The sequence below is a fragment of the Marmota monax genome, unplaced genomic scaffold (genome assembly GCF_021218885.2).
Source record: "Marmota monax isolate L192 unplaced genomic scaffold, Marmota_monax_Labrador192_F-V1.1 WCK01_AAM20220418_F8-fsc00015, whole genome shotgun sequence".
NCBI lineage: Eukaryota > Metazoa > Chordata > Mammalia > Rodentia > Sciuridae > Marmota > Marmota monax.
In genome coordinates this window covers 7,711,412-7,855,590 of record NW_026692194.1, presented here as the reverse complement: position 1 = coordinate 7,855,590, position 144,179 = coordinate 7,711,412, and the positions used below count along the sequence as shown (strand labels likewise).

Below are 144,179 nucleotides of genomic sequence, written 5' to 3'. Positions count from 1 at the left end.
CTCTGAACATGCATTTAATGAGCACCTACTATATGCCCCAAACTAAAGAGACATCTTAAATGAAACGTACTTGCACTCTGGAAGAAATCGACTTAGTCGGGGGTGAAAGAAGGCCTCTCAGAGACCCACACTTAAGCTGAAACCTGAGTTAACCAACCAGGTGAAGGGGCTTTTGAGGCAGGAATGAGGACAGGCTGAGAGTCTGCAGCTCAGCAGGGGGCACAGGGCATGAGAGGCAGCTGGGGAGGAGCAGTTACACAGGCCTGGCTGGCCCCACTTGGGCTGCAGCTTTGTTCTAATATACAATGAGTGGAATGACATGATGTATTCACTGTCTTTAAAAAGCTCACATCAGCTGGAGAGGCCACCCACCCACAACCTTACAGCTCTTCTTATTCCTGGGGTCCAAGAAAAATGATTTGAAAACTCATCCTGGGGAGTTGCTGTCCTCATGGTCTTCATTTTCATCAAGGCTTGGTTTCTGTGTTCACCAGACATGTCTGGATGCTTCACTGAGAATTTTGCCAGGGCAGATGGGAGAGTGTGGGGAGAACTAGACGTGATCCTGGGACAGCAGGTGTGATCCCCAGTGGGAGCGGACTTCTGGGTGGGACCCGCTCTTCCTGCGGGGCCCAGAAGGCCTCCAGAGGTCACTGCCCGCTCACCACTTCCCTCCAAGTTCTACCTTCTGCAGGCCATCCAGACTCCTCAAAGGTGAAAAGATGAATAATGCTGTCCCATTGCTTCTTAATCAAATGACAAAGCATGACAACTGTCAAGACACTTTTTAAGAGGTCTGTGAACACATTCTTCCTGAGGCAAAGAAGAATAAACAAAGCCAAGCCATTGTGCAAAGCTTTGGCCACACTGGTCTCAAAATGTCTCCGGGATCCTTCCCCTGCCTAAAGGAACCTTCCAGAAGGACATTGTTCTCCAGTGGCTGTTGTGCTGTGGTATGTTTCACAGGAAAAGGAAGTGGGGTCTTGGTAGAAATCAGCTACATGCCCCCCAGGTTCCCCTCAAGTTAACATAATGCATGCATTCTGCTGCCGGTTTCTTAACAAATACTGAGGTGAGCAGTCTTCCGTGATTGATTAATCCTGCTTCCACCCTTCATCCAATGCATGAATAAATGAAAGAGAAGGTGTACTCAGCTGAAAAGAAAAGAAAAAAGAAGGGAATCAGAGACACCCCCCTGGCCAAAACATGAAAAAATAGGCAATTTTCCCAAAAAGCCATCGCATAGGTTAAAATCGCCCCAGGGAATGTTTAACTTGCTCCTTGGTCATTTATTTGAGCTTTAGGCCACTCTTGGGCTGTGGTGCTTAATGGAAAGAGTGTTTACCTTAGCAACCGCAGCAAACCAGGATCCGGCAGGCGTGCTGGGAGGACACAAAATACCTTCACAAAGGAGGCCATCAGCTAAGAAAATGTCAGACTTCACATTTGGGGATGCCATCAAGGGATCTTTTAAAAATATTTTTCTGTTAATGATGGCTGAGGGTGGAGAAAGAGAAAAAAGAAAGAAAAAAAGCACACTCAAGTTTCCCTTTATTTTTCACTCCGCCCCTGCTTTCCCTCCTCTCCCTCCTCTATTGAACAGTACAAAGCAGGTAAGGCCGTCAGGCAACGAAAAGACCACCTGCGAGAAGGGGTTCAGAAAGCAACCACCTTTTTTTCCATTGTCTTGTTGCCCACTGTCAACAACATGCGCATATGAAGCTCCATATAAAATCCCAGAGGTTGTTTTCCTGCAAGCAAAAAAGATATCCACACATGTGCTCCTGCAACTCCGGGCCTCTTTTCCCCACACAAAAATGCATGGCATCTCATGTGCCTGTCTACTATCAGGTTTCCAATGTGCACATGTGTGCACCCACACTCACAACAGGCAGTCCTGGTTTTTGAGTAGTATGTGAAGGAGTCCGCTGTGGTGGGGGGTGGGGGGTAATGGAAATTGAACCAGGGTTTTTTACCATTGAACTATCCCTAGCCCCCTTTTTTTATTATTATTTTGAGACAGGGTCTTGCTAAGTTGCTGAGGCTGGCCTCCCACGTGCAATCCTAGCCTCCCGAATTGCTAGGATTGCAGGCGTGTGCCACCATGCCTGGCAGGAATCTGCTGTTTAGATGCAATCAGTTGGACCAGAAACACAGCTGTCTGGAGTGTTAAGGTCCAGACCATCAAAAGGGAAGTGATGGACATTTGTACTTTCCAAGAAGCTCCAGAAAGCTGTTAACCTGGTGACTTAGCAGAAAACCAAAGTCAGAGTTCCCTCAGTTTCTCTTGAGGAGGCTTCTGAATTATTGGGGGACAAGAGGATGAAGCAAATAGCAGGGTAGAAGGGGCTGGTGGGTAGAGAGGGACAAGTACAAAAGTACAAGGGCAACTGCCCGCTGGGAATCTTACTTTGCGTCATGGAGGGGAGGACCAAGCCAGCACCTCGCCCCCTGACGCACACATAGCTGAGACATCACCATTTCACATGGGAGTGCGCAGCCTCATTGTGCAGTCTTCAGTGGGCAACAGAGCAGACATCTATCCCCCTAGGACTGGATCAGCACACGGTCTCTGCATCTGTTAGCATAGGCTAAAGGCACGGTAACAAATAGACCAAAAGGCCACAGCTTGTCACAAAGGAAGTCTGTAGATCTTGGTAGAAGAGAGAAAGGATACAGAAGGGTCTTGGCCTGGAAGAGTCCCACACCCCTGCCACACGCTTTCCACAGGTGAGGAATTGTCCTGTCTCTGTTTAAATGCAAGTCAGGGACTGAAAAATAGAGTCCCTGACTGCTCAGCTTCTTCTAGGTGACAGCTCCATAACATACGGCTGCTATCTCTGCAGTAGCTCTGAATTGACACACTCCTGTGCTCCCAGGAAAAAATTGGTTTACACCTGATCAAAAGGGCAGAAACTGTGCCCATTCACTTTACTTCTAGTTCTTATTGAATGTTGGGGGAGATGATCATGGGCAGAAGTCACTTTCCTCCCCTGGATTGGATTCCAATGTCAGAAAAAGGTGAAGTTGCTGGGTGCCGTGGTGCACACCTGTTATGCCAGCAACTCAGGAGGCTGAGGCAGGAGAATTTCAAGTTTGAGGCCAACCTCAGCAACTTAGCAAAACCCTGTCTCAAAATAAAAAGTTAAAAGAGCTGGAGATGTAACTCAGTGGTAGAGCACCTCTGAGTTTAGTCCCCAGCACCAAGAGAAAAGACAAGAAAAAGGATGAAGTCCAAATGCCTCATTGCCTGGGGGTCCTGTTCACCCTGGTCCTCCTGGTCCTCGCCTGCTTTCTTAGTCCCTTCTGCAGCCTCCTCCTAGTCCCATCTTCACTGAGGCACATCCCAGCTCCTTCTCCCAGAGCCCACCATGCTCTCAAATGCCTCGACACGCTTGCATGCTGCTCCCTCTGCATATGCAGAAGGGCCCTTCCCCTCTGCTGTGCCTGGCAAACTTCTGTGCACCATTCAAGATGCAACCCAGACACCCCCTTGCTCCCTCCTCTCAGTCCCAGAGTCCTTGGGGAATGCATTCAGTGAACCACTGAACACACTGCTTTGTGTCGGGTCTGTCTGTCTCCAACCAGGCCAGCAATTCTCAAAGGCCCAGGAGACACTTGGCAAAATCTGCAGATATTTTTGATTGTCCTGACTGAGGGGGATTCCACTGGCATCTGAAGGGTAAAGGTCAGGAAGGCTGCTAAATATCCTACCATACATAGGACAGACCCCCCAAACAAGGCATTACCCCACTCCAAAGTCAATAGCACAGAGGCTGAGAAACCCTGAACTAGCTGGTGAGTTCCTTAGGACAAGGACAGCCCTTAATTTTGGAATCACCTTAGCAATGTCACAGTGCTACACCATGTGCCCAGTAGTCTCTCTATAGATGGAAGGAGGGATGGACAAACTGCAGGAACTGCCAAAGAAACACCACAAGGACCCTTCCTGGAGCTTACTGAATGGGGCATTTCACTAAATTCATTAGACACTATTTCAATACATGGTTCAATCAGTTAATTTTATCTTTCTTTTTTTTTTACAACTCCTATTCTGCTAATTTATTTGTATAAATTATGTTTATTGACGTAAATAATTTACCATCTGAACTTGTTTGTTTTACATCTTATATCTTCACACCCTTTAGTCCCTGGGAAATTTGAGGGACAAAGTGTTACATAAACTGGTTACAAAGTGTATTTTCAGGAATAACATGTTTTTGAGATGCCCGGCTTATTTAACTGTGGTTTGCCTACTTCTACTCAGGCAAGAAATAAGTAGGTAATTATTTGACCCAACCCAACATCTCCCCCAGGGTTTCCCCTGCCCCCACCTGGCCCTGCAGAACTTCCAGGTGGAAAAATAGTGATTGTAGTACACATCCACAGCACAGGGGTGATCCCCGAAAACCCCCAACTTGTTCCCATGACCCCAGTTGTCCCTTCTGTAGCCAAATGGGCAGACATCACAGGGGCACACAGGTGTCAGGAAGGCCCTGTCCACTGGTCTCTATGCCAACATGGCCTCAGACTCTACAGAGAACAAGCTCAAAGATAGGCAAAACCCTCTCCTGGGTGCCTCCTAACTCCATCACACACAGAGGAGTCTGAGCTTTTGACAAGCAGATGCGGAGGAATTCCATTCAAGCCAATTGTAAGAGCTTTTTTGAACAAAAGCTCTGTGCTAGGCACTATGCTAGAAGCTGGAGATGTAAAGAGAAATTTTAAAAAGCAGAGCTACTGGAGGGAGACAGACACAATCGTTAAAGGCTGTGTATCTGTACAGTGATAGCAGTAAGAGGGGCTATGGCAGCAGAGAGCCACAGGAGGGACACAGGCCCTCGCCCTGACAGCGCCCCAGCAGAGAAGAAAATGGCGGCTAGCTGGAAGGGACAGGGAGAGTGGGCAGATTCTGACCTACAGCCTCAGCTGAGTCTCCAGGGTCAGGTTCCCTGCAACTCTGAAGACAGTCCTGGACCAGGTCCTTCCCCCTAGGACTTCAGGGGGAAGTATGAGCTTCCCTCATACATTTCTCAGGAGGGGGTGGGGTCGATGGCTAAGTCAGGCCTATCAGGAGCGAGCCCGCTGGGACCTGGGGGTCTCTTGCAGACTAAACATTGAAAACCCTGAACTCCCACAGATGTCAGACTGGCTGGACGGCACAGTCGGACACCTCCAAAAGGCCGTCCACTCCCTGTCTGAGAATAAACAGGACCATGAACTGTTGGATTTTTTTTTTAGTGTGTGTGTGTGTGTGTGTTTTCTTTAAGGAAAGAAAGAAAATGATGGCATTCCCTTCACTCAGAGGTCAGAGCCTCGACCTGCCCACCCAGCCCCCACACAGCAGTCCCTTAGCCTCAGACTTTCCCATGACTCTGTCCACCTCACCCACACCCCTCCAGGTGCAGACAACACTTGTGACTCTTCTCTCTTGCTTGAAGACTGAGACTCCCACCTCTGGTAGCCAGGGGCCTCTGCACTCCAAGAATTATTTCCTCGAGCTTCAGATTTGTTCAAAATCACCATCCTAGGTATAAGCAAGCTGCAATGAGCCATTGCTCTTTGTGCCAGGGTCCAGCCTGTCTCCCACATGCCGCTCATTGGGAGGGATAGCCCCAGCAACTGCTGTGAAGCTGATGTTCCACTAAAGCCATCACTGGCTTTTACCCAACCACTTAGACCCAAGTAATTTTCACAGTTACACTGCATTAGCAAGTCATTTATTACCCAAATTTCTCTCAGGTTAAGAGAGAGAGAGAACTGGTAAATACAGACCTGGAAAACCCAGGATCTAGTAGCTTCAAACTGGAATAAGTCACAAGGGTCTGTCTGTCCAGCTCACAGGCTCCCTGCTCCTTCTCACAGTGGGGCGGCCTCTGCCACCTCAGCCCCACACTGGACTCTGTCTCTGTCTCTCCTCCCAGACCCGGGATGCCAAACTGACAGCTTTAGAAGTGTGCAGGGGAATTTCCGTGAAGTCCCCTTCCATATAGCACAGCTGGAACATCCTCAGTGGAGGGTCTTCATTATGATGAAGGGTGAGTCGAATTTCAAACTTCCTGGAATTCAGAGGGGTCCAGTGTGCACATCTTTAATTTAATTGGTATTTATTATTTATCATCCCTTCATAAGCCGAAGAGTTTTAAGTCTATAAAGAATTAGACATATGAACTACTCAGATCTACAAACCAGAGTATAACGATTAATCACTGGTCTTCTTCCTTTTTTTAATTTTTTTAAAAAATGGCTTTACCATTCCTGCTTCTCCCTAAAACATATTTCTCCTGAGTTAACCTAAAAAAAAGAAAAAGAAAAAAAATCCCTCTCCCCAGGAGCAAGAGGAGGGCAGGTATATTTTGAGTCAACTCAAAGCTGGCCTTTAGCCTTCAGAGATTTCCTCAGTTGATGGACCGTATATTAAGCAAAAAGGCCAAGCTGAGGGCAACCACAGTGCCCTCGGCCCCACATCCTTATGGTAGATTGGATGTCTCTTCCCCCACTGGCTTCAGTTCAGAAGCTGGCCAGTACACACACACAGATACCCAGGTCCAGGGATGTTCCAGAATCCAGAACTCTCCCGCTGCCTTCCAAGGGCACAGCCATCACCAAGACCCCAGTCAGCAAAGACCAGCAAACACAGGTCCGATCTGAAGGAGACTTAACTCTGCTGAGCAACCCATCTCCTCCAGAATGTTCTTGTCATAGTTCAGTGTGATACCTAAATCCTTTCCACAAGTCAGAAAGCCTTTGACTCCACCAAGAAGTAACCAGCTGGCTTTAGTTCACACTTTGAAGACCTAGATGACATCCTAAATGGTCTTTGAGGTGGTTTCAGAGCCCCAGAGGGCATGACAGCAGCAACCCTGGTGGGAAGAACCTGGTATTTTAATTATATGTGGATTAAAAATCCTGGCTTCACCCCATATTAGCTGTGTGATCTTGGCTGAGTTACTTAACCTCTCCAATGGTCAGTTTCTCCATGTGTAAAACATCTAACTCACTGAGTCATCATAATAAGTCAAAAGTAATAACGTAAGTAAAGTGCCTGGCACAGAGACAGTCAATTTTCTTCTTATTCTTGCAGGGAGGAAACGTAAAAGTGGGGTGAGGAAAGAAAATGATACTTATTTCTCCATTGAACCCAGAATCAGCTCTATCTTCCCTGAGATATAAATAAGAATTTGCGAATAAACTAAGCTATAAAAAAAAAACATCGTTAGGAAGCTTGCCTATAACAGCATACTGTGATCAATGTTCTATGTTCTATGCCCTGAATCAGCAAACTTTTGCTGTGAAGGAACAGATAGTAAATATTTTGGACTTTGAGGTCCTGTCTCCATCATAACTACTCAACTCTGCCATTGAAAGCAGCCACAGACTCCGACAGCATCACTATGTAAAAAAGCAACTACAGCTTGCAAAAACAGGCAACTGTCCTTGTTTGGCCCTTGGGCTACAGTTTGCTGACCCTTGTTCTATGCCAATTAGCCCCATGTTTTGTGACTTTCCTTGAGCATCATGGGCCACTTTAGAAGATCTTGCCATATTCCATACTGGAGTTTCAAAAAGTACTGAGGTAATGGTCATGTCTACAGTCTCCCAAGTCCTCTGGTGATGCTTCTCATAACCTGGGACAATGCCCAGAGTCCCAACCCCAGGCTCTCTGGCCACATGAAGCTGGGTTTAGCTTTCAGAAAGACTCAAAGGTAAGGAGAGCATTTTTTCCCCACATGTCCTTTATCTACACACACACACATCAAGCACAGCCATGAGATGGAGCAGATGCCATTACCCCACATAACAAACTTTAAAATCAAGGGGTGAGGATGGGGAGGCTTGCCAACCCAAGATCATATGGTTACTTAGTGACAGAACCAGAAATGAAATCCAGTCCTTGCTCCTTCTTCCATATCACAATATCTCCCCTGCCCAGTTTCGCCTGCTCAATCTCAGGGCTTTCAAAATTGGCAGTGAGTGGACATCTCCCTCACTGTCTTTTTTCAAGTAGAAGCAACATGAATGAAGAAACTTGTATAGATGGGAATAAAAGGCTTGCCACAATGGGATTCATGGACATCTCGGGCATACTGCAAAGATTATTGCTTGCTTCCAAGAGTGACATATGCAGCCTCGAATCAGGGCTGGGGCTGGCGGGCTAGGGCAAGGCTGCCAGTCTGAGTCACCAGCCCCAGGCCAGTGCTTTTCTGCACAGGGCCACTGTCCAGTCTCCCAACCCATTCCTGGCCTCTTGTGTCTCTATCCAAGCAAGTCATTAAGCAGGTATAATTGACCTTGACCTATTTAAGGACATCTTTCGAAACAGCAGCTGGTCTAAATGGGGCACTGAGCATTCACATCCATCCTGCAGGTACTGCTTGGTTTCTAGAAGGATTCTTCCCACCACAATGCACCAAGGAGTTCAGAATTTTTGCAGTTCCCTAAAATTGAAGAAGTCTTGATTTGGTCAGAAGTGTTAGCTGATGGGAGAATTCAAGCCTTGTTTGTGAGCACATCTTTCTTCTCTCTGCCAAATGGACATCTTAAAATTCTGCCAGTGCCCCACGGACTTATGTACAAACTGCCTCTAACTCTCTGAAATTAGGACTAGATACAAATCTGACCAAATGAATAATGAATAATGTATCTTGAGAGTCAACTCCATGCCAGGCACTTCACATGTCATAATCATTTAATGTTTATAACAACTTCATTGCTGAGTTATTATTAACACCATTTTGGAGACAAAGAAGGAAAGATCTCAGAGAAGGTGCAGCTTCCTGTGATACTCTGCATTTGAACCACAATCTGTAGGTCTCTAGTGTCCTCCCACCCTCAATGACCTGTGCTCGTTCATGGAAGTGTGTGACTCTCATAAATCTCAAGCAGCCTCTAGGTCTCAAAAGCAAAGTCTGGGAAATAGTTCTTCTCTGAAGCTCAGATCTCTGTGCCTGGTCTACCAATACTCAGTGTTCCAAAGGTAAAGAAGGTAAGACACTACAGGATGCACCAATCTGTGTTATTAAACCAACGTGGCCAAGGTCTCTTCCAGAGCAGTAGTGTTTATTTGGGACAGAAACAACAGGGATAGATATCTATCAGGGTCTAAGTAAAGACTGTTGCTTTTAACTTTTTTTTTTTTTTTTAGCTGTAGATGGGCACAATGCCTTTATTTTATTTATTTATTTTTATGTGGTGTTGAGGATCAAACCTAGTGCCTCACACGTGCCAGGCAAGCGCTCTATCACTGAGCTACAAATTCAGCTCCCTAAAGTAAAGATTTTTAAGCCCTGGTGACCAAAGCCAGGGGGGAAGTCTGATCCACAGAGGTTAAAGGGCAGCCATCAGCCCATGCACGTGGCTTCTGCCCTTCAGGGCAACAGACTGCCTGGAACCCAAAACTCCTAACTGCTGCTCTCAGAGCCACTTCGAAGGCATCTGGCCACTGGGTTTGATTCATCTCCTCTGAGATTTCAGGAGATGACCCAACTCTGGGCTGTAGGTCCTCAGCTCACCTTCAAGATTACAGACCCGGAATACAATACTGTCAATCTCAAGGCCTCAGAGAGCCACTGAACCCTAGGACAGGGATGCAGACAGGCCTGACTACAGAGAGAAGGGAAAATGTGACCCTCCAGGACTTCTCATGCCATCGCATTAAAAAAAAAAATACATGGAGGAGTCAAATTTCATTCATTTCTTCTGGTTTATAAAAAGCAAGTCTGAGAGTTTGGGTGAGAAGGCAATGCAGAGGAAGGTCCCTGAGGTACAGAAACCCAGACAGCCCATGTGTGTGTGGGGAGGGGGGGGGGCGACACACTGTTTGACAAAGGTGTCATGTGATATTAAACATGGTCTCAGACCTGCGAACACTGACCTTCGCCCCTTCCAGCACCACCCCCTTCTCCCCCCTGCTCCCCCCATTTCAAATCTGAAATGTAGATTTGGCTTGAATACAAAATACCTTCCTCCAACTAGAACTGAACGTTTGCACACCCCGACTGCATTGAAGTGATACAATGCCGGGGTCAGAGCAACACAAAATACTAGGACCCCTAGACATAACACAGACTCGATTTCTAAACACTATTAGAGCGGCTGGCAGTCCCCAGCCCCCTCCCGACCCAAGTCACAAATGGAAAGGGGTTTTTACTCTATCTCCCTCACGCCTGTTTCCCTTTCAATTTCTTTATTCATTCCATGTCCTGGTGCTTTAATTTTGCTTTCATTAAAATATATATATATATATATATATATATATATATCAGACCTTATCTAGAACCAGCCCTTCTAAAACAGGACCAGTGTGGGAGAAGGCACCTTAAGGAAGGGTGTGGAAATCTGTTTGCAACTTTCTAGAGTGTAATTCTAAACCACAAGGAAGATTATCCTTCCGCCCTGTGCAGCTGAAAAATTTAACAGATCACAACAGCCTTTCTCATTCAGAGGCAAAAAGTGGATTCTGCAGAGAAGGACTTGTAGGAAAATTCATCAGAAAGATGATCTGTCTCCTCCAAAATGCTTACCTTTAAGTTTTGGGGAAGTGGGCATGTGTATTCTTGAGTGGGCAACGTGTATGCATAAGTGCATAGTCGTACAAGTAAGTATATGTATGGGAGAGTGAATGTGTGTGTGAGTACAAGCATGTATACATGAATTTGTGAGTGTGTATGCATGTATGGAAGTTTATAAGTGTATGAATTTATGAGAGTGCCTATTTGTGCAAGTAAGTGTGCATGTGTATGTCAGTGAGGGTGTGTAGATGTCAGTGTGAATTAGTATGAGTGTGTGTGTGTGTGTGTGTGTAGGGGCATTAAATGGAGAAAGATGGCATCTGATGAACCAGCTGGATTAGAGGGTCTCCTAGCTACCCCTGGAACCTGCCATCCAACCCATGCTCTGTAAATCAAGGCAAGGTTGAGGTTGAAGTGACCTGGAGGTTTTCGATGACTCAAGGGACAGAGAAACACAAAGTCGACAGCACTCCTGGGAGTCTGCTCTGTTGGTGAAGAGGCTCTGAGCATGTGGGGATTTTGCTGTAAGTCCCAGGAAAAGTCACAAGAGGGAAGGTCGAGCAGGTTGGGAAAGCCCCCAGAACAGACACAAGGGAAAGGGCGGGACTCAGTGTCCACTTGGCCTTCTGTCTAATCTGTGTGCCTGCCCCAAGTATGAGCTCTCCTGCAGGAGGCCTGCCCAGGCCTGGGGACTGCTGCACTGCCAGTTCGACACTCCTAAAGCCTTCCTCAGTCCACTTCTACCCAAGTATTCCCTCCATCCCTCCTAGTCCCCAACACTCAAGCTGCCAAATGACAAAAGACTCCAGAATTAGAATTTCCCTTTTCCCCCGTAAATGTATGCTCTTCACTACCCCCTTATATTTCTAATCTCTTAAACTCATTTAATTATGTCCAGAGTAATTAAACTTGCTATCAGGGATCATCTGGAAGGCAAGTTAATACATTTTAATTTTACTTATACAATGAATCTTTGATGGCGCGTGCGCGGCGGGGACGGTGCCTGTACACACATCCCTGCATCATTTGCTCATGGGGACCATCGGCTGCAGAGGCTGGCAGGGTGGGAGCTGGCCGGACTCCCCCAGACACGCCAGGAGACCAGAACACCACTATGGCCCAGGCCTAGGGGTGGAAAGGGATTTGTGGGGAATATTAAAACAGGTCAGGGTAGGGCTCGAGAATTTCCAACACCCTTTTGACAAACCGAAATGCCCAGGATTTAAACCAAAAAGAAAAAAAAAAGATCTTCCTCATTAAAACCTGGAATTGGTATTTCCTTTTAAAAGCAGAAGGGGTGGGGTTTAAAAAAATAATATTAAGTTGTGGCTTCTTGTGAGCCTCCTTCCCCTTAAGCAGCCGGAGAGGCAAAGGTAGGCAGAAGCGAAGGTCCCCCTGGGTTCCCCTTCCATTTATAAAGAGGTACTCGCCAGCCATAGGTACAGAGGAGTCTCTGTCCCGTCACTTTTAAACAAAGAGAAATAAGTTCGCATAGCTCCATGCTCAACACTTATCAGGCTGTTGATGTTGGGCAAGTCCCGTCCCTACCAGCTCCCCATGTCAAGCCAGACTCAGTTTTGTCATCCGTGAAGAGTTGAGCAAGAGGCTTGCCAAAGTCCCCCAAGCCAGGATGCTCCATGATTCCACACTTGTCACTTTTACCCCTCCCCCCTCCCACCAGGGAAATGTGCTTCCTTGGTGGGAAAGTGTTGCTGGCAGTAGAGTTCCCCAGCAAGGGACATTAATCCACATGGGGACAGTTAGCATAACTGAAGTTTAATCAAATAAATGGCTAAAATGCAATCGTTAAGTGCGAGCCTGCCTATGCCATCTGACAGATGGCACACCCCCTGATCCCTCAGCTTGCCGCATTGCTGGACACCATCCGAGGGGCAGGGTGGGACCCAAGCAGTTCTTGCTCACCTCCAATTGGGCCCCAGGCCACTCAGGCTGGTGCACGGGAGAGGCCACTTGTCACCAGAAGGCCCCATTATGCTAACAAGCAACCAAGATAAAATGGATAACTCTTTGAGGGGGCAAAAGCTCCCGGGTGGGAAAGGCACATGGTAAGGGAACACACCTCCCTGGAAACAGATGTCCTGGTCCTATAACACAAATTGCAGTATCACATCCCCAAAATGCAAGCCCTCCCATAAATCATTCAGGGGAGCCTGTTTCGTTTTCCTGTTCTGATGAAAGTGACCCATGTGTGGGGCACAAGGCCAAAAGCCCTGCCACACTCCAGCGGCTCCACACTTCCCCACAGCTTACTGTAAAGGTGCTGACCAAAACCACCGCAGCGGGGACCGCCCCTCCTGCTGCAGAGTCCGCACTCCCAGGCTGCTGGCCGCAGCTCCTGCCCTCCCCACCCTCCTGGGCCACCCCTGCCAGCCCCCGGTGCCCATCCACACAAGCCTCACTTCTCTCTCCTCTCCTGCATCATCCCAGGTGGCATCAGGGGATCCAGGTCACATTTTTTTTTAATTTCTTCCTCTCTTGTTCAGACATTCTCTCTGACTCTACCTGGCATTGTTTGTTTTTTTGCAAAAGTGTTTTCTCTCTCCCCCGTGAAGTTCCTTTAATCAACTTCATTGAGGTGTGATTTTTATAAACAAAACTCACCTAGGCTAAGTGTACAATTTAGTGAGTATCAAGTGTACACGGTCGTAGAACCACCACCCCTCTCACGCAGAGAACATTTACATTCTCTCTTATCCTTTTTCAGTCAGTCCTCTGACTCTTGACAATCACTGACCTGTTTTCTATCACTATTGTTTTGTCTTTTCTAGAATTTCACTTAAATAGAGTCATTCAGTGTGTCCCCTTCCATGGCTGTTTTCTTTCACTTAGAACAATGTCTCTGAGACTCATTCATATTATTGCATGCATAAAGTATTTTCTTACTATTAAAATTAATTTAGTATTCTTTTTATTACAGAGTATAATATTCCACTGCATGGCTATATCCCAGTTTGTTGACCCACACATCAACTGATGGATATTCCAGTGGATATTTGTCAATCTACAGTCTCACGGGTTTTCTGTTTTCTTTTATAGTTTTAATTTGTACAGTTAGGTCTATGATCCATTTTGAGTTGATTTTTTGTTGGTGGCACGAAATATGGATTGAAGTTTCTTTTGGCATATAAGTTCTAATTATTCAGTTTGATGAAAAACTTATTCCCTATTGAACTGCCTTTTCATCTTTGTCAAAATTCAGTTGGCATCTATCTGTGGGTTTGCTTTTAGATTCTATTCTGTTCCATCAAATTCCACATCTTTCCCATATGCCAACACTGTATGTCTTTGTTGTAATTTTTAATCCTTTTTTTGGGGGAAACAGAATTGAACCTTTATTCCTGCACTACATCCCTAGCCCTTTTTATTTGTATTTTGAGACAGGGTCTCCCTAAGTCACTGAGGCTGGGCTTGAACTTGGAATCTTCCTGCCTCAGCCTCCTTAATTGCTGGGATTACAGGCATGCCCCACCACACCTGGTAACTGTGAGTCTTAAAGTCAGGTAATATGGCTGGGTGCGGTGGCACACACCTGTAATCCCAGCTGCTCCCGGAGGCTGAGGCAGGAGGATGGCAAGTTCAAAAACAGCCTCAGCAAAGGCGAGGTGCTGAGCAACTCAGTGAGACCCTGTCTCTAAATAAAAAATACAAAATAGGGCTGGGGATGTGGCTCAGTGGTTGAGTGCCCCTGAGTTCAATCCCCAGTAATCCTCCCCCCCCAAAAAAAATGTCAGGTAATATGAAGTCTTCCAACTTTGTTTTTTTCATTTTCAAAATTGTTTTGACTATTCTAGATATTTGCATCTCCAAATAAATTTTAGGATAGGTTTATCAATGCCAACAAAAAAAGCCTGCTGGAATTTTGATTGAATTTGCATTGACTCTATTGATCGATTTTTTTTCCCCATTATGTTTTAAGTGCCTGGAGGAGAAGAAACCTGTCTTACATCTCCCCCTGGTTTTTGAGTAATGGTGAGACATGTGCTTTTCTTTGGAAATATGACTCTGACTGGGAGCAGAGAAGGTTGAGGTGGACAGACTGAAGGTAGACCTGGAGCAAAACAAGGATGGTGTGGAGTCCGGTGCAGACATGAGGACAACAAGTGGGAACTCTTGGGTGGTGCCCTGTGCCCTGGGAGTGGGCCAGGAAGGTGGTGATAGGAAAGAGCCAGTGTTTTCCCACAGCCAAGGTCAATGTGCTTCTCAAAGAAAATTCCAAGATGCCCTAAACTTGCAGATTCTAGGAGGAACTAGTGATTCCTAGAGCCTGGGATCTGGTGATCAATCATCAAGGAAAGGAATAGAAGTTGATTTCATGTCTGTGTGAGTTCGGCTTCTCCTAGAAAGGGCTAGAAAAGCCTTAGATGTCATCTAACCCATGTTTAACAAATGAATAAAACAAGAACTGGAGAGAGAGAGAGAGAGAGAGAGAGAGAGAGAGAGAGAGAGAGAGATCAGCATTAAATAGTAAATTAGCAGCACAACTGGAGCTAGAACACAATTCAGGTCTCCTCTGAGCTTTTCTCTATATCCCAGGCCTTTTTTTTTGGGGGGGGGGGTAATATATGTTCTCTCCTGTCTGTCAACAGAGACATTGGCTTCCAGAACTGAGCTCTAAGAACTTGGCCAGATGGTTCTCCCAGAAAGTCAGAGACTGACTACAGACACACAGCTCTCCTCAGGTCTCCCACTTTCTGACCACTCCTCAGCATGCACCATTTTCAAAAGCGCTTGGAGACCTCTCCTCCAACTCCCACTATAATCACTATCCCTGCCACTTGCTTCGGGCCAGCTTTGGCTTCCCAGGTATTTTAGTGAAATAGAAAGGACTGTGAGCCAGAAGCCAGTCCTGATCTCTGGACCCCTCACTCCTTAGGCAAATCACTGAATGTCACCAAGCCATGGTTTAATCTCTCTGTCGAATAGGGATGGTAACAACTGCCTATCCCGCCTGCTCTGAAGGCCTGTAAGGACATAGTGAGAACAAGCCAACCTGCCTTCAAACGTCTACAAGGTGGCCTACGGTGGAAGACACAGGGGTGAAAGTACACTCCAAACCACACTTTTCCTGAAATGTCATTGCCAGAAACAGGAGTTACACAGGGGGAGTCTTACCTGCATCCTCTCTCCCTGCAATTGGACCCCTCCTTCTCCTGCTGGTGGGAAAGCCCAGTTCCGTCCTTTCACCTCCAGTGTGTGTGTTTTCACCTGTGTAGCGCGTAAGCGAGTGGACACCCCAACTCTCCATCAAACTCTCCATCTCCATCTCTCTTTCTAGAAAGGGGACCTTCCCAGAGAGATTTAAGCTCATTTTTGCTGGGCTCCACTCCCAGCCCACTGGGTTGCTGGAGTCCCAACCTTGCAATGCCCTTCTCCCCTGCGCAGGTCAGCCTTGTCAGTGTTGGTCCATCTTCTCAGAAGCATCTAGTGGTACCTCCTCCGTGGCTGCCTTAAGACACCCCAGGGGCCAAATGCCCCCCAAATCCTTCTATATGTAAACCAAGGTTGTCTGATTGCTTAGTGAAGTTTTGAGCCCGCCTAAGAAGTGGGAAGATCTAGAAGAGCCAAGGATGACGGTTCCTTGATATCAAACACTGACCTTTCTAAAAATTCACATACAGCTCAGACTCCACCTGGTTCCCCAGAGACAGGCTCCTTTGGCTTGCCTTTCTGCACCAGAAAGGAGATCCTCCATCTCCGTAAGCTGACCACTGCTCCCGTAGAGACAGCCTGTTCTTTTTGGTGTTGCTGAATTCCTCTCTCATTCCCGCAGGGCCCCAAACTCAGCATGCCAAGAATTGACCCCAGGCTCTGCTTTATCTCTCCTGCTTTGAACAATTTAATTACTAAATTAAGGTAATACCATTGTTTTTCTAACCACAAATGGCATTAAAATGATCCATGTCGCTAATGGGTAGCTGGATCTCCCTCAAGCCACCTCCCCCACCCACATCCTAAGCCCCTGCCACCCCCTCCCCCCAAGGAGAACAGGACTGTCTGGTCTCCAGCGAGAGTGCCACATTTCCATGCAAATCGAGTGTCCAGAGTGAATGGGGTGAAGGCGGTGCCCGCACTTTCTCCATGGCTGAGTTGCAGGAGTATTTGCATAATAAAATGCGTTAACAGCTTGGAATTAATCATCGCTGTTATCCTGAATGGCCTAAGAACTATTTTCTGGGGCCTCTCTGTGAAAACTATAGATGGTATTTGTAGGTAATGGAGCCTCTGTATATTTTTCTAATTATCACTACATTTTTCTGCCTGTCTCCAAAATGTGCCCCCATTCCAGAATATCATATATTGTTGTAGGTATCTTAGAATTTTTTATCACATAAAATATCTTCGAAGTCCCCATCCCGTAACCACGCATGCCTTTACGCATGAGAATGATATTGGAATGAGATGGTAGGGTTTGCAGGGGGCAGAGTAATGACCTAGTTTGAGGCTTCATCTACAGATGATTTAAGGAAAGTCACACATCCTCGCTAACCCTTGGTTTCCTCTGCTGTAAAAAAAAAAAAAAAAAGGGATGTGGTAGGTGGCCTTCTAAAATGGCCCCACTCTGGTATCCACACCCTTGTGTAATCCCCTCCCCTTGACTGTGGGCTGGACCTGGTGGTTTGCTTCTAACAAAAAGAATACAAGAAAAGAGATTGGATGTGAATTTCAAAATCAGGTTGGAAAAGTCGTTCTCTTTCTTTCTCCCCTTCCAACCCTCTCAGTGTGCTCCCTCCGATGAAGTTGGCTACCAAGTTGGAATTGCTCTGCAGAGGCTCAGGTAGGAAGGAGCTTAAGTCAACCTCCAACCAACAGCCACTGAGGAACTGAAGCCCTCGGTTCAGCAACGAACCAGGAACCGAATCCTGCAAACAGCCTCAGAGTGAGCTTGGAAGTCGCCCCTGCCCACTTGAACTTGGAGAAGATGGCAGCTCTGTAGTCCTGCCCGGCACATTGACCACAACCTCCTGAGAGACTCTCAGCCCAGCTAAGATGCACCTGCATTCCTACCCCATGCAAAGTGGGAGATAATAAACATGTGTTGACATAAGTGCTAAGTTTGGGGGTAATTTGCTGTACAGCAATAACTGATACTATTTATTATTTAGGAGAGAAAACTATGCAAACTACTTCACAGGGAGGTTTTCTGCCATAAGGTAATAGGAATGTGACTAGTGAAGCACCACAGAGACTTGGATTCTCATTTGTTTTTAGCCCAGCGAACTGTTCCTAAATGCTAAACTTGCTCCCTCTGAATGGCTGCAGCAAGCTCTGCTCTCCACCCAGACACTCCCTGGAGGTTTTATCCCCGTCAAATTCTTGCTTCACACCTTGGGTTTGTTGTCGCTAGGCTGTGGGCAGAAGCCAGTGGGTGGACAACAAGGGAAAGTCAACCAGCAGCATCAGGAAGGTGGTCCCCACAAGGATATGCCTACCTGACTTCTGGACTGACAAACTCCTACCACTAATAATGGTGATAAGAATCGTCATAATTGCAGCTCCTACCATTTATTGAGCAACCTCTATGTGCCAGGCGCTTTGCAAACATTTTTTTCAGATCCTCATCACAACCTGGAGAAAAATTCAGTGTGAATCACTTGTTCCAGGATAAGCAGTTAGAACCTGTCCGAGCTGGGGTTAGAACCAAATTCTACTTGCTTGTAATTACTCGTTATCTTTTATGTGTGCAACTATAAATAAACTATTTTGATAAAGATAGAATGCATTTGTTTTGTGTATTTTCTTCCCACATAACACTGAGTCATAAGCCTTTTCTCATGTCACTAAATATTTTTTGAAAAAAATCTATTTTTAAAGGCTACATAATATTCCATTATCAGGCAGACTTACCCTACATTTATTATTCAGCATTTAGGTTATTTCCAGGTGGTTTACCATCATAAATTGCCCTATGAAAAGCATTCTTGTACATACAACTGTGATCACATGTCTGATTTTTTTTCTCAGGATACAGCACTAGAAGTGGGACTGCCCAGTCACGTAAGTAGATGTTTTTTAAGGCCTCTGACGCATGTTGCCAAATTGCTTACCCAAAAGGTTGTGCCAATTCATATTCCCCAGAAGATAAACACTTAACTTTGAAAGCAAAGGGAGTCGGAAAGTGTGAAATAAGCTGACACCTTGTTTAAAAGAACAACTCCTAAGTTTCCCACCAGGGCCCTCTAAGGACCCCTGTGAACCAGTGGCTCAGGAAACATATCTCAGCCTTTCTGACTGGCTGGTAAAATTCCCAACGTCCCCAATGTCATTTTATCACAGTTGTAGGAGGGGATTGGGTGGGGTAAGAGGGGAAATGGAAGCATTTGCATGATAATAAACCCGAAACTTAATAATCATGCTCTTAGAAAATGTATATATGGTCCTTTCTTGAGGAGGCTTTCACAGAATTGGATGACCTTCTCCAAGGGGATAAGGATATTTTTCACTGCCAGATCTTAAGTTAGGGCATTGAAATTATTTCTATACACATACACAAAGAGAAAGAGGGAGCTGAGGTACAAATATTTAGTTACCCAGAGAGAGGAGAAAAGATACCACTATGCCAGTAATTCTCCAGATGGTACTTAGGGCCAAAGGAAGATTCAGAACAATTTTTTTTTAATTGTTAAAAATTTCCACCCCAAATTGTTATGCATTGATATAGCCAAAGAATAATTGGCCTATTTTAACCTTTTGAACAATTCCATTTTATTTCTATAAATTGGAGAAGGAGAGAGGAAATGAATATTTTGGAAAACAATGAAAGACTGGTTAGGAGAGGGAGACCAATAAAGCCAGAAGAAGTTACTTGGGTTTTTCAAACCACAGAAATCAAAGTCAGCTTCACACACCGGCCAGGTAGGACAGGGTCTAGGTTTAAGAGGCCAAAAATTTTTCTGTATTCTATCATTATTTGAAATGCCCTGCACCAGTCAGTATAGGCCAACTGCTATAACAACCCAATCTCTGCCCTAATAGCATAAAACTTTATTTCCAGTTTATGTCATAGTCTGATGCAGGTTAGCCAGGGCATGGGAGGTAAAAGAGGGCCTAGTTCACAGAGTCATTCAGGGACCCAGGCAAATGTGCATTAAACCACGAACATGCCTTTCTGACCTATCACATTAACAGAATTTAAAATTTTACAACAAAGATATATGTGTATATAAACGGGGTGATTCCAATCAATTTTTAAAATTACACACGGGTTCTATGCTCTTCGAGAACATAGAGAACACCCTGACCAGCAGAACCGAGGACAGGAGGAAAATTAGATGAAAGGGAAGAGACTTGGGAGAACCACTTGCAGATCTCTCCCCAATCCAAGGAGATTTAGAAGAGAGCAGGAAATGAGTCCAAGCCCCAGAAAGAAGTGGTCATATCCCTATAAAGAGCAGCTGAACCAAAATGGGCTCTTTTAAATTCTACGGTCACCCCTAGAACTCTGCCCTCCAAGAATAAGTCATGGTAAATCAGGGCTTCTTAGAATCCTGGACACTAAATAGCCCTACTCACCCCTGCCAGCTTCTGACCTATTGTGGACACAAGTTTCTTACTTAGTAGCCCGGTAGGAATATGTGTTCTGGAAGAGAATTTTCTCATTACCTGGCCTAGGGTGAGGGCTGAAAGAGTGTGTGAGAACTGGGCAGTCCTAGCCAAGGACGGCCACCTGGGACACTTCTGCATCTTCATTTCTGGTCCTAGGACTGACAGGTGAATGATGGAGCAGAGACGGGGTGAGTGAGACAGTGGTTCCAGAGATGTCTGGTGCGAGATGAGTGAGACCAGATCCACACCAGCCTCTGGGACAGGAAGCATCTTAGTAATCTAGGCCTGGGAATTAAGGGGAGAAATCGTTTTCATCCATTAAATTTCAATATTTGTCTAACGGAGACCTCAACTGACATCCAGGGAAATTAAATAACTGCCAAGAGAAATTGGAGTTTTCTAGAATCCTTTTTACATCTTAGCGATACTTCGATCATCCTGGTTGAGCAGCACCTTAGCGCTGAATTGGTGAGCACTGGCCTTCTAGGGCGACTGTCTCATCCCAGTTTGCCCAGAACTTTGCCAGTTTTAAAACCGAGGCAAGACCCTCCGTCCCCGACAAACCAGGACAGCTGCTCTCCCTAGACCATCCACATAATTTTGCAAACAGCATCCATCAAGTTGGAGCTGTTTGACACAAACCGACAAGGGATTTGGTCTAAACCACTGACTTCAAACCCACAGGGGTCAAGAGAGGACAGGTTCGGGCTGCCATCTATGACTCCAGCACAGAGCAGCACTGGGTCAGAATTTACAACTCTGGCCTCAACTCAAAGACTGGGAAGGGAGCTTGGAGATTATCTAGCACAACCATCCCTAGAGCAAATAAGGAAATGGAGATGGAGGAAACCTGAAGGAACGCACTTCAGACCACACAGCAAAACTGTCCAGAGCCTCAGCTTCTTTCACAATCTAGTGCTCTTGCCACCAGACCACATGCATCCATCACTAGAGGGCCTGAGCGACCAGATGAATGGGCCTCAAGAGATGAACCTGGATGTCCATCCCAGATCCTATGAGAAACACTCCCAATAGTTTCCACCACTGGTGAAGAAGAGGATGGCGGCCATGGCAGCCCCCTGGGGAGAGCCAATGTGGTAGCTATAAGGCCACACCACACCATTGTCAGCTGCCATGTTCTCCTGGGACTCTATCCCACAACTTCCAACTTCTCCTGCATAGCCCCAAACTATCCCATAGTCTCTTCCCCTTCCCACTTCCTAGGGCTTACACAGGGCTAAGAAAATAAGGCCCAAAGAGCTGAGCGGGGTGGCACACATCTGTAATCTCAGCGCCCTGGGAGGCTGAGGCAGGAGGATTGCAATCCAGCCCCAGCAATTTAGTGAGACCCTAAGCAACTTAGTGAGACCCTATCTCAAAATAAAACATAAAAAGGGCTGGGGATGTGGCTGACTGGTTAAGTGCCCCTGGGTTCAATCCCTGGTGAAGAAGGAGATGGAGAAGGGGAAGGGAAAGGAGAAGGAGAAGGAGAGAAGGAGAAGGAGAAGGCCAAAGGAGAGAAAAGAGTGCAAAAAATTAGAGTCACCATGACAGCCTCCTCCAAGAATCACTTTAAGTAAAGGTTATTGGCAACTTTTGAGAAGCTGAGTTAAATACCTGTTCACAGAAATGTCATTTCTGTTCTCTGAAAACCAAGTTAGCAGCCAAGCAACTATTTCTTCAACCAATAAGACACCTACTTACAAGTGTATTATTTTTAAAGATCTGTATTGCACACAGACTAAGTACTTTGCCATACTGACATATGGCCCTTGGGAGCACAAGGCTTTTAAATTCTCTACTTTGAGATTTCTCTCATTATTTTTTTAAGTTTATTAAATCTCACTTGTATAGACATACTTGTAGGAAAGTCATTTGGATTGGACATAGTTTTTGGAAACACAAGGAAATATGGCCATCAATGAGGTGGGGTTTTTTTGTTTTGTGTGTGTGTGTTTTTGTGGGGGGTTTTTGTTGTTTTTGTTTTTTTTTTTTTGGTACCAGGGATTGAACTCAGGGGCACTCAACCACTGAGCCACATCCCCAGCCCATTTTGTATTTTATTTAGAGACAGGGTCTCACTGAGTTGCTTAGTGCCTCGCCGGAGGCTGGCTTTGAACTCGCAATCCTCCTGTCTCAGTCTCCCTAGCCACTGGGATTACAGGCGGGCACCACAGCGTCCAGCTAATGAGTAATTATTTTATCTTTTCCCCCTCCCAGCTTTCTTTCTGGACCTGGAGATAGTTACTATTAAGGCAGATGAAAATGGGAATAAGACAGCGAAAGCTCTCCCCTTGGGTTAGAACATACCCATAATCCCAGCTACTTGAGAGTCTGAGGCAGGAGGATCACAAATTCAAGGCCAACCTCCACAAATTAGTGAAACCCTGTCTCAAATTTTAAAAATAAAATAAAATAATAAGCTAAGGATGTAGTTCAGTGGTAGAGAGCCCCAGGGCTCAATCCCCAGTATTGCCAGAAAAAGAAGAAAAGGAAAAAAAAAAAGACAATGAAAGTTATTCCCATCTTTTCAAACTTTGAGAATTGAAAGACCACTCTTAGGGAGATTGACTTCAACCGAAAGCAGGCAACACTGCACAAGCAGCTACTCTGGTTTCCCTCCCCACCTCACTGCCCAGCCCCCAGCCCCCAGACACACCAACCTGCCACTCTCCGCCCTCTTTCCCCTGCAGACCTTTGCTGGGCTTAGACCAGCCTAAGGTCCTCCCGACACATGCAGCCAAGCCTCTTTGGCACCCATCTTCTGCCTGAATCCATGCAGCTCTTGAAGTAGCCCTTCCTTACAAAACATGTTCTATTGTGCTGTGCTTCAGGATTGCTTGATTTGTGTCCCTCAGAGTACATGCTGTCCCACATGGGGGCAGCAGCTTTGATGAGAAATTCTCACAAAATATTTGTGGGATGAATGAACAAAAGTACAGACTTTCAAGTCAGGCAGATCTGACTTCACGTCTTACTAGCTAAGTGACCTTGGTCAAATCACTAAACTAGTTTAAGCTTCAGTTTCTTTATCTGAAAAATGGCAATAATACCACATGGCTCAAAGGAATAAATGAAATACACTTAAACAGAAATTCAAGAATAGAGCCTGTCCTTCACCTTCACTGAGTGCCCAATAAGTAAATAGATTTTCATTGTGGTTGTCTAAACTGGTTTGAATTCTGGATTTTTTTGTTCTTCTTCTTCTTGCTCATTCTGGGACGTGTCTACCATATTTTGATTAGGACAAAGTTTGACCTATCAATTGCAAACAAAAAAGTTTCCAAGAACCAAGATCAAGTCCTGCTAATAAAACAAGATCCATGGAGGTCATCTGCAGATGTGTGTTGATACACCTTCTTACCTGAAAAGAAAAATTCCCAAATGTATTGCAATTCAGAAAATGTTGTTTGAGTCACCTGCTATAGCCCTGGTATCGTTCATTGCTGTTTTCCTCAAAACACCTGAGTCTTGCAGGTCGCAAGACACAGCAAGCACTCCATTTGTGTTTGTAAACTGAATTATGACCATGATTCAAAAGTATTGGAAATTTAACTGGTTGGGGTGAGAGGGAAATGTTTTCAAAGGAATTCAGTTCTTTGTGTTCTAAACTATATTTCAACAAATGGAACTCCAAAACAGACTTCCAAAGGATGGCTCAGAGCTACGGTCAAAGCATCCCTGAGCCAAGAATTGTTGAATGGTGTCCTTTACACCCTGACTCATAAATACTCCCAGCCTAATGAACCCATGCCCCTAAACAGCCCCTGAACTGGTCTACTAACCCCAATACATGTTAAATTTATGATTTCTACAGAAGATAAAAGGCCTAATTATATTTATTTCCTTAAAAAAAAAAGAAGAAGGCATTCCACTCCTGACCAAGTTGAGACCCTGAGCGGGTTTGTTGGCTCCTGTGCAAAACCTTCTTATACACGTCCCTGGCATTTTTGGTGGTCACCTTCTTTCACTGGCTGGCCGAGCCTGCTTCTCATCATGGTCATTGAACTAACTCTCAATGATTCATAGACTCTTCCTAGGGCAGAGCCCAGTAGCTTCCTACCTGGGGGCTAAAGACAGACCCTTCCGTGGAGGGTTAGGACAAGGTCCACACTGAGCACCTTAGCACCTTCCAGAGACACCATCAACTGTCAGACTTAGCCCAATACATCCAGCGCTCTCTCACCTAGCACCCAAGAGCATTCGAGGTCCATTGGAGGTTCTTCCTTCCAGGGAAAATTATAAAGAATCTTAATGAGAATTGAACTTGAGAATTCATCTGCTCCTTGCAGATGAGAAAACTGAGGCACAGAAAAGAACAAATGAACTCCAAGAGCAGAAACTAGACCTAAAGAGTCTTAATGCTGAAGTCTTGGTGGGACAGACAGGCCCACCAGGCTTCTGGCCTGAAGCTGTCCTCAACAGCCCCTCCCTGGTACACATTCCCACGAGGTCACTTGTGAGGTTACTTATGAAGTCCGAGGAGTTTGCCTCCAGCTGGACCCCCGGATATCTCTCTAGGTAAGGTCTCTGGGGCCGCAATCCTCCTTTCCCCCATCCCTGCCAGCTCCAGTCTTGTCTTTGCTGAATTCTCTGCATCTCGTCACCCAAGGTCAGACTCTTTGCTTGTCTGGAACTGCCAAGGTGAAATTCTGACAAACTAATCCATCTGAGGAGAGAAGACTAAAGACTTCTCCCTGATATTTGAGAATAATAATAAAACAAGGACCTTCTGAAGGATATGACTTTGGCATCCCAACCAAAATAGTAACTTTAAAAGAAGGCATTTGAGCCTGGAGGGTAACAAGAGAGCTGCACTCTTAGGGATAAGACGTAAGAGCTGGCCAAGCTCAGATGTGACCTAGAGGAGGCCAGTTGTCCGATGCACCTGCTTTTGCAGGCGGCATGGAATCCCTGAGGATCAAGCTTCCATACCATGAACTCAACACCCGCTCCTCCCTTCCAGGAAAGGGGCTGAAGACAGACCCTTCCGTGGAGGGTTAGGACCAGGCCCACTCTGAGCACATTAGCATCTCCCAGAGACACCATCAACTCTCAGACTTAGCCCAATACATCCAGCGCTCTCTCACCTGGCAGCAAGAGCAGGCATGTCCAGAAAGAACAAGTTTGACAACCCCAAGGAAAGTCTGCAGGCTGAGTCACAACACCCAGGTCCTTGCCCTTGCCTCCTCCAAACCAGTTCTGTGGCCTCCCATAAACCACCAGAAAGCTCTGAGCCTTAGTTTACTTGTCTGAGAAAAAAAGGTATTGGCAACTCCTGGGTGGCATGAAGACAAAATGATAAAATAACTCTTCCACAACGTTAAAAACCTTTATCAAAGCTGTGACTGTCTCATTATGTTATTTGTAACATAGGATCACTTCCTTTTCCTCCTCCCACTTACTCAGAATCCTTCAGAGAACTCCCCACATTTACCAAGCAGCTCGCAAAAATCAGCTTCTCCTCCTGCTTCAATTCCCTTGCAGTTAATCTCAGCCTGGACCAATTGATTTTTTTTTAAATAAGATTATAAAGGAAGATTTGCCCAGGTCATTTCTCAGAATTCAGAAAACTAAATCATTAGGTGAAAAAGAAATTCTAATTATCTGCCTCCATTACCAGCAAATACCATGTTCAGCTGTGCCTCAGAGCAAGTCACAGGGCCCAGTGCTTGGTTCCTTTGTGCTGGTCTCGGATGCGACTTTAATTTTCTGAAGGTCCTTTGCTTTTGAGACCAGTTCTTGCCCTTCTGGTTCTAAAGCCCAATGGCAACCAGAAAAAAGTCCCGCCTGGACTGTTTCATCTACGATCACACCTTGCATTCCTGCCTCTGTCTAACTACAGACCTTGACCTTCAGGTTGGACAAACAGAGGTGTACAGGCAAGGACTGTGATCGCACCACCTTCTCCCTGCAGGTGGGAAAGAGAAGAGATGATTCTAAACAAACAGAGACTGACCATGCACATTTGCAGTTACAGTGTAGTTTCTGTCTTCTCGGATTCAGCCCAAGGACAAGTTCAGAAGCCGAATGTCCCACTTTTCCTAAGGGGCAGTGTAGACAGCATGAAACTTTTAGAATGATAAAAGTGAAACTCTAACAGCAAAGAGCCTGGCTGTGGGATGGGGGATGTTGCACCTGTCTCGGGAATGCTACCGTAACTTTAAGGGGCCCCACTTCTTGCACTTTCTAAGTGCATGAAAATTACGCAAAGGTGAGAGTATAATTAGAGGGAACAGAAAACCAAGGGATCTGATGACTTTTCCCAGTCTCCTCCCCCACAGAAACCTCCTACCAAAGTAAATGGCTCAGAGGGCGCAGTTCATCGGGAAAGCACTCATATCAAACCACCGGCCTTAAAGTGGACATAAATATCAGGTCAGTTTCACAGTCATTTATCCTACTCTGGGGATAAAACACATAAATAAAATGGAAATGGACACTTCTCCCACCCCAGGGATATGATCCTGCCTTGGGGCTCCAGGCACGCTGCCATGTTATAAAAGAAGTCCAGCCTTGTCTGGCTGACACTGGGACAGCTTCCCTGCAGGACCCTGATCCCCAGCACCAAGGCCTGCAGGCCCCTTGGCAGAGCACTTTCTGGACCCTGCCCAGGGTCACGGCTCCCTTTCTCTCTTTCCTTTCCAAGCTGGAAATCACTCTCTTACACAATGGCCCCTGTTCGTCCCCTTTTTTCCTTGGCCTTCTCTTGTTTTTGCTTGTGGTTTCACTGTCATTGTTTGTTGTTGTTGTTGTTTCTTATTTGCTTTTTTTTTTTTTTTTTTGGTACTGGGGATTGAATCCAGAGGCACTTACCACTGAGCCACATCTCAGCCCTCTTTTTAATTTTTTTTTAGAGATGGGTTCTTGCCAAATCGCTTAGGGCCTTTCTAAGTTTCTGAGGCTGGCTTTAAACTCACCATCCTCCTGCTTCAGCCTCCCAAGACGCTGGGATTTCAGGTGCACACCACCATGCATAGATCTTATTTGTTTTTTTTAAACAGTTTTATTTTTTATTGTGGTAAAATATACATGAACCACCTCCAGAGCTTTTTTAATCATCCCCAACATAAATTCTTCACCCATTAAACCCTAACTCCCCAGGCCACCATCCCCTTAGCCTCTGGCAATCTCCACTCTTCTTTCCTTCTCTATGAATTTGCCTGTTCTGGGACTCTCAAGTGAGTGGAATCATACAATACTGATCCTTCTGTATCTGGCTTATTTCACTTAGCATAATGTTCTCCAGGTCCGTCCAGGTGGTGGCATATGTCCAGATTCCATTCCTTTCTATGGCTGAATGTTATTCCATTGTGTGTACCCCCAGGCTCCTGTCATGGCTTGTTCCCACTTTTAGATATTGAGAATAATGCTGCCATGAATGTGGGTGTTATAGACCACTGTTCAAGTCCCTGCTTTCAATCTTTTGGATCCATATCTAGGAGTGGAATTTCTGGGTCCTACCATATGTTCTATACTTAACTTTTTGAGGAATTGCCAAACTGTTATCCACAGTGGCTCCACCATTTTATATTCCTGCTAGCCCAAGGATTCCATCCCTCCACCTCCTCGTCAACACGTGTTGTGTCTTTGTTTTAATAGCCAGCCTTGTAGGTTTGCTTGCTTTGGGGCTGGGGTCGGGGATATGGGGTAAAATTTGTCCTGAGCCATAAATGGACCCTAAGGCCTCTGAGCTCTGTGAGTTGCGTGAAGAAAGCCAAGGAAAGCGGCTGCTCAGCACTGATGAGAAGCTGCCAGAGTTTGCCCCAGGAGAGGGCACCCACCCACTGGACTTGGGAAGAAGAGCAAGGAAGAGGACTTGAACTTGTCAGAGAACACCAGTGGTCCACAGACACAGTTCTTAAACATCTACCTGGGGCTGGGGGGCCGATGACCTGACTCCTAACCCGACGTGGGATCTCAGGAGCGCACCAAACCCCTCTGGCTCAGTCTCCCAGTTAGTGAAAGAAGGCCTAGCCCTGCCCTTCCTGTGTCAAACCACAGTGCAGCAGTGCTCGGGAGCTCAGTAGAAGTTGGTCACCCAAAGGTACAGAGCAGCAGTGATAAGACAGTGACTGAAAATTAAAGCGAAAGAAATCTCTCCATGAACTTCTCTTCATGCCTCCTCCAAAAACCAAGGGCTGCTGCCCCAGCAATGGAGCGCCTCAGCTGGGGCGTTTCTCTCAGAGGCTCACAGATTGTTCCTTCTGATCCCACCTGAGAGAGTGAAACCCAAATGGAGCAAGAGCCTGCCCAAAGGGAGGCACTCAGGGCTCTCCATTCCCAAGGAAGCTCCTGCAGAGATGACTTCTCAAAGACCAACCAAATGGGAATCTGAAGTCAGGAACTGAATCCCAACATCGGAAAAACATGAATATTTTAATCCCCTTGAGAGGGTTGAGTAGCAATCTCATCCTAACCATAGCCAGTCCCTTGCCCATCTGAGAGCCTTTAGATCAATCCGAAGGTACATTTCGAACTTTAAAAGCCTCCAGAAAAATGCCCACTTCACATGTTAGTTTCTCCAGGGACCAGAATGCCTGTGGCTGTCCCAGCGACAACACAATGAGGCAACATCCATCCGGAGGGATGAAATAACCCACTGGAGCTCTGTCAGCCCTTCCAAAGGCCACTTCCATCTGGACATCTGTGAAGGGTTGTTTGGTTTTTTTTTTAATAAGACACTTTTTTTTAGTTATAGATAGACACCCTTATTTTATTTATTTATTTATTATTTATTTATTTAGTTAGTTAGTTTTATGTGGTGCAGAGGATCAAACCCAGTGCCTCACACATGCCAGGCAAGCACTCTACCACTGAGCTATAGCCCCATCCCTCTGTGAAGGGTTTATTCATCACTCAGGAATTATATGCAGGACACTGGATTTGTTGTCAGGGACGCCACAAAGTGTGGGGCAGGCTAGGTGGAGTTAGGACATTGAAGTCCTAGGAACACGCTACTGTGTTTGAACCAACCCAGGCTTAAAGACAAAAACAAAATCTTTTACTGAATAATGAGTCAAAACTTGTTTGGTCCTCTTGTCCTCCTGCCTGGTACGAAGTAAACTGGGCCTAACTCAAAGACAACAGTAGAGACTTCAAAATTCATACTCTCCATCCAGTCCTCTTGCTGTTGGTCCAAGTCCATTTCCCACCTCTGGGAAGGAGGACTCTGTTGAGTTCACCCTGCAAGACCAGGATGGGTCCGTATCTACACAGGCCTCGAGACGTGGTGAGTGGTTGACTGGTAGTTCTTTAACCTGAGTGTTACCTCAACCTGCCTTTGCCATATAAGCATTTTCTCTACTAATTGTATTACAAAAGAATTTTCATTTTATTAGAGGCCATTTCAGGTGATGAAAGGTTGACTACCCAGAAGTAGTCCAAAGAGCCCCTGAAATCACTGCAGGCTCACGCAGCCTGCCCTGAGGTTCTCCATGCTTTATCATCTAGGGTGGCCTAGGGGCCTCTGTCCTCTCACTCCCCCCATCTCACTACCCTCTGAGGTCCACTCTCAGGGCAGTAACTGGCCTGTTTCCAGAAAGGGCTGGCAGGGACACACCAACCTTACATCACTAGGTTCTTAGACTTGAATAAACAATAGAACAAATATAAATCCCCAGAAGACTTATGAATCCCCAAAGGCTGGACACCCTGTCCCTCCCCAACTACCCTCAAGTTGACCCCCCATATTATCTAAGTTGGTGTTTGGAGACACTATCTTGATAGTTTCCAAAGCATTCATTGTTTCCTATGATACTTTTTCTTCCAATCACAAGTTTTGAAGAAAACTTCAAGTATCTAGAGGACCCTCTCAGTTATGCAAAAACTATTAACCCTAAATGATAAATGCAGGATGAGAGTCCGTGCAATAGGTCAGAGAGTGAGAATAGCCATACTTCTCAAAATTTAATGAATCTCCTTAAAAAGCAGAGCGTGACTCAGAAGCTCTGGGGAGAGGCTGCAGGTTGTGCATTTCTACCAAGCTCTCGGGGGCCGCTCTGAGGCTCTGTTCTCCGCGGGTCACACTTTGAGTCTCTGGTGAAGATCCCAGAGCCCCTTGGATGAGGAAGGCTTCTGAAAGGAGGTGAGAATTGAGGGACAGTTTCCTTGTCTGTTGAGCCCCACAGGGATGACCACCTGGAGAGACATGGGGGACATCCTCTGAGATACACCCTGAGAGGGAAGCATAACTCACCTGCTCAGGGTGGACGTGGTGGCAGGAAGTCCGAGTACCCTCTGCAGGCTGTTTGTACCACCCAGGAAAGAGGAACTGACCTCTTTCTCAGGAGGAAGTGATCTTCTGTTCTAGAAACCACAGGCTCACAAACCCACGAACTGAGTGAAGTTCCTGCAATGGCCACGGGGCGTGGGCCTGCCTCTTGCAGCCCCGCCCAGAGGTCTGCCATCCCTGTGGGGGTCACAGGACGCCAGCCACCCCACCGAGAACTCAGCTCTGCTTGCCTCCATCTCACCAATGCCATGCCTCCAAGCCGAAGCCAGGAAAGCAAGCTGTGTACACTGACACTTAAATTAGCTTCTTGCAATTATCTCTCAATCCTGGCTTGCCCTGTGCTTCTTTATCACTTTTTTTTATAGCTAAAGTTACTCGCCCTCGTTTTAAGTACATTGTGCATAAGGCATAGGCCAACTTCTGATATATTCCCACAAGCAAAATTAAATACCAGTAACATGTGTTTTAGTGAATTGGGTCCCTCAATTTGCATCTCATAATAAGGATGTTATCATACTGGTTTATGGCTCAGCTCTTTAGTTTTTATCTCTCTGGGGCTAGATTCCCCCTCATGAGTTCAATATAAGTCTATGAACTAATGCAATTTTTAAAACACTTTTCTTCTGTGTTAACATTAACACCCTTATGAGTGAAAGGGTTTTACTCCCCAAAGTGTGCAGAAGGTTTGCATTCACAGAGGATGTGGGGGATATTAGCCCTCCGCGGTCTCCATGGCGGCTCAGAAGTGAAAGGAGTCGAGGCAGTCATCTGGTCTGCCACTGCCAAACAGGCTTTTTCACCTCTTTGCACGGAGACATAATCTCTCGTGTGTTCGTTCCCTTACATTTAGATTAATTATAAAACATTGTCACCAGAATATTAAAGTAATGTTTAATACACAGAAGGGAATAAGGTATTCTGGAAAATGCATAATTTTCCTATGATGATTTTGCCAGTTGCATGCAATATGATCTTTTGATTGCCAGCTATAGAAATATTGTGACTAAGCTTTCACTAGCTTTTTATTTTTGCAACCATCCTGTCATAGCACTTTGAAAACTGTAAGCTTGGCCCATCAAAAAAAAAAAAAAACTAAGGGTGCCCATGCTAAAGAGTTCTTTCAGCTTGGTTCCAAAGGAAGGTGATGAGAAGAGGGAGTACTTTCCACTTCATCAGGGTGAAGCAACTGAGTGGTAATAAAGGGATGGACCCCCACCCTCATCCAGGCCCAACACACACATAGGCACGTGCACACATGTGCATGCACACATGTCCTTGGACCAGAAGACACTCCTAAGTGGAAATCACAAGTCATCTCTCTTGCTTCAGATTTTCCAAACTCTACCACAGCCAAGTACCCAGGAGGGATCATTGAAATCAACACAGAGTAGCAACGAGTGGAATGTTCCTTGCTGGCAGTGGCTGAAATGGGACTGCCATTCCTCAGGGGACTGCTCCTGGGGATTGGTTTCCTCAGCCACCTCCCTCTAGGTACTGGCCTCCATCCTTGGCTATGTTGGTTAACAACCAACTGTCGTTACCCATGGAGGGAGGGCTCCTGTCCTTCGAGGTCTGACTCTAGGGCTCTGCAGGTGAAATGTTTCCATGTCGAAAATCATTTTTAAAACAATCACAATTGGGGCTGGGGAGAGGGCTCAGTGGTAGGGTACCTGCCGGGTATGCATGAGGCCCTGGGTTCAAACCCCAGGACCTCAAAAATAAAATAAAATAAAGTAATCATAATTATAGCATAAGGAGTACTTCAACCCACATCTTTTCCCATCAGCACTCACTGGGCACCTTGGTGAACCAACTCTTCTGTCACGCCATCAGGAATGCTGGTTGAATTCTTAGAGCTTTTTAAAACTCAGATTAATTTTTAAATATGTTTTCTGTTGATCCATGTCACCTAACAACAATATACCCAACACCTGTCATCTTGTTTCTTCTCCCGTTCAAGGTTTCCCATGTCTCTCTGACCTCTACCCCTGCTCTTCAAAAAATATACTGGATGTGAAAACCTAAGCGCTCTCCCCCCAAAAGGCTCAGAGTCTGGCAGCTTAATTACCTCTCCATTTGTGACACGGAGGCCCCTTGGGTCAGAATTAAATGTGATTTCCAGTAGGAGAGGGGATAGGTTTACCCTGCTCCTGCCCATCCCACATCTGTTCTGTAGACACAGTGACTCCTGAGGCTGGGAGAGGATATGCTAACCTCCTCCAGCCAGGCTTTCTAGCTTTGCCCTTTAACTCCCGGAGAAGGTTAGGAGCCAGCGCGAGTACAGTATCTGAGGGTAAGACTCTAGAAGCAAGTAGTGATGGCTATTGAAGATCCAAGGCCCAATAATGCTTTTGAGATCATCAGTCATTACAGGTGAGACATGTTTTCCTGTCCAGATGCGCCTGTGGGCGGCACCACAGGACACAAATATACATGTGCTATAAATAAAAGTATACATAGGAATTATAAGTGTGACTGTTCATATATACACACTTCCTGTACGTATATCATAATTGTGACTGATTGGGAAAATGGAAAGGGTGAGTGTATGCAAATAGGTCCTTGGAAGGCGCAAACCCAAGTGCAAATGACTCTGAGTGATTACAATGTTCCTGAGGCCTAGATTGAGCCCAGTGTGCACACGGAAAAGGGGGTGCTTAGCTACTGAAGGGGGTTTGTCTTCTGCTCACAGAGCCCTCACTTCCTTCTCTATCTCTCATTAAAGTCTATAGGGGGATATTTAGCTTACATTTTGCTGTATTTACTATATTTACTTAAATCTACTGTATTTCAGTGGAAGGAAAAATTTGGGCCATCCTAGTAATAACAAAGTGTTTCTACAGCTCAGGGGAGTATTTCCACTTATGTTGAACTTCTCAAGTGACTCAGCCATTCACTTAGGACTGATTCTTAGCATGTATTTACATCCTGTTCCTAGGACACCATCCCCAGAGGTGGGGCTGGCTGTTGATGGAACTTATGGCCATGCACAGGCTGCAAGAATTGATGATGGGACTCTGGGAGAAATTCTAGGGTAAAATGGAAAGTTTGTAACTCAGCACCAAGAGCTAATTTTTCCTTCCTTCCTTCCTTCCTTCCTTCCTTTCTTCCTTCTTTCCTTTATTTCTCCTGGAGGTACTGGAGATTGTTCACCCACTTAATAGGAATGTTCACCCACTTAGCTGCAACCCCAGCCCTTTTTATCTTTTATTTTGAGACAAGGTCTTGCTAAGTTGCCGAGGCTGGCCTCAAACTTGTGATCCTCCTGCCTCAGCCCCAAATTGTCAGGATTATGGGTGTGAGCCACTGCATCCAGACAAAACCAAATTCTTTATGTGCCTTAAATATCCTTTCTACAACACTAGACTTTAGTAGACCAGTTCTGTCTCTAAGAAAACAGAGTGGTAGGCAGGAAGGTAAGGAAGGATACCAGATTATGTAACTCAGGAATGCAATGCAAAAATACAAGTTCTCTATTTTTGAAACATAAGCTTCCAGAGAGTGAAGCCCAGCTTGCTCTGCCTTACTTTGTGCTGAGAATTCTTCCCTGATTCCATGTGAGCATGCTTGTTCTTGCTTCAGTCCATGCCTTCATTGTGAAATTCATCCCATGTTATGACCAAATGACAATCAACTAATATTATTATAGGACATTCTGGCAAACAAATCGCAAATAAAAAGCAACATAACACGATTTTTACAAATAGGAAAATCAAAAAATTCTTGAATCTTCTACCCAAAAGCCCATGGATCTGGCTGACCTACAAAAAACATACAGCTTTCTGTTCTTTTTCTAGCTGGGTTTATCATTCTGCTTTGAGACATGATGCTAAAGTGTTAAATGTTTGATGAGACACGATGTCTTCCTTTGTAATATAAAAATAGTCCACCTCTAGGATCTAACTGACCTGTTTGGGCCTCAGGGTCTGTATCTTCAGGATTCTGTTGGGGAGGTTTCTAACAACCATTAACCAATAAGAAAGACTTTCAGTTGGCTTCTAAGGACAGTCTGAGATGAATCTATACCTGTGCAAATGGGGAATTTAGGTACAACTTCGAACACTGGAACTACTCTCTGTTTGAATGTGGCAAGGATAACTAAATAATTTGACTTAGACACCATACTCACAGCAAAGGTCTTCCTCTATGAATGGCCAACACCCTCCACGATTAGCCTCCTACTGGTCTCTTGGCTTCCTTTAAGTTCCTCTTTAATTCATTCCATGCCCTGCTACCTTTGCCCTAAAACTTTTCTATGGACACGATTTTGAAAACTCATTTATTGAGTATAAGTGTTTTTTTTTAAATTTATTAACTATAGGATAAGATAAAAACCACTTAGCCTATCATTCAAGAATCTCCAGCTGGGCGAGGTGGTGCACACCTGTAATCCTAGTGGCTCAGGATGCTGAGGCAGGAGGATCATGAGTTCAAAGCCAGCCTCAGCAACAGCAAGGCACTAAGCAACTCAGTAAGACCCTGTCTCTAAATAAAAATACAAAATAGGGCTGTGGATGTGGTTGAGTGCCCCAGAGTTCAATCCCCTGAACCTGCCCCCCCCAAAAAAAAGTCTTCAGAATATGAACCAAGTCAGTTTCCAACATTATCTTTAATCAGTTTCCAATATTCTTATAGACAAATCTCTTTCTGTCACATTGCCCTCCAGTGCACAGTACTTCCTTGAACTAGTTTGCCCTCAGCCTTTCTCCCTATCATCTAAATCCTAGTCTACTTTTGAGGTGACGGGATTCTGGGAGAAATTACAAGCCCAGCATCTCTTTGGGCCCCAGAGAATGATCTCCCCCTCTACATCCTTCCAGTTTGTATCTCTTGTTTAGGAATGAATCATCTTGCACCCCTAACCCTGGCTGTTGCATGTTTATATGCTTAAAATCTTATCCATCCAAGGAAGACTGACTATAATCTCTCTGAGGACAAGGATGGGTCCTGGACCTCCTACTAGTTCCCCAAGTGCCTAGGATGCCACCTTGTACATTGTTTGGTGGGAGAAATAACTATGTAAACACTGATGTTCTGAGACAGATTCTTTTTCTGCACATGGGAGAAGTACAGATTTCTGTGTTGGGTTCCATTAGAAGGAACTAGCAGCAAGTAATCAGTTACAGGTCAACCCAGGAGGTTACAATACATGGAATTCTCCCCTGTATAGGTCACTTATCTTCAATCACAGGATGAAGACCATGTTTCTATTACCACACTCTTTATAAATCATCTAATGTTATTATTTACAAGTAGCAATGGGCCAAATACATGAGGAAACATCAATGTATACTCACCCTCACTATTTAAAAAACATCCTACTGATAAAATATAAAGAATAACATTCTCATTTATTCCAGAGTGCTGAAACCCCTTGTCTGGGACTGCTGTCTACATTGGCAAAGTGAATTATATATTAGCATTTTAAAAGGCCCACTGTTCTCACTGCATCAGCTTAACTGAGACCAGTTATTTAGTAGGATTCTAATTAATTTAATTCTCCACTGGTGGCAAGTTCTGATGGGCAATGACTGTGTCTTTTACCTCTTCACATCCCTTCCCCAGCACTTAACTCAGTAGGTTGCATATAGCAGGGACCTAATAAATATTTGTTGATTGAACAAATGGATGAGGTTTGCTGCAGATGGAGAAGATTCCCAAGTGAATTCTTCAGATATGCTTCACAGAATTGAAGTAAGTGGTCCTCCCAGCACAAGAATGGACAGAATCACAAGAGCCACTGGAAATCAGGACACCTGCCTTGCTCAATAGTCAATGGGACCAAACCTTCAAAGCAAAGCCACTTTGAATAGATTTCCTAATCAGTTTAGTTGGCATTGTTGTTAATATTTTTTAACATGGCACATTCAGCTTTTGGCATTACTAAGGGGGACAAAATTCTAGAAATCAATCTATACTCAATTTGTAGAGATTAGGAGTGAGGGTTCTGGAGCCAGATCACAGACAGTACCAGTACTAGGTTTATAAAGTTGGTTTATAAAATTACCAGTACTAGGTTTATAGTAGTTTATAAAGTGTCATTTAATCTCTCTTAAGTTTTTAGTGGAAGGAGAATAACAATAGTGACTATCCCATAGGATGGTTTATGAAAAAGAACCCAGAAGACACTTGTTTCTGTGCCTAGAATGTGGTGCTTTCTCACTCAACATTGGTGCATGTCATTATTTCTTTTAGCCACGTTTTTCCTCTTTACCAAGTTCTGGGCAGTCTGCCAGCCAAGGATGAGAAGGTTTATGTTCTCAGTCAGAGATGGCATTTCGGACACATCCTGGCCCTCCATCCCCCGGCAGCAGCAGATGTGTGGTGCCCTGCCCGCCTCAGGGAGATGCCCAAGGCCCTGTGGGAGAGCTCTGTTTTCCAGTACTGCACTTGTGCCACCCTCGCAGCCATTTTAAAAATGCCAGCATGAGGACAGCATTCGCTTCCAAATGAAAATCACTGCTGCTTTTTTTTCTGGGACATAAGCTTATAAAGAGTAAAAGTTGACTAGCCAAAAGCAAACGGAAGTCCACTAGGTTGGAATGGACCGCAACTTCACTTCCCCACCACCATCAAGACCCGATGGCAGTCCTCCCAACCCCACCCAGCATCCAAAACATTGAATGTCCATGCCATTGTAACTATCATGTGCTTCTGAGAAGCAGTAGGTAGCAAGGAGGAGCAGGCCTAGAAATAGATCAAGTACAGAAAGAGGGGACAAAAGTTATGCCTGCCTGGCAATGATACACCAGGATTGCAACCCTGAGCTTCAAGCTCAGAGACCAGCACCACCCATCCATCTGGACCATTAGAGTGCAGGAGGCCACCCCTGGCACATCAGCCTGTGTCCAAGGGAAAAGAAAACGCACTCACAGAGAAGGTGAAAAAAAAAAAGAGCCGCAAATAAGATATAATAACTATAGGTAAAGAGGACCACCATAAAGGAAAATCTCTTGTGTTCCTGAGTTCTGAGCTTTGGGTGAGTTTCTGAAGAGGAATATTTGCATTTTGGTTTTCCCCCCTTTGTGTAGTGAAGTGAGCAACAGGCAAAATCAGTCACTGAGAAATAGGGGCGTGAGCCACTCTCTGAAAATCCTAGAGCCCAGAAGAAGGAAGGTGGTCTTGAGTTCTGGGTTTGCTGTCTCCCTATCTGAAAGGAGAGAACAAACCAGCAGGGGACATGGGGTAAAAGGGACTGGAAACGCAGCAGGAGTTGCCTGTTTGTATTACCATCTAAGGAAATGCAGGGAACCATCACCAGGAGGGAAAATCAAGCAGCTTACTTCCTCTCAGACCATCCTCAGCAGGGACATTTGATTTGCTGTTGCCCAGCAAGGCTGCCCGCTGCTTTGCGCTATTCCAGGGTCAACTTTGCCTGTGCAGGCTCTAAACACCTGCCACGCACACCTGCAGCACCATCGGGGGCCCCTAGACATTCAAAGTCCAACTGTGTCCTCTTCAAGAAGTAAATGTGAATCAAAGGGTGATAGGCAAGAAGAGAAATGACAGCGGAAGAGCTGAGCACAGCAGATCGAAGAAAGGGCAAAGCAGAATATGTACATCTCCAAACAGAACCAGGAGCCCTGATGGCAGGGGCAGGGGAAAGGAAAAAGGCTTCATCTTGCACAGAGAAAGCACGTGAGGCATAAATAAGTATGACAATCCTCACAACCCAGAGTTATAGGCCATTTCCATCAGCCCTCCCTTTAGTTCATTGCTATTTCATCACCTTTGAACTCAAAATGAAATATCCCCAGTAACAAGATTCAGGTCATGCTATTGGGGCTTTGGATTCCCTAACAGGATGTGATGTGGCCTCGAAATTTAAATTAGGTGGGTGTTTCTCTTAAATCCTGTCTAGAGAATGGAACAGATTGTGAGATCTATTTAAGTCATTTGAGATGAATCTGGTTTGATGAGTAGCTCTTTTTTATGCCCTTTTAACTTGAAAAGTCATCTCTCAGCAATTTTTGGTCCATAAGTTTATTTCTACCAGTGAAGGGGTGAATTAAAGAATCCTTCCAAGTAGTGGCCTAAATGTTCTCTATCACAAGGATACTACTTAGAAATCCTTGAAGTACAAATCAGACTGAGTGTTGCTCGCTAGGCTGGGCACCAACAAACAAGCTTTTGATTTATTCTTAAATCCTTCTGAGATGCACACTTTTCTGTCATTCTGGTTTCGAGTTTAGTAGGTCGCCAGGGAGAGATTTGCCACTTGAATTCCTTCCACTGGGGGTTTGGGTCCCAACTCTGGCTCAGCCACTAAGGAACTGTGTGGTCACAAGCTTGGTTGTTTTCCCACACCATGTGACCTTTCCCTTTATCTTTGGGCCTCTGTTGTCCCATCTGTGAAATGAAAGATTGTTCTGGTTCCTTTCAGCCTTAGCCTATTCTTTTCCTACCTCATTTTTATGGAGTCACAAGGAAAATGGATTCTATCTCCTATACCAAAGTGTTCTATAATCCTTACATATTCCCTTGGAGCATTTTTTAAAAATATATAAAGCAAGAAGAAAGGTAATGTAATTAGCGATAAAGTATTTTGATTTACAGGAAGGAAAATATCCTCTGCTTCTAGATTTTGCTGGAACAAGAAGTCCTTTGGCTTGTCACCCCCAGTGGAGTGCAAATGAAGAGTGTTGACCCTACTATGGAGTCAGAGGAGAGAAAGGCAAAGCCAGTTTTTTTCCTCAGACAGGATGAATTCTTGAAGAAGGAAGGTGTGCTTGCAAACATCTGTTGCTTCTAAACCTTCCACCAGACTCAAAATTCCTCAAATCTGTTTCCTTCAACCTGTATCCAATAAAGAGCCAAAGCTATGTCATGCACTCTGAGAACCAAGAACCTACAAAAATATTGTAATTCTAATCTTTTCTACGGCCACTTTTAGGACACTGGTTTGGAAAATAAGATTTTTAAAATAGGAACAAACATTAATACTGAGGTTTAAAAATTCTGTATTAATATTAATAATCTTCAACATTAACATCACTATCTGGTCTTCCAAATAAAATAAAATTAAAAAGTCAATGCACACAAATGCATGACTGCTTGAAACGCTTGGCTCTAATCCAAAAGCTCTTGAAAACTTGAAGCAAAAGAGCCCAGGAAATATTCTGCCAAGGTTTGAGAAACTCAGTTAGGCCTCAGTAGAATCTAAATTTGCTCTCCTTGTCTAAGATTTTTCTTTAAATGATCACTAGGTTTTGAGTCAATTAATTCTCAGTCACAGCCAATATTCCACAGGCTGGGTGCTAAGTGCTGTAGGGGCTCCAAGTTGCTCTCTGCCATCGTGGACCCCAAAGTCTTACAGACCTTTTTTTTTTTAATGTGTGACAATCTGGGCAGATCACAAAATTGATGGGCATAGACCAAGATTAGGAGAGTAAGAAAAATGGCCCTACTTGGTCCCCCCCCCATCTGAGTAACTGGCACTGTGTCCTCTAATCTGTGCTCAGTGCATGCTGGGCAACCAATTAATCTCTCTGCAATGTGAAGTTCCACTCTCCAGAGAGGGCACAGTGAGGACCCCAGTCAGATTTGTCAGTCCCTTCCCCTGATTCCACCATTCTCAAATAACCATGACCTTGACATATTGCACAGAGATGACTTCCCAACTCATCAATTGTATGAGTTTCAAACCAACCCTAGCATAACACCATTTCATAATGAGTCCCATAAATGAATTTTTATTTTCTTTCAACTAAAAAAGGTATGAAGGAAGACACGGAGTGTTTTGTTTTTGTTTTTAGTGAAAGATGTTTCTTCTCTAAAGAGAAAAGAAGATATCCTTTATTAACTTTGGTTCCCTCCCCTCCAAAAAAACTCTACTTCTAGAAATACCCATTGATTTAGAAACTAACTCTTAAAAGAAATAAGAGATGCGGGTGGAAACACAGATCATATTTGAAAGTATAGAGAACAAACATCAAGTTCAGTTTCCAAGGCCAAAGTTATCTCAACCCCATGATTGTTCTGTTCCAGTTTGGGTCCACCTTTCAAAGTGGTACCATGTTTCCCAGGTATTAGCAAGGAGCTCAGCACATTTAGGGAGGATGCTTTCCTGGAATTGCTCTAGGTCCTAATTCTCAATGATACAGAGACAGAACATGAGGCAGGGAGAGAGTTTCTTTGTGAAATAATTTCTTGTCTGGAAGTCCCATCCTCACCTAGGAACTTTCAAAAATACATCAAGGAGAACTGTGCAGTCAGGGTTATTTACTTGTCATGGAAAAGCCACTGAGAAAAAGAGATGGCAAGGATGGGCCCTTGTTCCAAGTTCTCTTCTTCAGTGCACACAGCTGTGAGTAGCAAGAAACAACTTTTGGTGCCTTTACCAATGGGCATCTTGGTCTCTGTAAACCACACATGCTTGCCTATGAACGTGTGTGGCCTGTGTGTAACAGAGAGAGGCACCCTAGAGAGAGACATTGCCTTTGATCAGTTAGAGTTCAGTGATCAGCTCTGGACTAGAAATCAGAAATATGGCTTCTCTGTTTTCCCTCTTATAATACGGTCTCCAGGAAGTCCTTCACCTTGATGAGCCTTGGTCTCCTCATCCATACAGTGGAAGCAGTGAGATCTGTCCCAGTGAGGATCAGATGAAGTAATGCCCCTGAGAGCACTGTGTAAAATCATAAGGTAGAATACTATTATTTATGATGAGTAAGCAGGAAGGAATCCAGATGCCAATTATTTTGCTATCTTTTCACTAGGCTAGGTAATCGAGCCAGAGGGTGGTTGGGTAATATTTTCCCCACTTAGGTTCACAGCCAATGTGTAATCTATTATACGCAGGTATCTGAGTTCTATTATTTATAATATGTTCTATTATTTTTAATGTGCTCTATTATCTCTAATTCCCTTCTGAATCTCTAGGTAGTAAAACTAACAAACAGACAACCCCACCATATTGAGTAAAGGTTTTGACAAATTAACTGGGCCAGAAGGAATTTTTATCACCTGTTTGTAGATCTCACTGATTAGTGTCACTAATTTCTAAGGAAAGGGGCATTACTATGATTCCAATAGTCTATTCTGATGTGAACCTCTTTCCTTTTTGCATTTTTTTCACCTTATAAAATCTGCCCCAAATGTCCTGATGTAAGTACTAAAGAAGTTTTATGTTTGTTTGTTTGTCTGCATTAAGATATATTTGCTGAAGGTTTGGGATCCTAAAATTAGAATATTTAATAAGCAACTCCTGACATTTATCACCTCTTTAGGATTTATCACTCACCCAGTGACATTATCTTTCTTGAGCTAAATTAAAAGACAAATTCAAATCCTGCACGGTAGCCACCAAAAGCATATATTTGAAAAACAGGATTCAGCGTGCCATATTATGCATTATTTAATGGTATGCAAATTATAAGTCAGACAGTTAGGAAAACCACACTTCAGCATTAATAAACAGCAACACTACTACTACATTAATTATGATATTGCTACGATTTATTCCCAAGCTTTGCATTCTGATTCTCCTTGAAAATGTATGCCATCTGATAAGCAGAAAGCCATTCCCCTCCTATACCTCCTGCCCATTCCTCAACTCTGTTCCTCCTACCCACCCGATGGGCAGCTGCAGGAAACAGGTACAGAAATACAAAGTCATAAGCAGCTGCAGTCTTCTGAGCATTAAAAATTAAAGAACAAGCAAACACCACCTAAAGCTCCAACATTTATTGTGTCAATGTTAAGCACACTTTTTAAAAGACAACAGAGAATGTATAGAAACAAGGGGTGGGGGGGGGCTCATGCTCATTTCCACAATACGGGTAATTAGGTTGGCTGGTTTCAAAAGGGCTTGACATCGCTTGGGACAGCGATGGTCCGAGGGCCCTCTGTATGGGACTGATTCACTGTTCCAATGGGGGTCTGTTTTTTTGTTTTTACTTTTTATTAAAAAATATAAATAAAATGGCACTGCAGGCCCAGGCTGGAAGGACTCCGCAGGATTCTGTCTTCGCACAACGGCTTCTTGGAGGCTACTGTCAGAAAACATCACAAACTAGCAGGATGACAGACCACGCTGAACGTCGGCTGGGCGGTACGGGTCCACCCCGGCCCTGGGGACTTCAAATTTTCTCAGAACTTAAGGGCTCTCGAGCTTCCATCCGAAAACTGCCACACATCTTGAGCTCTCTGGGTACTACGCCGAATGGGGGTGTGTGAAGAACCTAGAAAGAGGTTGGAGACAGAGGAGGGGGGAAAAAAAAGTACAGGTGTGACTTGGCCCAGCGATTTTCTGTTCTCTCACTAGCTGTTCAAAATTATGACTTAAATCAACCACAGGTCGAGCCACTGGCATCTTAAGCATGGTCTCCAACGCCATCTCCCCTCCCCAGTTATCTGACCTCTGAGTGGCTTTCCCACGCCTCCCACCACCTCTTCCCCCAAAGGACCCAGACCCCCCCTACCCAGTGGTATGATAGCCCTACTAAACTCGGGACACACCTGGAAGGAAACACTTGCCCTTATGACTGAGAAAACTTAGTAGGAAAACAGTCCTTTGGTTGAGGACAGCAGGGGAGGGAGGGGGACAAGGGGGACATCTTCTTTAAAATAATAATAAAATTATAAAGAAACAAAAAAATCAAAATTGATGTAAAAGCAGCACAACGAAAACATGAAATGTCATCAAGTTCAACGTCAAAGCAGCCAACGATTTACAAGAGGCGAACAAATCTCTGAAGAGAAAACCAGAACCCAAAATAGTTGCTCTCAAATTGCACCCAAAACTGCCTGTAGTTTCTTTCAAACATGCAGTTTTTTCTTTTCCTTTTTTTTCCTTTTATTTTTAATTTTTTTAAATTGTTTTCCTTGTTTCTCAGGGGGGAAGGCAATGGTGAAGAAGGGAGTGGATATTTCCTCCGGGTTCCTCCCTTGCTGTGGACATTGACTTGAAGCAGCAGAACTGGGAGTCCAGATGTGCCGAGGAGGAGGGCTACCTCTGTGGCATTCCAGGCCTCGTTGCCATGGCGACCCGAAGCAGGGGCCTGGGGCCTCCTCTCCCCTGACTCAGCGCCGCAGGAGGCCTGGGGTCTGGGGCTCAGCTGCTCTCAGGCTTCCCCCCCTGAGCAGTGGAGACCTGAGCTGAGGGGCCTGCTGTGTCCAGGTGGGCTCTGGGGAATTCCATTCCCAGTCCAGCACTAGTCACTGTTGTTGAGGCCCCCTGAGCTGATATCCCAGTCAAACCCCTTTGTCTGACCTGCCACCAGTATTTAAAGCCCTAACAGACAAAGTATAGCATGGGCATGTACCACATTCAAGGTTATTTAAAAGCACAGCCCCCTAGGGATCTGGGGGCGCCGGTTTTAGAAGAAACTTTAGGGAAATTGCTTCATTGGCCTTTTCTGCTGCCTATATGAAAGACCTGAAAGATACATGTGCTTCCTTTACATAGTTTTTGCCATGTTACAGAAAGGAAAAACAGTATTTGGGTAGACCGTTGAGTTGTGTTCAGCCAAGTTTAGGTACTTAAGTACAGTGACCCATGTGAACTGTATTGCTCTGTTTTCCCAATGGGAAGGGAGGAATTAATCATATTCCATGATCATTGATGACACTGGGAACGAGAGAGAGAGAGAGAGAGAGAGAGAGAGAGAGAGAGAGAGAGAAACAGTCTTGTCCCCCTGCAGGCCGATTCCCTGGCCATGAGCTGGAGTAAATGGAACAGCAGGCTAATGGGGCACCAAGGCTCCAGCAAGCACAGATTCAACCACTCGGGTCTGCAGCGTGAGCTCCAGGAGCCCTGGAGCAAACGTACTCAACCCCAACTCTGTCTATGTAATGTCCATTTCTCTAAAAATGCGTTCGTTTATTTTCCATTGGAAAGACTGACGGACTGCAGGAGACACCAAGGAAAATTTGCTAAGTGGCTCATGCCTTTTAAAAGTTAACCTTCTTTTCAAAAACAATTTTCCAACAAGGTTGAAAGAACATGGCCCATCCCATCCTCATATGGGCAAAATTCCCACAATCTCTTTAAGGGAAGTTGTTTAAAAAAAAAATGAGATGGATGCATTCTTGAACACCCTAAGCCCAGAGACAAAGGAGTGACAGATTCACAGTAGAGAATGCAAATGCAAAGTTCCTAGAGTCACCAACAATCATGTTTGTGTGTGTGTGTTCGGGATGGGTGGGGGGTTTAAAAGCAGAAAACACTGTATTTCCTCCCTTACTCACTCTCTGAGTAAAGTGCTAGAAGCAGGATAGCATTAGTAAGGCTTCTCAACCCCTTTTTGGAATGGTCCCAAATAATCTTAGTACCTTCCTGAAAACTTTTAGCGTCTATGAATAACCAACCTCTTTTTCTTATTTCTCCAATTGAAATCATATCTAAATCAACCCCTCTCTCTGCCACTTCCTTTTGAATTCTCACTTCAAGTACTATGGTTATATACAATATGGACTTATTGCATACACAAAAAAATGGTATTTAAATAAACAGTTCTAGCCACAGAATGCTCTGGGAAAAACTCAAACCACTTCACACTTCCTGCCACAGCTGGTACACATGAAGACCCACGTTCACCCCACCTCTTAGCAACCTTTAAGACATGTTGGTTTCAGTCCTTTTGCAGGTCCTGAATAACGAGAGGATAGCAAACAGGCTCAGAAAGGAGGTAGTATATGCCCTGGAAGAGCTTTGGGGTTCAAATCTGTGAAAGAGTATTTGCTGTATTCCTATTTGTTAAGTTGCTCTCAAAATGAAGATAAAAAGAAACATCTTAAGCATCAGGATTTTGAGTACATAGGGAACATTTCATCAGCAAGCGCATCAATAGTTACAAAAAATTAACTGAGAATTTAGGGGAGATATTACCGTTCTTAGTATTTCTTCATTTTAAAAATATATTAGGAATTCATCTTACTGTGGGACTTTTTAAAATATTATTTTATACTATGATTTTTAAATTTTAGGACTCCAGATGCAAAATGCCACTTACAAGTTTTATTTTTTTGACTTAAGTTTTCATGCTCCTATTGTTCAGTAAGCTTCAGAAATAATATTTTATCAGAAGGCTTCAGTAAGTCATGAGAAGTAACCTGAAGAACCTGTCTCCCAATAAATTTATTTAACTTTGGGACCATGTAAATCAAGCATAATCTGTGATTTATCATCAGATGTTTGCACCCCTCCCCGTTCCCCATTTGATTTAAGAAATCTGAACATACACGTATACCGTATCCACCATTAATTCTGTCTGTCAGATGCAAAACCTAATTACACTAAGAGCATCATATACTGAGAAATTAAAATGAATATTGTATATAAAACCTACACAGCTGCACTCCAGAGCTCCTAATAAAAGAGCAATAGGGACACACGGAAGTTTTATGGCCATTTAATATGGTGGAACAGAAGTCAGCATGTCTAAAACCGGCATGGCACCAGGGAATATTTCTATCTGTCTCAAACAGCATTTTGGATTCCATTTTGGAGTAACCTAATCTAAAACACACACATCTTTTTTCAGTTCACTGACAAACACCAAGTTCTCCAAGGTACTCTGCCCCCATCCCATCTTAGCTCCTGTGCAATGTTCTCCAAAATCCTCTTAGTGGACTCTGATTCACACCCAAACTGGCTTTAAAAAAAACAAAAAACCTAGTTTCTCTATACTTTAAAAAGATAAAACTCTTCTTGCCTTAGATGAAAGGCATTACATGAAAAGACCACCTCAACTGGTACTAGGGCAAAGAACTGAGCAACAGAAAAAAAAAATGCTACCACAAGAAGACGACAGAACAGCTTTTGTTTTGGTTTTTACAAAAATAAGAACAATGTCGGATCCATTCATCTACACTGGGAACAGGGACACAGTATCACAGAGGCATGTGTTGTAATAAAGCAAATTGATGCTGCGACATGCAGTATTTGTAAAACCGACAACACAGATTGGTAAGAAGAGATTTTAAAAAATAGGCCTAACTTGCTTTTCAAAGGCATTGCATAAATCTGTTGGTTGGTCGAAAGATAACTGAAGGGTATTCCCACTCTCACTTGCTGCCAGCCAGGTAGACCCTAGGAAAACATGGAAACGATCTGTCGCACGTAAGGTCTGTGGGGTCTCAGAACCACAAAGCAAGCCACCCTCATCTCTAGAAAGCAGGGTCTGATTCCAGAATGTTGGCTCTGTCTGGCTACCCCTGGTCGCTACTTTCTGCTCATTTTTCTCCTCCCTCCTTTTTTGGTTTGTTTGCTTGTTTGTTTAGTTGATGCCTTTGTCTCTGGATTTTTAGGTCTGAGGGCTGGGGTCGTTCTTGTTATGAGGAATGACTATTAGGTAGAAACTAAAGAGCTGATTTCTTTTTAAAAAACCTTTTTTACATCACATTCTAAGATAGGACAATGATGGGAGAATAGAAAAGAACTTTTAGACAACAAGAACAGCAAAAAATCCAAAGGAAATAAAAGTTGAAGATGCTATTACCAGCAAGTTTTTCACTTAATAAGCTGAATGGATTTCTGCTAAGAGATGGAACAAAAGTTTTTAACATCAGACTGAAAACACCTTCAGTTTCTTGAAAATTATTCTAAAATTGTAAAGCCTAATAACTATATCCATGGTTTGAGATGTCTATTTTAATATAGTAAGTAAGTTCCTTTAGGGTATAAGACACGCATCAAAATGCCCAGAGAAATAATCTTGAAAAAGACTGACTGGCCTTCTCTTAAAACCTGTTATTTTCTTGAAGTAATTTACAGAGTGTGTCAAATGAGGACACAAGAAGCTTACATTGTGTACTTTAATTTTTTTTTTATTTTTTTTCAATAAAGGGACAAAATGGGTGTATGAACAGGTTAATGCAGACAACTGCCAAAAAAACACAGACAGTGGTTTTTCCAATAGAACTTAACAAAGACCAGAAACAAATACAATAAAAAGCCAGGTTGTAATGACCTTTGGTCATCCAAATAAAAAAAATAAAAACAAAGAAAAATAAAAGATCAAATTAAGTGCCTCTGTTTTGAACAGGGCACATAAGCAATAATAAATAGTGACTCCCATAGTAAAAGATAAAATTTCAAGTTACGACAAACAGCTTTCATTACAGGAATAGAAAAGGCCAATAACAAAATATTCTGCATTGCCATTTACAAAAAAGTATTGACTAAAGCGGGCTTTCTCTTTAATATGCTTTGCATATGAAATTCTTTCCAATCTAAATATAAAGCACCATTTAGTTTTTGGCAATGAAAAAAACTGCAAAACATTGGTTTTTTTTTTTCCTTTTTTTTTTTTCTTTCTTTCTTTTACTGCATATGAAGGTAAGATGCTGGAATGTAGGGTGATAGAAGGAAAGGGACAAAAAGCACACTACATAACAAACCAACGTTATTAGCTTGCAGTACTGCATACAGTATGGCAGCAGGAAAAAGGAACAAAAAGGATATGTACAACCCCTATGACAGCCATCTGTGTGACATTCTAGCAGGCTCCCCCAAACCGCCATTATATGGCTTCTCATCTGTACAATGTCACACTTTTTTGTTTCTCTTTTTTTTTTTGAAGCATACAAATAATTTGTACTATATTATCCTGCCAAATTAAAAAAATATACTGTGGCAGCCTGTCTTTTTTTTTCCACTACCAAAAAAGGTACATTGATACCTTTTAAGAGAACAAGCAACAGTTAAAAATACAAGCTTCAATATAAATACTATAGTGCCTAACACTAGATGAACATTTAATTCAAATACCATTCTAGAAATACAGAAAAAAGACCATAAATGTGTTTTAGCATAGGAATCAACATGAGTGTGCATTTTCCTATATTTAAGTACTATATAATCTTAAACCTTTCCCCAATGTATGTTTTTTTTTTTACAACCTGAAGAGCGGTGTGTAATCCAAGGCATAGAATTTCCACTACCATTTTTAAATGGATAACAAGTCTTGTAACACCACCAAGACAATGGAACCCTAAAATGCAGTTCCCCCCTAAACATAATGAAGTGTTTTTTTAAAAAATTTTTTTCTTAACATTTATATTTAAAAAAGTTTTGTACAAAAAAATCCTTGCACTGTAGAAGCGAAAGCAATCATTCATTTCTATGTTAAGTGTATTCTGTTTCCATTCACAGCGCTCGCAATGTTGCGTCCAAGTAAGTAAGCTCATTAGTCAAGTAAATGGCTGGCAAAGTTTTTTAGTTTTTTTTCTTTTTTTTTAAATGCTCATCAATGAGATTGTGTTCAATTTTTTTTTCAGCATTCTTGCAACTTTTCCCTTAAGTATAGACCTGTAAACTGGGAAAATTGTACAGTGCACTTAATTGTCCTATCTGAGCAGATTTATTTTATACTCAACCTCTGTATCTCTGATTAGAGAAAAGATACAGGTATCACAGGCAGAGTCAAGTGCTATTTGAACACCAACTGGGGCAGATGCTAGCTTAATAAAAAAGAAAAACTTAAAAAAATAAAAAAATAAAAACAATGAATCCTCTTCCATGTTAACACAAATAGCACACAGTGTATGGAAAAGAAATGAAGTACAACTTTTAGGGAGCACAGACATATATACTGCTACTCTTAAAATTCTTTCTCTTCTTTTTTTTTTAAGAATGTCACATTTTAACGCAAGTCTTTAAGAATTCATAGTTAATCATCATTGTATCAATATTAGCTTATATACCTGTTCTAGTTTAAAATGGCAAATAGTACCATGTTGTGCTAATAAATCACTTCTTTTTTTTCCTCTGTTCCCCTCTGTCAAACCTCATTGTCAGCCTCTTCTTTTTTTAACATAGTATACTAGGTTTTAAGTTTATCATGTGATTGTCCATTTGACAACCAAGTGGATCTGGATCTATTTCTTTTAGTGCCAGAATTTTTAAAAGATATTATTTCAAACAAGTATCTTCACAAAATGAACTCCTTACTAATGTATTTAATCACGTTCCGGGGCTTTTGCATGTTACACATTCAATTTAATCATTGTTTAAAAAAAATAAAACTTTGGGCAAAGCAGCCCATTTCTTTTAAGCTCTCACCAGGAGCAAAGTAGCTTTTATACTGGTATAATCAGTTTTTGTTCACAAAAGTTAAACTAAAGGGAAAATGATGATTAACTAGGACATAATGGGTTATATTTTTAGGTAGCCATTGTTGTGAGAAATATGCTAGGTCCTAGGGTTCATTACCTCACCCAACACTGAATTAAGCTACAAGTTTATAACAAGTAAAAAGAACCATCAATGTGGTTTTAATAGATCCAAGGCACTCATATTTTAAAACCAAATGATAGAATAAACTTGTTCTGTTTTCTGTTAATTTGTCAATTCAAGGCCTTTCTTTCTCTTTCCTCTCCAATTGATTCATTTAACCCTTTAGAGACAGACATTTAGCTGATAGGTTTTTTTTTTTCAGTGCCATCTATTCTGTCTATAGAGGGTTAATCCAAAAGACTTTTTTTCCTTCTCACGTTATAAAATAAAACTGTACATGATATGTATTACAGAATGTATGCAGCATGGTCTTTCTCTCTCTCTCTCTCTCTCTCTCTCTCTCTCTCTCTTTCTCAGAACGGAACTGGAAACAGCAACATGTTTGCTCAGCAACGAATTAGGGACAATTTAAAATAGCCATAACATACCATACATGCTGTCTAAGTTTAAAAAAAAAACATACACAACATGTAAATTATTGCACAAGAGAAAGGCTCAAAGTTTGCGTAAAATGCAATAGTATTGCCCCATACAGATCATGCATTCAAACGGTGAGAACATAAAGAAAAAAAAAAAAAAGAAAAAGAAAAAGGAAAAGAAAAAAAAACAGGTGTGCTGGTGACAAGCACTCTCATATTCTTAGCTTCCGTTACTTTTGTTTATTATTTGTTTGTTTGTTTAAATCACATGGGACTAGAAAAAATCCTACAGGGACTGGGGCTGGAGGACTATGGGGTAGGGGGGGATGGTGAAAAAAGGAGGTGTCGGGTGGGAGTGAGGGAGGAGTATTAATATACCTCTATTCAGTTTTTATATCATTATTCAACACTCGATCACTGTGCCATTTTTTCATGTGTTTCTCCAGGGTACTGTACACGCTAAAAGGCATCTTACAAATTTCACATTTGTAAACGTCCTTCCCCACCTGGCCATGCGTTTTCATGTGCCTGGTGAGCTTGCTACTCTGGGCACAGGCATAGTTGCACAGCTCGCATTTATAAGGCCTTTCGCCCGTGTGGCTTCTCCTGTGGACAGTGAGATTGCTACAGTTCTTGAAGACTTTCCCACAGTACTCACAAGTGTCGCTGCGTCTGCCCTCTTTTGAGCTGGGCCTGCCCGGGCCCGGACCACTAATATGGGGCGTGCTCCCTCCACTTCCCGTGCCGCTGCGCCCCGAGATCCCTCCGTCCAGCTCCCCGGGGGGCGTGGAGAAGCGCAAGCTCCCGTTCTCCGAGGAGTGCTCCGATGAGGAGGCAAAAGGCGATTGTCTGGAGTCTCCGAAGCTAAGGAAGGGATCTTTGAGCTGCCTGGAGGCCGCGTAGCCGGCTAGCCACTGCGAGTACACGTTCTCTGTGTTGGGCATCGCGGCGGGGGGCAGGTCGAACTCCTTCTCGAGCTTGATGCGCTTGGAGAAGGGGCTCAGCGAGCTGGGGCTGCCCAGCAGCAGCTTTTTGGACAGGCCCCCCGAGGCCGACTCGCCCGGGGAGCAGCCACGGCCGTTAACAGTGCCATCGTCTATGCGGTCCGACTCGCCGGCCACCGAGTCTTCATCGCAAGTGTCCCTGTGGCCCTCAGCCTCGGCCAGGTGGCCGCGCTTATGCTTCTCGCCCAGGACCTGGTGGAAGGCCTCGCTGAAGTGCTGCATGGAGCTGAGCACCATGCCCTGCATGACATCTGGCAGGGCGCGGCCCTCGTCGCCCACTCCCACCACCGCGCCCCGCGAGCTGTTCTCGTGGTGGCGCGCCGCCTCCAGGCTCAGCCCGAAGCCGTAGTCCACCCTCTCGCTCTCCGTCAGCTCCTCCTCCTCCTCTTCCTCCTCTTCCTCTTCTTCCTCATCGTCCTCCTCTTCCTCCTCGTCCCCATTCTCTGGGATCAGGTTGGGGTCATTCTCGCTCTTGAACTTGGCCACCACGGACTTGAGCGCGCTGCTGGCGCTGCCCACCAGGTCGCTGGTGCCGGGTTCCGGGGAGCTGGCGGTAGAGAGGCCGTCGTCAGACTTGACCGTCATTGGGGATGACTTGTGCATGTGCGTCTTCATGTGGCGCTTCAGCTTGCTGGCCTGTGTGCAGGCATGGTCGCACAGGTTGCATTTGTAGGGCTTCTCGCCCGTGTGGCTGCGCCGGTGCACCACCAGGTTGCTCTGAAATTTGAACGTCTTGCCGCAGAACTCGCATGACTTGGACTTGACCGGGGGCTGGGAGGGAGGAGGGGCGGATTGCAGAGGAGGGAGGGGGGGCGTCGCCAGGAAGGGCGGCTTGCTACCTGGCTGGAATGGTTGCAGTAACCTTTGCATAGGGCTGGGCCGGCCTGGGGACAGCGGTGGGCTAGACGTGTTCCCTGCCAGCTCTCTAAGTCTCCTAGAGAAATCCATGGCGGGAGGCTCCATAGCCATTGGATTCAACCGCAGCACCCTGTCAAAGGCACTCGGGTGATGGGTGGCCAGGGCCATCTCTTCCGCCCCCAGGCGCTCTATGCGGTGGGGGTCCAAGTGATGTCTCGGTGGTGGACTAAACAGGGGGGGAGTGGGTGGAAAGCGCCCTTCGGCCAGGCCGGAAGCCTCTCTGGATACTGATCCTGGTATTCTTAGCAGGTTAAAGGGGTTATTGTCTGCAATATGAATCCCATGGAGAGGTGGCTGGGAAGGACATTCTGCACCTAGTCCTGAAGGGATACCAACCCGCGGGGTCAGGGGACTTCCGTGTTCGCTTTCTAAGTAGATTCTTAATCCATGAGTGTTCTGTGCGTGTTGCAAGAGAAACCATGCACTGGTGAATGGCTGTTTGCAAGTTGTACATGTGTAGCTGCTGGGCTCATCTTTACCTGCAAAATAATACAACAGCAACATCAATGTTTAATCACCGAGGCGGCATCAGCAATTGCTTACTCATGTTCCACCCTCAGTTTTCCCTGCCGGCCCCTCTACCCCAATGCCTAAGCCCTCACAGACCTACCCCTGTGCCTACACGGTGCCTGGCCCATCTGGTGGTTGATGCCCAATAAATATATATGAGTCAGTCTTCCTGTCATTAAACTCTGTTCTAAGAATTCTGTATCCACACCCCAAAGCAGAAAAATTCCAACCAATTCAAGCTTGAGAATGAGGGTCCCTGTATTCTAGGGATCTTGGCAAATGTCTTATGAACCTTCCAACCTCGTAAGCTGTGGTTGGGGGCAAACCATTTCATCTCTTTGTGCCTCTGTTTCCTCATCTGTTAAGAGGGACTCGGACAAGGTGACCTGAGGAAAGTTGTTTTGCTTCCCAAATCCTATGATCTTAGTCTATTCTCCTCTGAGTGGCAGGTGAATTTTCTAAATAGGCAATCATTCCATCTAGATGCCAAAAAGGAAGAAGAAGGTAAACTAACCATCTCTGTAGCCTTACTGAGGCTTAACTTGAAATATACTAATTGTTGACATTGTAAAAATGAGAAGGGACTCAAAAAATTCTTCCACAGAACAAAGACTAGCAACATTCTCCCATCCCAGCCTATGTGCCCATGGGTGAGTTCTAATCTGGATTCTATTCATAATCCCCCAAAGGGGACACCCATTTTTTAATCTCAAGGAATGTCATGAAAATCTCAAAAGAAAAATTTAATTCAGATTTAACTGAAAGGCTGCACGAGATGCTTAGGAGTTGTCCCCCAGTGCAGCAAATGCAAGTCTGAAGAAGAGTTAGGAGGAGTGGCTGGTGCCAACTTCAGCAGACACAGCATCCTGGTTGAAGGAACAGTTAAGGCCGCCAACACCATGACAGGCAGCAGGCTGAGCAATGCTACACTAGCCTCCTCCTCATTATTTTGAGAGGCTAACAACGTGAACCAAATTATACAACATCCTGCGCCCTCGGCTGAGACTCGGCTCCAGTTGAGAAAGAAACAGAAAGATACAGTTCAGCTAGTCAACTCTTTGGCCAGTAGCCAAGCCGTCTGGAGAGGGGCCCTGCTTAAGTCACATTATTTCTCTCTTGCTGAAAAGAACCCGAGAGTGGTAAATGCCACTTTGGCAAAGAGGGGGCCAGCTTGACTTCACGAAATCATTCATTTTGGGAGATAGCTAAATTAAAATGTACATGTATGTGTTTTATATATATATATATATACATGCATATATATGTATATATATATATATACACATATATATATATATATACGCATACATATATGGAGTAACTAACCAACAGTTTACCAGTCAACTGTAGCCTTAAAAAGGGCACAAGTGATGGTGGCCTAAGGATAAGGATAAGAATAATGGATAATGTCCTAGGGATTCTGAAAAAAGACAGAGCTTAAAATATAACTGAGAAATAAACTTTCTCCCTCTTTTAAAAGAGGGGCTAGCAGAGTTCCTTCAGCCCACAGCTAGCATTTGTCAGTAACTTTTTTAAAAGGACAGAATTCACCAGGGAGCTAAAGAGTGGGAATGAGGAATTCATCAATTATATGATTCCTCCATTTAGCAAGTCAGAATGAAAAGCTGGCAGGGTCTTCTTAGGAGCCCCAAACACTCATATTCCAAAACAAGCCAGCCTTGCTCAAGCACTTGTCTAAATAATGGACTCCTGCCCTGACCTTGTAATTTACTTTACAATGCATTTATAATCTCACTCAATATATCCCACTCCTGGGTAAATCTCTTTAACAAGATTAGATGGTAAGATACCAAAATTAGGTTTCAAACATTTGTCTAATGTGGAAGGGGGGGGAGAGGGAGGCAGAAAGATTTTGAAAGAAAACGCTGACATTAGTATCACATTATCTGCCTATTTTTGTTTGCCTCTTTTCTTCAAAGGGAAATAAAAAGCTTCATTGAGAGTATTTTCATAAATTTTTTGTTGTTGTTGAACAATGACTTGGGTCCCAAATAGACAGGGTCAAAACTATCTGGTTCCAAGTACTGTGACCCTCTGTGGCCTTCTCCTTTGCCCCCCTAGGACTTTGGGTTATTATTATACATTTAGCCTGACAATCAGAATTGGGGACATAAAAAGGAAACTTGTCAGCTAAAGCCAGCCCTTCACACTTTCACCACTTCAAGATGCCTTAAAATCATATTTTACCCTTATAATCTTCTCCTGAAACCCAGGACTGGACCCATAATTAGTGATGCTGGTTTCGTATGTGCCATGATGTTGCCACTGATAAATGCCGAGAGCTGTGGCATACGGCACTACGTCAAGAAGCTCATTTGTATCCTCTCCAAGAGGCTTCAACAAGAAAAGTCCATTTTATTTTGCTGTCCTGTGCTTCTTAAAATTTTTTTCAGAGCCAGTTATGTGATTATGTTACAGTATGTTAACACTATGATGCTATCCCTCCCCCTTTCATACATCAGGTCAGAGAAAATGGCATTTTATCTCATAATGAGGATACAACATAGAGTTTTCACTATTGCATTTTAGTATTCCCAACAACTAGATATTCTAGATCATGAGGGCAGCTAGTGTAATCATAATGTCAATGAGAAGGGCTGTTACGATTGAGACTAAAGATTACACGGAAAGAGCTGCTTTGAAACTGGTAATTATTACCAGTCCACTAATAGCAAATGATGCATTACAATTTCACCATATAATCTGTATTTCACTCAGCTCATGCCGGTGCCCCATATTATATTACAGTGCTCACAGATTCTAAATTCCTAAACTGCAGTCATCAATAAATGTGTTACTTGCCATAATTTGTGAAATTACTTTGTTCATAACATCTTTGATGGTTTAGAAAGACCAGAATTGATTTCCTGCGTGGCAAAATTAGGGCTACATTGATTTATTGACGTGTAAAATATAATAATATTCTTCATTTACTCTGATGAAAATCAACTTCTCGATTTGAGAGCCTCATTGGGCATTCACTGGGATTGTTTTGATTTGAAGCAATAAAGTGAGACCTGGCCCCCAAGCATAAGAACTCAAGGCATTGAAAGGGTTAAAGGCAGCTGTTAGCCCACCTCCTGGTTTTATTTTATTTTACGGGAAGGAATGACCCCCATTTCTAGTGGGTCACCAATACAAAAAAAGTCATGTGACTTAAGCCTCAAAATTTGGAAGAACGAGAAGGTCCGAAGTGGGACCTCTGGTTCTGTTATTTACTAGCTTGCGACTCTGGGACTGTCATTCAATTTCTCTGAGCCTTAGGACTCCTATCTGTAAAATGAGCATAGAAACAGTGCCTTTAAAGAACTGTTGTGAGGTTCAAATGACAGAACCATCTAAAAACCCTCTGTAAACCATCAGGTCCAACATGCAAGTGAGTTTTCATTCCTACCGGGTGTGATTAATCACTGAGGGTAATGACTAACTGCATTACATGTCCAGTACACTTGCAGAAGAAGGTCCCAGGGCAGGCCTACCCCAGGCTCTGGTTAGAGGGTCAGGCGGGGACAACTGTAAGTCACTCTTCCACTTTCACAACTGTGGGGGCCACAAAGCTGTGGGCTCTAAAAGCCAAGGGCAGCTGCTCAAAGCAGAATGGGGTGGGTATCAGCTTTGCCCTAGAACCCTCTGGAACCCCACAACCCATTTCCACATACCTTGTCTGCTCACTCCTAAACTGGTCCTGCCAGCCTGGGCATTGTCAAACTAAGGACCCTCCCTTTGTGGGTAGCGGGGAAAGGACAGGGGTTCTATATCAGGCTCCCACTTTCCCACTCATCAGATCACACTCCCAATCCTCAGAAGACCAAGCTGAAGACAGAATAATAAACTGTTTCCCCAGCTAGCAGCCCTTGGCCTCTTAACTCCACCCTCCTCTCCATCTCCCCACTCCCTCGTTTCCCTTCCCTCGGAGGATGGCTCTGTTCCCACAGCCAAGTGCAGGCCCCAGGCACCCCCAGTAAAAGAAGTAGAGTTCTTCCCACCCAGCCAACATGTAGGGACTTGAAACCAGGAGTCCAACCCCTTAAACTCTCTGCAGTGTGTGACCTAACCCAGGCTAAGGCCCAGCTTGCAGGGAGGGCAGATGAGGTGCTGTTAACCCAGGCACCACCCAACCCTCAGGACCCAAGGGCTTCTGAAATTCCTATAATAACTCTTTGTTGCCTGGGATTACCTCGAGTTAACAAAAATAAACAACTGGCTTTGAATTTGGTCTCAGGGTGCATGCCCTGCCCTGCAGACACCATTCACAAGATGGGTAAGTCTAATTTCCCTCCTGCAGGAAAAACAGTTTCCTTTCTAGCCTTTACGAATATATCTTACTCTCTGTTACTCCCTTTCTATGATCCTTCCTTTTTTCCTTCCCATAGCAGGTTATTAATTTTTTTTCATGTACTTGCAAAATAAAAATTAGATGTCACACTTCTTTATTTCCTTGAATCTGCTTTTTTGGGAGGTGAGGGGTGAAATAAACCCCTCCCCCCAACATTCTAACCATGCATAATTCACACCACGTTTCTACATAAGATAGGCAAACTGTATTACCTTATAAAATAACGTTCAAAAAACATTTTCATAAATGAACACTAAATTTCAAAGGTCCCCACTATAAAAGTTAACTTAAACAAGTAAATTGGGCAATGGTGGTAGTGGTGATGGTGGTAGTGGAATCTACATTTTAACTACAGTGCTTGCATTTTCTTCTAAAACTAGAAGAAAAATAAGCAGAAATTATGTGTATGCATATATGTGCACATATATAAAATACTATATATATATATATATATATCATGTTCAAATACACAAGTAAAAGCATAAATAACATGAGTTAGAATAACTCAGAAGTAACTCTAAACTGATGCCTTGTGATTCTGGCCTCTGCTAAAGGGTATGCCATGGAATAAATTCAAAGTTCTCCATGAGGCCATGGGAATGAATGTTTAGCAATAAAATGGGCCCTGAACTCATGAGGTATCTAGCCACCAGCCATGGAGCCAGGAAAAACCCTAGGGAAAAGACTCTCAGAGACGAGAGGAGTGGGGGTATGGGTGCCAAGTGAGTAATGGAATAATATGTATGTGGGTGCCAATCTGTTTTAGATGTAACTCTGGTACTTAAAAAAGTAAAGGTGTAATTTCTAGAAACTCTCATCTCTATACACATAGACATTTATATAAGAAATAATGCTCAACTTACAAATACCCTGCGGGGCATATTCTGCACTCATCCCAGGCGTGGGGATTAGAGCTCCATGTGCAGAACGAGGGGAGGACAGGCCCCTCCAGTGCAGAAGTTTATCTGTGAAAGAAACCCAAAATCAAGCACTGCAGCCATAAACAATGTGCATCGTAAACCACAGGATATCACATTTCAATTCCATTAAAATAGATTAACATCATTACAACAGCCTTGCAGATAGTTAATAGGCCCAAGGCCTGAAACTAAAGAAAAGTGGTGAGTTGTTTCCCACCGTTTTTGTTTTGTTTTTTAATTTTGTACTTTTTGGACAAAAGGGAAAGGGTTTGTTTTAGGTATGGGGGTGGTTCTTAGGTTCAGTTGCTTGATTATTTGTTGTTATTTGTTTATTATTGCTATATAAATAGCAAGGAGAAAATTCATAATGTTACATATTTATGGCTGGAAAAAGGGAATTTATCTGCAAGGCTGGTTTACATGCATACATTGACTTGACTTTATAGATAAGCCCAAGCAAAAACCAAGATGCTAATAGGAAATGAGTGGGTTCATGAACCACTTTTATGGGATACTTTCACTCTACCTTCCCCATCCCACATCCCCCTCCCCATGCTGTATTTACAATAGGACCTTCAGTGATGGGGAAGCCTCAGGCATTTCTGGACTTGGTTGGGCCACACTCTAAAATTCTATCAATGGGGTACCCTGTTGGCATGACTTCTCATCATGCAAAGCAGTGGAGAATGAAGATTAGACTTCTGGGACTAAAATAACTTTGGCTGGATCCCCACCTTGAAGGTGCTGGATCTTATCATTAAATGACAAGGAAAGAACCAGCATCCAATAATAGCAACATCCAGAAACTAGGGCCCACTTTCCCCATTCAACTGCATACCTGGTGGGGAAAAAAAAGGTAATTTTTCACACTAATAAACATAAATCTAGCAGTCAACCAAGCATTCCTAATGCTGATGTTTGTAAGAAAGGAAATTTGGTTTATGCAACCTGGGAATTATCTGGCTTCTGTGGCAAGTGTCCAGGTTTTCCAAATCTACCTTCAGCTAACTAATGATGTAGATATCCACCTTGAGACAGAGTGGAAGATAGATGGAGTAAGAGACGCTCCTCTAGAGGTTTGGAGTTTGTGTTGACTAGGGAAGGCAGGAGAGAAGAAAAACAAACTTTGAATGTGAGCAAACAGAGTATGTTTTGTATTAGCTTAATAATAAGAACACTTAAAATTGTTTGGGGGTATACTCTGGGATAGCAGATCCCAAGAGTGAAATATGTTCTATTCTCTTTGTGTTGACCACATGGACAAATGCAGCCAGGGCAATTGGGACAAGGTTTCCTTTCATGGGGAACTTAATGTGTGGCTTGAGAAAGCTCTTACACAGATGGCATAAATCCATTGTCAGCAGGGTTCCAAAGGGAGGCCATCTAGGAGACGCCATCTAGCCTGAGACCATCTATGGAGACTTATCCTCCTCTCTAACCCAACACAAAATATAAACCACAAAATGAACCAACAAAAGTGGGAAGTCTGGACTTAGGAAAAACGTACGCCTAAACTTCCTTCCTTATGTTAAATGAATCAAGAGTTCACGATAAAATTTAGTCCTATCAATTTGCAAGAAAAACTTGAGATTCCATTTTTTTTCTTTTTTTGCACCTGTTCTTGCCTCAGCAAGTTTGTTGCAAAGACTAGAATCCTTTTCCTAGGAAACCCACACTACCTAGATATCTGTAACCCCAAGACAAAAGCCACAAGATCTTTGGACCCTCGAATGGGGAGAGAGTCTAATTTCAAATTCCCTGCCACTTATTCCAGAAAAAAAAAATGGGAGAATTGTTAGCCCATTCCCGGCTAGCCACTAGCACGTCTCTGGTTGGCTTGTCTCCTAACCCATTCCCACTAAATAAGCTGAGCCCAGAGCAGCAGCTCAGATCAAGGGGTTGAAGGGACATCTCATGAACTAGATTATCTGGCATCATGGTTTGTTTGGGGTTTTAGATTAAAAAAAATACCTTTATTTTATTTGTCTATTTATTTTAATGTGGTGCCAGGGATCGAACCCAGTGCCTCATGCATATTAGGCAAGCACTCTACCACTGAAGCACAACCCTGGCCCATAGGGGTTTTAGTTTTTGAATAGTAAAAAAAAAAAATATTAGCAATTGCAAAGTCTGTGTTTCCATTTTATAGATGGGGGAACTGAGGCCTTGAGAAATTAAGTAACTTACTTGCCCATTGCATGGTCTTCAATGCCTAGAAACACCCACAAAGAGGGCTCTCCCGCACTGGGCAGCACTTAACAAACTCATGGGGGCAGCACTTAACAGCCCACAGGTATGAGGAGAGGGGCTTTCAAAAGGTCCCAATGAGCTGACTTGGTTTTACAACTGGCAAATACTGTCTGCTCTGAGCCTCTACCTCTGTTCACCCTCTACCTCTGTTCCCCTGAGAACTAGCCAGCTGAAGAGATACAAAGCATTGCTACCAGCCTAACACACTATTCACTTTAGAATGCGGCATGCTGTCTTTGTGCCAGAGACTTGGCCTTGCATTTCTCTTCCTCCAGGAAGAGGGTCAAAGCAGAGCCAACTGGGAACCCAGCTGATTTTGCTGCTTCTTCCACTAAACACGTCCATAATATTCTCTTTGGTAAGGAGAATTGACATTCCCACAAGAACTGGAAATGCTCAATTGTTAATAGCTTCCCTAGGGTTTAACTTCTTGCCTATGATGCCTTCAATTATTTCATCACAGCTTAGGCAAAGTAAAGTATCACAATTAATGCTTCTGAGCATCAAACCCAACAAGCAGCTCTGCCTTCCCTCGTTGAGAGGGAGAAAGAGCTGTGCTGATGGAAGGCTGCTTCTCTTCCCACCCTCCCTTCCATTCTCCCCAGGCAGAGATGGGCTCCACTGCCAGCTGAGAAGGGGCGTGGTCTAGCTCTGCCCTCTATTTCTTTGTTGGCACACTCAGGGAAGCGATTCTCAATGCACAGAGTAGACCCAGCATCAGCACCACCCAGAAGCATGTTGGAAACACGAATTCTTAGGCCTCACCTGTGACTTACTGGATCACAAACTGCAGGAGGGTGAGGAAGCAGCAATCTGTGTTAAACAAGCCCTCCAGGTGACTCTGATGAGAGCCGTCAAGGTTAATAAGTCACATCTTAGATAAGGAGAGGTAAGGATCTGGGAGCTTTGATGTTCCCTGGGCAGAGATTCATGGGCCATGAGGTTGTCCTCCCCCTTCCACCAGGACCCACCTCCTTTAGGACAGGAAGAATAAAAATCAGGGTATCCCTAAGGGTCTCTCCATGTGGAATTAAGAGGTTCCACTCTCTATCCCTGGGTCATTGTCGAGAACCAGGAATAGATCCAGTCTCTTCGTTAAGTAGTGCATCCTCTTAGTATAAGAAAATACCCAATGTAAGGTAGATGGCATCCTCACTACTGCATAAAAATTGAAATGTTTGGGCTGGGGCTATGGCTCAGTGGGAGAACACTTGCCTAGCATGTGTGAGGCCCTGGGTTTGATCCCCAGCATTGTTTTTAAAAAATCAAAGCTGAAATATTTGAACATGCTGCATGGACAGAGCAAGAACAGGAGTCCTGTCATCTTTCCAGACTCTAGACAAGCTACCTTCTTTGGAATCAGTCTCCTCCTGAGCTTTGGGTTCCCCTGATAGAAGGTGTGTCAGCATGTTCTGTTTCATAAAGGTCTCTCTAGACCCATTCCACTTGGGTCTCAGAAATGCCTTTTGCATTATTAAATTGCAAAGTTCCCTCCTGGCTGAATAAAATGTAATGAAGCTTATTTGTATTTCATTAAAAATCTGCAACAAATCAGGTATGGTTTTGATTTCACGTTACACATTGGTCACTTTACATTTCTAACCTAATTTGGGTACCAACTTTTGACATAGTGGGATATCCCAGGAATTTAAGGTCATTAAATCAAGTTTTGGGGTTCCACCAGAATATCTTAGAGATTCTTCGACTATAACTTGCTGTTTGTTTCTGCAACTAATCATTGGGTGTGTAATATAACCACTTTAATGACTAATAATTGACAAGTAGTATTCTGATCTCCAAGTATGCAAAGCAGCTAAGATCAAAGCATCATTTCCAGCGCACTTAACGACTGCTTCAGGAGCCCAACTTCTATCAGGTATGAAAGGCCAGATCTAGGGACTAGGGATGTGGTTCAGAGGTAGAATGCTTCCCTAGCATGTGTGAGGCCCTGGTTTAATCCCCAGCACTACAACAAGGGAGAGGAATATCATTCAATCCCAAGCCTCTCCACAAGAATACCCAGACATATGCTCTTCATTGAAATGTGTGTGTATATATTTATTTTCTTAAACATGCGTTTTTAGATATATGTGTCCTCAAGTGGAAAAAAAATATATCTTGCAAACTCTCTTTCACCTTAGGTCCTTGAGAGGAGAATGAAAGACAACCCATCAAGACCAGAAAGGATCTCTATATTGGGGACAAGCCAAAATAAAGGACTTGTACGTCCCTTTCAGCTCCAGGATTCTCAAGTCCCCCCATCCTCCCAATAGCCACCTTCTAGGCCACACTTTAAGTGCACACTACATGCTTGTAAAGTTCTCTGAAAAAATCAGTTCCAGTTCTCAAACCAATTGCTGGATTCCAGCCACAAAAACAACAGACAAGTGTAGCTTGTCTGGGCTAGAAGTTGCTTTATCTAACAGGAGAGTAAATCCCCCGAAATGTCCTTTCTGGTCAGCTGCTTCTACCTCTTGACCCTGCAGACTACCTTAACTACCAGCTCTTCTCTGAGGTCCTCTGACCAAGAGTATTCTAGAGTAAACACTGGCCATGCCTGTGTCTGGAGTTGTGTCAATCTGGACGGAAAATGTGCCAGCTTTATCACTGCTAACAGAATTCCTAATTAACCTTCTGATAGTGTCAAAATCACAGTCCCTTTTGTTCTAGAAATGAGCATTTACATGATCATTTTTTTTTCCTTCATAGCATCTCTCTCTCTCTCTCTCTCTCTCTCTCTCTACTGGCTACTGTTTCCCCACATCAAAATGCTTTTTAAAAAGTATATTCTACAAAGGAGAAAGCAAGCAAAGATTTTAGATGCCATACCACAGAATTTCTTTGCTAAAACTTGTTCATGGTCTTTATATGACTTGATAGTTTACCAGCAACTTCAAATACATCCATCACTCATTTAAGTTCTTTTTTTTTCCTGATTATATCCTCTCAGAGTCTTGATTATTCAAAAAACAGATTGCTAATTTCACCTTTAAGAGTGCTCATCCTGAGTCCCCTCTCAATTGGGGGGAAGAAAAAAATGGCATCTTTCATGCCCCCTTTATCTATAATAATGAAAAAAGAGGGAGAGAGAGATACAAGGCACCAATCTGTCAGGCCTAAACAAAATTTTCTGCAATCTGTGTCTTTAACATAAGCAAAGCATATAATTCCAAAAAAGAAAAAAAAAAGAGCTTGCTTTTCTGAAGAATAACTAAACCGAAGACATTGTGTTCCATCTTTGTGTTGAAATGCAGATTTCCCACTAAAAGGCAAATCCTTCATTTCAAAAGGTTGAATAGGATGGTACTTAAAAAAAGAATTCCAGCTGGTTAAATTTAGGGTGTTGAAAAAAGTTCACTCCAATAATATTCTTTGGCTCTGGGCCCAAAGTATTTTCACTTGATCGTGAATTAGATAAATTTTTATTACGCTTTAAGCTTTTGCCTTAGAAAGGAGGGACTTATCTAGGAGACTGGAAGGGCAGCTGCATAAAAAGACAAATTGTCTTAGGACAATTTTTTTTTGTTTGTTTAACCATGTACCTTACTATGCAAAATGTGTGTTCCCAGGATAAATCCCATTCATTCATTCTTTCATGCATTCATTCAACAAATATTTACGGAGTGCCTACAATGCCCAAAGCAATGGGCCAGCCTCTGTGGGTAGCACAAAGAAAACTCAGAAGCAGACTTCTCCACAGGAACCTACATCTAGCAGAGAAGATAAGGCCTGCACAGAAATTGCCCTACTGCAGTGTAGAAAGTGTGTCATAAGAAAGGCACAGGAAAACTGCTATGGAAATTCAAAGAGAAATTACAGAGGGTCCCCAGTGTCCATAGGGGATGGGTTCTAGCATATCCCAATATGCATATTCTCAAGTCCCTCACATGAAATGACACATTACATATGCCATGCAGTCCTCCACTTCACTTAAGTAATCTCTGCATGACTTATATTATCCAAAACAATGCAAATGCTAAGTAAATAGATGTATAGTCCAGGGAATAATGTCAAGAAAATATCTGTACATGTTCAGTATAGATGCCATTTTATTTTTTTCAAATATCTGCAATCTGAGGTTGACTGAGTCCTTGAATGCAGAACCCACTGGATACAGAGGACTGACCACATGTACTTCCCTTTGGAAGGGAGGGTATAGGCTTTAGGAGAGAATAACTTAAGAACTAGACCTAGAGAGCCAAGAGAAGAACTTTCTGGACAAAAAGAAAAAGTAGGCATCAGTGCCCAGAGAGAAGCAAAACCCAAGATGTATAGGGGCTCAACAGGCAGTTACATTCAAATCAAAAAATTGCACACTCATTCATCCAGTTGACAGAAGAGGCTAAATTATCTAAATAAATCCTCTGAGGACTTTTGTGGAGTCTTTAGCTTTTGCAAGATCATATTTTCAAACACCACATTTTCTTAAAATAAGGGACACATGCTTGTGGATTATTGGGAAACTCTAGGAAAGTGCATCTGTCCTGTTTCATTTCACCCCCCACCTCGAATTTGCCTTCCCTGATGGATTGTGGGTGGTCTGCAGAATCCACTGTTTTATTCCTCTGAGTCAGACAAACAAGTGTTGATAGCCATGTTCTTCTTTTCAATACTGCCTCCCTGGCTTAAATAATCTATTTCAGATGTGTCATTGCCAGTTTAAGATGGGCTCATACTTGCTGAAACATTTTCAACAAATGACTGTAAGAAATGTTGAGATTTTCCTACACAGCTTTGTCTCTTCCATCATCAACTTGACCTTCCCTCCAAATTTCTCCTCATTCTGCTCTTCAAAGCCACCGGGAGGATGTGGGGGACACTTACCCCAGCTCTGAGCCCTTATCTGAGGATTCTGTGTGCACACACAAGCACTTTCCTCTATTAGAGGTATTTTTCAGGCTGTTTGGAGAAACTTGGGGACTAGTTTTAAAGATGCCTTTGCCCAAATGCCTTGAGTCTCACTACTGCCCCTCCCCAGATTCTTTTATTGCTGAAACAAAGCCAAAAATCTTGGTGTTTCCATTCTAACTGCCACCCCCTGGCCACTTCTCAATTTGAGTAAATTCTATCCACATTATGGCCTAAGTCTTCTCTTTTTCTTTTCTTTTCTTCTTTGTGGGGAAGGGTCATCAAAGCTGGATCCGATGGTGATGCCTGCCTCACTTCCCAGGCCTCTCTGAGCCTCAAAGGGCCATGAACCTCACCAAGGATGGGCCTATTCCCTGGGGACCTTGTGGGGATTAGAAAGGACCTATAAGAGAGCAGGGCTGGGCCTGAGCCTAGACCCTGTGCTAATTCCTAGATTGGGATGTGAGCCTGATGGTGAATTTCAATCTGCAGGGGCCCAGGCTTGCAAAATTCACCTGACTTAGCTTCAAGGAGGAAGCCTAGGTAAAGTGCTGAACCAATTAGAATGAAGGTCAGAGAACCAGGAAGAAACTTCCCACACACCCAGGCTAAATGTCAAGGGAAAAGGTCTCTGCAGCCCGTGCCAGAAGGCCAGTGGCAAAACTCGGCCTTGCGCCAGAGCCCGGTACCTACGCCAGAGCCCAGTACCTACTGTTCATGAGAGCATACCCAGGACTCTAAGAAATATAAGTCCTCTTCACAGCCATCTCCAACCAGGGCAGCAAAGCCCCAGCACCCTGTGGTCCCAGCCCTGGACTAGCGTAGAGGGTTCCTGGAAAGTCCTGCATAAAATGAATTTCTGTAAACTGAATCACATTTGCTAACCGACAGAACTTCAGAGAGGTTTCGTCACCCTCCCAAGCTCATCGAAAATTGGCAGGGCTTCTAACATTTTACCTTTTAAGTGCGTTCTCCACCCCCCCCCCCCAACATCCTCTCTGTCAAGTAGTTAATGATCTGTAAACAAACACTTTAAATTCAGTGGGGGAGCTAACTATTAAAGGAACCCTGTGGTGAAACCTTTTGAAAAGTTAACAATCTTTCTGTAATGTGAAAAATCACCCTCTAATTTATCAGTTTCCATTGATGAGGTTTTGGTGCGTATTGGGCCTTCTGAAAGTGGGGCGTGCTTGCAATCAATGCCTCTGAGGTGAGAAGCTGCTGGCGACACTTTGCTTTTTCCCAGACTGTCCAGCGTCACACAGATGTGTTCACAGACACCCTGGCCCCGAAATGAAGAAGAAAATGGAAAAATCACAATCTCAGACACCTGGAAAACCTTGAAAACCACACAGGAGTGACGACAGCCCCTAGCCCCACCCACTTAAGCATTAGATGCCTGAGGGTAGAAGATGGAGCCAATGAGAATGACCATTTGCTTAGCAAACTTTTATTTCTGATAACAGCTGCCAGGGCAAAGGCCTTGTCTATCAAAGCCAACAGAACACACAACTCCCAAATTACTCTGAAGAGTCACCCCTCGCCTTATTTTGTTATCTGTGTCAACTCAGAAAAAAGGTCATTTATGCCTCTATATCACCATTTTTTAAATTTTCTTTTAGTTGTAGATGGACACAAATACCTTTATTTAGTTTATTTATTTACTTATTTTTAATGTGGTGGTGGGATAGAACCCAGTGCCTCACACATGCTCAGCAAGCACTCTAGCACTGAGTCACAACCCCAGCCCTCTATATCACCACTTTAAAAAAAAAAAATTATTTATTTGGTACCAGGAATTGAACTCAGGGGCACTCAACCACTGAGCCACATCCCCAGCCCTTTTCTGTATTTTATTTAGAGACAGAGTCTTACTGAGTTGCTTAGCGCCTTGCAGTTGCTGAGTCTGGCTTTGAACTCTCAATTCTCTTGTCTTAGCCTCCCAAGCCACTGGGATTTCAGAGGAGCGCCACCACACCGGCTGTATATCACCACTTTGATCAGTCAACTAAAAATATGAGAATAAGATACAGAAAACCAAACATGATGCTTACACAAAGACCACTGAGGTTTTGTTCTTGGCCCAATGGAGGCAGAGAGAAACAGAAAAGGGCAGATACACACAGTTGATGTAAGAAGGCCCAAGCAAGATGGCAGCCCAGCTAGCTGGGGAGCTTTCTGTCATATCTTCCTTGACTGATCTGTGCAACTCTTCAATGAAGAAGGGGGCCAGAAGAATGAGCAGTCCTGCCCAGGAAGACCCTGGCAGGACTCTTCCACTACTAACAGAACCAGAGACTCCTGCCTCCAGGCCTTCTTAGGGAAGAATGTGCTGACCTTCCCCAAGAAGGAAATGGAAACTCTTAGAAGTATCCTGCTGTAAGCAGTGAGGGCACGATTGGGCCTTAGAACCTTGCCCCCTACGTGGGGACCACTACTCCTCACCACTCACCTCAGGAGCCCCCAAAGTGGGCCACTGGAGAATGTGTCATCACAGCCACTTAAGGGCAACTGTTTGCATTTCAGGGACTATAAAGTGGTCTGCATACTTCAAGGAAGGTGGGGAAGACCCCCAGTATGGAGCTATGACTCTGTGACATTCTTGGCTAAGAGAAACCGAACTGACCATTCTCCAGAATTAAAACCTATTATGTCCTGTGGCTAACACAGAACAGCTTGGAAATTATGAGAACTAATTTAAGGTTTCAAAGCTAAAAAAAAAAAAAATGGTCTAGCAGGTCAGGCTCTGACATTTCTTCAGGAACAAAACTAGGCTGCCCTCTCGCCTGAGGTGAGGCTGAATCAAGGAGGGTTCCGGTGCTGGGAGGACAGGCCTTGTCCCAGGACAGCGAGTCCTTCTTTCAGAAACAGGCCTTTGCCCAGGGCAGGCAGCAACTGCTACCGGTCTCCTCAGTCCCTCAGCACCTTCCAGCCTCCCAGGCACAGAGCAGCCCTAATCTCTCTGACAGCATCCCACAGAACAAAAGACAGGCTTGTTTTCTTGGCTTCATGGTTATTTTCCTGGCTTTTTTATCCAGTTCCTAATCCTTCATTTATACCCCCAACCAATCCAGAAAGAGTCCCCTGAACAGAAAGGAGATGCCTGCAGGTAGAATCTGCAATCACTCAAGAGGCCCCAATCCATGGGGTGGGGTGCTGCTGGCTGCTCTGGGGGTTTATTAATTATGCTGATGCAGCGGGAGTAACAGCCCAGGTTCCCAGATACCTCCAAGCTCCTCAAACCAAGGACACACCATTGTCAACACCTTTCTGTCCTTTGAGCCAACTGGGGACTCACGGATACCTAGCCTCTCTGGGCGAAGGGGCCATCGTCCACAGATATCAAGGCGGGGGCTAAAGGTACCCCACAGGATCATTTTTTATTCTCAATCTCTCTGAGGCTGCTTGGGAAACAGGTTCTGGAGGTCCAGCATTCCCTGCAATGCTCCAGTTCCCCGCGGTCCCAACCATGAGGCTGACCTGAGGCCACCAATGTCACGATCTCTCAGGTCTACTAGGAATGTGGAAGACTCAACTCTCCTGTAACAAGCCCCTCAGGCTGAAATCTTTTTGCTTCCACACCTCAATCTTCAACTGCCAGGTAAAAAGCCCCCTCTGTCACCGGCCCATAGATCTCCGCTGCCATGGTGCTCAAACCCTGTCAGGCGGTGGGGAGTGTGGACAGCAGGGCTGACGTGGTTTCAAAGAGGCCGACCAGGCAAGAACCATCCTGTACTCCTGCCCCAGCTCTAACGCAATAAAATGTCTTTTATCAATGTAATTCAAGGCAAAGAGTCAAGGGTCTGTCACCATTTTAAAAAGGCTTATTACATGGCCACAAAAATTTGCCTCAGGCTCAAACCTGGCATGTAAGGTATCAGCGTGGGACAAGCTCTTTTGATTTGATTTTATTTTCTTACAAAATGTGAAAATGAAACGCTTCTGTCCCTCCCTTCCACCAACCGTTTTTTGATTTATGGAGAGGAGGAAAGAAATCTGAAGTTGACAGGTTGAGACAACTCCACTCAGCTTTCTCACTCAAAAGCTGCTTTTGTTAAATCCTACTTTGCACTGATGGCCTGCGGCTCTTGGCTGACTCTGGCGGCTCCTTCAGCTTGGAGCAGGCTGTGGACTTCCCCGGGAAGAGGCCCCACTGAGATTATTGCTCCCTCTGCACCAAGGGTGGGGCTGTGGAGGGGAGCAAAGGTCAGGGGGCTGCAGACACAAAGCCAACGGGTTAGAAAACATAAGGGGCTGCACTGGGTTTGCCTGTCTTCTGACCCTGGCTCTCCACTACATTTCTCTCGAATCCAGGACTCCAACTCACCAGCAGGAAACTATCATTGGTTCCCCAACTGAAGTTCAAGCCTTCTGAGAACCAAGACTACATCATCTACCTGTCCTGGCCAGGTATGCAGTGCTATGCAGTGAACTTTTCTTCCTGTTGGAGAGCTATTCTAAATGACCTGCTGGAAGGACCCAAATGTGGACCCAGCGGTGACCAAGGGGAAACCTTCCTTTCTTTCCTTAATTCGTGGATATCTCCCTAGTAAATGATTCACTAACCAAGAAGCCTTCGGGTCAGCCTTGAACCAGGAGATGATTATAGCCCCTTAAAAGTGGCTTCTGGCCCACTGGTTCACTGTACTATTTTGGCAATCTCTAATTGTTTATTTACTCAATGGTTGTTATGGACAATCAGGTTAATAATTCACTTTCCAAATGTCATGTAATTACACAGTTAGAAGAGCCACAATGGATGTCAAATTTCCTTAAGTTTTCTGATGAATTTGTCCCAAATTACTAGTCTGGGTCCCTTTCCTTTCCCCCTTATCAAATTTTTCTAAGCATTCCTCTATGCTTTCCTCTATTCTCACTCCCTACCTCTACCCCTATCTTTCTGTCCCTAAAGAAAGAACAGCGTGAAGACCATCCATTCAAAAACTAAATAGTTTTGCTCTATTAAAGGGGCTTAAAATAAGGCCAGGAAGCTAGCTGTAGAAGTCACATTAAAGGTTTCCAGGCTGTGCTTAACTAACTGCCTCTCTGCCTCAGATGCAGGCAGGGCACCTGCAACAGCCCACACCTTGTCACCCAAGTTGCACCAGATTCTGGTGAAGCCCAGAAGTGACCATAAAAGAAAGAATGCAAAGCACTGGTGTGCTCCCAGAGGTCAGAGCTTCCCAGGCAACAACTGGCAAGGGGCTTGGAATAAGAAATCATGGCTGTGGACTTGAGGCCACCCAGGCCACAAGCGGGGGGCGGGGGGTGACAGGGACGACAGAGCTCTCCACAGCAGCCCCCTGCCCCCCACAAAGATAACTACAGCAGAAACAGCACCTCTTCTCCATGAGTACTCCACCCCACTTTTCTTCTCTACACTCTCTGGCCCATATAACCTGGGACTCCAGTGTTTCCAAAGGCTTCTATCCCCCCCCCAACCCCAGATGAGATTAATTCTCTAACAGACCCCCCCACCACCGAGTGTGTTTTATGCTATTGGGGGGCGGGGATCTGGACCACCAGGATGCCCTGGAAAGATAAGAGCTCAGCATGCTGAGAAGTGAACTGAGGAAAGCCTCAATAGACAGATAGCCCTACAGTTCCTCAAACTCAGGAACCCCGCCCAGATACACAGACCTTCCATGGAACCTCTGGTCGTTATAACCTGGTACCAAAAGGATAGGGATGGACTTCGGTGTCCCAGCTGAGCACATGGTTGTCACTTGCTCATCAGGGCACTTGTGACTTAGAAAGAGGCAGACGTGTTAAAGGGGGATTTCTACATGCTCAGTACATGTGGGGCCACTCTAGGGGGTTTTATTTGGTTGGAGTTTTTTGGGGTTGTTTGTTCAGGTTGTGGTTTCTCTTCCTCCATTTAAAAAAAATTGGAGCTGTATTTCAGTTTCCTGTTCATGGAGCGGACAGAAGGAGGGTGTGCAGTGGAGGAGGTGTGTGGGGGGGAGACTGAGAGATGGAGCAGGGCCGAGAATATCCGGAACTGGAGAAAAGTGAGAAATGGAGCTTTTTCTTGGCTTCTAAACAGTTGTAATTTCCACGCCACTGCTTAGTTCCTGGGCACCCGGCATCGAGAGTGGGAAAGGGGCATGTGACAAGTTTGCCACAAATCAGGATTTGGCATTTAAATCCACAGGAAGCAAGAAGAATAGAGGGACTGCTTATTTATAGATTTGCAGATGAATTGAACAAGATAACCAAAATGTACTTCTTGTGTCTCTGAAGGAGCAATTCCATTTTCAGACTTGGAAAGTTCCCCATAATTGAGTATCACCTGACCCCAACAGCACACTGCATCCCAAGGTTAAGATCAGCTGCCTGAAAGCAGGGCAGAAGGCTGCTGCTTCTGTGGTAGCTCAAGAATTCTACTTTGAAGGACAGGTTGGTCCCACACTACATTTAACTGGATTCAGTTCATCTGATTATACAGTGCCTTGCTTTCTGGAATATGTAATCATCTCTTTCTGATGACATTTTAAATATCCAACTAGACAAATAATTGCCGCAATAATTGATAGCAGAGTCAAGCTGGAAGATCATTGATTGGCAGAGTCCCCACTGAAACAAATCTTTCTTTCAAACCTTACAGGAATGATGCTTAAATCTAACTTTTGCTGATAAAATGTTCAAAATCTGATTTACTGATAAAGACACTGCAAGAAAACCCGTATTTCAGCCTGTGATTACTTTGTGAGATGTTTGAGAAGAATCAGGTAGCGTGATTTATATTATTTTATTTCCCATGAATAATTTCAAGGATACTGTGGGTAGTTTGGGGAGAATCAATGCAGACAGGAGAGACACACTGCTCCTTAACCCTGCGCTTCCTGAACGATACTGGTCAACAGAGTTCACAGCCTTTTACCCTCTAACAAACATGCGAGAGCAAAGGTCTTGACAGGGGAAACACCCAGAAAAGAAGACACATAAATGATCAGCTTCACTCAGGCCTCTGAGAGCTAGTTTAAATCAATACCTTAAATCAGGACTCAAATGCAGCTGCCCTATGCAGAGAGCCAGGGCCAGGAGGCCTAACCAGGCAAGCCCCAAATGATCTCAGGCAAGTCCCCTGCTACAGCTGCAGTTCCCTCCAACCCAGGTTTATTTCTCCATCCAAGGTAGAACCCGAATCAATTGTTGTCTCCATCTCATGTTTTGATTGTAATATTTAAGTTGGCACACCACGTTCAACAATTCAGACCCTGTGGAATGCTGCAGTGGTCAGAAATAACACAGAGGATGCTCGTCTCCAAGAAACGTCAAACGAATGAATTGGTATATTAACAGACATAGATTACAGTAAGGAAAATCTAAAACAGAAGATGTATCAGAATGCTTTGGCTAGCAACAAAGACAGAATTCAGTCAGGGGCTTTGAGCCTTCACCCCAAGCACTAGAGTGCAGATTTCTTTTCATTCTTCTTTCCTATTTTTTTTCTAGTTCTTTCTTTCTTCCCTTCCTTCTTCCTTTTTCTTTCTTGGTTGCTTCCCCCCCCCCTTGCAACTGAACCACATTGTAAGCGAGTTGGTCCCCATCGCTTCTGTTGAAAATCAGAAGCTTGTTAGATGTAATGATTATCTGCATCGCGACACTTACCAAGTGTGAGGGGGCTTGTCGAGCTGCTTTAGTCTCATTTAGAGCTCCTCCGTTAATTAGGAAGCCCTCGGATTTTCTGCAAATGCAGGTCACTATCGACAGCTCATGCTTGTGATGCTTCGCCTGTGACAGTTGTTGGGTGGCCCTTCCAGGAGCTGGCAGGGTTGTCCAGACTCTGCCAGTGTCAGAGAATTCAGCCACCACAGGCGCTTCATAGGAAGTTACAAGAAGGTCGGCACAGTCTGTTTCCCCATAGCCAAGGAGCCTAATGGAATCTATGCTCACATTCAGCTAAATATAGCTCAAATTCCAATGCTCCCTTGACCCCCTGTCCTCTCTCCTCCCCCCCTTTCCTCTCCTTTCCACCTCTCTTTTCTCATCCTTGCTTCCTACAATCTCCCTTCTCTCACCCGGGTTCCCTTCCCTCCCCCGACAATCAGGGTCCTCTCCTATAGAAAATGGACACACTCACCAAAAGGGAAGTCGGTGTGACAGATAAACCAGGCTGCTTCTTACTGAAACAGTAGTGATTGTGGAACAGAAACTGGTCCCCCCACCTTCTCCTTTTTAAAAAATATTTTCCAGTTTTTTTGTACCAGTCAGCAGCTGCACCTAGGGAGGTAGAGATCAAGTCTATACTGCCAGCATGGCTCACATGTTTTGTTTTTTTGTTTTCCTTATGGGAAAGGGGACCATGGAGGGACAGAAAAAAGGGGGAAGGTTAACAACTCAGGTAAAGTGCAAATGGGGCTGACGTTGCCCACCCTCATCACCATCCCAATGTAAGACCTCAAAAATTATAGGAATTCTCACTGAGGAATAGCTCATTATGGGATGTAATGGGGGAGGAGGGAGTATGTCCATGACCATGTATGTATGAACTTGTATGCTCTAAATTTCATCAAGGTCAAGACAAAAAGAAATCCTTTGAGGCATTTGCTAAGGATGTGGCCCAAAGAGACCATTGTTTCAATCTAAATAGGAAATTGTAAAAACTGTATGCACATATTCCCGATGACTCCCCAACCACCACCACCACCAACAACAACAACAAAGCCCAGTCCCCAAAGAGCAAACTAGCCCTTGCAGCCAGAGTTCCAGAGTTGACTTATCTCACCAGGCCAAAGCCTAGTTCCCTAAATAGTATCCCTTTCTTTGAGGTCATTGTAAACAAATGGGAGTATGGCCTTATAATAGGTAGCTTATGACATGCGATGGGATGGGGTGGGATGGAATGCTATAGACCCCACTCAGAATGCGTTCACACAAAGCCAGAATTTTCTGTGGCACAGAGAGTAGGAAGGGGGAAACAAGGTGTCCCCAGCAAGAGTACTAAGGATGTTGTCAGCCACAGCTGCAGGGGGCCAGTAACCCCAATAGAGCCATGCCTCTAAAGACATCCTGATGCTGTCGGCTTGGCCAACGGCTTCCAGATGGCAGTCCCAGGAGAGCCATCCGTGACTTTAAGCTAACTGGGGGAAAAAAAAAAAAAAACAGGATTGTCCAAGCCAAGGCAGATCTCTCGTCATTTAGATCTTGCCTGGGAGGACAAAATCTAATTTCTAAAACCAGAAAATAACATGAAAAATAGCAAAAACTGATCAATTCATTTAAACGGACTAACCCTCCATCCAACGTCACAAAGCTGCTGACTACTGGGTTCCTAGGAAGCTGTCCCAGCAACCTAGATATGAGAAACAACGCTTGCTATTCTGGGGTGAGAAGTGAAGTTGCCTTTCACTGGGGACTGTCACACATGGTCTATAAATACCAGCAATGCCCCTTGTGAACAATGGGCTGAGCTCAACCCAGAGAAGGCAAGTGTTTCCCTTCAGTCAAACAGCTATTACAGGTCCTCCAGGAGCACCCCTTCACCAAGGAGAGGGCTTTGCTGCCCTTGGAAATACATACTGTTACACCTGGGGCTGGGAACAAAGCTTAGTTGGTAGAGTGCTTGCCTCGCATGTACAGGCCCTGGGTTCAATCCCCAGCACCACAAAAAAAAAAAAAAAAAAAAAAAAACTGATCCCATTTGCCATGTGAAGAGAAGAAATGAAATTGTTCATTGAGTATCTCCCTCCTCACCTTTCTTCTTCTGCTTCTCTTCTTTCTCAACAAGAAAGGGAGAAGATTTTTTTTTTGCATATTTATGGATCTATTTCTATAACTACACAAGGTTCTCTGAGCCCTTCTTCTATCAGCAGGGGAAGAGTAGAGAACTATGACAAGCTCTCTTCCATCCTGAGATGGACTTGACTGAATGGCTGCTGTACACGAGGCATCCTGTGAAGACTAGTAGTGGGCTTCAGGGTCCTTGTTCTATGGGTGGACCATGATCCATTCCCCAAGAATGACTTGTGATTTGTTCTCTCCCCGACACATCAAATTAAAACACCAATCACAGTTCCTCTAGCCCACCTTGTCCCACCTCCAATTTGGCAACAGTGCTTTCTTCTCACACAATAAGGGAGAAGGGGTGGCCCCATTCTAGAGCTCACTTCATGCACATATGTGTAGTTAAGTACAGAAGTGAGAGACTGAAGAAACTATATTTAGACACACACACACACACACACACACACACAGAGTCCTAAGAGAGATAATTTCTAAAGAATACCAAACTAAGATACTAAAAGAAAATGGGTACATTCCAGAGAAGTCTTAACATTGTCCCTTTCCACGAACCCAGTGGCAGATGTGAATCCTTGGGCTTTGAAATAATGCACAGAAATGGTGGTAGCATGATGGATTGGCTGGTAGATTATGATCAGATACATGGAAACATCATCTCACATCAGGATTGACTAAGGTCTTCCTCAAGTTGACCAAAGCATGACAGTGTGACAGAGAAGTAGCCCACAACTTAGAATGACCACTCCCTTCCAAGTTTTGCAGCACCCTGGGACCACTCCTCACATGCAGCTTGAGACTGTGCCTTTTAAACCTGGCCACTGCTCTGCCCATTGCCCACGCCCCTTTTCCTTGCTGACAGAAATGGAATCTGAACAAATTAATACTTAATTTTGAGATGACTATTCTATCAGAATCATAAAGACTCAGGAAGTACCGAGCCAAGGCAAGCACCCCTTCTGGAACGCTCCTGGAAACCTCACTCGGTGTCCAGACATTCAGAGCTCTGTGAACAACAAGCTTCCAGGCCTTCAATTTGTTATATGCCACAAGGCAGGAGGGGAGCGACAGCACGACACCCCTAAGTGCGAAGTTCTAACCTTTTACCCATATAATGATCTATTTAATATAATATTTTGTCTTTAATCAGGGAAAGTGTAAGATAATTTGATATCCCATAAAACTCCCTAACCTATATTTTGCAAGTCAATTAGCCAAGTTCCTCATGCTAATGTCAGCACGGCCCAGGCTGTGCCTCCAGTCAGGCTTTTGGGTGTCCAGCCAGCCTTTGATTCTCACCGTGAGTATAAGAGGAAAACTCTGCAGTGGAAGTGCTGTAGTGGGCAGTTACTTTTTTGTCATCTGCATGGAGATTATCTTCCCATGGGATCCTTCTAGAAGACTATAAATAACAGAATACACTAATCAACGTTAGATACTTTAAAAGGAGCATAGATTGGGATTAAGGAAAAACTATAAGATGCCCTAATGATATCCATAATAAAACTCCAAAAGGCATGAAAGAGGAGTCATAGCTGGTCCCCTTTGAGTTAGCCCTACTCTTTGGCAGCCAAACTGGCCTTTAATGAGGGCGTTCAAAGTAACCACACTCACTCCCTTCTTTATGAGCAGTGAATTATAAAAAGCAAGAGGCTTAATTTTAATGCAATGATACTCCACATCAACTATGCCATCTAAGGAAGCTGCAGAAGAGTGAAGGCTAGAAATTTATGAACCTTTTATGGGAAATCTAGACAAGAATTTGGTCCACATATATGAAGAGGAACACGGTCAGATAGCACAAACACAAAATACAGTTATTTCCAACTCCAGCTATCCGATACTGTCTGCCTTTGGAGGTTGTCTGACTCAATTTCCCCAGCTCTAGGATGGAGTCTCCTGAGTCTCAGAGAGCACCATGAAGAAGAATTAGATGCTAAACTCTCAGATCCTTCTCTTTGCTATTACTTTTAACCTTGGGTTTAAAAACACAATAATAACACTCATGATCCACTTCATTATGCAGGAACATTAAAAATGTCCTGGAAGAGTTTGTCTCATTGGCTATTGTTAAAAGGGTATTTCTTTCCTTCTAGGAACAATAGCAGTGAATCAATCGGGCTGTTTCATCAAAGCCTGTAAAGGATACTTGAGTCGTGATTTTCACTGAACAGTTTCTCCAAGAATTCGACCCTGAAGAGGGGTAAGAAGACCGTCTCTGTTGGGAACCGCCACAGCTCTCCCTGATTCCTCTCCTCTGTCCTTGGCAATCCAGTTACGATTTGACAGCATTTAAAGATGACAGTACTTGAGGTAATAGGACAATGCCATAACAGGATTACAGCAAATGTGAAAGAAAGGACACACGTAGGTACTGTCATTTAGGTAATGTCATCTATGATCAGTTTTTGTTTCATTTTTTTGCTGACACAGAAGTCGGTATCACTTATACACTTCATTGTAAACTCTGTTATGGCTGTAAATAGTTGGCTTCCCTGATGAAAGGGAACACTTACAACACTGCAGGGGGAGTCGTTGGAACTTTCTAGCTTCAGTTGATGTGAAAATAATAACAAAAAAGATCTCAAACCAATAGTCAAAGATTCAGAAATAGCCCAAAGTCACTACCTGCCTCCAAAATGAATTTATCTTCAAAGAAAGAAAAAAAAATGCTGTTGGTCACAAACAATAGGTTGGCCAAGAGATTTCTGAAGGATCTCTCAGACCCCAACAAAACTGCTGGTGTGGAGAGTCTGGGGAAGGTAACTGGAGACATGGGTGTACCTGCCAGTCACTCCCACCATCTTTCATCCCATTTCCTTTATTTCATTTTGCCCACAACACATCCAAATCCATATAGTACAAGCCCTTTGGAACCCTCTTCTAGTTTACATTCTAATAACTTCTTTCTACCCGTGAAAGATGTCTCCCCCAAAGCCACCTAGTCTTCCAGAAGCCAACACTCCCTGCTGTGAACACATGCTGGCTGCTTCACACTGAAAGGGCAGGGCGTCATGCTACATGCAAGTGACCAACCAAACAAAAGCTCAAGTGACCAATACCTGTGTCTCAAGAGAAAATTCGGCTAGAAGTGTGAAACTACCACAAAGGAGGCCAAAGAGAAGTTCTGACATTTTCAATGCCAACAGAGTCAAGTTCTCCTCTAGAACATTCTGGGTCACTAGGTTCTCTGTTTTCCTCATTCACTGGCTTATCTCCTAAGCCCCAGGCCCTTTTACCTTTCTAACTGCTTGTTTACTACTTCCTTTAGCAACCCTTCTTTTAACCCATCCAAGAAAGACCACTCAAATTCAAGCTAGTCTATCTAATAACCCTCAAAGCAAGAGGGTGCTGTTCAAAGGAGTTCACCAGCCTATGAATTTTGATACCTGCCTTGTTTCATCATCACATATCATCCAAAGGACAAGAGCCATCATGAAGAACTATCCTGACCCTGAACAATTCTCCAGCATGGATGGACTGGAGAAGAGGGACAGGGAGCCAAAGGGGAGCCCAATATGCTCATTCCTACCCACTTCCCCTTCCCAGCAGGGGCAAAGTGAGAACTTTCCCAGATTTCCACATTTTCTATATTAGTAACTCTCTCTACATTACTAACACACTACTCTCCCACAATGGAGGCTCCATGCCACTTGGGAAAGGAAACCCTGCAGTCAACCAGCTCTACTGTCTAGAGTCAATAGGGGCGTTCTGGATATCAGCATGGGGGACAGCAGAGAGGATTTCAACCCCCACCTCAGTTCATGTCTCCTGGAGTGCAGCCTTTGTCCTCTGCTCAAAGCATTCAACAGCCTCTGGTGAGCTCCAGGATATGGACCAACTCCTCAAGCCACCATTCCAGAGCTCCAGAATCCCACCTCCAAATTTCTATTCCAGTCTTAGCTTCCTCTTCCCATCCGTGAAAATATTCCGCTCAAGTGAAAATCTCTTCCATCTTGGTTTCCTTTCTGGCTTTTCTTCTTCATCTCTCACTTCCTTCCAGGCCTTGCTAAAGTTCTACCTAGACACCTTTAGCAAGAAGAATCAACCTCTCCTTCTCTCAGCTCATGGAGTGCTCGGTCTGTGTACCACTCCCTATCACAAACCTAGGCCTCCCATAGCCCACCACTGCCTCTGCCTCTGGTTAATTCCATGTCTTCCCAATGTGCTTCCTAAAAGCAAGGACTCTGTCTTCTACTTGTTCTACTTGTTATTTAAAAGTGCCCACATAGCATGTGACAGAGGATATTCAGATATTCAAGGAATGCAACAAATTGGCCTTAAATAACTGATTTACCTTCTTAAAAGGGAAGTTGCTTTTCCAAATATCATTTCTGGTCAAAATGGTAATTTGAAACTTCTCAGCACCCACAAACAGTTCCCTTCTGATATCTGCTTGAACTCCCAGATAAAAAAAAGGCAAGTGGCGGTAACACGTTATGCTACCCAAAGATTAGTATTAATACCCACCCTCCTTAAACAGCCGCCCCACACCCTGGAGAAGAGCAAACATGAAGTTCTTGGGCCAGCCAAACCATGTTCTAGGTTGATCAGGTCTGACTGTCAGTTACCAAAAAATAACATCTTCTTTATGTGAAACCCATCTTTCTGGTAGTACAACTCTATAGCTGTATTTCAGCCATGGTCATCTGTAAAGAAGTTATATTCAAAGTGAGCACATCCTTGAATGCAAAAGCTAAATTTGAAAAATGCATGTTTAATACTTTTTTAAATCCATTACCATTAAAAAAAAAAAGACTTCATTTTAATGCCAAAAAAGGAGCAAACATGGACATTCTTGGTCCCCTCTAGCTACTGGGTGTGGACAAAGGGAAGCCCTAGCAAAAACTAAGATAGCCACTAATTTAACAATTATATAAAATGTTACATAATGAAAATTCTCCAGGATGGGCTGACTGTCCATATCGAAGCATCCTGGACATATTCCATTTTGAGAGATAAGACATGGAACAAGGATTGTGGCCAGGCAGAACCAAGTACTTCATGCACAGAGGTTTTTCATGTCAAGGACACAAATCTACAGAGTCCTTTGCACCCAGCCAGGGACAAAAAAGGTACTTCACCCAAGTTTGCAGAATAATGAAATGAAAGAATGAAATAAAAAATGAAAGAAGTCCAGATATCACTTTTATGCTGTCTACTGCATGGGAGACACTTTGGAGAGGAAGATGTTTTTTTAAAAAAAAAAAATGTCACTTTACAGGAATTGAATAGACAGTTACACAGTTGGGACTCCACCCAAGGAGAAAGGGTATCTGAGTCTCACAGTCCCTCTTCTTTCTATTTTCTGAAGCTCACTGGATTTCTATGACATAAATCCCTCCTCGCCTCTTTCTCTCACACATTCACAAGCGCACACACCTTCCTCACACACATGCAATCTCTGCTCACGATGGACTGCGCCCCCCATGGCCTCTCTCATTCTCCCATGGGGTTACCAACTTCTGTGAGGTCTCCTCGTAGAACCCCAAGGGCATTCTCATCTCCCTGAAATGTACCTGGGTGCCTCCTCAGAGATGGCTGGAGTCTTGAGAAGAGCAGAACAGTTAAAGGTCACAGAGAGAAAGGCAGTTTTCCATGCTGGTCCAATTCAAGTAGTGGTGCTAGATTTTGCTTTTTAAAAAATTTTATTTTACTTTTATTGAGGTATACTTTACATATAATAAGTCATTCTTTGTAAGCGTAAAGTCTGGTAAATTTTACTCTACAGTCATGTGACCTTCACAAAAATCAAGATGTAGAAAATTTCTATCACTGTAAAGTTTCCTCATGCCTCTTTGCTGGGGATTCCCACCCCCCACCCCAAGCCCTATCCCCTTATAAACACTCAAGTTTCTCCTGGCACTATAGTTTGGAGTCTTCTAGAATTTCATATAAATGGAATCATATGGGGTGTCGCCTTTCATATTTAACTTCTTTCATTGGGCAGAATAATTCTGAGACTCATCCATGTTTAGAGTACATTCCTACTTCATTCTTTTATTGTTGACATGTATCCCCTTGTACAGCTGTTTATTCATTCACCAGCTGATTGACATTGAGTTGTTACCACTTTTTGACTATGCAATGAACAATGCTACAATGAATATTATGCATATGTGTTTACAGGTGAGTACGTCTTCATTTCTCTTTGGTGGGTAAATATCTAAGGCATTTTGAACACAGAAAAGCTATTGAGTTTGAGTCTGTGGAGCCCCCATTTTGTCACCCTCTGCCTGCCCCACATCCACGCCATTCCCCAGGGAATTCAACTCCAAGGCCTGTGTTTCAATCATCTGTCTGGCTCAACAACCAAATGTCACCTTATTCCAAGCAGAAACCTCCCCATTACATTAATAAAATGATGAGAAGAGACCCCAAAACATTCTTAGAGTGGACACCATTTGACTGTGGCCCCTTCTGGGCTAGAGGTGACTATTTAATATGATGTGGAGAGTTTCCTCACTGGGCCAGAGAGGGACATGGTTGACCTTACCTACTATCAGGAGAGTGGAACATCAGGATCCTGGAGATAACTTCTACCTTGCCAAAAGGCCTTGGGAAGGTGGACAACACCAAAGTCTCAGACAACACTCCTGGGGACCAGCTCCTGCCCCGTGTTGCAGAGAGTAAAGAATCAGTGCATCATTACCCCAGGTACATGTATGACTGCACATACGATGCAACTTTACATTGTACAACTTTTCAGAGAAATGAAAAGTTGTGCTCCCTTTGTGTACGAGGAATCGAAATGCATTCTGCTGTCATATATAACCAATTAGAACAACAACAAAAAAATCAGAGCAGGAAACTAAGATTCACCCCTCCCCTTCCCTCATCCACTGGGACAGTACAGGGCCCTAAAGGAGCCAGAGCCTCGGGACTAAAGCAATGGTAGAAGGGGATTAAGGGAAGGCATGGGGACCGGCAGGGAAGTGGACGAAAGAGGACAGTCATCTTAAATAGAAAGAAAAAAACACAAGAGGAAGAAGCTGAAGAAAACAGAAGGGAGACTGCTACTGGCAATAAACTTAGAAAGAGAAAGTAATTCCCCATGAGGGAGGCACACCTACATCTCTTAAGACACCCAGGGCAATAGATCTTTTAGCTAAACAGACTGAGGAAGCATGAGGAAGAGAGAAGATGGTGCCGACAGAACGCTGTGGGAGTGTGGGCAGCAATGAGGCTGGGAACTAGGGGTCTTGGCTTCTCATCTGTGCATTATCTGCAAACTGGCAGGTGACCACTAGGTCTTCTCATGAACCAAGATCTCAGACACCCCACTACAAACAAGGAAGTTGGGATAAATAGCATCTAATACCCTAATGTCTTGTAAATCTTTTACTATCTTTGCAGAATAAGAAGATAGGGAGACAAGGGTGGAAATGACCCAGAGCTAGCTGAGATGAGATGTGGAAGGAGAAGAAAAGCACTCATTCCATCTATCCAGTCTCTGATGGGCAAAGCCAGAGTTGGGGCAATGGGGACTGGTTCTGTGATGTCAAAAAACTCTGGCCTCACTCCTAACAAGTCACCACCAACTCAATTTCTCAGCTAGAGTATTAAAAAAAAAGATTCATCTATAAAATAATATCTGCTTGAAAAGGTTGTTATGAAAATAAAGTAAGTGCATATTCATGAAATACTTAGAGCAGAGTAAGTCCTCTGCACTGGTAAAATAAAACACATAACTTCCTGCTATTTATTAATTACATCTCAACAGAAATGCAGTCATCAACCTTTCTTCCAAAAGCAAGTTTGGGTCATTGGAAAAGGTGAGAGGAAGAGAAAGAAGGAAAAAAATATATGAGACTGGGGGAAGGAGTCAATCAGAAATGCAGACTCCAACAGAGTATCTGGTGCCTGACAAGTGCCTACATACAACGGATACACTAATGGACAGACAGATGGAACCGAGATGGGTAGTGATGCGGTGAGGAGAAGGCAGACCGGGGAAAATTTCACATTCTTTACAATTTGGGGAGGGATGATCTAGTCTACCTGGAAGGTCCTACAAATCAGTTTTATTCCCATCGAGAAATAAAATCCAATTCTCCACAGCAAAATAACCTCTGAAAAAAGCCACCTGAGCAAATGGCCATAGACCCAGAGATCTACCTCTTCTCCTTCTACCCCACCCAGGCCCCCACCCCAATCAGAGGCCAAACCCTTCCTTGGGGCCTAAGAAAAAAAAGGAACTTTAAGCCTGCACTAGACCACCTTTAAAGTTGTGTTGACCCTGGTGCACTGTGCCTATGAGTGGATGCTGTCCGTCTTTTCTGGCCAAGTGCTGGGAATTTGCTCTTGAATCAGCTCCTTGCTCTTGCTTATGCACACCTGGGGCAGAGACCACCCTGTGTCTCTCTTCAGGAATATCACTATAGATAGTCCCAAGTCCTGACTTCATTTCCTTCCTCATCACAGGAATGGCATGCGGGCTCCATCCCTCAGAGCAGAACCCTCTAGAAACAAGTTCAACTCAGCTAGTGGGCACAGTCAGGCTGTTTCCTAGGCTGGGTGCAGACATTACATGTCTGTTGTGATGCATACACATCATGTCAAAATTTATACATGTAGATGTTGTATGTGGTCCTTATGCTGTGAGACTTTGGGGCTTCCCTGAAAGTGGAAATAAGTGAAAGGGACCCTGAATCTGCATATATAGATAGAAGGCACCTAGCAAACTCCAATTCCCCTGCTGCTCCAACAGAAATGACTCAAGATATAGACCCCAACTCCACAGCCCAGCTGCCATGGGAGCCTGGGGGACATCTCCATGACTAACTGTCCTCAGTGGTGCTACCAAGTCTCTGAGTCTCCAAACTACATGGATGTTTTCACACTTTTTAGAATATTTTTTAAAACACCCAAGAAACATACTGCAGATCTGGGAAAGATTCCCCAAAAGAAAAGAATAAATCAAAGAGAAGTCCACCTTGGATGTGAAAACTTGATGAGGCTATTAGGGTAGCATGTAGGAAGAGGACTGAACATATGCATGGAAAATGCATGAAGGAAACGGATCAGGGGAAGGTGGACTTGCTCATGAAATTCCAAAACACCAGGACCTGGGAAAACCCTGGAAGCCAGAAAAACAAATCATGACCCCTGCAATTGAAGTCCCATCAACACTTACAGAATGCCTGGCCCAGGAGAGCAGTGCAGGCTGCCACAGACAGAGGGACAAGGCAAGGGTAGATCATCCCAAAGGTGTTACCAAAGGGGCAGGTCTGGGACAGAGGCAGAGTGCCAGGCTGGTGCTGAGACTCTGACAATAGGTCTGCCATTTTCCTTCTGGTCAGCTCTGGACATGAGCAAAAGTGAATCTAGAGGAGCTACAAGCAGGAGAGCAGGAAGAGAAAGAGAACTTCACCTTCCATACGACCCAGAACTGAGCCAGTTCCTCCTGGAAAAAAAACAGGTTAATGCATGGCTTCCATCCTCTACAGCCCAGGCCTGGGCCACCTCTGGAGTGCAAATACTGACCACCCACTTACATTCCAGCACAGACAATTGGTAACTTTTCACACTCCAGATGCCATTATGAGCTCTCTCCATGCTCCCACGGAATCTTAGGTCTGGTGCTTCCTCAGATCTCCCTCCCTGTATGCAACAGGGATATTCCTGAAAAGCAGTGTAAACTGGATTTCCATACAGCAGGACCCACTTCCTATCTTCAATCAGGAGACCCGAGTGTACACAATTAGGCACCCAATGTCTGTAGTTGGGATTTCAAAGGGATCAAAAGTTCTCACGTGGAAGGGAGCATCCTCTCTCCTGCCCTAGAGAGTCCTCAGCAGACACCTGTTAGCCAACCGATTCTAATTTTCTTTAACCAGCCTCCCCTAAGCTAGAGTTGAGAACTACTTCCTTGTAGCTTTTCTCTTCTCTACCAAAGTCCTTTCACTGAGTAGTTAATGACCTGTAAACACTTAATGAGCTAGAGAAACAGTCCATGCAAAGGCAGACGACTGTGGATCCTTTTCTTAGATGAATAAAACTCTTCTCTAAGTGAAACATCACCTTTTAACTGCTCTGTTTGATAAATTCAGATTTTTCAGAATATGAATAACTACCTATTTAAGTATAGATAAATTGTCTTCAAGTCGATCTCCAAAAACTAGCCCTCAGCTTAGCAGGCCAGGGAGGTATCAGAGAGCTTTAAAGTCTAGGCTCAAACCCCAGCTCTTGAATTGAATTCAAATGTCCCAGGTAGGCACATTCATGGCCTGTAGCATCAGAAATGGGCTGGAAACTCAATCAGCACTCACCAGTCACCTCCGTCACTGCCACATCCTGTAATAGTGATGATAATGACCATTATGATGATGATCATAATAATAACAGCTTCCACGGATGGCACTTTGCAGCTTATAGAGCAATTTAACAACCTTTACTTCCTTTGAAGCCCTTCAAGACCAATCTTCTTCTACTCTCTCCCCTTTCTCTGAGCTACCATCTTACTGTCAGCACACATTTTCCCCCCAAAGGACTCTGGCCTCTTTTTGTCCATTTCTCTCTTTACTGATAATAGGGCAATGCTCTAGTAGAGAAATGATCAAAAGGAAGTTGTGCATTGTCCTAAAGGAAACCAATTTCCTTTACAGTACAGGAGAGGCCCAGGTGATAGAAAGGGAACCCTGGACCTGCCACCCCCTCATCCAAAGGCCACCAGGAGAACCCACAATGATGTGGGTGTCACAGAGATTGCTGTGCACAGAACCCAGTAGACCCAAGGAAGCAAAGGACTGGGGGAGCCATGGGGCCAACCCTAGAGAGTTGGGTCTGGTTCCCTTGGGGAAGGACATTATTCAGGGCTGGCATGAGTCCAAAGTCTGGGAAGATGGGGAAGGGGGATTGGGTCACTTTTCAAGCAAGAGGGCCTCTGGGGAGAAGGGTGTGTGGCTCCTGGAGGGGACACCACAGCCCTGGGCAGAGAGGTGGTGAGTGCTGATAATGCCCACAGTGATAAGCAGAGAGCCCCAGCAGAAGAGGCCCTGGACATTACAGGCTGGGCACAGCCTCAGGGATAGCTCTCAGGACCTGCAGCAGTGTGCTCTGAGAACTCCTCCCCACCGGTGACCCCTATCAGTGCCAAACAAGCACACAAGATGCACGCCCAGGCTGGGCTGAACAGAGGGGTCCCTACAAGGTTGCAGGGCGTGCCCTGAGGAGGTGGGAGGTCACAGCCTCCAAACATTGCATCATCCTGGTACCAGGAAGGCAACCGACTGCCCCATACCCACTTCCTCTCCTAGAAGTGGCCTGGCACATTCATCATCTAGCCACCTCTGGCACTTGGCATTTCTTTTTCAAGTTTCAGCAGCAAATAGGTTAAGGGTGTTGAACATAACTGAGGAGTGATCTGTTCTCTCCATCTACTCACCAGCAGCTAAGATCAGCAAAGAGAGGGGAGCAGGGAACTGAGGGGAAGAGGCTAGAAGCCAGTGGGGGAATCTGCAGGTCCAGGATTGTTAGGACTCACCCCGTTGTTGGCCAGACTGCCGATTCTCCAAGCAGGCTACAGCCTTTGCTGCTTAGGAAAGCTTCTTAAATTTCTGTACTAATATGTATGTTCCTCATACATGTGTTCAAATCGCCTATAATCCTTGGTCAAACTCAGATGACTGTCCAACTCGCCCAGAGTCACACCTCTTCACTGGAATGGGAAGAACTAGGGTGGATGAGAGGCAAGGCCGGGGTCTCTTCCCATTTTCCCTTCCCCTGACTCTATCCACACACAGGCATTCAAAGGAAAGAATACAACAACTGCAGCCCAGCTATTTTTGCCTTTTCTGGAAAATGATCCTCTGATGTGTCCCTTGGTGCTCAGATTTCTAGGACTATCATTATCTTCTCCCATCTTTCAGGTCCAAGCCCGTGAGCTAGAGAATAATGGCCACAGAGCCTGGGCAGGCCAGGTGGAGCACAGCTCAGCCATGCATCAGGTGAGTAGACAGCATCCAGAGCCCAGGGGCACCCAGGTGTTCCCCTACCACACGTCTGACCCACTGTGTTAGAGACTGAAGTCAGAAGACCCTCATGCCTCCTTCAGGAGCCCTGCCCTATAAAGAACCATATATTTTGTGTCACCTAGCAGTGATTATTTATCTGCACATTTCTTCCCAGAGACAAGAAAGAAACTAGCCCCATTTTATAGATTGGAGCATGAGCCTCACCCAAGGCCACCTGGGCTGGCAGGTCAAAACTCAGGGGTACCCAGCTTCAGAGCCCAAACTCCTTCAAGTCCTGCCTTTCTGAAGACAAGGTTTGCCACAGGCCAAGGCTGGCAAAGAGACCCTTCCAACAGCTCTGCCCCTCCCCATCAGCCCCAGGGAACACGAGCCCCCCAGGTCCAAAGGGGCAACGGTGGGGCCACAACATGGTGCGGAGGGAACATGTTTTGAAGCTGGTTGACACTCTGCCCTCTCGGTTCTGTCTTCTCCTCCTTCCAACCCATAAGCAGCAGACTTCCAGACAAGCAGCTCCAGCAACTGGCAGGCCTAAGGCAGGACCAAGATTCAAGAGAACTGGCGCCAATCTGCCTCCTCCCAGGGCAGGCCAGCCCGGGCGAGCCCCTCCAGCCAGGGCACCTACCCCACTGCCAGGCTGTTTACTTGAGCTGGCTTTTGTCTCTGGTCTGCCCTGCTGCAGCTCCCTGCCCTCCTTCGCCCGCTTTCAGTCCTCTGCCCAGGCCTGCCTTAGGCTGCTTGCCAGAGAGATTGCATGTCAGGGCTATGCCCCAGGCACTGAGGGCTGCCAGGGTCCTGCTGCTCTGCCCTGGACTGGAAACCTAGAGGCCTGGCTCAGTCAGGGGGCAGCTCATAGGGAGCACAAGGGCTTTGTGTTAGAGAAGTGGCCCTGGGGTATGAAAGTCCCCAAGTCCAGCCTGGGCAGAGAGCAGGTAGGGGGCAGGTGAGGTTCCCTGAGACCAGTTCCCCTAGACCTTGCTGCCTCTGACTCCTCCGCCCCATGAACCACACCTCTGGGCAGACAGATAAGCTGGCAGAGCAGGACATGCAGTGGCTGGTGGCCTGGCCAGCACAATCCCCTTGGCAGGACTGGGTATTAGAGTGGGCACCCATGCAAGGGCCATAGAAGGGGGATGAGGCCCTGTGACTATGGGGGCAAGAGGCAGGGACAAGGTATAGCAGGGGATGAACCAGACACCCCATACTTCCCAACCCCTCAGAAGGAAGTCTAGAGCCTGGCTGGTGGCTGCTACCTACAGAGATAGCACCTGCTGTCACTCAAGGTGTAAGACTGATGGCCTTGAACAGCAAACCTAGAGCTCAGAGTTGGGACACACTGCTTCAAGCCTTAGCGTGTCAGTTGGCTAAATACCCAGACTCCCACACTGGGCAGATTAACTGGACACTTCATCTACTGCCACTTCCTGGTTATGGACTCTGAGCAATTCTTGAACCTCTCTGAGCCTCAATTTCTTCATCAGTCAAAAATGCATAACCCTATTGTGTTACCAGGCCCCTGTGGTTGCCATGGAGTGGATTTGAAGCATTCAGCCCTGTATCCACTTGAACTCAGGAACCTAGCTGAGTAGGCTCACAGGCACTCTGGTCATCCATCCTATCTGTAGTATGGGGAAAATGGGAACTCCTCACCCAGTTCCTGGCTCACTTATTCCACAGCAGGCGTCTCCAACTGCCCCACAAGTCCCTCCCAAATGAGATGCTTATGAACCATCTTCCCAAACAAGAGCTAGTTCTGAAAAGCGGTCAGTAGATACCCAACATTGCACTTAACTTCCACCATCATTTCAGAAACACTATCTTCATCCTGCCCGGTAGTCAGTGAAAGCCAATTTCATTCATTTACTTCAAACATGTGTTATTAATTGCTGGGAGAACAACATGGCAGGAGCCTTGCTGCTTGCCCTTGAGGAGCTCACAGTCTGGGCTCCGTCTTCCCCAATCTATAAATATGCATGTGAGTGTCCCAGGGAGCCATGAGTCCGTTAGGGAATTGAAGGATACCTCTGTAATTTGATTAATCACTTCCAGACAGTTTACCTGCTTTATATGTTCTCTTTCAAGTGCTCACCTGATACAGGCCTTCCAAAACTGTGACCATGCTCTGCTACAGCAACGTACTCGTCTCACATAAAAATTGAAGAAGAAGAACAGGAAGACACATTCTGAGAAGTTATCTTGGCCTCTCTGCCATCCAGAATGACTTCTTATTCCAATTATTTTTCTAGTGAAGGATGGAACAAAGTAATATTATGCTTCTTTCTACTTGTGTTGCCCTGGGTGAAATCGCAGGCTAACAGACCTTCAGGAGGGAAAGACCAGACTGAGAATAGAGCTCAGACTGCAGAGAAGCTAGGCCACCACAAGTCCTGGAAATCTGACAGCTTTGCGCGTTTATAACAACGCAACTCAAGACTATCAGAATTATAAATATTTGTACAGACACTTATCTAAGCAACAATCAGAGATCAGGTCCCTCCACAAGTACTGATGGGCTCACAGTTTATTGTCCTGATTTGTAAAAGTCGGCAGAATGAAACGATGCACAACAGATTGGCTGAGCTCCGAAGCCAGAGAGTAGGTAAATAGTGCAATTGCATGGACTCCCTCCTTGGCTCTCAGAGCAAACGGAAAAATAAACCATCGGAAAAAGTCTCAGCCTAATAAAATTACACAGGCAGAGTAACTTCTTCGTGGAACTCTGGGGAGTAGCACAGTGGCTGTGCCAGCGTGTATGTGAGCTCTGCCAACACATGCTCTGTGCGCGGCGCCCTGGGTCTCGAGCCCTGCTCCGAATTTTCCCACTGGCTTCCTCTCTTTCTCCTCCTACAACAAAAATGATTCTTCACACCCAATCCTGTGCTCTCTTTTATGAAAATAGGAGTGTCAAGAAATACCCATTTAAAGAGTTATCTAACATGGCATTCTTTAATGTTCTAATGTTCTTTTGCTACAGCAATAAAACTTTGTTTTCAATCTTCATCATCAGATAAACAAATTTGGCTCTGATTGTGGCAACACAGTGGTCGAAAGAGATAAATTCCAGTCCTGTCACTCAGAAGCCAAGTGACCAGGACAAAGGCCTTATTCTGGGAAGGTGGGGGTGTCAAGTTTCACAAAGGTGAATGAGACTGGAAAGGGGTAAGAAACAGAAAGAATACAACCGTGAGGCTTCTTGCTTCCTCTTTCCAACAACCTACCTGTCTTCTAGTGCCTGGGCCTATCTAGGGTGGATGGCGACTGGCTTGGAGCAAAACCAATGCATCTTTCCTCTTAATGCACATGGAATATGTTTAAAGTGAGGCTCAAAGTCTGTTGAGAAGGTACTCACGGGGAGGTGCAGCGCCAGCCCTCACTGCACTTGCCTTGGCATTGGAGGCAAGGGAGGAAGCCACCTCCTCCAAACCTGGACCCTCCCAGTCCCATATCACCCCTGATGGTGCTGCCCCCATTCCAAAACCTCAGTAGTCTCCAAACAGCTGGGGGCGGGAGGGGGACACTAAGTCCAACCAGGAGACCAAAGACAGACTTAAGGGGCAGCTGCAAAGGAACCTCACTTCCCCAGGGATTCTGACTTCTTGTTAAAATCCTCACTCACGCTGCCCACCACAGCCTGGGCAGGCATTCCAAGAACCAGGACCCTCCCAGGGGGACAGCTAGCTCTTCCTCCTCTAAGCACTCTTACAGTTTTCTCTGTACCCTCTCCTGCATCTATTCCCGGGACAGGCATACAGTCCTACTTATGGGTCAGCCTGCTATGCACTGCCCAATTCTGTGAGAAAATTCTGGAGAGCTAGGGCCTGAGCTCCAACCAAGTTCCCAACACTAGCAGCAGTTTCAGGGTTTACAAAGCTTTAGTGGATTCCACACCCAGCAGTTCCTACCAGCACAGCCAGCCTTCTTCAAACACCCAGATGGCCCTTGTTCACCCTCTGGAAACCTATAGCTCCTGCCAGGAAAATGTGACACCTTGTGAGGACTAACATAACCTGTCTCGAAGATCTGGGAGACAAGATGCAAACCCAATGCCCACTGACCGAGACAATGTTCTGGATCTTTTGTCAGAGTTTAAGTACTTTTTATATAATTTTTGCAATTAAACTAGTTTGCATCCATCTAAATCTTTTGCAAATTGAAGAAAGGCTGCTTTATTGATTCTTAAAAAAAAAAGAAGTAGAAGAAGAAGCAAGGAAAGAAGGAGGAAGACAGGGAAGGAGAGAAAGACACTGAGCATTTTAAGTTCCAATCAGACCAAATCCCACATTTTCCCAATACCTGCTGAAAGCATTCGTAGCTTTGGGCAGCAGTCTGAGAACTCTGGAAAGTATCTTCCAGCCTACATTGCCCTGTGCCCAGGACCCTGGTCTCCTTTTGGTCTCACACTTGCCTGGCAGGACTCCCCACACAAAATACAAGTGCTCCGCTGAGATCAGGACAAGAGAACAGGGCCCAGAGCTCACACCACACGTGTGTTTCCCCGTACATGTGTGCAGAAGCAATTGCAATGAAGATGCACCATCTTCAGATCTGTCTGGATCCGCCTTTCCCTTTCTAAATCACTGTGGGCCCTCACCCAGCCAAGCCACCCACTACAAAGGCAGAGGAGGACAGGAATCTGAACACCAGGATATTACACACACTTGAAGTTGCCAGCCTGCTCTCCCAAGAAGGAAGGAATAAAAAAAAAAAATGGTGACCTCGGACTACCTGTGGTTTCTAGGTTTATACTAATGTTCCTCTTGAAATTGGAGCTCAGCATCCTGGAACCCAGGAAGCATGTATCTGCTGAAATGACCAACTGGGTCGGCCTCCCCCAAACTCTCCTATTGAAAGAGTCCTTGCTCAGCATTCCAACAAGACGGGAAAAAGCTCAAGAAACAGGTACTGCTTCTCACCTGGAAAGGTAGCTGATGTACTTACTGAGAGGCTTCTCCAAGTTAGCACTGGTGCTTAGGGACTACAGTGATCAAATCTTGAAATTATACAGAGAGGCTGAATGTCAGAGGTACATTTCTGTTTCCCCAAACCCTAAAACGACCAAATTAAGTCTTACAACCAGCCTCCCCTCCCAGGGAGCACCCCACAAGCTTCCCCACTCCAAACAGCTAAAATGGCTGTTTTATCAAAACTCAGCCTTCTGCTGGAATCCAAATCCACCCCTGCAGCTGTGTGAGACTCGACATGCCACTGAGCCTCTCTGGGCTTCAGATTTCACCTTCTCCTGCTTCTGCAGAAGGCAGCTCAGGAGGTGAGGTTCAAATATGACAATGCTCATCAAAGAGCTTAGTCAAGACCTATAAAACAACACTGTGATTTTATCTCTGGTGTTCATTACTAACAGCACAATGGACATTTGAAAGGGATGGGCCCAGTTTTTCATAAACAAACAAAAAAAAAGTTAGAGGGTTGGAGAGGAGGCAAGGAGCAGATATTCAGAAATTGCTTTAAGGTTGTTCTTTAAGAGCTTCATGCTTCCAGATTCTTCCAAATGCCTGTTGCAGTAATAACAGCCCCAATAGAACACAGCACTTTGTCAGGACTTGTAGGTGAAATGTGCTGGAGCAGCTGTCAGCGTGGGGAAAATCACTCATCAGCTAGTCACCAGGTGGGGCTGCTTTCAGCTGGACACACACTGCATTTGAACGGGGAGCCCCAGCTTCCCAGTGCCTCCAGGGAAGCCAACCCAGCCCTCCTTTACCTTCCCATCTTACCTTGTGGGCCCCCTGCCCATGCTCCCTCCCTCCCTCAGCTCTTGTTCAGGGGACAGACAGGCCCCTAGACCACCAAGGCAAGAAGAGCGTTAGGAAATCAGGATCCCGTGCCCAACTCTCCCCACTTCCCAGGGGCAGGCGACACATACTAGGCACTCTGTAATGAGAGTGGGGTTTAACACACCCCCTACACATATGTGAATCTATATATTTTTTTCTTTTTTTGTCGGTACTAGGAATTGAACCCAGGGCTTGGCACACACTAGGCAAGAGCTCTGCCATTGAACTGCATCCCCACCCATCCTTCATGGCTGACTCCTACACAGGGAGGGCCATGTCTACCTAAGGGAGGGGGCAAATACCGCCCACCCCCAAAAACAATGGTGGGCTGAAAATTTGCAATCAATAAACACCCAGGAACAACAGCAGACTCACCTGGTTTATCTACCAGACACTGTGGGGGTGGCAAAGTAGCATTTGGCAAATAACCCAAATAGGGTTCTGCAGGGTATGGAACACCATACTAGGCTTTGTCACCACCGGTGACACCAGGTGGTGTGAGAAGACAATGAATTACTTCTAGGCAAAGGATCTGTTGTTAGCACACCTAAAAATCCCTTTTTTTTTCCCAGACATAATTTAACACCCACCACATTAAATCACAGAGAGGTAGGGAAGAACATCTGGGCCCCAAATAGCTCATCATATTAGCCAAATGCCAAGCGCTCCCACTGTCTGAGGACATTAGGGGCAGGTGCTGACCAGTGGCTGGGGCTTCCGGCCTCTTCACTTAATTCCTTCCCACTCAAGGAAAAGTCACCTTCACAGGCAGGCTGTGGTCTGGCTTGCCACATCTGAAGCCACAAGAATCTGCCAGCAGCTTCCATCCTGGTCTGTAAAATCCCCTGGAACCTTGAGATAGCCTAGCTCAGAGTCAGGACAGAGCTGGCTTGGAGCGCCACAGGGGTAAAGCCAAGAACGCCAACACTTAGTCCCTCGAAGGTGACAAAGACCTCACTGGACTGTGTCTTTGTCTTTTCAGCCTCAGTGAGTCCAACTGAGCTGGCATCTCTGCCTCCCAGGAAAGTCCAGTGACAAACACAGCACCCAAAGTGCCTTTGTGTATTGCTGCTCAGAGAACCAAGGATAGAGGCGGCTCACTAGGGAAATGGTGCCCAGCAGTCTCCTGAACTAAGAAGGCAGCATTTGCCACAGATGAGAACACCTGCCCCCATGTTCTCCTTCTAAATGCCTGATATATATCCATTTTTCTGTCAGCAACCTCAAATAATGTCTATAATGCTGAGATTTATGCATGTGTACTTATAAATGTTATTTCATTATAGCCTCTGCAAAACTACCTTTCTGCCTAAACATTCAATTAATGTAATTAAATTGCTACCTGATGGCATTATCTAATTTAACTTGGGATCCAAACTATTGAAAAGCATGTGCCTTTTAACACCCTGACTGGTAAGGCATGTGATGAACAGAGCTATAAACATGTTGGCGTAACTGAGCTGTTTAAAAATAAATTAGCAAACTATAAAAATAAACAGTAACATACATATGTACTCAATTATGAACTAACTCTAATTTTTGTTCTGAAATACTGTCTTTGACCTTAGTCATAAACAAGCACTATTAAAAAAACATAATATCCCCACAGACAGGAGGCCAAGGATTAAATGCTCTTCCAGTTCAGTAGAATGCAAAACAAGACACCAAAAGGAAAAAGAGACAGAAAAGAAAAGAGAAGGAAAATAAAAAAGTGCTTGTCTTTCCTAAAAAGCTGGAAAAATGTGTACAAAACCTACCAAGCCATTGCACTCTCTCGTTGACAAAGTTAAAACCTGGTGAAGTGCTTTTGCATTTTCAAATGTTTTGGAGGCTCTCAAGAAAAGAGGGCAGGCAAGGGGAAGAACTCTTTCCAAATGCAGCTGCTTCAACAGCTCACTGTCTGCATAACAGAGTCTCGGTCCTGCAGGGCCACCTCCCACCTGAACCAAGCTCCCTGTCCTAACTGTGCTGCTGCCTCAAGTCCTGGGCTTTTTCTAAGACCTATGGCAGAAATGTGGAAATTGTCTTTCAGATAGCACAAGACAGAAAACAGGAAGGGAGCGGGTAGAGAAGGAAAAGCAAGCTGTTGAAACTGTCCAAGGGCCATGTCTTCACACTAACCCGACGCTCCTATAACAAAGGACAGCAGACTATGGGATAATTACTATGGATTATAATTACAACAACAAATTCCACAAAAGACATAGGACACACGGGAACTTCTAAAGCTTTAAAATCCTCTGGTCTTCCATAGTTGGTTACTATAGGGTTCCAGACAATGCCCAAACTAAAGCAGAACAGATACAAAGGCAAAAAAAAGAAATCACAATAAACCTGAAATTCTCTTATGTCATGGGGCTTACTGCCCTTTATTTCACAAACAAAAGTAGTTGAGCAACAGCTAAGTAATTATTCATCTTGAAGAACCAGCCTAAGATGACAACAGCCAGAGGGTTGTCCACCCCTTCCCCCAAGCAGCAACAACAAATTAGACAAATAAAAACTAAGAGGAAACTCAACAGCATCCACACTTGGTTCAGAACTCGGAGGACGCTGGGTGGGAAAGAGGAGCCAGAGAGAAGATTCTTGGTTCACAGGCTTAGGCCCCCAGCCCATGCTCACTGCAGTGACTGGGACAGGCCCTGCAGTCCAGCCGTGAGCCCAAGTCACAAACAAGGAGGTTGCCAGATGCTGCAATCAAACGTTCCTTTGCTTTGAAACAGCAAAATACAGCACTGAGCAGGCTTTTCCCTTTGTGAAGAAGAGTCGGCTTCCTCCAGGATGTGGAGACAGGACTGATGGGTGAGACATGAAAACTTATTTCAGGTCCCATGTCAACCTGGTCACAGAGACCTCACTATAAGGAGGAAGACAGCAGAAAAACATCTGGCTCAAGAAGATACAGGTGCTTACCTACCAGGGACCATGGGGAGGACTCAGGCCTCCAGATTTCCCTGAGGGTCTTGTTGGTGACAAGGCTGGACCTGTGAGCTACAGCTGGGACTCTTCTAAGGGTTTTCCCTTGGGTCACCTGTGGTTCAAACAATTTATTCTACGTGTGGAAAAACCAGCACTATTGAGAGAGAAAAGCCAGGCCTAACTTGAGGGACATTAAACTTATGCTCTACACACTCCTATTTAAGGTCTTTCTTGAGACAAACGAAAAGGAGCCCTCCCAAAAGGAACCTACCCTGGGGTCACCATTAATCCCCAAAGTCCTAAGAGGTTCAGACAGAAACACCAATTCCCATTCCTCATCAGACTCCTGAAGTCTCAGGCTTCTGGTCTGAAGATCTGTACTGAGGTCAGAACAAGAAAACAATTTGTTTGATTCAGGTCCTTGCAAATTACCCCCAAATAATTTACTTGATCTCAGCTTTGGCTGGCTTGAGTGCTGCGAAGATTCCAAGAATTATTTTACTTTTCCATTAGAGGGCTCTCCACTCTCCTTTCAAGGAAAAATGCTCTATCTGCCAGCCCTCCTCTTTCCAGGAATGGGGAAAGGGAGGAGGAGGATCTGGGGAAAAGAGGACAAGGGATTTCCACAAGAAATTCCAGCCCCTGAGGCCGACCAGCAGACCTGTGCCCAGCAGAGCCACCAAAATATCTGCAGCCATACAAGACACAGTGGCAGCCAGAGTCCTGAGAAGCCAGAAAAAGATGTCGTTTTACACACTCATTTCCAAATCCCATGGAACACCAGCAGCCCCTGATGGTTCACCTGAGTCCTGAGGAAAGCTAAGTGAAGAAGAGCAAAAAATCAAAGCAGGTACTTCTGAGTCAAAAGATCAAGTTGTCTTCGATGGCTACAGAATGACAGAGAAGGAAACCCAACAAAAGATTGTGGAGTGGAGAACTGGCCTCCTCTCATAAACTGCAGTTAGATTTGACCTAAGTCATCTCAGCAGTGAGCAGTCAGCTGGAGGTCCCCTAATAGCCACATCTGAGGACCTCTCATTTTCCCAACAGGTGCAGAAGCCCAGAACCCACCTGAGATCTAACCTGCAAGACACACACCCATTCTCTTAAGCACCTCCTTGGCCTTCCAGGTCCCCCCAACACAAAAACGTAATTCTACCCTTCTAGTCACAGTCAAATATCTCAGGTCCACCTGTACTCCTCTCTTCCCTTCGTACCCCATGCCCCACCGGTCAGCAAGTCCTGTTGACTTTACCTTCAAAATATGTTCAGAATCTGGGCTGGGATTGTGGCTCAGTGGTAGAGCACTTGCCTAGCACCTGTGAAGCCCTGAGTTCCATCCTCAGCACCACATAAAAATAAATAAAATAAAGGTATTGTGTCCAACTACAACTAAAAAATAAATATTTTTTTAAAAAAAAAATATGTTCAGAATCTAACCCCTTTTCAGATCCCCGCTATCTGGGTCCAGACCTCCATGATATCTGGGTTTTGCCTCCCTATGCTTCTGCCCAACTTCCTATGTTCAAATCTCAAAAAGCAGCCTAAGGGACCATATAATGCCACTCCTCCTGTGGCTTCCATTTCCCTTGGAGTCAAAGCCAAAGTCTACCTGCCCAACAGCCTTCAAGAAGCCAGTCCCCCCCACCCCCCAGGCCCCTAGTGCCTCTCTGATTTCAGTACCACCCACCTCCACCAACTGGGCAGACTATACCCAAGAAGGTCTTTGCATCTGCTGAATCCTCTTCCCCAGAAGCCACGTGGCACATTTCCTCACTTTCTCACAGCCTGTGCTTCTCAGGGGGGCCTCCCCAACCATCCTATAAGGAAGCGTGTACACCACACACTCCCTTCCCCTCCCCGTCTTAGTTTTCTCCAAGACAGTTTGATTTGACATACTACATAACTCACATATTTATTTATGTACTAGCTGTCTCTCCCAGCCAGAATGGGGTTAACCAAGAGCAGGAGTTTTTAATGCTTTGACCACTGCTGTATGCCCAACAGATCACGGCACACAGCAGGTGTTCAAAATATTTGTTGAAAAATGAATGAGCAAACCTTACAATTCCAAACTGTCAAGAGGCTGCTCAACGCTGTATCTATAAAACTGTCAGGCAGTCCAACCTGGGGCATTTGGCTTTGGATTTTGGTTTGGGGCCAAATTCCATTTTCCCCACAGGCCCTGAGGCCTAGAAGGAAGAATATTTTCATTATAATATAAATGGCGACATTCAGCTGGTTTGGGAGAAAAAGAGTGGAGACCTTTGACAGAGACCAATAAAGAGTAATTAAGGTCTTTTCCCAAGGCTTATGAGGAGCCTTTAGGAAGAGAAGAGGCTAAGAACCCAGGGAAGAACTCACTCTAAGCACGACTTGGTGATCCCCACACATACCCTTGCAGATAAGAACTCGTCCTCAAACCCAATGCCATGCAAGGGACACTGGCCAGGCACAAACCCTGAGATGCCAGCTACCTAGCATTAATTTTCCTTCATTGATGCTTTTAGACTCTCCCTCCTCCTAGGAATGAAGCAGGGGACAAAGGAGACAAAGTGAAGGGACAGATTCCTATACCCAAGAGCCCTGACGCAGCCAGAAGTGCTATGGTGCCCTTTCTTACCCCACCCCCACACCTTTTGACAGGTGAATGACTGCTCCCCAGTAGGCAACAGCAAGAAGTCTGAATTAAAAGAACTCGCCAGTTTGGAAAGTAATGCCATTCTATGTGAGTCCACTCCATTCTACTACCAATAAAATACTTAAAGATGCTATTCATGCCGATAAAAAGTGCTAATGGCCACTTGTTAATATGTTTCATAATGCTAATATTTCCCTGATTTCCAACAATTCTGGGGTGGTTTTTTTCTTTCTTTCTTTCTTTCTTCCTTCCTTTCTTTCTTTTTCTTTGGGGGCAATTTTAAGTCAACTGAGCACTAATCTCATTTGAAACTGGAGATTTAAAGAGCTACACTCTACATAATGGTGCTATTAATGACAACCATTGCTTTACGTATTGCACCATTTCACGAAAACAATCATCACTCAGTCAATGTATTTTTCCAATCCACAAAAAAAAAGCTGTAATAAGTTGGAAATGCAGTTGGCAAAGAAGCAGCTTATAAGGTAAAACACGTAGGGAGGGATGTCGTTCACTCTCCAAGCTTTAAGTACTATCGCTATGAAAGAAAGAGGAAGAGGAATGAATGACAAAGCAAATGGGATTAAAAAAAAAACTTTTCTTTTTCAAATAAATAGATCAGTAAGATTGTGAGGTGCTTTCTCTGCTCCACCCAGAGGTCCAGGCACATGCACCAAGTTGGCCTTCTGACAATGGGGAAGAGAGATGTTCAAAGGCAAAAGAAAGGGAACAGCTCAGGGCTTGAACTAACTGGGCCAAACAAACTATAACCCTTCCCAGTGTCAGAGTAACTCCAAAATGGAGATGTGCAGCCACCTGGGCTTGCAACTTCCCGCCAACAACTTGACAAGCCAAGAATAGCTAAAGCTAGAGAGCTGGGAAGGACCCTTTGTGCTCACTATCCCCCAAAAAAAGCTGTCAAAAGAGGAAGTTTGCTTACCTAGGATATTTGAGAGGATTCAGAAGCATTCAGAGCCCCACCTATCAGTCTTTTGGGTTGCTAAAGGTGGCAGCCTGATGCACTCGAAAAAGCATGGGTTCAGGCTGAGTTCTGCCAGGTGGCTAGATGGCCCTGGCAAGTCCCTGTGTACTTTGACCCTGTACTTTCGCTTTTCTGGCTGCATGTCATGCTCTCAGGTGGAAAGTATCTGCCCCCTTCTATCCATCCCTGTTCCCCTATTCCTGCCAATCAAAAAAGTAGGCTTCAAGGGAGAAAGGCTGCCTCCAGTAACTTGGCTTATCTAATTTAAGATGGCTTCGAGAATGTCATTGTCGGGCCTTCCCTAGGTTACATGAATTTGGTTCTCATTCTGGTGATGTTCATGGTTTGGTGAAGGTGGTTTATTTTCATTCAGTTCCTCCTCTGTGAGTCACCTTTAATGAGGGGTGAGAGAACAAGCAAGTTTTACTACAATACACACCTAAAGTGAATGAATAAGTCTGACCACGTTGCCCACCCACTCCGTCTGTCATCCTTTTGGATGATACAAGGAGAAAGACATTTTACCTCATAGATATCTCCAAGATTAATCTCACCCAAAAACAAATACTAAAGGTTAGTGAAGTCACATTGGACCACACCACCGTCCATGGTTTACCCATGAGAGATGACCACACTGAGGAACTCACGTGCTAATGAGGGTCCAGGTAAATCGCCATTGTGTCCCACTCCCCCATTTATGCAGCTGACACTGCTCCAAGGTGATGGAACAGGGCACAAGGAGGGGACAGGCATGTGGTCCCAGGAATGAAAGAAGAAATTGCCCCTGCTTCGACCGGTTCACTTCCTCACTGCAGGGTGGTGAGGGGTTGCTGCCTCTACCCACTCCTGTGAGGCTGTCTGCAGCAGAAGCCAGTGCCCCACATCCCAAAGCCACCACCCCAAGTGAGCACTTCACCAGGTGTGGAAGCTGAGGTGGCCCTTCTCCAGAACTCCTGCTGCTTCTCTCTTCTGGGAGCAGACCTTCCTATCTTGTGAGGAGCTTCCCATTCATTTCTGGATCCTCCCAGCCTCCCAAGAGTCACCCGCGTACTTAGTCTCCCCACTCACACACAACAGAACAGATGATTGAACAGAAGAAAGAGAAAAAGCCTCCACCACAACTAATACCCCCGTGGTGCCTCCACCTGAGGAACAAGCACTGAGACCTCGTTCTAGAGCTGAGCATCCAAAGGAGTCCCAGACTACAAACAGCCCAGAGTCTGAAGGAAAGGCCACCCCTCTTCCCAACGAGCAGACAGGCACCTCCAGGGAGGAGTGGCCATTCCCAGATTTGGTTGGGCAAAATATCATGGGCTATGTCAAGAGGCTTGGATTCTAGTTGTGCCATCTGACATACTCCCAGTCCAAGGCCCAGCATTCCCAAAGAAAGGAAAGCAGATGGCTGCCTGAGCTCAGGCTAAGGCATGCACTGGGACTCCTGGTCACACAAGCCACCTCCTCCAGAACTTCCCTGACAGCACCTCACAAGCAATGGCAGAATTCCACGGTAGGGCACCTAGGACACTCCTACAGCTCTCCAAGAAGAAGGCTTTCAAGCTAGGCCACCTCCAACACCCAGGTGGAAGCAGGTAGAAAGGTATAGCTACACCAGAGGACAACAGGCCACCCTGCCAGTCCCGAGACAACCCATTTCTGCACAATCCTAGGACTTAGAGAACATGCCATTTAAAAGCAGAATTCAATGTAACATTTTGGGGATTTTGTGTTTTTGTTCGTTTATTTGGTTTTTCTGTCTTGGTTTGTTTTTGGTTTTTTTGTTTTTTATCCTTGGGAAAGAAATCAGAGTTGTGCAAATAAATCTAGTCTGGCTGACTCTTTTCACAGCACACTGAAAAGGGTAACACACTGTAAGAGTCAGTGAATTCCATTGATAAGAGAGGATTTCCCTACTCAAATATCAAAGGTCTTGCATATACACACACACCAAAAAAAAAGAGAGAGAAAGAGGACAGAAAAGAGAGAGAGAACCAGCTTTTAAATGCAATTCAGAGCCACTCAGCGCTGCCTAAAGGGAAGCAGTACACATTCCCAACTGAACCAGGACCACATTCCTCCAGTGAGGAGGGTCCTGGGCTATGTGTAGGATACAGCTCCAGCTTCCTACACCCCCAGGGCATCCCCTGTTCCCCAGTGTTTGCCCAGCCCATAGATCCTTCCCCTTACGGTCTTCCAGATGGCAGGGGCAGAAGCTGCATGTAGGCCTCATTGCTTGTCCATGAAGGCCACAAAGACACCATCCACTATTCCAACCCAACCCGTTGGTCTTTTCCACAGAGACAAACGTGGGAAATAAACCTGCCCAGCCTCACATCATTCCATAACAAGGAGCCAGGGAATCCAGGGCAATACCTGGCCTTTCCATTCTCATTTGCTTTGGAGAGAGAGCCTAGGCCCACATACCTTTGCTGTGTGCCTGCTTCTCCATCTCCATGGGCCATTTTTCTAAGTAACTGAGAATGCCACATATGAACCAGCGTTATGTGAGGAGGCACCATGGAGTGCAAAAAATAAAATATGATCTCTGGATTCGTTAAAGGCTATAATTTAGGGAGAAGACTATATGAAAATTCATAAGGCCTATGAACGCTATTGACCCCCTTTGCTAGTCCCAGAGCAATGGCCCCTCCAAAGGGAAGGCTGTTGGTTGAGACACCTGGGCCACGCCCACCTGGCCATTCTCAGTGACCTGTGGAAGTGGCCTGTGGAGATGCAGAGGCACCTCAAGCCTAGCCCATTGCACTGAGGAGAGAAGGTAGCAATGCATGGTGGGAAAGCAGGGTCTGACCCAGGGTCCCTAACCAGGGTCCCACCCAGACGCAAGGGTCCCTAACCACTCCTGATTACCCAGCATTCCCAGCGTCTCCATTTCTGCTCCTGACTTGAGACCTGAGGCAGAAGTTCCCAGGCCACCCACGGTGAGGTCATCCTGTGGGGATTACCCAGTCACCTCTGAAGGACTTGGCAGGAGGGGAAGTGAGCAAGTCAGTCTGAGAAAAATCAGGGGATGTTGCCTGGGCACCTCCGAGGCTACACCCTCAAAGGGGTCCAGGAGTGAAAAAAAACCTTGGAGTGGGAAGAGCAGGTGGCCCCTCTTCTCACCACTTGAGTTAAATTGTCACTGAACTGGGGTGCAAGAAAAAAAATGGAGGGGAGACAGGGACTGAAACTCTAGCCTTGTGGCTATCCGCCTGGGATTACTCATGCCCTGGTTTGTGTACTCTGAAATGCCTTCCTATGTCTGTAATGCTTTTCATATCATCCTACACACTCCTGGTCACCTCTCCTCACCCCAGCACATAGAAAAGATGTGCTTATTATGAGGACTTAGGTTGGGTTGTACTACTAAACACAATGACCAGTTCCTATTATTTTAACACAGATTTTGCTGGAAACTCAAAAAAGACTTGACTCCACTGGCTCGCAGGGAATCTGGGCTCCACTCCTCCAAAACCTTTGTTCTCCAGATGTCAGTGGGAAGTTATGAACAGCTCTCCCCCTGAGCGAAGCTACCCGAAAAGTGAGGCAAGAAAGGCCACTCACTGTATTTCTCACCCTCGGCGAAGTTGTCACCGGGAGAGTTGCCAAGAGGGAGGAGGTGCGTGTCGAGACAGGATCATAACTCTACATCAGTCCGTGAAGCAGAGAGGTAGGCAGGGAACTTGTGTCAGCAGAGGAGAACCAAGTTCAGTATGGACAAGGACAGAGAGGAGATGTGGGAAGGGAGAAATGTGGCATCAATACAGTCAGGAGTGAAAGTTTAGCCACACTCCAAGATGGCTGATGAAGATCTAGGAATCCTAGTGGACATCAAGCTGAGCATGAATCATCAATGAAGCATGGGTTTAAAAAAAAAAAAGCAAGCAAGATATAAGAATGCAGATGTAAGAGGAAGGCATATGGAAAACAGGTATCTTGTTATGCTCTGAAGTCATCTGACTAGTGTCTGAGTAAAAGATCTGGGAAACTAGCAGGCTCTAAAGAAGAGAACAAAAATAAGAAATGGGTTAAAAGAAAACAGATCTATGAGTTCACCTTCGAGGGAGAGAGAGGACAGATACAGTGGCAGAGAGTAGAGCAAAGAATTCTAAAATACGAGAGATGTTAGACCACGCTAGTGATAAGATACTTTGTCTTCTCTGGGATAAAGAGGAAATGGGTTTAAACTGAAGTGTGAGGTATTGAAGGTAGACAAAAGGAAGGATTTCCTGCTATTGAGAGATGTCTTTAAAAATAGATCTGTGAGGTGAGGAAGAGGACAGGCTGGCTTGATTCTCAAGACCTGGCTGCTTCTGAAATGGTACCGTTCCCCCACCATCCCGACACATCTACCTGGTATGCCCAGTGATCTGAATAAGAAAGTCAAGCTATTCTGTGGACATACTAAAAGTCTCAAAACCACCACCTCAGGACAGCCCTCTCAGGAAAGGTGGTGGGAAGGCTGACCTGAAAACAGGGCAGAGAAGTCAGGAAGGGAGTAGATGAAATGCAGTCACAAAGGAACAGGCACCAGTGGCCAGGTGTCTTGACTGAGCTTTACCAGGGGACCCTAGATGAGTGTGACCCTGAGAGCACCCAGTGCCTCAGAAGAGATGAAGTTCAGAGAAGTCCTCCAGTGTCACACATGAAAGTGTTGGCACAAGGGCCTCCGTGAAGCATGGAGGGAGGGGCATTCCCAATGCACATGGAGAGGCCCTGGGAGTTGGTCCTGCCAGGCAGGACACCAGGCAAGTGCAAAGCCCCAGGCTCCAGGCTGGTTCTATCACTGCCCAGCCATTGGCCTCTGGAACATGCCTCCCCTCTTAGCCTCAGCCTTTCTCATCTATAAAATGAGAAGATTAAACAATACAACTTTGTGATTCTACATCTACATAAAAGATGCTAAAGAAATATTTAGCAAGTAAATGAATAAAAAAAATATTTACTGGGCTCTTCTACTAAGGAAAACATCTGCGCTCAAAAACCTATACTTTCTTCCATGATTCCTCAGGTACTCTTGTCAATGACAGGAACAAGAGTCTTGCCCTAACAGTCAATTAAAAATAGGGGAAGAGAGAAAGAGAATTTTTTTCAAACACTTTAAAATAATTACTAAGATTTAGCTATCTTAAGAATTAGGCCTTGATTTTTTTCCCCCTTTCTCTACCCAGATTCCCTCCAACGAGCCTGGGCCTGAAATCATCTTATCTTGTTCCCTGCATTATCTGCCAAGCTCCCATACTGCATAAAACATGGCAGATGTAGGAGGTGTCAGATTGGACCTACAGTTCCACCTGGTGTCTTACAGCTTGCCGTGAAGTAGACCCATAGAATTTTGTTACTATTCAGTACGAAAGTTTTAAAAACTATTTACTTTTTAAAGATCTGTGTTACAGCAGATTCTGGAGCATGTCTGTGAAATCACATTCCAACTCACCTGGCCTGCACTGTACCTACTTGAGGGGAGAGGAGTGGTGGGAACCAGGTGAAAAATATGGGGGAGTGGGCAACATTATGCCCCTGTCAGTTTCTTACACACATGGGCATGGGGAACAAGAAGCATGGTACTGGATCCAAGCATCATCACCCACCAGACGGGGGTGAGACAGTGCATGAGCCCATCATAGAAGGTTGAGGGTCAACATACTCATCACTATGAAGTTCCCTCAAAAGTCCATCCAAAATCAGGACATGAGAGGGAACACCACAAGGATTTCAGCAGGGAGCACTCTATGGGTCCAGCAATTACTATTCAAGTTCAAGTTGAGCTGGACCGACCCACTGACATGCTGCTATTCAATGGGCAAAGACCATGATGCAATCATTCACAACCATATTTCCTAGGGCCGCTTGTTATGGCATTCTGTCACTTAAGTTGACACTTGAAGCTGCATTAGGCACCAAGTCAGCCTCCCTAGAATCTATGGCAATGGGAAAGTTCATTCTTTGAAAGAGTTGTGGCACATATCTCTCAGACCTTTAGAGAAAAATGAAGAGAAGCAAGACTGTTCAATCCTGTCACTTGCAGGAAGCAGGCAGTCTCAGGTAGATAGGATCAAGCAAAGAAGTTTCTTTTCAACCAGCCACACCAAGAGTTCCTCATAAATACAGGTGTTACCAAAAGAAAAAAAAAAGAAAAATAAAAAGTAGATGGGGAAGTGGGGCAAGAAAGAGAACCTAAGGACTTTGCATGCTCCATTGATGGGTAACAACATCTTTAAGGCATTTTGTGGTCTTTTTGATTCTATGCCCTCCATATTGAGAAACATAAAACACAGAACATTACACCTGTCAGGTGCTGCACCCTGAACTATCTCCAGGCAGCTTAAAAGTCAGTACATCAGACTTTTAATGACGTGAAAGTTAAAGATTAAAAACATGTTGGAACGCTTATTTTATTCTGTGCCAAAAATGTGTCTATAACTTGTAAAGAGAGATGGGTGCGGAGCATCCTAAGAGAAAGACGGCTGCACTCCTCATGCTGCCGGCAGAAATGAAGGTCCTTGTTTTCCTTCCTGGGGAAATTGCTGTTATCTGACATGCTTTGCTCAAGAGAGTTAGGTTGGAACCAGTGGAATCCCATGCAGATTTCTGGGTCCGATTCTCTCCTGCCAGGTAATGTTGGAAGTCACTGGTTTAGCCTCTCCTGTGGGCATGGGGACCTGTTTATTCAGACAAGGGCTCTCCTGGTCACATCCTGTATTCTCCTGAATTGCTCCAAAAACAATAAAAACCCACCGAAAGCAGAGAGAGATTTTCTTAGGATACTGTTATTTCCCAATCCATAACTTGGGAATTCATGGCTGTGTTGGGTTTGCTCTCTCTGGACATGGAACATTAAAAGTTTGAACCTATTTATTTTCCTCTCTCTTGCAGGAGAATCTTGTCAGTGATATGCAATTATTGTACCTCCTTCAAACAATTCAGCCTAAATTTTCACTTATGGCTGTGTATGTCTCTGCATAAATGTGTACATTATGTAGGTTATGGCTTATTTTTCCATAAAATTGAAGAATTCAGAAAGCCAAAGTTAATGCAATATGCCATAAATGGCATATCCTATGGGTAGGAGCCAAAAAAAAAAAAACCAAAAAACTTACAATATTATTTATGCAGGAGTATTAAAAATCTCCTCCAAAGTTCCCAGGGCAAATGGGTGCCTCTTTAATTTTCACCCTTACAATAAACTCTTCTGCAGGTTTTGTTTATTTTGAGGAAACATTTCACTTTTTTTTTCCCCAAGACTTGAGGTGTGAATGATGCAAAACAGTATTTGGATATGTAAACTGAATTATTTGCATAATGCATTACTAATCAGTGAGTATAAATTCTGGATTCTGAAGAACTGAAATCAAGTGGCACAGAATTTTTTAAAAATCTAGATTATACAAGTAAAGAGCATTGCCCTTTGGTGGAATAACATATACATTTGCATTCCATTTAGAAGAAGGAGAAATTATCCCCCACAGAGTTCTCTGAAGAATTTTAAATAAGTGGCCTTTGATGTCCACTGCTTTGCTCTAACTCAACATTATCAGGCATAAAGGACCTAAATTCACACACTGAAGAAAGTAAAGGTAACTGAATCAAAAAGAGCAGATGTCCTTCCATCAGCCTCACCCATGTTGGTCAGCCTGCTGGCCCTATAGGAATCTGCTGACTACACTACTGACAGACCAGAGAGCCAGTTCTACACAATTCTCCTGCTGATCTCTACTGGTGTTTGCATGCAAGCTTAGGCCCTTCTTTGCAGAAAAACACTAACAAGGATGTGCAAATAGTAGAAAGAAGACAAAAGAATTACTCCAGTTTTGATATTCCCCTCATCAAGCAATCATAAAACTGAACACTTTGGGGAAGCAATGAAATGGGAACAGAGAAAAAGGAGGTGTAGTCTAGTGGTCAGACCCAGACCATGGCACCTTTCACATCTTCACACAGTGAGAGAGGCAGGTGACTCTTGGGAGGTTAGTCAAGTCCCTGACCTCCCACACGGGTTACCTGCATACTCAGAAGTTCTAAACATGCTCATGAGAGCCCACACAAGCCACCTGCACACACATACTACACACATACAGAGGTCCTTGAGGGTGCCAGGCTCCATTTCCACAACAGCTGCTCCTATTGTCTACTGCCAGTGCAGCCAAACCAGCCTAAAATTTAATTTAATCTGCTATAAGCCCAAGTGTCAGGCACTTAGATGGCAGCAAAAAGCACCACTCTCAGATAACTGAGTGACACTTGCTAATAATAGCCTCTGCATGAAGTGAAAGCAGAAGCCGACATTTTGTACAACAGAAGGACCCAGGCCCAGGAAGGACATAGGGAGGCTGGTCTCAGCCTCCAGGCAGTGGATCCAGCAGAGACCAGGTCCACCTTGGCTCCCCTGTGTCTGGCTGTGCAAAGCCCACCAGCGGTCTGGAAAATGCCCCTTTCCAGGTCTTCAGTCACTGTCCTCTCCCTCTCCATCCTTCCAGGGCTGCGCCCCTGTCCTCCAAGAGGGATGCTGCAGAGACCTTGACTTCGCTCTTTGCCCCCTCCTTCTTTACAGTGAAGTCAGCTTCCTCTCAGGCAAATCATCTTTCTCTAAGGCTAGGGCTCAATTGGCCTTTGTCTTCATCAACACAGCCAGCTTGGTGGACACCTGCCCCTGATTTCTTCCCAACACCCACCACAACAAAAAGAGGCATCTGGGCTGAAATCCAGCCAAACTCCACCTCCAACTCCTCCTCAGGCACTGCAAAAGGCTCGGAGAATGGTGCACAGTGCAGACCCCAAGAGGGCCCCCTTAACAAGGAAGTTTCCAGACAAAGGATCAAGCTCACAGATATTTTCCTCCTCACAGGACACCTGCCCCCTCCCTACCCTCAGCCATCCCTGAATGTAGAAACCACTGAGCAAGGCCATTCTGCTCCCTACCAGTCACATAGTACCTATATTTTGGGGGAGATTTCAATATACAAATATAGAGAGAATAGTCTAAGCCCGTTCCCGAGAACATATCATCCAACATCAGCCACTAGCAACTCACAGCTGTTCTTGTCTTATCTATAACCCTATCACCTCCCCTGCCCACTGGATTATTTAAATTAATCCCAGACATCATATCATTTCATCAGTAAATACTTCAGTGTGTATTTTTAAAAGATAAGAACTTTTTATTTTCTCTTAAGCACAACCACAAAACCATTATCACACCTTAGGAAAAAAAAAGAAAGAAAGAAAAAGAGTGAAAATAATTCCTTATCATCAAATAGAGCAGTTACTTAAAACTCAGAAATACTTTGCTTCCCATCTGGGTCAGGCTTCAGGGGATTCCTTCCACCAGGGTTCAAGACTGACGCTGCCAAGGAAAGCAATGGGGGAATCACACGCTCCAACAGAGCCACAGACCTTGTTTAAAGCCCCTTTGCACATCATATGTACAAAGCCCAAACTCCTGCCCCTTGCTGTCCTTTGCCTATTTAGGGCTTAAATGCACCCTTTAGGAGTCCTCTTTGACAGTCCTCACCCCTCTTCATAGCCCTGGGGGTCATGAGTCTTCCTCACACCCCACCACGTGGTCATGACCACATCAGATGAACAGGTGCACCCCCAGTGTTCACAACTGGTACTTGTTTCTCTTCTAAGAATGTTCTCTTGGACGGTTCTGCACAGAATTCATTCATAGAGCATGTCTTGGATCTACAGCTGACTAGATATGTCAGTTATGTTCCAAATGGGTTTTCACAGGTCAAGGTTCTGCAGGCAAGAGCAAATACTATTTTTAGACAGGATAAGGTCACAATGCTTTTAGAGACAGTGAGGTCTACAATAAAACCTATTGATCAGCCTCTGGAACTAGTGCTCCACAGAGACACAGAGATTGAAACAAAAATTGCCTGGCCATTTTTTTTTTCTGTAAGCTTGGTGGGTAAAAAGCTTGTTGGACTCAATATCTTTCAGGATATAAAATAAGTAAGAAGTAACTGTGTACAGATTACTGAAGTCTATTTAACCAGATGCAGAGGCAGGTCACCGGAAACACACGGAAGATCTCTCAAGGAGGAAGGCTTCAACGCAACAAGTGTTGAGAGAAAGAAGAAAGACGAGCCTTCTCAACCCAGTGGAGGTGAAGAGGGCAGGCTGCCATGTTGGTCTTCTGCCTGGGACCCGGGTCCCTGCATTTGCAACTGTGACCCTCCATCCAGGGCTACATGAATAACAGACTGTCAGTCATAGAATACAAAAATGGGTTTGCCTAGGTTGAAATTTGAAGAAAAGCGGTGTTTTAACAGACAATTTTTAGAAACTTCTATTCTGACTTAATGGAATCGTGGTACATTCTAAAAAATTTCCAAAACATATACTTTCTCTCTCTCTAGATGTGTGTGTGTGTATATATATATATATGTATATACATAAATACACACACAAACACTATACATGCATGTATACATGCGTATTATCTATGTATGTACATACAAGTATGCATATATGTGTGGGCATATATATATATATATACATATTTTGTGGGTATATATATGTATATTTGTGGGTATACATGTATATATGTATATATGTGTGGGTATATATACAAAGTATATATACAAAGTACGTACATAAATAATACACTATATATACATATATATACATATTTATGTGTATATATATGATTTCATGATGATAGTGTTGATGACTTCAAGGATTTTTCCTCTGTGGGCACACCATACAAGACTTCTGGAAGAACTATCATTCATTGCCAGGTGGAACTTGAGAAATAAATTTAGAAATTGTACAAACACATGGGAGCCCAAATAAATGAATCACCGAGGCACAAACAGCCACTGTTAAGTCATTCATCTAGCCCAAAGATTCATGAATTGACCACAGCTTTATCAATAAATCCTAAATTATTTATTTAAGTTAAATAGGAGCTTTAAGCAAAGGCATTAATGCAATGGATTATCACATCTTAAACTTGAGCCAGAGATCTCAAACTCTTAAGTCAATTGTGTCCCCATAAATACCTCTCCATTATCAAGGGTGCTTTACTATTTGGGAGACTCAGGACCACAGAAACTGGTGTGAAAACCGTAGGGTCTCTTCATTTATCTTCTGCTCCCATCTCACAGCCCAGTTCGCAAACAAAATATGCCATGGTAAACATAATCCATATATCACATTGTGACACAGCTGACCCCATTAGCAAGCCAAGACTGTCCTAGCAGCAGCTTCCTATCATACATTAACAATACAACGGCTGATACATTTGCACAGTACAATAGGTGTAGGAAGAGAAGAGAGAATATCAGGCTATGAAATCCTAAACTTCTTGTCCAAATACATATTCTGTCCCTTATCTCTTTGGCATGAATGTTCTCATGCTTTCTCTCAGATAATAACCAAAGGGGAAAGCAGAGCCTCTGGTAGCTGCCATTCAGTCCATAATCATATTTGGAGGAGAGTCAAGGCCAAACTTTATTTTCCTTGTTTTTTTTTCCCCTTGATTTTGGGGGTTTTGTTTATTTTTTACTTTTTTGCCAGATAGAGGATATGAAACAGCTCATGCCCTTACAGAGCACCTCTAATAAAAATTCCCAAAACATTATAAATTAAAGAGGCAGTAATTTAAATAAATTACTTTTTTATTGAAGCTATAGATCTCAAGAGTGCCTGTGTCCTGCAAGGAACACATATTTCACAACTGGTTCATCTTCCCCTTCTTCCAAGCACAAGGGATCATAAAAGAAAGTTTCGGATAATTACTATCCAAAGGATAATTTCAAATGCTCCTTTTTGGCATGCTTCTGAAAACATCATCTTATATCTAATTTAATGCCATGTATAAAATGGTATTTTCTGGACAGCATGGAAAACGGAAACATCCACACTAAAAGTCAATGGTAAGCACCAAGTTTAGAAAGTAGATTACAAAGATCACATGTCCTAGAACAGGCCATATGCTTTTACCTACATGAGGAATAAAAAAAAAGAACATTTTCTCTCAATTTATGTTGCCTTCCAACACTAACAGAGGGAGAGTTCTTCTAAACATGTTGCATCCGATGCCTTTAACAAGCAAGAATGTGAAACTCCAAGAACTCAGCATATGCGGCCTATGTCCATACAGAGAAACCAGCTTTTAGAAGAAGGAAGGAGGAAAGTATCATTGAATTCAGTCAGTTAATTGAATTTAAAATACCTGGTTGTTTGAATTCAACTGACTTCTTTTTCAAATGTATTTCTATTTTGACGTAGTTACAGTTGCCCCCAAAAAAAGAAAGAAAAAAAAAAAGCAAGCTTGGAGAAAGTACACATTACATTCTTTGGAGTTTATCAAAAAAAAAAAAAAAACAGCTTGCAACAATTAAAAGATGAAGAACTCTTATGAGGCTGGAAACTTCTGTGAATTGTCACCATTCCATTACACCAGGCTTCAATTGTGCTTCCAGCAATTTGAAAGATGGCATTAAGCTTTCTGCTAGGGGATCCTGAACCCAAACCTTCATCCCCATCAAAGCTTCTATCTATCTTCTATCAGAAAATACTCTTCCCTTTTTGCAAGTGAGCCCCATTTAGCAACTAGATTCCAAAAACAGGAGGGAAGACATTGCCCAGTGGTGTCCATGGGATGAGATCCACCCAGTTCAAATGACCTATTTTACAGATGAGAAAACCAAAATGCCCAAATGTAATGGGAACCCAAGTTCCCACAGCATGACACAACCAGAGTCAGAACTCAAATATCTTAGCTCTCAGATCATTGTCTTTCCTCTATCATTGTAAGTCAATATTTTGTTCTCCAAAAGCTGGAATGCCCAAAGACCACAACTCACCCCTACCTCCACCCAGTCTTAGTAACTTTTCCACCATTTTCATGGGAGGGTAAATATCTATTTGTAAGGCCTTTAGTAATTTTTACATGATCTCGTTCCTAATTTCTTGTTTGGTAACCAAAAATAGTTTTGTCATAAGGCTCTCAGCTGAAGTATCTTCACGTGACAGGCGGATACTGTTATTTTCTAGGAGAGGATCGCAGCAGGTTTGGAAAAACGGATGCAGTTTCTCTAAACATTAGAGGCTTTTTTTTCTGTAACAATGATTTAACATTCTAGGTACAAAACAGGCATGGTTTCTCTTACCCTCAACTCCTGCAAAATCTAGATTTGATCAAATTCAGAAAGTGGTGATTTGATCAAATGCAGAATTCCCCTATTTTAGGATGATGTGTTCTAGCAGAAAGCTATTGGTTGGCTATATTTTGCTCTTTCTTTTCCAAAAGATTTTTAAATAGTTTTCATTTTTAAAAGGATTTCAACTTCGGATTGTGCCAATGCCAAAGTCTCTATACATCTAATCAATCAATAAATAAGACAAACAAAGCAGCATATGTTTATCCTTTACCATTTGGGAAGTGTACATTAATTACCACAGATTGTCTCCTATGCCTCCTCCCCCGTCGCAGACAGCAGTGTTCAAAAGGGTCCGCAAAATAAAAATGTATGGGGTAATTAAATGGATATTTATAATTAGAACTTAATAATTTGCATCAGGGACAAATGAGCTCTGATTTTAATCTGCAGCGCATTTAGATTAGCCCGAAGATAGTGTAATTTGATGGTTTATAGGCCTCCTCTTGGATTATGAAACAATAGCAAGCCTTCGAAGGCAACACGTCAGTGTCAGGACTGTGTTAAAGAAGAAGATGCAATGAAAATGTTTGACAACGTGAAAGCAGCCATAAATTACATGACAACTGTGTAAAAGTCATGATGAGACAAATAAAGGGCTGACCTATAATGCGTCTGATTCATAGTGACACACACAACTCCCTGCACTAATCTCTGCCCGGCCAACGCATTCTTAAGCGGGGAACTACTTAGCGCCAGGAATGTTGTAAATTATCACTAGTCAACAGCATTGATTTTTAGTCGACATTTCAATCAGGTTGAAGTAGAAATACTACCCAGTTCATCCGACAGCCTCTTAACCAGTCCACTGCCCCTCTGAGGTCTCCTCCGTTATGGCTTTGTTAAATTTCCATTGCTCTCACCATTCGATATTTATTGTAGCTTTGCCACATCCAGGCACTTGGCCTGAAGGGTCACCAGCCTGCCTCTTGGGACATTAAATTCGTGCTTACCTTAACGAAGGCAGAACAGGAAAAAAAAGAAAAGAAAAGAAAAAGAAACAAAAGGCCACCATCAGAGATCTGGCCTGATTTTTAAGGAAATAAAAGGAAAAATGGGGGGGGGGGAGGACTTTCTAAAGCAATAGCATTCCTTTTATCGTTTTGGCTTTCCAGTCTAGGAGTCTCAGCAAATACAACCCAAAGTTTATTTTCTGGGGCCACCAGGGAGCCCCACTCCACTCTTGAACCAGCTGGATGTACAGACAAGGAGGAGCATCAAGTGAAGAGGCAGGGAAGAGGCGGAGCCTTGACCACAGCCATGCAGGATAAACATGCCATCCCTGGGCAGATTGCAACTGACAGCCTGGAGCGCTTTACCCACATGTGTTCTCAGCAGCCACCTCCATCCCTACCTCCAATTCAGAAGGCCCCTTGGGTCCATGCAGATGATGACCTCTCAGTAGCAAATCTGAACAACCTCCCCAGGTGGAACAGGACTTTCCAAGCGACAGCACTCTCTTCTGCCAACCTTCCACTCCCCGTGGGGCCTCTGCACACAGTAGGTGTTTTCTAACTACTGCAAATGAATAAATGGATGGCAAATGGGAGGAAAACACAGACACTTGGGTTTGGAACACATTATGTAATCCCTCTGCAAGGAACCTCAGGTCTTGCTTCAGCAAATATTAATGGTGTCAGAGCAGCCCTTGGAATGAATGGGGGAGGGCCACCATAGAGCTGAAAACTTGCCTGGGGGAAAGCCCCATGTAGATCCTATGGAGTTGTTGACTGCAATTTCCATTCAAAACTGCCCTCAAGTCTGCTAGCCTGCCTGCCGGGTTTGCTCTACCACAGTGCTTCTTTGGATGGAAACAAAAACCTCCCTCAAGTAGATTACTGCCCCCAGTACCCATTGTCCCCATCAGGCCCGTCCCCCCACCCACCGCACACTCCCACCGTCTCTCCTTCATAGGGTAACTCTGCCTCCATGCCCTTTAAAGGTGTGGCCAGAGAAGCTTGTGCCAAAGAGACTATGCACAGAACTGCTGAAAGCCAGAAAACCAGCTTGATTTCTTGGTCAGTCCACTGCTATCTTCCAACCAAAGCATCACAAAAATCCTCCCCCTCAACTTCACAAGACCCTCACCCAATTTCTGGCTCATTGGGAACACATGGGGAAGTAGTAACTACTTGCAAAGCAGGATTCCTTACATTGTAATTGTTCCAACTGCTCCAAGGCCCTCCAACGAGCGCAGGACATCCGCCCCAGGCTGGATGGGAACATTCTTCTCTTTCCCAGAAGACTGAAAAACTTGACCACAGAACCCACGGGAGAGCCAACCGAACTTCCTGTCCAGTGGGTGCCCCGCCCCACCTCAGAAAGCTGCAAACCTACCGAGAAGGTAGCAAAGGGTAATGACTGGAAGCCAAAGGACAAAATTCTTACTAACTGTGGCCCCTCAGGGAAGTCATCCCATCCCTGACGAACCTCAACTTCCTGGGGCTGCTGTGAGCACTTCCCTTCCGGGGTCGATGTGGGTGGAGTAAGGGTGCTTTGGGTGCAGACGGATCCCTACAGCCACTCTCAAGAGCATCCTGCATGGCAGGTGATTTTATGTGCTATCATTTACCTCTCTCATGGACCCTCTAAGGTAGGGACTTTCAATTGTCTCCATTTCACAGAAAGGTTAAATGATTTTGTCCAAACTCTCTTCAACCAGTTGGAGAAGCAGAAATCTGAATCCAGAGTGATGACATCACACCCCAAAGATGATGCTCCTTATAAGACAGCAGGTATCTATGGGGAGAGAGGAACTCTATGCCCTCTGGGAGCTGCCAATGGTCCTGTCCTGGCTCTGTCCCCCATCATCCTACCTCAAAGGATTTGCTATCTGTCCCCACCCAAGGACTTATCCCCATAGCCTCAAACAGAAGGAGCCACCCCGAGGCATAAAGAGACTCTGGGTTCATCAGAACCCACATTTCCTGCTCTCCAATTACCTCAACCTAGCACCCAGCTCCAGCTCTTACAGGAGAAAAAAGTCCCAAATCATGAGTCAGATCACAATAATAACTGGCCCTTTGGTAAGTGCTCACCCTGGGCCCAATACTGAGACAGATGCCCCCAGAATTCTCATGGGACCTACAAGGTGGGTCCTAAGATTCCACCCACTTTATAGATGAGGAAACTGAGGCTTGGAGAGATGAAATCCACACAAGGTCACACAATTAGAAAGGGCAGCACCTCTTCACCCTCAGCCCAAACCCTGGTACTTCATGTAATCAGAAGCCAAAAGAGTTTTCAAAAGAAAGGAGATTGAATATATATTTAAGAGCTTAGTCCCCCTCTTTCAGCCTCTCTTCCCTTTCTTACCACCTCAGCTTACAAAGAACCCTAGGTGGAAGAGCAAACTGTCTCTAAGGCTGAGTTTTGTGCATTATCTGTAGGAGGAGCCCAGAGGCCCCCCAGTTTCCCAAGTTTCTATTGCCCCTAAAGAGGAGGCTAAAAATCTACCTCCCTTATGAGGCTTCGGCCTGGGGACAGAAACACGATTTTATCACATTTTGTACGGAGGTTCACTGTGATGCCTTTTAAAGCTACCATGGGGGTAGAAATGTATTACCGTGTAAATAGCATTTCGGACAGGTCCCCAAACCACTTGGAAGCCCTGGTGTTCCCTAGCTGGAATTCTACGAACCCAGCTTTAGCCCCAGCAGCCCCTCTGGTGGGAACCAGAACATGCCACCTGCCAGTAGTAACAGGGAAATTCAATTACCTCGCCACTGGTGGCAGAAGGGCTAGGACTGCACATTAAAAGAGCTAAAAATGTCAGGAAGTTATTGGGCTGATGACTCGTGCTTGCCAACACTCATATGTGGAATGCGTAATGTCACAATAAACTAAAAAACACAGAAACAGACCAAGAGAGATAAGATAATCAAGAACAAAACCAATCCAAACACATGGGTTTGCCATAATCAGCTCTGCGCTTCCCAGGGCCGCTTTTTCCCATCCCTGGCCTTTCCTGGGCCTTTCTTGAGTATTATCTTTCTCAGCCACCAACCGATTAATTCACAGGTCCTTTCCAACAAGTTAAATTTCAGCCATTTTAAAAAAATTTTGTGTTTCTTTCCACCAATTTCCTACCTGTACATACAGGCCCCACCAGCCAGGCCCTGCCCAGCTGCAGCCTCGAGCTCACACATGCTGGTCTCCTGAACATGGCCAACCCTTCCCATCCTGGGCCCTTGGGTTACTGGCGTTATCACAACTCTTTTTCTTTTCCCCTAGTCACACGCCAGGAAAGATGATAGAACCCTGTGTGTCTAGCCAAAAGACTGGCCCCAACTGGTTCAGAGGAGAAAAAAATAATTGACCTGTCTTTTGATTTTATTTATTTATTTATTTATTAATTATTATCATTTTTTTTTGCCTTTAGCCAAAAGACCTAAGAGCATTTGATGTACAGTCAGCAGGTATTTTAAAAAAAAATAGAAGGAGAAGAAGAAGAAAGAAAGAAAAGAAGAAAGAAAAGGCGGGGGAGACACTGAAAAGGCTTGGCTGCACTGGGGCCCTGACACGCTCTCATCTAAAGCCTGGCCCTTGGCCAAGTTCATCTGTTAATGGACAGCCACAACCAGGGCCCGCACCTCCCCCACATCCCCCCTGCCCCTCCCAGAGTCTTCTCTGTTCTCCTACCTCTTTCGAGCTCCTAAAAACTAGACATCGATTATGTCTGCGCTTTTCCCTTTCTATTCAAGATAAACAAAGTGCTTCAAGTTCAGGGCGCACCCTGGGACCCTTGACAAAACAATCTATCATTCTGTCTGCTAAACCAGTCTGGCTACACCACGGCCAGGGAGAGCAACGCTCCCAACGTACAATTTTCCCTTTGTGCTCCCTCCCTCTTGCCACTAACCTCTTTTCTTTACCACCTTCTCCAGAGCAGATGGACTTGACCACTTTGCTTAAGCCCCTCCTGACAACCTCAGAAATTAAAGAAAAGACGGGGGCTCCTGGATGGCCCTCCTCCTGGGCAGGTTTTCCACCCTCCCCCTGTGCCCCCACCATCCTGCACATACATCCCCAGATCCCCATTAGACCCTCCCAATCCCTCCAACCCTCTCACCACTGACACTCACCCAGAAAATAAATTAAATGCAGGGGGCTGCCCCCTCCTTTGCTCCTTGCAAGAATATTTAAGTGAGTTGTGTTTTAAATCATATCCATTAATTTATCCTGACTTGCAATTAAATGCAAGTACACTTTTTACAACCAGTACGGAATGTATTAATTATAACTACAAATGGTCAAATGAGAGCATGGTCCCTCCTAAAAATATTAATAAAATACATAATAAATAATATTAATGAAACAAAAATAGATTCATAAGCCTTGGCCAGGGTTTTTATTATTTCACACAAGGGGAAATGCAGCCAGCGAAACTTGCTGCACACACTTTGGCAGAACTCTGAACAACCACCACCCATTAAACCCTCAAGAGCATGTTTGGGCCATGCCCTGGTGTGGGGTTCTGCACAGATGCCACCATGAGAAACCGATGGCTCCAGAGCCCAAGGTGGGGTACACAACATCTTACCCATGTGGCCAGGAAAAGTTAGCTACAGGCTACTTCCGCTTCCTAAGTCAGCCCCAGCTGTTATGTCAGTGTCCACCCGCCCCATGAAGGACAAATGAAATCCTGGCGCCATCAGCATCTGGCTCAAGGCACCCTATACTGCACCAGCGCTGGAAGCCGCCTTTGTTCCTGCCACAGCGCCTGGCCCTGCTAACCTGTCTCCAGTCACTCAGCCTGGGCCTCACCCCCAGCACTCCCTGCCCCCACCCCTCCCCCCAAATCCAACACATCCACCGCACAATCGAATCTAATTAAGATCAGGAAGAAATTTGCATTTTCTTTTCACTGTACCCCCAGTAATCACAGAAGTTCTTCAAATTTTGAGAATTTTGTTCCTCTGCTAATTATTTCCCTCGTTTTGCATTTCAAGGCACAAAGGCAGTCTATCTCACTGGTGGTCTATTAATAGTTTGAAGTTTTGAGCATCAGAAGGTAGTTTTTTTTTTTCCTTTTAAAACTATTCTGTCATTTCCAGTTTTGTAAAAAGGGTTTTTTTTTTTTTTTGGGGGGGGGAGTGTTGTTGTTAGTGGTAGTGGCATTAATGCTTCTTTAAAACAACAGCTTCTGAGCCATTCTGTATATTAGGGTTTGGTCTCCTCCTTATAACCGTCATTCTGCCTGGTTTACTGATTTACAGAACCTTGGTATGTGAATGGTGAAAAAAAAAAAAAAGAATGAAAGAAAGAAAATTCCTTGGCATAAGTATATGTTTGCTGATCAAATTTCACATCATGTGTTGTTCATTATTATGACTTTACTTGAAAAACAGTTTGCCACAGTGAGATGGATTTGCTTTATATGCTTTCTAGCCCTCCACTCCCTTTAAGTACTTTGAAAAACTACAATTTTTTTTAAAGGTACATTTAAAGCATGAACTGGTTTGGATTAAAACAATGTTTCAACGTCTGTAAATTCCCTCAAAATATGTTTCCAAAAGGCTTATGCAAAGCCACACGTGATTTGGAGGGAGCTAATGAGATTGTCCCCCAACAAAATTTAATGGTGATTTAAGAAATTCTAATACTTTTCATTTACTTCCTGTAAAATTATTTGTGTACTTGACATTTATACAGTTTCTCCATTATATAACAATCTACCCTGGGTACACTAGATTATGCCAATCTATTAGAGTGAAATTTGTACTCCATATAAGCAGAAGTTCCCAGTCGGTCTTGACTTACCATTATGTTTCAATGTACAGTGTTATTATAGCTGAGTATAAAGCACAGCTACTCCATGCTTGCGTTTTTAACTCTAATACTGTAATCTTTCTTGCTGCTTCGAGGGCTGTGTCAGTGTTTACATTCCTGGAAGTTAAATAAACCGACATGGCAAAACTCCTGGATAGACTGAATAATAAGGCTTATGATGACTAAATTGTTTACTTTTTACCTTGTTAGGATCCCTTTCTTGTAAAGTTTGGGGGAGAGACAGAGAGAGAAGGAATGAAGGGGGTTGATAGGAGATAGAGAGATTTATACACTGGCTTCCATATGTCACAAAGACCTTCTATCCACAGCCAACGTGGCTGAGGCAGACGCACCCTGTTTCAGTCAGTCCTGGTTGTTTTGTTTTCCTAACTACCAGGTCACCTGAACACCCCCACTTCTCCACTCCCCACCCACCCCCAACATAAAGTATGAAGATTTTTTTTGCCCATTTTCAAATAGCAAATTATCCATTAGATTTCATCATATCTTAGTAAAGCAATTACATCAAGAAAATGATAGTGCGTGTGGAATCAATTATGCATGCAGTTGGCCGGAGACCAAAGGCTGTGAAGTCGGAGAGGGCAGAATCGCTCGACACACACAAATAAAAAGCCCCTGGATCTCACAGATGGACCCCATCAGTTCATCTTACTGCCTAAAAAGTTCATGCACTTAATAATTTATTTGTGTTCTGGATACTGTTTCCCAGCTGAATATTAACAACTTTGAACTGAAGCATGCTTTTAGCATGGTATGGATGGAAGTCACGGTAGGGCAAGGCTGGGTCCCTTGGAGGTTAAAATTATAGTTATGTTTCTTACACACTGTTCGTTTTCCATCACAATTTATTTTCTTTCATTAAACATTCCTTTTAATCAGAATAGCAGTTTCAGTGTTCTGATTCTGCTTGTTAACCAGTGATAAACTCATAAACCAAAGACGAACATCAATAATGGAGCAGAGGCTATTCCACAGCAAACGCCCAAATCACAGGCTCTCCAAAGTCAGAAACCATTAGTTAGCACCTTGTTTTCACAAGCAGGGCACTGGCGTACCTTGAGAGAGGCATGGGGAGGAGGGGGGGCAGCCTGGGGACCATGATTTACTTTTAGCGACCAGAGGAGAATACCCTATAGTTCAGGGCAGGAAAACTTAACTGGACCTAAAAGATAAAAAAAAAAAAGAGTCATCCAAACCCAGGCCCAAAACATTGTTGAGGTGCTAGCCATTTAGTTTAAGGAACCCACAGCACTGTTAGAAAGGTTTGTAGCCTTCTCTCTTCCAAAGGAGGAGCCTGATGTCTTAATACTGGAACATCTAAGCCTTCCTGCCATCCTACTGCTAACAACGGAGCTGCCCAACAATGTCTGTGCAGGACAGACAGGCAATTCATAATTTCTGTGCATCTCATACTTAATTTTTACAGTCTTCCCAAATGAGAATGATTTCCAACCAACACGTCCACCAACTGTACTTAACATTAAAAGAAAACGGATAAAACATATGTAATTACTCAAGGTTAGACTTCTAATTCCTCAATTCACTAAAGGAAACTTGGCAAGAAGAGGCATCATTTTGCTTCTTTCTACTGGGGCATCTGAGGAGGAGAGCCACTGAGGCAGCTAATACACAAAACATGATCAAAAGTGATTAACAACAGCTTCATATGCAAATTGCATTAATGAAGGAGTGCAAAGTCATCATGTAAATTAAATATGTCAAATCTCTTGGTGAACTTTCAATCTTGAGAAGAAAAAACACTGCTTTAATTTTTTTACATCATCAATTTTGCAAGATTGAAAATCTAAGAATCTTGGTGCTATAAACAATTTTCACCTTTTTTTTCTCCTTCAGCAGGCTGACAGGCCAGCCTGATGTGCACCGAATGTACATGTTAATAGGCCAATCAAAAATGCAAAACAATTCGCAATTACTGGAAGGACCTAATGGTCATTAGAATTTACAACTAGGTAATGAACTGAAGTCTGCCCACACCATGCATATTCATAAAGCAATTTAGCCTTTGAAGATTAAAGAAGTGCTTAAAATTCAAATGAGCTTTAGCAAATTATCAGTAAGATTCATCCAAAAAGCAAAGGGTTTTTCTTCCTATGATTTCCTCATTTTTTTAATGCAAAATTGTTATATCTTCCAGACTGAGCTTAAACTAAACATAGAGCTTCTAGTCAAGCCAAAGGGGCTAAGAGACAGACAGAGGCTGCAAACATCGTTACGGACTTTGTTCATAAAACTAAGCCCTTAAGAGCCAAACCTATCTCTAAACATGGTAATTTATCAAAAACAGCTCAGAGTTGCTTATAGGCAATACTGCACGAGACTCCAACAGCACAGATTAACACGCGTCCCTCCACCCTCCCAGAATGCCTTTTTCCCCTCGAGTTGCCTCTCCTGTGTAAACATCCACTATGGTAGAAAAACAGCTTTTTCATCGGCTTGGAGTGGCATTAATTTTAGAAGTTTCTGTTTCCAAAGGGAAGAGCAAGAAAGGAGAGGTCTGCTTTACTTCTGAGGAGTGAAAATCCTGTCCTCTGCTATTTGTGGTCCTGATTTCCCCCATTCTGCTCTGACAGTACTTGATCCAAGAAGAAGGGGTCATGCAGGCATCAGCTGACATTCAGAAAGTTGTGATGTCCACCCACTGCCACCAGCCCACCCCAGTTATTAGAGAGTACCGTGGGAATTTGGGTTTTTGTGCTTCCCAATTACCAGTCCAGAGAAGAATCCTTTCTCTGAACGCTGACACCTTACCAACCTCCTGACATTTTGAAAAGTATCTAGTGGCAGAATTCCCAATGAACTCCTCCTGTCTCCCCACCCCAAACACCCCAGCCCAGGTGAAAGCATGCAAGTGTGTGGAAGTCCCATCCCAACCAGGGTACAAGTCAGACTGAGAAGAACAGCCACGTGTCCATGCTGAGAGCTCCACTGCTAGACCCCAAAGGCTCTCTGTTGTGGGGATTTTGTTTGAACTCCTATTGAAAAATATTCCAATAACTTCTTTCGGCCACCCTTCCCCTCTCCAGCCCGCAGGATCAGACTTCTTCTAGAGTTTATCTTACTGGAAATGTGGGTGCATCGAGACGGGGCAAAGAAAGAGAGAGAAGAAAACCTCCCAGGTACTATTCCTGATTTCCTGACTCTCTTATCCAAAGGCCCTGCTCAGAAGTGTGCCACATTTTAACATTTATTAGAAAGGATAGGATGCAGAACGGTATGGAACCTGCCTTCACCACCATCTGTATGAGCCACAGGTCCACAGTCCTGACCAATTCCGTTTGACACTAATGTTACTCTACATGAGTAGAGTTCAATGAGGGTTGATATGGGATGTGACAGGGTAAATCAGAATTAGATTAAAAACAAAAGTTTAGAAACCGATGCTACACTGCAGAGCAAATGGGACTTGAAGGCCAAATTTCCCCTAACTGCCTTCAAGTCATTTTCCCTATTAGAGCGTCTGCCTGCCACCCCCCTGCTGGCAATGCTACAGTCACATCAGAGAGTAGAGTGGAATGCCTATAGGAGGACTTGGGATATTCCTCTTTAAATACAATACCTATATATTTAATATATAGCAATTAACTTCTGGTCAGGAGTCTGCAGGCAGCAGGCTGCCCCAAGCAGATAGGAGGGGAGGAGGGCCCAGAGCTGGGACAAGCACAAAAGACAGGTCCAACAACAATGCCTGCTGTCAGCAGCTGAATTATTTTTATACAGGAATTTTTATCTCTATTGTACAAACAAGTACGTGTCTGTGCTGACTTGTTAAGCAATCCACTTGTATGTAGAATAAGATTTTTTTTTCTTTCTTGCTACCAGTCACACAGCTCCAAGATCAGAAGAAATACATAGTCTTTGAAGCTGCTCAAATGTTTTAGTTAAAAGGACAGCAGTTGTTTTCAAAGATCCAAGAGTATCTTTATCAGAATTAAATTTTTCCTTATTGATTTTTCCCCTTAACATAACAAAAACATAACATGAGAAGGTTACGATTTATTATTAAAATTTTTTTCCACCTTTAAATCATTCTTCAGTAGCCAATGTTCACTTTTAAATGTAAAAGAATAATTTTTTTCTTTTGTTTAAGTCTTAAGGTGGGATGGAATAGGAGAGAGAAACTCCTGAGATTTCAATTTTAACATTGGTTAATGCATTGTTTTAACTGTGACCTCAAAGGATTTGGGGTAGAGGAGTTAAAACAGGCAGTAAATGGTTCATTATGGGCTTGCCTTTAAATGTAAATAAATCATGAAATCGTGGTATATCTGCAATTGGTGAAGGAAAGTGCTTCAGGTTCTGTTTTATGGTTTTGGGGGGTTTGTGTTCTTTTGCCCAAAGAGAAACTATATTTGAAACATAAAAGATCAGACTTGCCACGTAGTACATTGTGCTCCAACTAAACTAAGAATCCAAGATTCATCTTATTTCCCTAAAAATTAACAAATGTGACCCTCCTCAAAGCTTTTCTTTTTAATGCATTATTACATATCAAGAAAATGAACAAATGATGAATATACATTTAAATGCCCTGATGCTTGGCAGGACCCTTCCTGGTGTTTAGAAAGTTCAAAAAAAGAAAATAGAAGGGGTTGGGGGTTTGTTCCTTCTGAAATCACCTTTGCAGGTTTCATAATAATCCCATTCTTTATGTTAATAGGAGTTTTTAATCAATGGATTTACCTCTATCTAAAACTGAGATCAAATTGTGGGTGTAATTGTTCAGCGCCAGTGCTAACAACAGTGAGGATACAAACAAAAACTCATTGTGAGTGACCAAAGGTCCCCAGGTATCCCCTTCATCAACATACCTGCTCCAGGTTCCCACTGGGAATTGCCTGGCGGAGAGTGATTCGGTTCTGAATAACACTCTGCCAACCCTATCTGGAAAAGGGTGTGGGAGGCGCCTTCTCACCTCTTTTACAGGAAGTTTAAACCCGATCATCTCACCTTTAGGTGGATATAATTTGTTGTTTAGCACTCTTAAGAACTTGATATTTTACCTATATAAAGAGATCCAAAAGAAAAAAGGAGGGAGCAGAGGGAGCGAACCGAGGCCCAGCCTACCTCATGTGCACACGTCAGTAGCACACAGCTTTGCCTTAAGGAGCAACCTGCTCAAGTCCACCTCCCAGCAGCATTGCATCAGATCTGCTCAGATCAGTCTCTAGGGCAAACCAAGAGACTGAGCCACTTCAGTTCCCTGTCTGCAAACTTCTAATTTGCCAGTTCTTGGCACCTTATTTTTCCAAGTGTTTTGTTTCAGGAGATGTGTGTATTTTTCTTTATAAGTTTTGTGGATTTACCACAACTGGTTCTGACAGCTGTTGATTCTGTTAAATGAACACATTATCAAAATCCTCTTTAAAACCTCAAGCAACAGCGGACTCAAAAATAAAATGGTAAAACATTTTAATGGAGTTCCAATTGAGAGTTGGTTAAAAAAAAAAAAAAGTACAAATGAAGGTGAAGTCCTTTAAGTCAGCACTAGATTTAAACTGTGTGTGTGTGTGTGTTTAATAGGAAAGAGGGGTGTTGCAAATCACCACAAATATTTACACTGTAATCCCTTTGTTCAAATCACATACTTTTAACAGGAAAAGCTGGAACTGTGGCTATTTAAAATTTTAAATATTCAAACGCCTGTAATTAACCATATGAAACAAATTATGTCCCATTTCTCCATACCAGCACATGCAAAAAAAATTCTGGTGGTAGATGGGAAGGTGGCAGAGTTGGGGAGACAACTCCAAGAGGAGGACAGGATGATGTTTTCATTTTGCTATAGATCAAAGGAGAACAAGATGGAAACTGTGGCATAGCGAGCATTCTTCCATTGCTGTCTTTCACACTGGGCTATCTAAGTTTATACAATTCCCCAGACTAGCTGCATATTAAGCTTGCTGTGTACAGCTTTATTATGGCGCGGTGGCGGAAGAAGCATTAATATTCCGGCTCCGCATCTGACAGGGCATTTACATGCGCCCATCTGAGCGGCACCTGAGAGCTCCTCCAAGGTGCAGTAACTGTGCGCCTATTGTAAAGGCAAATGAAGCTCACCTATTCCCTGCTGGGATCAGAAGTGACCTCACCACCCCCCATGCCTCAAATCCTTCCCTTGCCAACCTAACTCAATGCCATCGCAGAATGACGAATGAGCTCAGAAATAGACCCCAAGTTACTAACCCTGCTAAGAACAGCAAAAGCCTTTGCTGAAATGTTTTAAAAATGCATAGGGAGTGCAGCTGGCCAGTAAAAAGCAGGGAGACAAATTCCAGTGAACCCAATTTGGAATATGTTACATTCTAAAACTGATTAGAAATACAGCCTGATGTTTACTGGCTTCAAATTGAGTTTGGCATCAAGCATACTGGCTTTAATAATGCTGGCCTTTTTTTATTATTATTATTTTAAATCTGCCTTTGGTCTCTAGGAGCACATGTGGAGAGCTGAAGAATTCTTATTCGTCAGGTTACATTTCCTGGAAATTAAGTTTGTGACAGAAAATGACTCCAGTAGCAATAATATGGTTCCTGCTCAAATTAATTAGGTCATTGTTGTAAAAACTACATGGCAAATTACAAAGGTAAATTTACTGATATTGGCCAGTGCTCTATACCCTGGCAGTAAAGGGGAGAAATAGTTTAAGGGTGCTTATCTACCTGAGCAGGAAAAAAGACAGAGGAGAAAAGGATTCGATGGTCAATTTTCTAGTCATATTACAAATAAAAATACTAGTCATTCTCCTTTAAATTATATACTCTGGACATATTTTATGAACTTTATTAATGTCCTCCAAATTGACACATAAAATAAAAACCTGCTTGATTTAATATTAAAAGTGGGCCCTCAGTTAAAATCTTTTTTTTTTTAAATCCTTGAAATAACAACACTGCTGACATAGCCATGACCCAAATGAAATCTGAACAAGCAGAAAGGTACTAAAGATCCTTGGTGATTAAATCTCATGCTAAAAAAGTGGCAAGGTGCCAGGCTGAGTCCAGCTTGATGCTAAGTGCTTTTTATTGCACAAAGCTGGTACTACTGTATGTAAAAACAGACTTGGGCTTGGGGTAAATTTTGTCAAATGATTTCTTTGTGCAATAAAGGGTGTGAACAGACCAACCAAAGTGGATTAAATTAACATCAAGTGACGCAATCTCAGTGCATCTCCCTAGCTGGGCTTTCTACTTTCTTTTAAATTTAATATTTTCCCCCAAAGGAAAGACAAACTTTCTCCCTTGCTCACTGACTGGTGTGCAAAGCCAACATTCATCTCTTCTCCTTTATTAAACGCCTTCATTAAGAAATCATGAAAATCTGAAAAATGTTGCCCCAGGATTCACATGTTTGTTAGGTACCCCCATTTAGCCCTCCCACATTTACCAAACTACATGGAGACTGCAGTGTGAAATTAATGATTTTCCAGGAATCTAAAATGTGCCATTAATATGCATCCAACTCGCCTCTTCCCTGAGCTGAAGGTGCCTATCCTGACCCTGCCTACATGTTTCTACACCCAGTTACATTTTTCAGCCCATGGGCAGCTCCACAATTAAATTCCACATTCACTGGGAGAAAGGTGTGCAAAACATATTTCAGATCCTTTAAAGGAAAAGGCACAACCTGCAACACAACAAGGGAAGGGGTGATTTGAGAAATTACAGCACTGTTTTTTTTTTTTAAGCTTTCATAGAATAAACACAGAGAATGGGAGGGAAACTTTGTCCCCCTCTGCTCCTGTTCTTGAAGTGAATACATATTTGTGTTTCCAATAAAAGGCCATTTTTACATTAACTGTCTGTAACAGCAGGAGACAGAAAAACTAACACAATCTCCACATCACACACAGGATGATCTTCATATCACGTGGACCTATTCTCAAAACTATTATTTATAAAAGACAACTCAGAAAATGCACAATGCATCTTTTCTGTGCCACCAAAAGGGCACTGTCTGAAGAACTTTGGGATCTTTGGGATCTTACACATTTTAGATATATATATTTTTTTCTTTTTGGCTTTCCAAAGTAAATTTAGCAGCCATGCGGGCCACCGTGTTTAATTAAGCTTTCAAAAGTCCTCTGACAATGCCAACAATTGTAGGACACTTCTGCGGCTCAATCATGCAATCACTGTGACAGTTCTATTTACAATTTGTCTTAGAAAGAGTTTCTCTGACATTGTACTTTGACAAAACATCCAAGCTGCCAGTTCACAACCTTTCTCTGTCTTATTTACAAATACAGCTTGTATATAGGACTCCCAGTTTCATGAACATGAGTCTTTGGGTAGGGGATTCACAAACAGAGCTCCCTATGGAAATATCCTAGGTATTTATTAGAAAACAATATTCTCAACTCTCTGGATTCTGAAGGTAAATAAAATGTTTGCCAGTATATTGGTTGATTTTTTTTTAAGTGCTGATGTTTTGGTTTTTTTGTTTGTTTGTTTGTTTGTTTGTTTGTTTGTTTTAGCTGCCAGGCTTGAAAATTCACTTCGGAGGTCAGTAGTTTTTATTCAGAATCACACAAATGAAGAGAAATGAAAAATAAGTAGTTATAATAGGATACTATAATTTATACTCTCATTTACAATTATACCATAAAGTATACAAATACATCCTCCAGTCCGAGTTAGGAAAGAATTAAAATGGGTACAAAAAGAAAAGGCAAGTTGATTTTCTAAATTCTGAAAAGCACAAATACGTTATACTTGATTTACCTGTAAGCAACATGCTAATGTTTTTCCATTTAAAATTAGTATAACCCCCTTCATGAGAGTTTCTGTCTTACATATCATTATCTAGATATCAGCTATACTGTCTAGGCAAATATTTCCAATATCCTGATATGTTTATGTTCAATATTTTAAGGAAAAAACAATGTTACATATCAATAACACCAGACTTGACTGCACTTTATGGGATTTATTATATTTTCCCCATCTCCCTTAAATACTAACTTCTATGACAGTCGAACCCTAATTTAAAGATTCCTATGTGCAATAAGTCAAAACTCCAAATCTGACACTGTGGATTAATATTTTTGGCCTTCTCTGTAAGAAAACAGCAGTTTCACATCCACTAATCTTCGATGAATATTTCCCCCATTATAAAATAAGAGACTCAAAAACAACAAAATCCATATTGAAAGCTCTGACTGACAGTTAAAGCTGCTTGTATCTGATGGTGAGTACTTCCACACACATATTGACAGACTGGGCCCACACAATATAAGGTATATTTCCAGTTCAATTAATACTATTTCAGTGGTCTCTGTAGATCACAATCACACAATATGCCACATATCTGAATAAAATGGAAAAAGCAACCCTGACCTGGGCACAGGTAACACCTGCACATGGATGGAGTGTGGGAGCACATACCATCTATTCACCAGGTAAAAAGCATCTTCCAAAAACCACTCAGCTTTGGGAAGCCTGAGCAAGTCAAAATGCACACTATTTTACAGAGCTTATGAACTCTACCTTATTCTCCTATTTGAAAGCCCCAAATTCTAAGCTTTATTTATCTGACGAAGATCTGTCACGGTTTTATTCCTGCTTCCTTTCTACAAAATGGCACAGAGCACACTATGAACTCAAATCCAACTTACATCAGTTTAATAAAGCCTTTCCTACACAGCGTGCTTAAATGACTACCTTTTATGTAGTTGCCAAACATATTCTTCCAGAGATTCATCAATATATCTCTTTCCTAATACAGACATTGCTTCTCCTTTCTTTTTGTGACACACAATTCAAATATCTACTGAATGATTACTGTTATTGTTTCCTTCCTCATCATAAGAAGGAGGAGGAGGAGAAAAGCAGACTTAGAATTGTGGAGATGTGCATTAGAGAAATGGGCTGGGAGTAACACAGCCGTCTTTCCAGAACTTCACTTCAGGGGCACCTGGGGGCCAGAGCATCATAATTTATGTGCATTGGTAGAATGTTAATTTCACCATAGGAAACTTTTAATTCATTACTGTGAATTATGATAAGTCATGATTCTAGTTACTGACATCTCACTTTGAGATGTGACCATGCTATTTATGTTCAGCCAATTCCAGGGTGGGAACAGGTGATTAAACACAATGAAAGGAATCAAGACTTTGTAATTATTCCTGTTTGCAAGGTTTACCTCACCTGGGTCCAAGCACTTGTGCACCCATTGACTATCTTAGATAGCTTACCATCTCAGTGCAACTATGTCGGATTAGCCTCATAAAGTATATCTTGAATTTGCTTTATTTGTTGTTGGCGGAAGGGACTTCTCTAGGCTCTGCTATTAAACCAGTTCCAAAAAAAAAAAAAAAAAAGGAACTGAACCATTATGACAACCAGAGAATTAAAGCCAATTTCTTTCCCCATGTAGATTCACAACTGTAAGAGTAAAAAGCCTTAACTATTTATAAGGCCTTCCCCAGCCTCAGAATCCTCCTCTAAATACAGAGGTCCAGAATTTCAAGCTGGTTAATCTGAGACTGAATAACTATCTGGAACCTCAGTAAGAAGTGTGGTTTTAATTCTTGCCTGACAGACACTGTGTTTTGTCTTTTAAACGAGCAGCTCGATATGTAAATACGGTGTTACATCACGCAAGCGTTACTCCATATTTGGTGATTTAGCAAGGCTTTGGATCTCCAAAGACGACAAATCCCCTTCCGCCTGCTCTTGCTTCATTAATCATGCCTTATACTTCTGTTCATTTTCCTTCCAGTCACAAGACAGCACATGGAAATGGTCATTGCCATATCCTACTGTGGGGTGGGGGGAGATGAAAACCTTAACCTATGTGTCACATAAGCTAAATGTGGTATATTTAAGAAAAACACTTCACAAATGCAGCTTTTCTGGTAGCAGACTTCTCATTTCACTAAAGGAAAAGTATCTGAGTGTTACTACAGAAAACATTTTTTTAAGAAAGAAAGAAGATGCCATGTTTGATTTTAATGATCAAATTGGGGGGTGGGGATTATATGACATTTACTCCTCTCTAGGCACTGACCTATTATGGTTTAACTCTGTGGTCAAACTATGTCAGAGAGACAAATTTCAGGGAATCCATTGATTGATTATATGCACTACCTTTCCTAAAACCGAACAAATCTTCTGCTTGGGGTGGGGGGTGGGTGTGGAAGAAAGTGATCCATTCATTGATAGGCGTGGTGTTTCTCTCACCACTTGCTTTGTCTAATGTGCTAAATCAAAAAGTATCTTAAGGGTCACCATATAGTGTTGCTGTTTATCACTCAGAGTAAGAAATTTAAGTCCCTCTCTTAGCCTTTAATTACTTTCCCCTTGAGCTGCTAAGAAACCCACACATCTAGCTACCTCCCTGGTAAAATTAACCGAAGGAGAGAGAGCTGTTGAATATGTATATGTATTTTTTCCAAGAAAAATTTTACATTGTGTTATAGCAGAAACAGTGGAGTCTGGACTGGACATTTGTAAGGGTGACATGCGGTTGTGTAAACCACAAACAAAATCAAGATACATCTGTCAAAACCACATCAGAGACAAGAGAGAGCACAGAGAAGCATTTATCATTGAGCTGAGGAGGCAGGCTGCAGGGAGCAGCCGTTCCTGTCAAACCAACCTTTTGAAATTTCCAACATGCCCTTAAACTTTTCGAGTAAGCATGTCTGTGCGCTTCAGCAACTGCCCTCTCTACTCTGGCCTGGCCAGTCGAAAATGGCATCTTAAAGTCAAGGTCACGGTGTCATCCCACCACGGGGCTGTGTTTAATTACAGCCCCATACGGGCTGACAGCCAATATGGATCCAAGGCTAGCCCTGGAGCTCAGTTAACTCTTTCCATCCTCTCCAAGCCACCCTGACAGCCCACCCCACTTCAGGGAAGCCTTGAGAACTGACTGCACTGCTAGGGAGGCCCAACCAGGTATCCTGAGTCAGGCAGGTCATTGGCTGAACCACAAATGTCTATGTGGCCGCTTTGCCTCTGACAAGTCACCAAGGCCAGAAATGGATGTTGAAAGCTGGGCTGGGTGTAGTTAAGGTTCAACACTTTAAAATGAGAAGAAGGCAGGCATAGAGAAGGAAAGAAATTCAGAGTCAGCAGATCCAGAGAGAGGGTGTCAGGTGTGTGTACCTATTCCACCTACATCTGACTCCATGAGGTGGAAAATATTTATTTTCTGTGTTCTGGACATATGCAATAGGAATGATTATTTTAACGTTACAGGGCTGTCATGGACAGTCACATGGAGATATACAGAAAGCACTTCACCACTCCTTACTGCTTGGCTACAGCGCCTCTGAAAATGAAAAGAAAACATGCAAACAGCTTTTCTCCTTGCTTCTCATTTACCTGCTATGTGTTCCTGTTTGGGGCAAATTCCTCTAGATGACGTTGATAAACAATCGTCATCCTCTGGCGTGACCTGGATGCCAACCTCCACAGGATTGGATGCTTTTTTCATCTCGATTGGTGAAGGGGAAGGTGGCTTATCCACAGCTTTTTCTAAGCAGAGGCTGCCATTGCATTGTTTCCGTTTGTGCTCGATAAAAATAAGAATGTCCCCCAATGGGAAGTTCATCTGGCACTGCCCACAGGTGAGGAGGTCATGGTCCCCTTCCGGAGCTCCCAACGGGCCGTGGTCTGGTTCATCATCTGTAAGAATGGCTTCAAGAGGTTCGGCTGTGGTTGGAAAAACAAAAGCACAATTATTAAAGTGCCAGAGGGGAGAGAAAAGGGGGAAAATACATTCTCAACCCCATCCCACCCTTCCACCTCACATTAAGTGTTTCTAGATTTCTCTATGTAACAGAAAAATTTGAGCATGCAAAATGTATAACGATGTGGAGGTTATCAACAAGAAAGTGCACTTATCAATGAAGCAAATCATCATGTATTCAAAAAAACCTGTCTGACTTGTGTAACTCCAAAGGAAACACACACACACACACACACTTCAAATAGGTCTGGTTTATAAGTTTTGGAAGAATGTGACTTAAACAAATAGTTAACACAAGGAGCATAAAGAATGCTTAAATAATAACTACCAAGAAAAACTGGTAAAAACATGGATTGAAACCAAATTTGTTTCTTTTTATCCTGTACACCAAGTTGTTTATTATGCCAAAGAAAAAGAGAGGTGAATAAACACATATACTCTTTGTGTGTGAATGTATATACACTTAAGTATACAGACACAGTTTCATGAATAAGAAAGCTACTATAGCACAATGTGCCACATTTACACTGCTGTAACAAAAAAAAAACTACTGGATTCACCTGTGAAACGGATCTAAGTAATAATCATAAAGCAGCATAATTCACTCTGCCAAAAATCTTTCTGATCCTACTCTCAGCAGTGCCTCAAAATCAAAGAAATACCAAATTCACTGGCAATTCTTCTCAGACACATTAGCTAAATGGGATACTTTGAGTACTTAAGAAAATAAGCCAATTAGTCATTTTTTCATTCTGAAGAAAGGAAAGCCTAAAATATTCTAAACATGTTTGCACTTGGTGGCATCCATGACATAAAAATCAGAATGGTCAAGCAAACGCCACATTTCAGAAAAGGGCTGAGAAGTCCTTTCTTTAGACTTGAAATACTTCGCCTAATGTTGTCAAAGTTGACTAATTTTCTGAATGAGCTCCAAAACGCTTCATTATGGGACTATTTCTGCACACATAATCACCAGCGGATGGTATAACAAGGTAGACATGTCTTTCTGTCCTGTTTTTCTTTCTTTCTTTCTTTTTTTCCCACTTTATACCAAAATACTCCAGCATCTATTTGAACCGCTTCTATCATTTTTTTTTAACCTTCCAGAGGGGAAAGGAGATCTGGGAAGTCTCTGCTTGTGAAACATTATGCTTGCTCTACCCCCCACAAAAATCATAAAATACAAAACACCACCAGGATGTTGCCAGTTAAAAAAAAAAAGTGAAGCAGAAAATGTACAAGTCTTAAACAGTTAATCAGTCTGACCTTCTTTAGCAAGCTGCCAATTTCACATTTAATGAACTTAAAGCCACAGAGAATCAAAAAATAGATTTTAATTTGAGTGTAGAATATTGGAACAGATTTTGATAAAGTGCAAAAATCCAGTGAACTCAGGTTAAATTTATTTCAACCCTACCCAGGCTGAATATTGAGGGGGAAGATCTGGAGTAACTCCCAGATGTGCTGGGTGAAATAATATTGAGAGAGCCCTGCCTAGCTGCACCTGTGCTCAAGTAGGACATGTCATAATTTCTAGCCTCTGGTACACCTCCTAATTTAACATAAGGTCACCACAGGAATATGAAGGTTATCTCCCTACTAATAAAGACAGCAAAGTAAGCACTTAAATGTTTCTTTGCCCAACATTCTGGCCAAAAGGTAAATTCAAAATGCACATGCATAAAAGGAGAGGAATGGAAGTGCTTTCGCTTTGTGTCTTTCTGTCATTTTTCTCCTACATTTTGCTTTCATTTTGACCAAGTGAAGAATGGAATAGGGAAATCATCTCCAAGATCCCTGCTATTTGAATTAAGTACACACTGACAAATGTTGGCTTTTTGCTGTTGTTGTTATTGTTTAGCATTAACTACAGGTGCTGAGGTTTGCAGACGGAAAGAAGACTCGAGGAAAAAAAATATTTTATTAAAGTTAAAACATTTTTACAAATGCCACCATTAAGAAATGGGTTTGCTTGTTTTTTAATTCCCAAGGCCTGACATGTTCCTGAATGTGAGATTATTATTTAGAAGCAAAAGGAAATATTCTCCTAGGTATCAAATAGTTAAAGGTAATTCGGTACAAAACAGACTTGGTTAAAGTCTTCTAAATGTAGTGACTGAACTGATTTACAATCAAAACCAGGAAATGAAGTGGTAATTCACAGGTTGCTGATTACACCTCCACATTTCACCTAATTAATTTTATAGGAGGCAAAGTTCTTGAAAATAACAAGATGATCAAATGTACAGATATAAAACCTGTAACCTCAACATTTTCTATGCTCTTAACGTAAATTATTGCTAATTAACAAGAATTATATCCTAATGTATGAAATACATTTAACATCGGCTCCTTGAAAAACATTTGGTTAGAAATGTTCAGAGAAAGACTCAAACGTGTTTTTATTATTGCTGCTATATTATTAAAAATCAGACGAAGTGGGGGACAAAGAAAATATGAAAATACAATTCTCTTGTTGCAAGTCTACTGATTTACATTGACATCTTTTCTCAGTGGCAATCAACATTTCCTTTCTGGGCATCAGATAATTTCTCTGTATTTTAATGCAAATTCCTCTTTCTCTAAAAACATTCCTAACCTCAGTCATTTTACCCCCTCCCTCAACTCAACTCCATCCTCCTTCCCCCCACAAAACCATCGTTTCTAAGCTCCGGCCTAACTCTAGCTACAAAGCGGGGAGTCCTCGATTGAAGTGGAAGGGAGTGGGCAAATAATCATAATAATTAGCCGCGAATTCTCTCTACAAGGGAAGGAAGAAATAGAAAATAAAATGCTTCTGCGTTCAGCAAAACGTACTGGAACGTCTCAGTGTCCCGGAGGCTGACTGAGATCTCTTTCCTCTTTTCTGTAGTTGCAAAAGAATAAATTTTTTTTAAAAAAATCCTTAGAAAAAATGTCGGGAAGAAGCAAGGGAAATGAGGACTGCCGGGGAGGGGGGAGGGGTAAAGGGAAATGTGTCTTCAAGTTTGCTTTCCAAGTCCTTCCCCTAGAATTTTCCTAACAGGGTAACGCAAACGGGAGGATGAAATGCAAAGGAGGAAAAGCAAAGAAACAAAAGCGAAGCCAGAGGCTGCAGGCCCCAGGCCGGGGGCCCAGCATGGGGTGGGCAGTGCAGAAAGTGAAGTTGGGCCGCCCGGACTCTGAGGCACAAAGCGATCAGCCTCCAGGCTACAGGATCTGGCCGCGCTAGCTGCGAACACGTGCAGCAGCGGCCTTGGGACCCGGACCCAGGGCCCAGCGGCGGCGGGCAGCCAGGGGCCTCCACTGCAGCCTGACGCCCAGAGCTGGGCAGCGGGGTGATGGTTCCCTAGGCCCGCCAGTTGGTGAAAAGGAAGTGAGGTTTGGAAAATTCGGCTGGTTAACCTGGTGCAGTCTTGGTTTCATCTCTCTCTCTCTCTCTCTCTCTCTCTCTCTCTCTCTCACACACACACACACACACACACACCCAAGAGCTGGTCCTGAAATTCATTCTCCCACACGCTAACACTTTTTACTTTACAGGATCTGTGCAAATGCTTTTTCCCCTCGCAAGTCTATGCACCCGGTGTGCGTCAGGCGGCGGCCACGGTTATTCATTATTAATGACGCTGCTTGCCCGCATCATTATGATGATAACTATTACTATTGTTGTGATTTCGGGCTCCGAGGCGAGAGCTGCGGGAGGCGGGGAGGGGGAGCATTGGGCTGCAGAGCTGCCCGGCATGCCTGCCTTAGCCGCCGAGACCTGTGCTTTGCGTGGGGAAGAGGGGTTGAGAGAGTGAACCTGGAGATCAAATGCAAACTTGCTATATATTCCTCCCTTCGGCGGTGCCCTGAAGCCTGAGAGCGCGCACTACCCTTTTCTTGGTACCAAAAATGCCTGGCCCGAAAGAAAGCGAAAACTGCACCCCGCTCCGCGCCCGATACACTGGTCTCCTCTGCTCGCGCACAGGGCTGGCGGCCGCGCGCCCGGTCGCCTCTTCCCGGCCCTGGCCAGAAGCATTTTTAAAGTCAAAATGAAGAACAAAGACACAAGGGGTGATGGGGGGTGGGGGGAAGAAAGGGAATTCTGCCCAACCGTTCGTTACCCCCACCCCCACCCTCGCAAAGCTCGTCCCTCCCCGGCCAAGGAACGCCGGGCAGGGGGTGGGGGAGGCTCTGGTACAGGTTCAAGTTCGCTGAGCTTTCTTGATCTTGTTCTGCCTCCTAGCGACCGAATGGCTCATTCAGCCCACGTAGCAAAGTGGGGGGGGGGGGGGCGTTCCTGAGGACCGGGAATGGCTCCCGCCCCCTCTGCGCACCCAAAAATTAGAGAAAGGAACGATCTCCGTACCCCCACAAAATCTGGCCCCCTAACCCAGTGCCCGCACTGGGACTGGCAGGGAGACTAACCCTCCCATTCTGGAGTGTCCCGAAATGGACCCAAGAGGGAGGAGGTACCAGGGAGCAGTTCGGACTGCGCGCCCCAGTCGATCCTTTGAGCCCCCACTGCATCCTTCCGAATGGCCCGGCTTTCCCGAGTCCAGCGAACACTGCCCTTCCTTCCCGCCGGTACCTGGCCGGGTAGTAACTTCACACCGCCGCGCGTCGCGTCTGCTCCGCATCCGGCGCGGCCGGGGGAGTGGGGGCGGGGGAGAGCGCGAGGGAGGGATGCGCGGGGGTGGGGAGAGGGAGGGCCCCGCAACGTGCCCGGGCGGGGGAGCTTCCGAAGTGTGTGACAAGTTCCAGGGCCCAGTGAAAAATTCAATTCCCAGTGCTCATCCCCCCCCCGCCTTTAAAAAAAAATACAGAAGCGAGTATAGGTGGTCCTTTAAACTTGCATCAAAAATTAAAAGAGGAGTCAGGAATGCGGGAGCAGGGTTTGATGAGGGCCTTCTCACGCCTTTCTCTCTATTACTCTCAAACTTTCCTAAGTGCCTACGCCCGCCTTTCCAGGCGCCGCTCAGCTGGAGTTAGCCACCACTACCCCTCACACAGGCTCACGAGGACCCCCGACCAAGCCAGGCCCAAGGTAAAGGACAAGAACCTAAAGGTGGAGCGTGCAGGGTCCTGGGATCCAGTACCCCCAAAATGCATATTAGAACACACTTCTCCCTTATCCCACCCCCTCCGTTAACCTGGTCTGGCCACGGTAGGGTGCTGGAGGCTGGTGGCCGGACAGAGTGGGAGAGGGGCAGGGAAAGCACGTGGTGACCTCCCCGGGGTCCAGAGCAAGAGAAGTCCGAGAGAGTACCCGGGGCTAAGTGGAGCGGGCGCGCAGAACGCGCTTTTACAGTTGCTTTGCAAAATAAAAATGCTTTACAAAACCGAATTTCAACCAGCCGATTTCACAGTCTGGGAGGTCGGGACCGGAGATCAGGGCATTGTGCTGGGGATGGACGGGGACCGCGGGCCGGACTGGCTCCCAGTCGCGGTTTGGCCAGCAGCGGTGCCTGGCGGGTGGGCGGCGGGCGCGGGGTGGGCGATCCGGGGTTAGACTGGGGCGCGGCGAGGTCGCCGAGGCCCGGTCGAGGCCGCCGCCTGCTCCCGGGCTGCCGCGCCGCGCACGGTCCTCTGTCTGTTTGTTGGCAGGAGGCTCCCGCACACGCGGTGCTTGTAAACATTCAGACACGAGATTTTTCCCAATCAAAATCCACTTCCACTTTTTTTGAAAATCTTCCAAAAAATAGTAAGAGGAGGGAGTTCCTCGCTCCCTCTCTGTGCCGCCGGCGCTTTAAGTTTGCAACTGAAGGGGTTTGGGGGAAGGGGGTGATTGTCAATGCCCCCCCTCATTAGAGATTGTGAGATTTTTAAGGGGGGGGGGGAGTCAAAGAGGAAAATGGTGAAGAAAAGGGCTGGCAGAGCGTTTGACTTCTGTTTGAGGGCAAGAAATCTTACATACTCTTGCCTAGTTTAATTTAATTCAAATTTTATTTATTTATTTTGCACGTCTTCTCCTTGCCGCCTCTAAGGGCAGCCGCAACCCGGCGGCCGCGGCCCAGGCTCCCTCCCTCCCTCTCCCGCGTGCCCCTGGCTGCCTCCTCCCCCGGCCCTAGCTCCTGCCTTCGGCGGCGGCGGCGCAGGAGGGCAAGCTCTAGGAGACGGCACAAAAGGCAGCGGGACAAACACCCACCTTCGGCCGGAACAAAAGGCGGCAGCGCCGGCCGCTTCTCCCGTGCTTCTCGGTCACCAGGCTTTCCCCGCCACTGCAGCCCCTCTCCCGACTCCGCAGACTCAGGAGCGCCGGGGGCCCCTTTCCACAGTCCCACTTTCTCACTATTGTGAGGATGACTACTTTCCTCCCGCTGCACACTTGACCGTGAGCGCTTTGGTGTCCAAGGGCCGATCTTACCTCTTTTCTCCCCAGGAATTGTTTTTTAGACTTAGAATGCCTCCCCCCCCCCTTCAGTTTTCCTACGGTGAGTGGAAGCAACCTCCTTTCCCTCCAGCTCCCACCCCCAGGTTTGCCTGTGAGTTGCTCTCATCCTTAGCATTGTTCATTATTTTGCAAAATCGGGGGGTGGGGGATCATTGCATTCCTTTTTGAAAAGAGAAATAAAGCGGCGGAAAGGAGAAAAGAGGAGGAGTCAATTTTTTGTAAAATTAAATAAAATTGAAAGGTGCGTGCTATCTCAAAAGTGCACACACGGCTATGATTCAAGAGGTGATGAGGATTTTTTTCCCCTTTAATCTCTTTTACTTCGACTCTGAGGTTTTTCACGTGAAAAATTTAAAAATGCATGCACACACCTCTCTCTCTCCCTCGCTCTTGCTTCTCGTCCTGCGCGCTCTCGTGATTATTAATAATAATTATTACTATTATTGGGTTACTTACGCGAGAATTCCCGTTTGCTTAAGTGCTGGGGTTTGCCTTGCTTGCGGCGAGACATGGTGGGCTGCGGGGCGGGCGGGCGGCGGCGGCGGCGGCGGCGGCGGCGGGCGGACGACGGCTCGGTTCACATCGGGAGAGCCGGGTTAGAAAGAAGGAGACTCCAGAGAAAATATCTTCATCAGTGCCTTTTGACATCCAAAATAAATTAGAAATAATACAAAGATGGCGCAGGGAAGATGAATTGTGGGAGAGCCGTCATGGCTTTTTTTTTTAAGCAAAAAAAAAAAAAAGAGAGAGAGAGAGAGAAGAGAGATAGAGGGAGAGAGAGAGAGAGAGGGAGAGAGAGAGAGAGAGAGAGAGATGAAAAAAATGGCAAAAGCCCCCCTGAGCTGCAAGTTCAAGTGCGGACGTGACGTCCCTGCGAACTTGAACGTCAGGAGTCTGGATGGACAGAGACACACAAAACATGGGCAGGGCGAGCAGGAGAGAAGGGGAGGAGGGAAGGGGAAGCTCACACCAATGGACACACATCAGGGGCTGGACATGAAAAAGAGACCAGGACAAGCCAATGGCCAGTGCGGGGCGGGGGAGGTGCCGGGCGGGGGGCTCTGCAGACGCCAGACGCGGCCCCTGGGGGAGGGGCGGGTAGAGGGGAGGGGGCTTGGGGCCGCTGGCTCACCAGTGGCCGCAGCGAGCGCCGCCGCGGTGGCGTGGCCAGGAGAGAAGAAAGGGGTGGCGGGTTGGGAGGGGGGGAGCAAGACTTGCGCCTTGCTCCCCCCCGCCACACGCGGACCCTAAAATGAAAGATTATTTAAGAGGGGGAGGGGGGAAAGAGTGCCTCAAGAGGCTGCAACCCAGGGCCGGGGAGGCGCGGGAGGAGGGAAGCCAGGTAGAGTTGCTCCCGGACACCCTCTCGGTGCGCACACCCACTTCCCCTCCCCGCCGCCGCGGCTCTCGCTCCCTGCCTGCTGACGCCCGGGGCCGAAGTGAAAGCCTCGAGCCCGCGGCAGCGCTCAGGAAACTTTGCCCACGGAGAGGATAGGAAAGAAAAATCACCCGAAGTTGAGAGCTGAACCTCCAAGTTACACAGCTCCGCAGCGGGCAAGGGGAGGCGGGAGGGAGCGCATGGAGAAGCGGAATCCAGCCCAAGTTTGGAGGGTTGCGGGTCCGGAAGGGTAGCGCCGGGGCCTCCTGGAGCCTGGGCGGCCTCGAGGGAGGGGGTTGGGGAGAAGGAAACGGCGCGGGCCTGGGCCCAAGGGCCGGGAGGGCGCCCCCAAAGCCGAACCAGGGACTGGGATATGAGAGCCCCAACAAGCCTCTGAGTCTAATTCAACTGGATGCACCGAGTTCCCAGCTCTCAAGGGTCGTAGGGAGAGAGACCGAGGGATAAAGACCGGGGAGCCAGAGTCGGGGCGGGTTCCAGCCCAGGGAGGGGAGTGCTGGGGGCCGGGTGGATGGAGGCACTAAGGCTTCCACCTCTCTGAGCAGCCCAGGGCCGGAGGACAAAGCGCGGGCAATCTCAGGAGTCCCAGTCCCTGGGAACGTGCTCCCGGCGCCGCGGGAGGTCCCGGAGCCGGGTCTCTGGGAGGGACACACCCCCTCCCATTCCAGAGTAACTGCAAAAGCGCAGAGGGATAAAAAGAAAATGATTCTTACGGGCGAAGCACAACAGTTCCTGTGCTGTTACCCAGGGAAAGAGAAAATGGGGAAAGGAGAGAGTGACTGGCTCTCAGGAGCCGCGGGAAGGCCACAGTGGCGAGATGACCGCCCCAGGTCAGCGCCTCACTGACTCCCCAGGCGCCCGCAGCCGTGGCGCACAACCCTGAGCCCGCAGCTCCTTCTCGCCTTTCTGCAAGACGTTCCCTGGAAATTAGGGAAGACCTGTTGGAAATAAACCCCTGTCTCTTTAATGCACACACGCACACACACGCGCGCTGCCGCTGTCAAAAAGCGGGCTTCACTCTGGCGTGGGATACTTTCAGTTTTACGTAAAATGTACAGCAACAGCACCCCCTGCGATTGGAAAGTTTATTCAGGAACGTGCCTGCAAAGTCCCCCGGCGTCTCCCGCCTCCCAGCCTCCCAGCCTGCCTGCACCACCCTGCAGCCGCCGCCGCCGCCGCCGCCGCTGCCGCCGCCGAGGAGATCGCGCTCGGATTCAAAATCGGGAAGGGCCGGCGGGCGGGGGGGAGGGCGGTGGAGATGGACTGAAGTCCGAGGGAGGCACGGAGGGTGCAGCGTAGAGACGGGTGGCCGCGGCCCGAGAGACCCCGAGCTGCAGGTGGACATGTGTGAGTGTGTCTGCAGAGCAAGGAGCCTTCCTTCCCTCTCCTCCAAGCGGCTCCACATTCCCTCGTGTTTTCTCATCCCCCTCCTCAGCCTGAGAGGTGTCGTTTCCGTAAATTCACCCAGCCGGCGGGGGGCTTTATTGTTTTAAGCAAGGGCCTCGGGCTTGCACGCGCTCACCCACCTCCCAGCTTCTCCGGCAAGCGGCTGTTTTTTTTCCTGCGTCGTCTTAGGAAAGTTTCAAACCTATTACAAAATGACTGGCTCGCCTAGCTCGGTGAAGCTTCGGGCCCCTCTAAGCAAGGAAAGGAGGTTTTGATACCCAACACGAGGAGAGGTGTGGGCTGAACTGGGTTTGTGTAAATGGGGTTTGTTGTTGTTATTGTTTCCCTCCAGTTTGAGGGGGGGGGGAGGACCTCAAATTCTTTTTAAGAAGCAGGAAGATTCACTCGCAGTAAAGCTCTGTGGCGTGTGCGTGACACCATTTCCCCTTTTCTCTGAGTTCTTCAGAGCAGGTCAGCGTCTCTTCCACTACTGTCTGGGTTTTTGTCTTGTTAAATCAGTCTACGAGCTACCAAAAGAATGCTACGGCTGGGGTTGGAGGGTAGGTGGGACACTGAGTTGGATGGCTGGAGGGAAGGTAAGGAAAGGGAAGAAGAAAGTGCAACTGGGAGGCCTTTGAAAAATAAATAAATAAAATAAAAGCCCCTTCAGGTAACAACGGTGAGTCAGGTTCTTTCAGAATGGAGCTTTTCAGATTTGAATCTTGTTCCCATCCATCCATAAAAGTTCATATAGAGAGAAGATATATAAATGGGAGGATTGTGTTGTGGAAATATATACTGTATATGTGTGATTTATATATAATGGTGTGTATAAAGCTTTTCAGGGTTGGCTGTAGTGTAAAAAGTAATGACTTTATTACCTCTGAAAGGTTCTGTGGTTCACATTTAACAGTCTTCTGAATTACAATTCATTACACAATTGTGTTCTCTAAAACCGGCACCCTATCAGGGCTGCTATCTGTGGTTATTTCCAATAAATAACTGGCAACATTTTATTGATTTTCTTTAAAAAAAAATCATAGGAAATTAAGCACTTAGTTACAAGTAGGTCTGCTATGTTATTGCACTTGTTTCAGATTCCAGGGGGTTCCTTCCGAAACCACATCTTAAAACATACATTAAAAAGCCAGCTTTGCAGCTGCTTTCCTTGGGTGCCAATGGAGAGGTAAGGAGCGACGTTTCCACCATTAACATATATTTAATTTCACCATCATAAAATGCCCAGGGTGAAATGGGGACTGCCCTCCTCCTCCGCCCCTCCCCCAGCCACATTTCACCCAGTCTGGAAAACTAGGGCTGTGCGTTGGCATTTGATCTCTCCTTGTCGCGGACCCCCCTCCCGCGTCCCTCTAGCTCTGCGGTGCGGGTGACGCCCCCCTCCCTCATCGCTGCTGGATGCTCGCTACAGAGCCCAAAAGTGGGGGAGGGGGAGAGTTCGTACATGTGCTTAAAGAAGTAAAAATGTGTTGTTTTAAGAGATTTTAAAATATTACATAAGTATTGATTAATGATGCAGGTGGTTTTGTGGGGGGGGGGGGGTGAAAGGTCACTTTAAACGCACACACTTGGATACACAATTAGTATATTTACCTTTCCAGAAGTGGCTTTTAGAAAGCAATAAATTATGACAATGTTAAAATATTTTTCTGGTCTTTCAGTTAACTTCGTTTGGGGCTGTAGAACCTTTTCTGCTTGCCTTGAGAGGGTAATTACGCTCCGTGGGCTCTTTCCCAAACCTTTGGTGACGACACTGCATGTAAACTCCAGGCCAACAGACGACCCCTCCCCTCCCCTCCTCCCACTTTTTATCTTGCCGGCGGAGGAGACTCCCCAGTACTTCCTGCAGTATATATTCTGCCTCTGATCTCCGTACTTAATAGCCAAGTCCTGGTTTATGCTTTATAATGTGTTGACAAGTTTTCTAACAGACTTTCTGAAATAATGCACATATATTCACGTCGGTTAGAAACCCACCGTATTTTTAGAGTCGAGTAGATCTATACCCTAATGCAGCGAGAGAGTGTAAATCATAGAGGATTTCATAGTCCTTTCAGTAGTTTTCGGTATGAAGTATGAGCCGCGTGGCCTCCAGACGTAACCTTTTAGAAAAAAAGACAGTGCTTTTATTTTATGGTGTAAAGTGCTTTTAGCTCCAGGGCTCTGAACGTGAATGTGGTCAACAAACAGCTCGAAGAGGGAGACTTAATACAGCCCCAGCCCTCGTGCGGAGGATCTCCTGGCGCTGGGGACTCGGGCTGAGCTGGAGAATGAAGGGTTAAAAGGTCTGTCTCGATGGAAACTACAAGATTAAAATAAAATATTCACTTTCTGCCTTTAGGGGAAAATACTTTTATAGACTTAAAGATAAATAAATGAATGACTGAATGAATGATTAAAAATATAGTCAGTCCCACCTTGCTTTTATGACTTCATCCTTTCACCCTTTTTTCTTCCTGCTTTTCTTTATTATCATTATTATTATTTTGTTTTTCCTAATTGTCAGATCAGAAAATAGAAAATGGGCAGTTTTCTTCATACAAATAAAACAGGTTTCAATCCTGCATTTGATGTAGGTTTCGAATCTGGGGCTGTTGAGGATGGTGTGTTAAGGTGTTAGACAATGGGAAATGAATTTAAAAGGGAGGGAGATTGCGTTTGAGGAACCAGGTAGGCTTCCTCTTCCTCCTCTATCCCCAGTGTCACCCTGAACCTGAGACCCAAGAGATCCCTGGAGAGCAGCAGACACACCTCTGTATGGACACAGACTTCCCCCCAGGAGGCTCCTAGTAGATCCATTACTCACTCAGTCTAGCATCTTTCTTCAGAGGGCCCCTGGGAGCTGGAGAGTTCCTTCATATACCTGGATGGACCCATCCAAAAGGAAAGAGAAAAGAAAGGAAGAAAGGAAGGAAAAAGCTGAATTGGCTCTATGTAAGTCTATACTTGCCTCTAGACTGGGTTGTGTGCTGAGTCAATAATGTATGGGGGAGGGGCAGTAGTCTCACCACTTAAGAGGCCCCTTTGAAGAGACAAGGAGTTCTGGTTAGAACTCTCTGGGTGAAATAATTTAGAGTCCTAACATTGACAAGATGCACAGTGCTGGGCAGTGTTGCCAGTTCCAAATATATTCTGTGCTAGGATTCCAAGTACAATACTAGGCACACAGTAGATGCTCATTGAATGGTCTTTGAGTGAATAAACTAATAAATCCTAACACAATTCATGAAAACATCCAAATTCTATTCATTTCCCCAGAAACCAATAGGGCTTGGATCAGGCAACCCTACTGTGAGAGTGCATTTAAACCTAAAAGTGATTCCCAACAAGGACAGTGAGCTCAAAAAAGATTATCTCAAATATCAGAGCAGCTGCACAATTAACAATACAAGGCAAGATATTTCCATCATATTCAGCAGGCTACATTATTACATATCTTCCAAATAAGCCAGTATCAAAAACCCAGTATCAAATGATTCATTTTTTTAACATTACTTTTTGGATAAGTACAAATCTGCCTTCCCAAATGAGAGCACTTCTAACAGGGGGGAAAATGCAATCAAAACAACCAAAAATAA

At 44.5% G+C, this 144,179-nt stretch overlaps 1 protein-coding gene across 8 annotated transcripts; it reads right to left on the bottom strand.

Annotated features, from left to right (window-relative positions):
- Window positions 1–41,979: 41,979 nt before the first annotated feature.
- Bcl11a (BCL11 transcription factor A) lies at window positions 41,980–138,798 on the bottom strand. Of its 8 annotated transcripts, none has more exons than XM_046423534.2 (5): window positions 138,258–138,797; window positions 131,077–131,406; window positions 57,561–57,662; window positions 50,415–52,309; window positions 41,980–42,491 (listed from the first exon to the last, which is right to left on the bottom strand). In XM_046423534.2, exons 1-5 carry the CDS (start codon window positions 138,310–138,312, stop codon window positions 42,390–42,392), a joined length of 2,484 nt encoding a protein of 827 aa, XP_046279490.1. In that variant the 5' UTR covers window positions 138,313–138,797; the 3' UTR covers window positions 41,980–42,389. The 8 variants fall into 8 exon arrangements, with proteins under 8 accessions (XP_046279490.1, XP_046279498.1, XP_046279533.1 ...); XM_046423542.2 differs by having other exon boundaries at window positions 50,567–52,309; window positions 138,258–138,796; XM_046423577.2 differs by having other exon boundaries at window positions 52,167–52,309; window positions 138,258–138,765.
- Window positions 138,799–144,179: the final 5,381 nt, after the last annotated feature.

Bases quoted from the DNA above. Each gene is read 5' to 3' on its own strand.
- Bcl11a (XM_046423519.2), bottom strand. From the start codon at position 138,312: ATGTCTCGCCGCAAGCAAGGCAAACCCCAGCACTTAAGCAAACGGGAA. The intron at 57,663-131,076 runs GTAAATGAGAAG...TTTCTTTCACAG, and splicing joins CAAACAGGAACACATAGCAG to ATAAACTTCTGCACTGGAGG. The intron at 52,310-57,560 runs GTAAGTTGAGCA...ATTATTTTGCAG, and splicing joins ATATGCCCCGCAGGGTATTT to GTAAAGATGAGCCCAGCAGC.